This window comes from Bufo bufo, chromosome 6, assembly GCF_905171765.1.
Source record: "Bufo bufo chromosome 6, aBufBuf1.1, whole genome shotgun sequence".
NCBI lineage: Eukaryota > Metazoa > Chordata > Amphibia > Anura > Bufonidae > Bufo > Bufo bufo.
In genome coordinates this window covers 328,388,863-328,533,041 of record NC_053394.1, presented here as the reverse complement: position 1 = coordinate 328,533,041, position 144,179 = coordinate 328,388,863, and the positions used below count along the sequence as shown (strand labels likewise).

The 144,179-nt window shown below is 44.4% G+C and overlaps 1 protein-coding gene across 2 annotated transcripts; it reads right to left on the bottom strand.

Moving 5' to 3' along the window:
* Positions 1-69,078: 69,078 nt before the first annotated feature.
* LOC121003173 (CMP-N-acetylneuraminate-beta-galactosamide-alpha-2,3-sialyltransferase 2-like) lies at positions 69,079-143,863 on the bottom strand. Of its 2 annotated transcripts, XM_040434804.1 has the most exons (9): positions 143,620-143,863; positions 124,667-124,925; positions 121,070-121,302; positions 106,115-106,845; positions 102,597-102,790; positions 87,414-87,593; positions 73,316-73,361; positions 71,436-71,555; positions 69,079-69,466 (listed from the first exon to the last, which is right to left on the bottom strand). In XM_040434804.1, the coding sequence occupies exons 4-9, from the start codon at positions 106,403-106,405 to the stop codon at positions 69,299-69,301; spliced, it is 999 nt and encodes a 332-aa protein (XP_040290738.1). In that variant the 5' UTR covers positions 106,406-106,845; positions 121,070-121,302; positions 124,667-124,925; positions 143,620-143,863; the 3' UTR covers positions 69,079-69,298. The 2 variants fall into 2 exon arrangements, with proteins under 2 accessions (XP_040290738.1, XP_040290739.1); XM_040434805.1 differs by lacking the exon at positions 124,667-124,925.
* Positions 143,864-144,179: the final 316 nt, after the last annotated feature.

The following is a 144,179-nucleotide window of genomic DNA, read 5'->3' as shown; positions in this document are numbered from 1 at the left end:
TAGCTAACAAATCAATGAGAAATGCATTTATGAGTGATAATGTAATGATCAAAAGAGGAGAAAATGTAGCAGGAAAGAATTAACTCTGATTTCTTGTATCAATCATTATCAGAGTTTTGGTTCATGTCTGGTTTCTTTCTACTTTCCTGCTTCTGCTCTATTGATATAACATTCAATAATTGCATGGAAATGATTAATACGTTATATTCCTAGTTAGTTGAGGGCGTGGATATGTCCATTTTGTAGGAAGGATGACATAACAGCTACAGAGTTGACCGTCTGATAGCCCAGCTCGACTGCCCACCTCTCCTGAAGACCCCTCAGCTTTTTGAGAGTTGGGTGGAGGACATCATCTCTGAAAGAGGGTCCCACAGATGCACCCTAGCAGTTTGAGCACCACTCCTACAAGAAGAGTCAATGCCCTAAAAGCGTGATTTCACCGGGGATTACTCCGGGGTGGTCCTTGTGTTGGGATGCACCTCTGGCTGGCTGTCGTCATCCTTTTAGGTAGATAATGATGTGTGTGTGTGCTGTCAACAACTCCATAAAGATGTGTGAATGTTCAGATGAAATGGCTACTATGAGGCGGCCAGGAATGGATGTCTAACATCCCATGATCTATGCAGCTTATCTGTATACTTCATGCAGTACAGGCAGTCTAAGGGGCCGTTTTCTAGACAGGTAGGTTAGATAGTTATCTAATAAATCAATGAGAAATGCATATGTATAATAATGTAATGATCAAAATGGTGAAAAATGTTAAAGAAATAAATTATTTCTGATACCCTGCCTGCCTGTAATCTAATTTCATTCATATTAATAATATATTCTGTTGTGCTTGATTGAATTATACTTATATACGCATACAAACTTTTATAACAAGAAGACCTCATATCTTGACGTCCCATCGAGCCTACCATGAACACCCCCACATTCCAAGAAGACAAAAGACAAGGATACATATCTCTGGAAAATGACTTCTCGCATTCTGATTGGTTGCTTACCATGTTCAATACTACATTCTCTTTGCATGCTGTATGTGACTATATTGTAATCTTACAATATATTGTAATATTACTTTATTGTAATCCCCTGCGGGGACCCTTAACCTGTTTGGGACATAGGGCCTACAGGTACGCCCTGATGTCCTGGTACTTAAGGACACAGGGCATACCTGTACGCCCTGTGTATTTCTGATCACCGCCACGTGGCGGGCGGTGATCGGAACAAGGTGCCTGCTCAAATCATTGAGCAGGCACCTTGGGTCAATGCGCGGGGGGGTCCCATGACCCCCCCCCGTTTCAGCCATCTTCGCAAACCGCAGGTCAATTCAGACCTGCGGTTTGTGGCTTTTACTGTAGGTTGCGGCGGGCGGCGGTGCCATCGGGTCCCCGTGCAGCTGTAGGGGGGACCCGATGGCATGGAAGGCAGCGCGATGCCTTCCTTCGGCATTGGCGCTGCCTAGCTGTATGAGTAATACACACTGTATTACTCTTACAGCCAATGCATTCCAATACAGAAGTATTTTCCATTAATACTTTCATTGTCCATTAATACAGTCCTGATCAAAAGTTTAAGACCACTTGAAAAATGGCAAAAAATCATATTTTACATTGTTGGATCTTAACAAGGTTCCAAGTAGAGCTTCAACATGCAACAAGAAGAAATGAGAGTGAGAAAAAAAAATTTTGGAGCATTTAATTAATTGAAAATAACGATTAAACTGAAACAGGCTGTTTTTCAGCTGATCCAAATTTTAGGACCACATGCTTTTAAAAGGCCAAATCTGTGCAAAGATGTGGATTAATTGTCATTTTCTGTCAGGTAGTCACACGTTGTGATGGCAAAGGCAAAAAAACTCTCCCTTTTTGAACGTGGTCGGGTTGTTGAACTGCATAAGTAGGGTCTCTCACAGTGCGCCATCGCTGCTGAGGTGGGACGCAGTAAGACAGTCATTTGGAATTTCCTAAATGATCCTGAGGGTTATGGAACAAAAACGTCAAGTGGAAGACCCAAAAAAAATTCATCAGCACTGAGCCGAAGGATCCAATTGGCTGTCCGTCAAGACACTGGACAATCCTCGACCCAAATTAAGGCCCTTACTGGTGCTGACTGCAGCCCTATAACCATGAGACGGCATCTGAGACTGAAGGGCTTCAAAAGCAAAAAACATCATCAAAGACTTCGTCTCCTTGAAAGCCACAGAACTGCTCGTTTGGACTTTGCAAGAGAGCACCAAACATGGGACATTCAAAGGTGGAGGAATTATTTTTTTCTCTGATGAGAAAAAATTTAACCTTGATGGTCCTGATGGTTTCCAATGTTACTGGCATGACAAGCAGATCCCACCTGAGATGTTTTCTACGCGCCACAGTGGAGAGGGCGCCATAATGGTCTGGGGTGCTTTTTCCTTCAGTGGAACAATGGAGCTTCAGGAAGTGCAGGGGCGTCAAATGGCCGCTGGCTATGTCCAGATGTTGCAGAGAGCATTCCTCATGATTGAAGGCCCTCGTCTGTGTGGTAACGACTGGGTTTTTCAACAGGACAACGCTACAGAACACAATGCCCGCAGGACAAGGGACTACTTCCAGGAGAATAACATCACTCTTTTGGCCCATCCTGCGTGTTCCTCTGATCTAAATCCAATTGAGACCCTTTGGGGATGGATGGCAAGGGAAGTTTACAAAAATGGACAACAGTTCCAGACAGTAGATGGCCTTCGTGCGGCCCTCTTCACCACTTGGAGAAATGTTCCCACTCACCTCATGGAAACGCTTGGATCAAGCATGCCGAAATGCCTATCTGGATAGAGGATAAATATTTTAAACTTATGGAAAGAATAATTAATGGCCTGGTTTGGGGAAGAAAACGTGTGAGACTCAAATTGGAATATCTATATAAACCTCTGGAGCAGGGGGGTTTAAACTCCCTTGCTTCAAAGGTTATTTTTTTTGCTGCTCAGTTATGGACATGCCATGAATGGCAAAATAGTACATTTTTAAGTAGGGTAGTGAGAAGCTCCTCACATAATAACATATTTACGCTTTTGGAATCCGGGCTACTGATTAATAGAGACCGGGGCCATAAAGAGACTACAAAATCACTACTGAAAATGTGGGCTACCACTAGAGGATGGTTGGGGGTAAAGGGATCACTTACCTTCACGCCTCTTTGGCACAATATTCACTTACAGACCCTAGAGGGTATAGCAACGGATCAATTTTGACAAAAGAATGGGATTTTTTATATCACACAAGTTGTTAAGAATAGAGAGATAAGGTCGTTTGTGGAATTATCACATAACATAGCGAACCTTTCTTGGTTTAGGTATTTTCAGCTTCGGTCGGCACTTTTTAGTTTGAATGATAAATCACTGTCAGAAATAGATAATACCTCTCCGCTAAATGGGTGGTTAGGGAAGATATCACAAAGAATGAAGATTTCAAATATATATAAACTATTACTTAAGTCACGTTTTGAAGAGACACAATCGCCTGGGAGATGGATTGCCCAAATATGCAATCGATAGGGTGGGGAAGCATTTTTACTAACTTTGACTTATTATCTCACAACTTTAATCATGTTTTAATACAGTTCAATATTTATCATAGACTATATGTTACCCCCATTTGGTTAAACAAGTGTGGATTAAGAGATACCTCCAAATGCCCCCGATGTGATACTGCAGGTGCGGATTATCTGCACATTATCTGGGCATGCCTAGAACTTGGAGTTTACTGGAATGGTATTAATAATCTCCTCATCCATAAATTAAAAATATGGATTTCTATTGAGCCACAATTGTTTTTACTGAAAGATTTTTCGTCACTAGGTAGCCATAAATATCAAAAGATCTTGTTAGGTAGAATACTATTACTGGCCAGAGTCCTGATTAGTCGGAGTTGGTTTGCACGCCATACTCCAGAGGTAAACAATTGGATAAATCTGGTTAATAAGGTTAAAAACTATGAACGGATTCTTTATAAGCAGAGAGATGTACTAGTTAAATGGATTAAGATATGGGACGACTGGAAGTTCTGATTTAACTGTATCTGGAAGTTACTAACATTTTTGTTGCATGTTGAAGCTCTACTTGGAACCTTGTTAAGATCCAGCCATGCTAAATATGATTTTTTGCCATTTTTCAAGTGGTCTTAAACTTTTGATCAAGACTGTACTTTCATTGTCAATGGGGACAAAACTGAACTGAAGGGAACAGAGTGCACCAAAATGCATTCAGTTCCGTTTCATTGTGTTCCAATGACACACGCAAAAACGCTGCAAGCAGCGCTTTTGAGTGCGTCCTGGGATGCAGAGCAAGACGGATCCCATGACTCACAATTGTGACGGATGGTGGATACAGCAAAAACGCAGATGTGAAATTAGCCTTAGCAGTTGCAAGGACATCATGCAGCTGCAGAAGCAGTATTACCCCTTAGCTGGGGCTAATATGTTGGTCTCTGTTACAGGAGAAATCAGCAATTAAAAGAAATGTTAAACAATAAATGTAAAAATTTATAAAAATTATAAAACACCACCAGTCAGGGGCATTGCTGGGGTTTCAAAAGATCCAGGGCCAAAGTCCCAATGCATATGGCTCCAGTCGACACCCCACCGCTCGCACTAGCACTAAAAACATTTTAGGCTACTTTCACACTTGCGGTAGCAGGGTCCAGCAGGTATTGCAGTGATTGGGGCCGGAGCAGACTTCCGGCAGCATGGTGGGCTAGCGTTAGCATGGATCCGGCAGGCTGTTCCCCCGCTGGAACAGCCTGCTGGACTCTGCTGCCGTAAGTGTGAAAGTAGCCTTAATTGCTTTACTTGCTGCATAGACACTATCAAACATACAGGACTATTCAGCAGCACATACTTCTCACATCCAGAGCCTCCCAGGTGACGTCTACTCTGATGTAGATGTTTTCTTTCATCTTCTCCTAGACAACTTATTTCAGCCGTGCCTCATCTCTGCAGAGATTACTACATAGACATCTTAGGTTCCTCACTTTTCTATCATTTTCACCATCCTCCAGTCCCACAAATATTATCCTGCTGCTCTCTGTGCTCTCCAATACCACCAAATACTATCCAGAAGAAATAATAGTTCCAAAGAGATAGTTCCCCCCATAGTAATTGTGCTTCTCAAAGCCCCACCAATAATAATTCCCTTCTAGAATCCCCCCATTAGTAATATAGCCCCCTACAGTGCCCCTGTTATAGGACATATTAATTACTACTTACTCTGCCTACTTCCAAACTCTATCTCTCTGTTTCTTTACCTTCCTGAACTGCGTACTGAACTATAGAGATCGGTGATTGCCGAACAGTGTGCTGTCTACCTGGCGCTAGAGTTCGACACATCGTGGATCGGGTTGACAGATTACTGTGAGGGGCTGGAGAAAATCCAGCCGTCATTGTCCATATCGGAACCAATGACAAAGTTATAGGTAGGTGGAGAGTCCTTAAAAATGAAGTCAGGGATTTAGGTCAAAAGCTTAGGGCAAGGACCTCAAAGGTAGTATTTTCCGAAATACTGCCTGTAACACGGCCCACACAAGAAAGGCAGCGGGAGATTAGGGAGACTAACAAGTGGCTCAAGAACTGGTGTACGAAGAAGGGGTTTGGGTTCCTGGAGAACTGGGCCGACTTCTCTATCGGCTACAGGCTCTATCGTAGGGACGGGATGCACCTCAATGGGGAAGGGTCAGCTGTGTTGGGGAGAAAGATGGCTAGAAGGTTGGAGGAGTGTTTAAACTAGGGAATGGGGGGAGGCAAATTACATTATAGGAGGGGAAGATAGTGCAGTGGGACTGGTGGAGGAATAGAAGGAGGGACTAGAACAGTTCAGAAGGAAAGATGTAGGGTAAAAAATATACATAAACCTCTCAAATGTACGGATGGAGTAGAGTTAACAGTCCTGTTTTCTGAGATTTCTGAGTTGTGTTATCTAATCTAAGCAAACACCTTCAATTGCTTTTCAATGGCTTTTGTCTCAAGATAACGCGTTGAGTTAAAAAATATGAGTTAAGAGCAGGAGTGCTAACCCTGCTACATCTGTATGTATACTAATGCCAGAAGCCTGACTAATAAAACTGGGGAACTGGAATTAGTGATGTGTGAGGAGGACTATGACATAGTGGGAATAACGGAAACATGGCTGGATGATAGCTATGACTGGGCAGTTAATGTACAAGGTTACAGTCTGTTTAGAAAGGATCATCAAAACCGGAGAGGGGGGGGGGATGCTTTTATGTAAAGTCCTGTCTAAAGCACACACTCCGGGAATATATAAGTGAGGGACATGAACATGTGGAGTCACTGTGGGTAGAGATACATGGAGCTAAAAACTATAATAAAGTCCACAGAAAATCTACTACTAAACGAGATAGACAAGGTGGCAAATCATAATGAGGTGGTTATTATGGGAGACTTCAACTACCCAGATATAGACTGGGAAACTTGTATAACTCATAAAGGAAACAGGTTCTTGACAATAACCAAAGACAATTACCTCTCCCAACAGTAGAAAGAGTGAAGTGCTTATGCCGCTGTACAGAACACTGGTGAGACCTCACTTGGAGTATTGTGCGCAGTACTGGAGGCCATATCTCCAGAAGGATATAGATACTCTAGAGAGAGTTCAGAGAAGAGCTACTAAACTAGTACATGGATTGCAGGATAAAACTTACCAGGAAAGGTTAAAGGACCTTAATATGTATAGCTTGGAAGAAAGAAGAGACAGAGGGGATATGATAGAAACTTTTAAATACATAAAGGGAATCAACTCGGTAAAGAAAGAGAGCATATTTAAAAGAAGAAAAACTACCACAAGAGGACACAGTTTTAAATTAGAGGGGCAAAGGTTTAAAAGTAATATAAGGAAGTATTACTTTACTGAGAGAGTAGTGGATGCATGGAATAGCCTTCCTGCAGAAGTGGTAGGGGTTTAAGCATGCATGGGATAGGCATAAGGCCATCCTTCATATAAGATAGGGCCGGGGGCTATCCATAGTATTCAGTATATTGGGCAGACTAGATGGGCCAAATGGTTCTTATCTGCCGACACATTCTATGTTTCTATGTTATGTTTCTATGTTCAGGACCCGACTAGAGGGACAGCCATACTGGACTTAGTATTAACCAATAGGCCTGACAGAACAACAGATGTGCAGGTTGGGGGACACCTGGGAAATAGTGACCATAAACTAATAACCTTCCAATTATCATTCAAAAGAGCATTTCTACAGGGAGGAACAAAAATACCAAACTTCAAAAAAGCTAAATTTAGCCAACTAAGAGAGGCCATAGGCCTAACTGGGACAAAGTCCTCAAAAATAAAAAAATACAGCCACAAAATGGGATATCTTTAAAAGCATCCTAAAATCTCATTGTGAGAGGTACATACCATATGGGAATAATAGGTTAAGGAACAAAAAGATACCAATGTGGATAAATAGAACTGTAAAGAAAGCAATAAATGACAAAAAGAAAGCATATAAATCACAAAAACAGGAGGGTAGCACGAAAGCACTGAAAAACTATAAGGAAAAAAATAGAACATGTAAAAAACAAATAAAAGCGGCCAAACTAGAGACTGAGAGATTAATTGCCTCTGTCATTGATTCTGGAAGGGTAGCCTTCTCAATTGATTCTAGAAACACACTTAAAGGGATTCTGTCATGAGATTTGAGCGCTATAAGCTAAACATATGGCCAGGTCCGTACTAATAACATGAATCCTAAACTGCCCTTATTAAACCTGCTTGTGGCTCTATTAGCCCAAAAAACAGGTTTTTACAAGATGTCACTCACCTACCTAAGGTGCCCAAGGGGTTTTACGTTAACCCAGGGTGCCCGCCCGCACCCCTCGCCGTCTGGTGCCCAGCGCCGCCTTCCTCACCTCAGCCCCGCCTCCACAATCCTCCCATCCCTCTGCTAGATCCGGCCCCTGCGCACTAGGCTCAGCCTGATGCGCCGCGGACTCCTGACAGCGGCTTCGTTGAGCGAAGTGCGCATGCGCCGGCCTGATGCACTAATAATTGTAACGGGGTTCCGAGGGTGCACTCAGTCCCCCATTGCCCGCAGACCTGTTGCTTAGCTTTGGGAATAAGGATCTGTGTTTTACCTCATTCCCAGGGCGGCTTTACTAGCTGGGTGGCTCCCTGCTCCTAGTCTTCCTTGAGCGCCGAGCTGATCACTCGGTGCTCGACTGGTTGGTCTGTCGGTCATGTGACGCTGGCCACGTCACATGACCCTCACTCCCCACTATAAATACAGGCAGCCTGCTGGCCACAGGTTGCCTGTTAATTTAGGTTCCACCTGTGATTTGGTCTTTCCTGGTGTACTTACCTCCTGCTGAATTCCTGACGATCCTCTGCCTGCTCCTTGTGTACTTTGCTGCTATCCTGATATTCTGACCCTGGCCTCCTCCTGACGTTCCTCTGCTGACTCCTTTGGTACTTCACGTCTCTCCTGGTATTTATGACCCCGGCTTCTCCTGACAATTCTCTGCTTGCTCCATTTGTACTTTGTAGCTTTCCTGGTATTGACTCGGTCCGTTCACGTCCTGTTGTTTGTCTGTCTGTCATCCCTGCACTTATTCCAAGTTAGGGATTGCCGTCCAGTTGTCCCCTGTCATTAGGACTCGCGAGGCAAGTAGGCAGGGCCAGGGGTAAGGGTGGAGCGCAGTGGTCACTTCCCTCCCCCCTGTGTGTGTGTGTACGGGACCATTACAGATTAACAGGCCCAATAACCACTGTATTATGAATCCTCTGGTGACCCTGACTGACCATGTCTCTAATCTGACGCAGAGGGTGCAGGAGTTAGGGGAAAAACTCAGTTCTTTTGAGTTAGGGCAAGGTTCTTCCACTCCTCAGGCCTCCAGTTCGCATTTTGAGCCCCAGATTAAGCTCCCAGAACAAGTGGCTCAAGAACTGGTGTACGAAGAAGGGGTTTGGGTTCCTGGAGAACTGGGCCGACTTCTCTATCGGCTACAGGCTCTATCGTAGGGACGGGATGCACCTCAATGGGGAAGGGTCAGCTGTGTTGGGGAGAAAGATGGCTAGAAGGTTGGAGGAGTGTTTAAACTAGGGAATGGGGGGAGGGAAATTACATTATAGGAGGGGAAGATAGTGCAGTGGGACTGGTGGAGGAATAGAAGGAGGGACTAGAACAGTTCAGAAGGAAAGATGTAGGGTAAAAAATATACATAAACCTCTCAAATGTACGGATGGAGTAGAGTTAACAGTCCTGTTTTCTGAGATTTCTGAGTTGTGTTATCTAATCTAAGCAAACACCTTCAATTGCTTTTCAATGGCTTTTGTCTCAAGATAACGCGTTGAGTTAAAAAATATGAGTTAAGAGCAGGAGTGCTAACCCTGCTACATCTGTATGTATACTAATGCCAGAAGCCTGACTAATAAAACTGGGGAACTGGAATTAGTGATGTGTGAGGAGGACTATGACATAGTGGGAATAACGGAAACATGGCTGGATGATAGCTATGACTGGGCAGTTAATGTACAAGGTTACAGTCTGTTTAGAAAGGATCGTCAAAACCGGAGAGGGGGGGATGCTTTTATGTAAAGTCCTGTCTAAAGCACACACTCCGGGAATATATAAGTGAGGGACATGAACATGTGGAGTCACTGTGGGTAGAGATACATGGAGCTAAAAACTATAATAAAGTCCACAGAAAATCTACTACTAAACGAGATAGACAAGGTGGCAAATCATAATGAGGTGGTTATTATGGGAGACTTCAACTACCCAGATATAGACTGGGAAACTTGTATAACTCATAAAGGAAACAGGTTCTTGGCAATAACCAAAGACAATTACCTCTCCCAACTGGTTCAATGTCATGAGATTTGAGCCCTATAAGCTAAACATATGGCCAGGTCCGTACTAATAACATGAATCCTAAACTGCCCTTATTAAACCTGCTTGTGGCTCTATTAGCCCAAAAAACAGGTTTTTACAAGATGTCACTCACCTACCTAAGGTGCCCAAGGGGTTTTACGTTAACCCAGGGTGCCCGCCCGCACCCCTCGCCGTCTGGTGCCCAGCGCCGCCTTCCTCACCTCAGCCCCGCCTCCACAATCCTCCCGTCCCTCTGCTAGATCCGGCCCCTGCGCACTAGGCTCAGCCTGATGCGCCGCGGACTCCTGACAGCGGCTTCGTTGAGCGAAGTGCGCATGCGCCGGCCTGATGCACTAATAATTGTAACGGGGTTCCGAGGGTGCACTCAGTCCCCCATTGCCTGCAGACCTGTTGCTTAGCTTTGGGAATGAGGATCTGTGTTTGACCTCATTCCCAGGGCGGCTTTACTAGCTGGGTGGCTCCCTGCTCCTAGTCTTCCTTGAGCGCCGAGCTGATCACTCGGTGCTCGACTGGTTGGTCTGTCGGTCATGTGACGCTGGCCACGTCACATGACCCTCACTCCCCACTATAAATACAGGCAGCCTGCTGGCCACAGGTTGCCTGTTAATTTAGGTTCCACCTGTGATTTGGTCTTTCCTGGTGTACTTACCTCCTGCTGAATTCCTGACGATCCTCTGCCTGCTCCTTGCGTACTTTGCTGCTATCCTGATATTCTGACCCTGGCCTCCTCCTGACGTTCCTCTGCTGACTCCTTTGGTACTTCACGTCTCTCCTGGTATTTATGACCCCGGCTTCTCCTGACAATTCTCTGCTTGCTCCATTTGTACTTTGTAGCTTTCCTGGTATTGACTCGGTCCGTTCACGTCCTGTTGTTTGTCTGTCTGTCATCCCTGCACTTATTCCAAGTTAGGGATTGCCGTCCAGTTGTCCCCTGTCATTAGGACTCGCGAGGCAAGTAGGCAGGGCCAGGGGTAAGGGTGGAGCGCAGTGGTCACTTCCCTCCCCCCTGTGTGTGTGTGTACGGGACCATTACAGATTAACAGGCCCAATAACCACTGTATTATGAATCCTCTGGTGACCCTGACTGACCATGTCTCTAATCTGACGCAGAGGGTGCAGGAGTTAGGGGAAAAACTCAGTTCTTTTGAGTTAGGGCAAGGTTCTTCCACTCCTCAGGCCTCCAGTTCGCATTTTGAGCCCCAGATTAAGCTCCCAGAACCCTTTTCTGGAGACCGGAAGAAGTTTCTCTCTTTTAAAGAGAGTTGCAAATTTTACTTCCGTTTGCGCCCTGTGTCCTCTGGCCCCGAGAGTCAACGCGTGGGCATTATCATTTCCCGATTACAGGGTGATCCCCAGGACTGGGCGTTCTCTTTACCTGCTGGCGCCAGTTGTTTATATTCTGTGGAGGGGTTCTTTCAGGCCCTGGGTACCCTCTATGATGAACCAGACAGGGCTCTAGTAGCCGAGACGGCTCTAAAGGCACTGGTTCAGGGCAATTTACCAGGGGAGGATTTTTGCACCCAATTCAGAAGGTGGTGTGTCCCCTCAGGATGGAACGAACCAGCCCTGAAGAGTCAGTTCAGGTCAGGTCTGTCTGAAAAATTAAAGGATCTTCTGGTCAGTTATCAACTTCCAGAGACCTTAGAGGAGATGATGACCCTTGTTGTCCGACTTGACCGACGGGTTAGAGAGAGACGACAGGAACAACAGTTCTCTTCCCAGATGGTGGTCCAGCCAGAGGCCTATCCCAGAGACAATGCTGAGGTCTCCACCGAGGAACCCATACAGGTTGGCATGACCCGAGGGAATCTTCGCCGCAGACGTGGAGAATGCTTTTACTGTGGAGATCCTGACCATTGGATCAACCAGTGTCCTTAGAAGGTCCTCTCTGTCAAGTCTCCTAAGGCAAGGCATCCTAAAGACCAGGTACACCCTGAATTTTCTAAATGTAAGCTTTCAGTACCCATTACGATTTCTCTGGGAGTAGATAAATGGCCGGGTAAGGCCTTTATTGATTCTGGCTCAGCAGCTAGCTTTATTGATTCTGAGTATGCTGTAAGATTGGGTATTCCTATGTTTGCCTTACCAACTCCTATCCATGTCATGGCTATTGATGCTACTCCTCTTATTGGTGGTACGGTGAGCTTATGTACCTCAGAGATTTCTCTAACCGTGGGTGTGTGCCACTCAGAGAGATGTTCGCTTCTAGTCCTGGAGCACCTACCGGCTGAGGTGGTACTAGGGTTGCCTTGGCTACGACTACATAACCCCACTATAGATTGGTCCAATGGGGAGTTGGTGAGATGGGGGCCTAAGTGTGACTCGTGCTTGTCCGTGGTACAGGCTGGGGTCTCAGTAAAGTCTGATACTTTACCCACTTTTGTAAGAATATTCTGATGTATTCTCATCACCAACCCCGGAGGTTCTACCCCCCCATAGACCTTATGATTGTACCATAGAGCTAGTAGAGGGGGCCAAGTTTCCTAAAGGACGAATTTATAATCTTTCTATGCCCGAACGCAAGGCCATGGAAGATTATATTAAGGAGAGCCTTGGTAAAGGGCATATTAGACCATCTGTCTCTCCTATGGGTGCGGGGTTTTTCTTCGTTAAGAAAAAAGATGGTGGTCTTAGGCCATGTATCGATTACCGGAGATTAAATAAAATCACTGTCCAGAATAGATACTCCCTCCCATTGATTCCGGATTTATTTAACCAGGTTCTGGGGGCAACCTGGTTTTCCAAAATTGACCTGAAAGGGGCATACAATCTAATCCGAATCAAGGAGGGAGACGAATGTAAGACGGCGTTCAATACTCCGGTAGGACACTTTGAATATCAGGTGATGCCTTTTGGACTCAGCAATGCCCCAGCTGTGTTCCAAAACTTCATGAATTACATTCTTAGGGAGTTCTTAGGTATATTTGTTATTGTCTATCTTTACGACATTTTGATATTCTCTTCTGACTTCGAATCCCATGTGTCTCATGTTAAACAAGTATTAGAGGTGTTGAGGGAGAATCAGCTATCCGCTAAACAAGAGAAATGTGTCTTTGGTGTACAGGAGATTCTGTTTCTAGGGCATGTTCTGACTCCTCACGCCTTCAAGATGGATCCTGGTAAGGTACTAGCAATTAAGGAATGGGTAAGACCTTCATCCTTAAAGGCCTTACAACGGTTCTTAGGTTTCGCCAATTACTATCGTAAATTTATTATGAATTTTTCCGTAATTGCTAAACCGTTGACCGACCTTACTAAGAAAGTGGCGGATTTGGAGAATTGGTCTACTGAGGCAATTTCTTCATTTGAAAAATTAAAAAAGGCATTCAGTAGCACTCCCATTCTGATCCAGCCTGATCAGGAGAAACCTTTTATTGTGGAGGTGGATGCGTCCGAGGACGGCGCAGGAGCAGTCCTTTCACAAGGTCCTGCTAGCCTCACTAATCTGAGACCATGTGCCTTCTTCTCCAGGAAATTCTCTCCCACGGAGAGAAACTACGACATAGGGAATAGGGAGCTGCTGGCCATTAAATGGGCATTTGAGGAGTGGAGGCATTTTCTGGAGGGGGCAAGGCATTGTGTAACTGTTGTCACTGACCATAAAAACCTTATGTTTCTCGAGTCTGCTAAGAGGTTGAATCCCCGTCAAGCCAGATGGGCTCTGTTTTTTACTCGTTTTGATTTTTCCATCACATTCAGGCCGGGAAGTAAAAATGTGAAGGCGGACGCATTATCTCGGAGCTTCCAGGCTTTTCAACCTACTGAGGTACCACCTGAATCCATCCTACCAGCAAAAATCTTCTTAGCAGCTCTTACCCAGGATATCTCTGCTTGCATTAGGTCTGAACAACATCTGGCACCGGTACAATTTCGTCTCCAGCGGTTCCCGTACAATTTCGTCTCCAGCTGTTGGGTGAGTGTCACGATTCTGCCTTTTGTGGACATCCGGGTGTTGAGGGCACTAAGGATCTGGTTTCTAGATCTTATTGGTGGCCCACTCTAACTAGGGATGTCAAGTCCTACGTGTCAGCCTGTGAGGTTTGTGCCAGGTCCAAGACACCTAGGACTCGCCCTGCTGGTAACCTACGACCCCTACCCATTCCCAGTAGACCCTGGTCCCATATCTCGATGGACTTTATAACTGACCTACCGCCGGCGGATGGTAACACTGTAGTTTGGGTAGTGGTCGATAGGTTTAGCAAGATGGACCATTTCATTCCCCTGTCTAAACTCCTGAATGCCAAAACCCTGGCTTCTATTTTTGTGAAAGAAATTGTTCGATTGCATGGTATCCCGGAAAATATTGTTTCTGACAGGGGTGTGCAGTTTGTGTCCAAATTCTGGAGGGCCTTCTGTCAAAGATGTAAAATTTCATTGTCTATTTCCTCTGCCTACCACCCTGAGAGTAATGGGCAGACTGAACGCCTTAATCAGTCTGTCGAACAATTCTTGAGGTCGTATGTTGCTGATGACCAGCAATTATGGGTGAAATTTCTTCCATTGGCTGAATTTGCTTTGAATAACCGTGTCAATTCTTCTGCTGGGGTTTCACCTTTCTTTTGTAACCATGGTTTCCATCCCCGTTTTCATTCTGGGTCATCCGTCTCCTCCTCTAACCCTGAGGCGGATAGGCTCTCCTCTGAACTGTGCACAGTTTGGGCCCGGGTTCAATCGAACTTAGAAAAGGCTCAAAGTTCTCAGAAACTCAAGGCCGATAGGAGACGTTCAAGGGGGGTAAATTTTCAGGTTGGGGATAAGGTATGGTTGTCCTCCAAGAATCTCTCTCTTAAGGTAGATTCTAAAAAGTTTGCTCCTCGTTTTATTGGACCATATAAGATCACGGAGGTGATTAACCCGGTATCTTTTAGGTTGGAGCTGCCCGAGTCATTCCACATTCATAATGTGTTCCATAAGTCTCTACTTAAAAAATATTTTGAACCGGTAGTACCATCAAAAGCCTCGCCTCCGCCGGTACTTGTTAATGATGCTGTCGAGTATGTGGTGTCTAAAATAGTGGATGTCAGGAAGGTGCGTAATTCCTTGCAGTACCTGATTCACTGGAAGGGGTATGTGTCACGAGTAGGAGGTCCCAGGAGAGGCCACTGCGTCGTCAAGCAATAAACCAACAGAAATCAGGTTGTCACGACTGCTACCCCAGCAGCAGTCGTGTCGCACCAGACGGAGGGGAAGGGGGACCCTTATCTACGGATGGGAAATAGAACGGCCACCCCTGACTAACCCTAAGCTGGCACCTGTCTGCCCTGATACCCTAGACCGGGTGTGAACCCGTGCGGCGAGCAGGATGCCTAAACCCTCAGTCACCCTAACAAGACTAGACTGGGGAAAGGCAGATGGGAGCACTAGTCACCATCACTCATGTCTAGGAGAACAACAGGGGAAGACAGCAACAAACAAACAATCTACAGCAGAGAGAGACTTATCCAGTCACGAGCAGAGAAGGTGATCCCAATGACGACAGTCCACGCCAGACAAGAGCTCCACAGCAACACCGTCAAACGATCTCCTTCAATGGTCAGAATAGCACTGGAAGTAAGGACTATATCTGGCAATGACTGCAAGTGAAACTGAAACTAATATAGTAGCTGGGAGTGGCAGACAGGACTCACCTGAGAAGGATGCCTACAAACTCCCAGTCAGGACAAAAAGGTTCACAAGGCAAAACCCTAATGACATACCCTGAACCACGGAGCAAACTCACAAACTATCGCGACTAGCAAGCCGCTGCGACCTTCTCCTCCCAGACCTGTCTGGATCAGTCATAGTCGTGACAGTACCCCCCTTTCTACGAGGGGCCACCGGACCCTCAAGACCAGGCCTCTCCGGATGGGACCTATGAAAAGCCCGAATGAGTCTGTCTGCTTTTATCTCTGATGCTGGCACCCACATTCTCTCTTCAGAACCATAACCTCTCCAGTGCACCAGGTACTGAAGAGAGCGGCGAACATATCGTGAATCCACAATCTTTTCTACCTGAAACTCAAGACTGCCATCAACAACCACCGGTGGAGGCGGTAGTGGCAATGGTTCATGAGGTTCTACATATCTCTTAAGCAGAGATCTGTGGAAAACATTATGGATCCTTAGAGTCTGAGGTAGCTCCAGACGAAAAGCTACCGGGTTAATGATCTTAATTACTCTATAAGGACCAATAAATCTCAGACCTAATTTCCACAAGGGAACCTTCAACTTGATATTTCTGGTAGACAACCACACCAAGTCATTCACCCCAAGGTCCGGACCTTCAGAGCGCTTCCTATCAGCCACACGTTTATATCTACCACTAATTCTCTTCAAACTTTCTTGCACACTCTGCCACACTGAAGAAAGTGAAGACGCAAATCGTTCCTCCTCGGGAATACCAGACGGCCCCCCCTCACTAAACGTACAAAACTGAGGATGGAAACCATACGCACCAAAAAATGGCGACTTATCAGTGGATTCTTGACGACGATTATTAATGGCAAACTCGGCTAACGGTAAATAAGATGACCATTCTTCCTGATTTTCGGAAACAAAGCATCTCAAATATGTCTCTAGGTTTTGATTGGTACGTTCAGTCTGACTGTTGGACTGTGCATGGAAAGATGAAGAAAACGACAGATGAACCCCTAAACGAGAACAAAAAGCTTTCCAAAATCTAGAAACAAAGTGGGTACCACGATCCAAAACAATATCGGAAGGGACCCCGTGAAGCTTCACGATGTGGTCAATAAAAACCTGAGCCAGTGTGTTAGCATTAGGCAATGTGGCAAGAGCAATAAAGTGCACCATTTTACTGAATCTGTCAACAACTACAAGAATAACAGTCTTCCCCGCTGATACTGGTAGATCCGTAATGAAATCCATTGATAGGTGCGTCCAAGGCCTGTTGGGGATGGCCAGAGGTAAAAGATGCCCTGCCGGACGAGTATGATCTACCTTAGAATGAGCACAGGTAGCACATGCAGACACAAAATTCAACACCTCCTGGCGCCACTTAGGCCACCAGAACCGACGAGACACTAATTCAGAGGTTGCCTTACTACCTGGGTGTCCTGCCAGTGTGGAGTTATGGTGTTCTTTTAGTATCTCCAGGCGTAAATCTTCCGGCACAGTTTACCCGAGGGGCAGGAGGCCGGGGCGTCCCCCTGAGCTTCCAACACCCTCCCCTCTAAACCTGAGTGTAATGCAGAGATCACCACCCCCTTTTGCAAAATTGGCTCTGGTACATCAACATCACCCCCTCCAGGAAAACTTCGAGACAATGCATCCGCCTTAGTATTTTTTGCCCCCGGGCGATAGGTTATTACAAAATTAAACCTAGTAAAAAATAACGACCACCGAGCCTGTCTAGGGGTGAGACGTTTAGCAGACTAAAGATATAATACGTTTTTGTGATCAGTAATCACCGTGACGGGATGAACCGCCCCTCCAAAAAATTACGCCACTCTTCAAAGGCCAACTTAATAGCCAAAAGTTCCCTGTTGCCAATATCATAGTTCCTTTCTGCAGTAGACAATTTCTTCGAAAAGAAAGCACACGGACGCCATTCACCAGGGGACGGGCCCTGAGATAGTACCGCTCCACCCCCACCTCTGATGCGTCAACCCCTACAATAAAAGGAAGCGAGACATCTGGCTGTAAGAGAATAGGGGCCGAGGTGAATCTCTCCTTCAGAGATGTAAAGGCAGTTTTGGCTGCATGTGACCATTTGGAAAATTGGCAAACCCCAGGAAGCGTTGCAATGCCTTCAGGTTCTCAGGCAGATCCCAGTCCATAATCGCCCGGACTTTCTCTGGATCCATGCGGAAACCTGAATCTGACAACACATACCCCAGGAATGGCAGTTCTTTTACGGCGAACACACATTTCTCTAATTTAGCAAATAATTTGTTGGCCCTTAATATCTGCAGCACTTGTCTCACATGGGTCTTATGTGTAACCAGATCCAGAGAATAGATCAGGATGTTATCAAGATATATCACAACAAATCTCCCGATAAGGTGACTAAAAATATTGTTGACAAAATGTTGGAACACCGCAGGCGCATTAGTAAGACCAAATGGCATTACCAGATTTTCATAATGCCCTTCCGGAGTATTAAAAGCCGTCTTCCACTCATCCCCCTCTTTGATGCGAACCAGGTTATAGGCTCCTCTGAGATCCATTTTGGAGAACCATTTAGCACCAGCAACCTGATTAAAGAGGTCGGGAATGAGAGGAAGAGGATAGGGATCTCGGATAGTTATCCGATTTATTTCCCGGAAATCCAGGCAAGGACGCAGGCCCCCATCTTTCTTTTTAACGAAAAAGAACCCTGCAGCCACGGGTGAAGAAGAGGGTCTGATGTGTCCCTTAGCCAAACTCTCCGATATATAATCTTGCATAGCCTTCCTCTCCGGGCCGGAAAGATTGTATAACCGGTAGGGATGAGCGAACCCGAACTGTATAGTTCGGGTTCGTACCGAATTTTGGGGTGTCCGTGACACGGACCCGAACCCGAACATTTTCGTAAAAGTCCGGGTTCGGGTTCGGTGTTCGGCGCTTTCTTGGCGCTTTTTGAAAGGCTGCAAAGCAGCCAATCAACAAGCGTCATACTACTTGCCCCAAGAGGCCATCACAGCCTTGCCTACTATTGGCATGGCTGTGATTGGCCAGTGCAGCATGTGACCCAGCCTCTATATAAGCTTGGGTCACGTTGCGCTGCACGTCACTCTGCTGATTCAAGCATAGGGAGAGGTTGCAGCTGCGACGTTAGGGCGAGATTAGGCAGATTAACTCCTCCAAAAGACTTCATTCTGTGATCGATCTGCAGCTGTGGATCATTAAAGTGCTAATATTGACTTGCTCACTTTTTTGAGGCTGCCCAGAGCGTTTTTAGATCACTTTTTTTCTGGGGTGATCGGCGGCCAATTTGTGACTTGTGGTGCGCCAGCACAAACTATCACCAAGTGTATTTAACCATCAATAGTGTGGTTATTTTGTGCTATATCCTACATCAGCTGCAGGCTGAGCCTGTGTCACCGAAGTGCATTTAACCATCAACAGTCTGGTTATTTTTTGGCCATATACTACATCAGCTGCAGGCTGAGCCTGTGTCACCGAAGTGCATTTAACCATCAACAGTCTGGTTATTTTTTGGCCATATACTACATCTGGTGCAGGCTGAGCCTGTGTCACCCAAGTGCATTTAACCATCAACAGTGTGGTTATTTTTTGGCCATATACTACATCAGGGGCAAGTTGAGCCTGTCACCCAGCGCCTAAAAAATAGACCTGACATTTCTATTCAACCAAATCTGTACTGTTTTAGCTGGTCAAGTTATTTGTAGTGACCGTAAAAGCACACTTTTTGTTCTGGGTTGAAAAACTATTCCCAAATTTGCCATTCTCAAAATAACTAGTTTCTGGTATATGAGGCCTACTTGAAATCTATCCCAAAAAGGATATCTTACATTGAAGGTGCTGATAGTGTCATTCAGAAAAACCTAAGACACACGCTACCGTGCAGATAGAAGTCTGATTCTATGATTAAACCTATACCTGTCACACAGCGCAAAAAAAAAAAACAGGCCTGACATTTCTATTCAACCAAATCTGTACTGTTTTAGCTGGTCAAGTTATTTGTAGTGACCGTAAAAGCAGACTTTTTGTTCTGGGTTGAAAAACTATACCCAAATTTGCCATTCTCAAAATAACTAGTTTCTGGTATATGAGGCCTACTTGAAATCTATCCCAAAAAGGATATCTTACATTGAAGGTGCTGATAGTGTCATTCAGAAAAACCTAAGACACACGCTACCGTGCAGATAGAAGTCTAATTCTGTGATTAAACCTATACCTGTCACATAGCGCAAAAAAAAAACAGGCCTGACATTTCTATTCAACCAAATCTGTAGTGTTTTAGCTGGTCAAGTTATTTGTAGTGACCGTAAAAGCAGACTTTTTGTTCTGGGTTGAAAAACTATTCCCAAATTTGCCATTCTCAAAATAACTAGTTCCTGGTATATGAGGCCTACTTGAAATCTATCCCAAAAAGGATATCTTACATTGAAGGTGCTGATAGTGTCATTCAGAAAAACCTAAGACACACGCTACCGTGCAGATAGAAGTCTAATTCTGTGATTAAACCTATACCTGTCACATAGCGCAAAAAAAAAACAGGCCTGACATTTCTATTCAACCAAATCTGTAGTGTTTTAGCTGGTCAAGTTATTTGTAGTGACCGTAAAAGCAGACTTTTTGTTCTGGGTTGAAAAACTATTCCCAAATTTGCCATTCTCAAAATAACTAGTTTCTGGTATATGAGGCCTACTTGAAATCTATCCCAAAAAGGATATCTTACATTGAAGGTGCTGATAGTGTCATTCAGAAAAACCTAAGACACACGCTACCGTGCAGATAGAAGTCTAATTCTGTGATTAAACCTATGCCTGTCACATAACGCAAAAAAAAAACAGGCCTGACATTTCTATTCAACCAAATCTGTACTGTTTTAGCTGGTCAAGTTATTTGTAGTGACCGTAAAAGCAGACTTTTTGTTCTGGGTTGAAAAACTATTCCCAAATTTGCCATTCTCAAAATAACTAGTTTCTGGTATATGAGGCCTACTTGAAATCTATCCCAAAAAGGATATCTTACATTGAAGGTGCTGATAGTGTCATTCAGAAAAACCTAAGACACACGCTACCGTGCAGATAGAAGTCTAATTCTGTGATTAAACCTATACCTGTCACATAGCGCAAAAAAAAAAACAGGCCTGACATTTCTATTCAACCAAATCTGTAGTGTTTTAGCTGGTCAAGTTATTTGTAGTGACCGTAAAAGCAGACTTTTTGTTCTGGGTTGAAAAACTATTCCCAAATTTGCCATTCTCAAAATAACTAGTTTCTGGTATATGAGGCCTACTTGAAATCTATCCCAAAAAGGATATCTTACATTGAAGGTGCTGATAGTGTCATTCAGAAAAACCTAAGACACACGCTACCGTGCAGATAGAAGTCTGATTCTGTGATTAAACCTATACCTGTCACATAGCGCAAAAAAAAAACAGGCCTGACATTTCTATTCAACCAAATCTGTAGTGTTTTAGCTGGTCAAGTTATTTGTAGTGACCGTAAAAGCAGACTTTTTGTTCTGGGTTGAAAAACTATTCCCAAATTTGCCATTCTCAAAATAACTAGTTTCTGGTATATGAGGCCTACTTGAAATCTATCCCAAAAAGGATATCTTACATTGAAGGTGCTGATAGTGTCATTCAGAAAAACCTAAGACACACGCTACCGTGCAGATAGAAGTCTGATTCTGTGATTAAACCTATACCTGTCACATAGCGCAAAAAAAAACCAGGCCTGACATTTCTATTCAACCAAATCTGTAGTGTTTTAGCTGGTCAAGTTATTTGTAGTGACCGTAAAAGCAGACTTTTTGTTCTGGGTTGAAAAACTATTCCCAAATTTGCCATTCTCAAAATAACTAGTTTCTGGTATATGAGGCCTACCTGAAATCTATCCCAAAAGGGATATCTTACATTGAAGGTGCTGATAGTGTAATTCAGAAAAACCTAAGACACACGCTACCGTGCAGATAGAAGTCTGATTCTGCGATTAAACCTATACCTGTCACATAGCGCAAAAAAAAGTTATTTAATACTTTGCTGAGATATAAATGTCCAGTAAACGAAACAAACTGCTTCATTAAATTAATAATTATAGCAAGTCAATAAATGATTCATGATATTGATTACTAATCAATTTTTTCCACAGGATCATTAACATAATATTTGTGTAGAGTTTTATTTCAGTGCTAAAAACGCCAAGAGCTGAACTAAGATTGAAAAATCAAAAATTTGAAGATGGAGACACATCAAAAATTTCATATGATTGGTGGTGGTATTGTATGACTGAAAAGATACTGAACAGTTATACTAACCATATTGTTTGTTTATCAATTGTGACTAACTTGTCGTCACTGTATTCCATGCAGATATATGGATGCATATATATTACTCTGTTTTGAGGTAGTCTCAAAGTATTGATTGGGTTATTATCCTAAATAGGCATAACACCTAAGGCTGCAGTAGCCTAGCAGAGGAAGAATAGTTATATCTATTCATGGTACCCTGTAGTTTGTTTTTCTTTGGGAAAAAAACCCCCCATAAAAGTCCTCAACTTGCTGCTGGCTAAAGTATGGCATAAGTCAAAGGCCTAAAATAGGCAGGTATATGTTTGATAAAGTTTTGCTGCGTTGTTACTCATACTGTCTGTTGTTTTCTTAAGTTTAGATGATAACCCAAGATAGGATCACGTGTTGATGGAAGGACAGATGGCGGAATCCTAAAAGTCTTTGTATCCGGAACTAAGAGAACCTGAGGTCAAGGCTATCCGTGACGCAAGAGACGTCCAATCGGAGCCAACCCAGATGTATCCAAGATGTATCCAGGAGGGACAAGTGGGCAGAGCCCCAGGAGATTCGACAGCCGCTGCAAAAGTACATCACACCAGTGCAACATGACAAAGTATTCGAGATCGCAGACATGAAGATATGATGCCAAGTACCGCTCGCTAAATCGAGTTGCCAAGTTGCTGACAAGCCAGGAAGCTATTACTTCGAGGACCAAAGAAAGATCTTAACTAGAGACACGTTTCCAGAAAGTCCAGAAAATGACCGAAACGTTTTTCTCTCTACAGTGGTCATAAAAAAAAAAGAAAAGAACGAAACAATTGTATAATATGCGTTCTATACGTTTATCACTAATACAAGGAACGTAACACACTTATAGTTAAACTAATCATAAAGTTTGTGCGTTAGATTTGTGTCGTAAAAGTACACACAAAGTTGTGATAAATTTATTCCAAGGTAAAACTTGCATTCCCCAATCCATAATGATTTAGAGCATTTAGCCCTTTATTGCATTTCAGCCTATTCAACCTTCTAATAACGAAATTGAATACGCTGAAAAGGGGGGATTTGTTGGGCATTTTCATACGTATACAATATTATCTAATGACATTATAATCAAAATTAATGCTCATCTCATTGCCTTTAAGAATAAGATTCAGCCTGAACCAAAGTTTTGTTATGTGGCTGAAAAAGCCAAGATGAGTTCATGGCAAGTTCAGTTTATATTTAAAAAAATAATAATTGGGAACATAGATGGACATTGTATTTAAAAAGTTATTACTATAGATATGAGACCATCTGGTAAGGAGTATGCCAACCCCCTACAACATGTCTGTCTGGAGGGGACGTGGTTACTTGATAAGGACTCATGTCCTTGGAGCACACCTGCTGTATGAGGATTATATATTCATAATTATATTATATATATATCTCTGTATGGTATATTTAGTTTACAACATATGTTAATCAATAATTCATATAATGTGTTATCTATGTGTAACAATGTATCGATTTATATATATGTTATACCATGTATTTACCATTTAGAAGAAACAACTACAAAAACAAGTAAGTTTAAGTTAATTGGATTCCAAAACAATAGTTATTCATGGGAGTACATAAATGAAATCTACAAGTTCCAATGCCCAGCATCAAAGCCGCTACATAAAATTTTCATCAAGTCAACTATATTTCAAAAAGATAAGAGAAGACAGTCAACACCAACTAGTCCAGGATATAGGTAATTAAAAGTGTAAGAAAAAGACCTTCCTCAGTGATTTATGGTAAGATAGGTCAAAAAGTTCATGTGAAAGTATTATTAGATATTTAATTTTAATGCTTAAAAAGTTGTTATATTCACCTACAGTACCGCAGTGCCACCTGGAGGCAGATGGGCAACATTATATTATTTCATTATTTGTTCTAATACCATATTAGGAGTTGAGATAACGTCATGATGTTATTAGCATGCGAATACACCCACCCTACCTGATTGGGAATCCATAATCTAAAGGGGATGATTCTTAGATAAGGGGGGGAATAATTACTCGTGTGCGGAGTAGCATGGAGAGCTATCAAGAGAAAAGGAGAAAAGAGCGATCAAGAGAAAGAGAGAGGGAGGAGAGGAGAAGTTGAGGTCTATCAAGATGGAAGCCATAATGAGATGCGCTATGATGGACCACCCAGCTTTCCTAGGAGCAGAAGTGAGATTCCTGCTAGGACTTGGTAAGAGACACAGAAAATGATATTTCATTTTATTAAGACTAATTTGATAGTGTGGGTGAAATTATACCATCTAGATTGGCGAATAAATAAATAATTAAATAAATTGATCATCTCCATATTGAGATGTAGTCTTAGGATATTGTGAGGCTTCATTCTACCTGCAGAAGAATCTAGACTCATAATCTAGCAAAGCATTAAATGATTGCTTTTATATATATATATTGATATTGATAGAACATTCTTCGCCAAGCTAAGTGATGGATTCCCACCGGAAAGACGTCAAGTCCTTCCCATTTTAAGATCCTAGATCCCTGTTATTTGTCTTAATATTCTTACCAAAGTTATATCCTTGGATGGATTTGCCCATCTTGAAGTCATGTGATGTGTAGTTGGTTAGGGGGGGGCAGAATGTATTTAGCATTCTATAATGATGTCTAGGATTAGACATGCCCATCCTGATATCATGAGGTTTTCTCTGAACAGAAGTAATGTATTAACTTATGTTCCTACTTTGATATCCTAACCTAATAATAGCTTGGTTATAATGTGACAGGTTATTTCCACTCACATGTATTGTTAAGCTTATAATGCTTTATATAAACGCTATATATATTCATTTGCATGTATCATTGTGTTTATTACTTATATATGTTTATAACCTTGTAACCAATAAATCTGCACATTTTTATAATATCTGTGTATTATTGTATAATGCAGACCAACATTTTATCATTAACATCATCTCACGTCAAAAAGAGCTTATTTATCTGAGGAAATAGTCGGACTCAGATGTGAATTGTATCAATTAGGTCGTCTACAATTCACCAGGTCATGATTTTAAGAATTTATGACAATTTTTATAAATTTTATTTTTTTATGGTTAATTATTTTTATGACCATAATTAATAATTCTTAATTGAATTATTACCACCCGACAGTGCCTGGGCCTAAATGTGTGACAGTGGCCTGTTCCAGTGGTGGGTGACGTGAAGCCTGATTCTCTGCTATGACATGAAGACAGATTCTGTGCTGACATAAGGCCAGATTCTCTGTTACGGGACCTCTCTCCTCTGCCTGGGTGCCTGGGCCTAAATGTGTGACAGTGGCCTGTTCCAGTGGTGGGTGACGTGAAGCCTGATTCTCTGCTATGACATGAAGACAGATTCTGAGCTGACATAAGGCCAGATTCTCTGTTACGGGACCTCTCTCCTCTGCCTGGGTGCCTGGGCCTAAATGTGTGACAGTGGCCTGTTCCAGTGGTGGGTGACGTGAAGCCTGATTCTCTGCTATGATATGAAGACAGATTCTGTGCGGACATAAGGCCAGATTCTCTGTTACGGGACCTCTCTCCTCTGCCTGGGTGCCTGGGCCTAAATGTGTGACAGTGGCCTGTTCCAGTGGTGGGTGACGTGAAGCCTGATTCTCTGCTATGACATGAAGACTTATTCTGTGCTGACATGAAGCCAGATTCTCTGTTACGCGACCTCTCTCCTTTGCCTGGGTGCCTGGGCCTAAATATGTGACAGTGGCCTGTTCTAGTGGTGGGTGACGTGAAGCCTGATTCTCTGCTATGACATGAAGACAGATTCTGCGCTGACATAAGGCCAGATTCTCTGTTACGGGACCTCTCTCCTCTGCCTGGGTGCCTGGGCCTAAATATGTGACAGTGGCCTGTCCCAGTGGTGGGTGATGTGAAGCCTGATTCTCTGCTATGACATGAAGACAGATTCTGCGCTGACATAAGGCCAGATTCTCTGTTACGGGACCTCTCTCCTCTGCCTGGGTGCCTGGGCCTAAATATGTGACAGTGGCCTGTTCCAGTGGTGGGTGACGTGAAGCCTGATTCTCTGGTATGACATGAAGACAGATTCTGCGCTGACATAAGGCCAGATTCTCTGTTACGGGACCTCTCTCCTCTGCCTGGGTGCCCGGGCCTAAATGTGTGACAGTGGCCTGTTCCAGTGGTGGGTGACGTGAAGCCTGATTCTCTGCTATGACATGAAGACAGATTCTGTGCTGACATAAGGCCAGATTCTCTGTTACGGGACCTCTCTCCTCTGCCTGGGTGCCTGGGCCTAAATGTGTGACAGTGGCCTGTTCCAGTGGTGGGTGACGTGAAGCCTGATTCTCTGCTATGACATGAAGACAGATTCTGCGCTGACATAAGGCCAGATTCTCTGTTACGGGACCGCTCTCCTCTGTCTGGGTGTCGGGGCCTAAATATGTGACAGTGGCCTCTTCCAGTGGTGGGTGACATGAAGCCAGATTCTCTGCTATGGCATGAAGAGACTGATTCTCTGCTGACATGAAGCCAGATTCTTTGCTATGGCATGAAGAGACTGATTCTCTGCTGACGTGAAGCCAGATTCTCTGCTATGGGACCTCTGTCCAATTGATATTGGGTCATTTTTATTTTCTTAATTTTTATTTTAATTCATTTCCCTATCCACATTTGTTTGCAGGGGATTTACCTACATGTTGCTGCCTTTTGCAGCCCTCTAGCTCTTTCCTGGGCTGTTTTACAGCCTTTTTAGTGCCCAAAAGTTCGGGTCCCCATTGACTTCAATGGGGTTCGGGTTCGGGACGAAGTTCGGTTCGGTTCGGGTTCGGATCCCGAACATCCAGGTGTTCGCTCAACTCTAATAACCGGGTTTTAGGTAGTTTTGCCCCAGGTAATAGATTAATCGGGCAATCATATGGACGATGAGGTGGTAACCCCTGACAACCCTTCTCAGAGAACACATCTATAAAATCTGACAGAAAGGCAGGTAGAGATGTTACAGAGAGTGTAGAGCACCTACTACTCAAGCAGTTGTCCTTACAATGTTCACTCCACTCCACAATCTCCCCGGCCTGCCAATCCACCACTGGATTGTGAGTCACCAGCCAGGGAAGCCCCAATACCATAGGAGCCGGAAGACCATCCAGGACATAACAAGAGATATACTCTTTATGCAGGTCCCCTACCTGCAGATGGATATTATGGATGATCTGAGTTAACTCTCTCTGAGTAAGAGGGGAGAAGTCGATGGCAAAAACAGGAATTGTTCAGCGTACCGGTTCCGGAGTAAAACCCAGAGCCTGAGCAAACCGTGAATCCACCAAGTTGACCCCCGCCCCACTGTCCAAAAAGACGGAACAGATCTCAGTCTTATTGCCCGCCTCAACGGTAGCGGACAACAAAAACTGAGACATGCGTATGGAGGAAACGAATACGCCCAGACTGTTATCCTCCGCACAATCTGGGGACTCTAGTTTTCCGGCGGCTCCTTTGTTTGTGGTCTCTTGGGTTCTGATGGACATACCTTTACAAAATGACCCCTCCCCCCACAACGAAAACAAACCTCAGACCTACGGCGGACCTTAGGAGGATTCACCCATCTAGTGGCGCCCCCTATTTGCATTGGTTCGACTGGATCATAACAAACCGATCCCTGCCCTATAGAGGCCTCTGTCAAATTTAATAGTCTCTCCCTGAGTCGTCTGTCGATTCTTATGGACAGAGACATGGCAGCCTCAAGAGACCCAGAGACCTCGTATACCGCCAGCACGTCTTTTAATTTTTCAGACAACCCCTGGCAGAACTGACTCCTAAGGGCCGAGTCGTTCCATAATGTATCAGTAGCCCACCTACGGAATTCGGAACAATATAGTTCAGCAGACCGGTTCTCTTGCCGAAGTCTACGTAGCTTAGACTCAGCCAGTGAGACCCCATCTGGGTCATCATATACGAGACCCAGGGCCTCAAAAAACTCCTCCACTGATCGTAAGGCCGGGGAGTCTGATGGTAGGGAGAAAGCCCAAGCCTGCGGATCTCCTTGCAGGAGAGAAATTACAATGCCCACCCGTTGTTCCTTACCGCCGGAGGATCTAGGGTGTAACCTGAAGAACAATTTACAAGCTTCTCTGAAGGTTACAAATTGGTCTCTCCCTCCTGAGAACCTATCAGGTAAAGCCACTTTTGGCTCAGGAGTACCTTGGTCTCCCGTAGCAACGGTGGAACCCAAGGATTGCTGCTGCAGCACTGTTGCTTTTAATCCTGCCACTTCAAGGGATAACCCCTGTAATTGTTTCGCCAAGACCGTAACCGGATCCATAGTGGAACAGAAAAATACAAAGCAAAACAGCAAGCCCAAAAAAAAAGAAATGTCACTTTTTTTTTTTTAAAGGGCCAGAAATACTGTCACGACTGCTACCCCAGCAGCAGTCGTGTCGCACCAGACGGAGGGGAAGGGGGACCCTTATCTACGGATGGGAAATAGAATGGCCACCCCTGACTAACCCTAAGCTGGCACCTGTCTGCCCTGATACCCTAGACGGGGTGTGAACCCATGCGGCGAGCAGGATGCCTAAACCCTCAGTCACCCTCACTCATGTCTAGGAGAACAACAGGGGAAGACAGCAACAAACAAACAATCTACAGCAGAGAGAGACTTATCCAGTCACGAGCAGAGAAGGTGATCCCAATGACGACAGTGCACGCCAGACAAGAGCTCCACAGCAACACCGTCAAACGATCTCCTTCAAAGGTCAGAATAGCACTGGAAGTAAGGACTATATCTGGCAATGACTGCAAGTGAAACTGAAACTAATATAGTAGCTGGGAGTGGCAGACAGGACTCACCTGAGAAGGATGCCTACAAACTCCCAGTCAGGACAAAAAGGTTCACAAGGCAAAACCCCGATGACATACCCTGAACCACGGAGCAAACTCACAAGCTATCGCGAGTAGCAAGTCGCTGCGACCTTCTCCTGCCAGACCTGTCTGGATCAGTCATAGTCGTGACACAGGTACAGACACACAAGAGTTTATTGCACAAACAAATACCAGGGAAGGCAGCACAGACAAAACATGAGCTCTATGTACCGTCAGCACAGTGGGAGAAAACCCCCACTGCGCCACTGTCTAGTAATACTCCAGAGGGGCGTGACTAAGCAACTCCTGGTATTCACTAGGGCCCCAGATGGTAGGCTTAGACTTTGCAGCAGGAAGTTGCCAGGGTCCACTCTGGAGCGTGAACTAGACAGTGACAGCAGGAACGAATGGACAACAGGTACCAGAAGGTACCGACGGCACATAGGCAAACATAACAGACAATGAAACAGGAGTGACAATGAGCAGAGAAGGACTTGCTCCACCAGTGGTATACTGCGTGGCCTTGCGCATAGCACTCTGCAGCTAGGCGCGCTGCAGCAAGGGCTTGCTGAACCGAGACATATTAATACACACAAGGTAACTAAAAATACAAGCAGGAGTTCACGCAAGGGAGCAGGAGTGGCAATAAGCAGAGAAGGACTTGCTCCACCAGTAGTAAACTGCATGGCCTTGCGCATGCCACTCTGCTGCAAAGAAAGGTGCAGCAAGGGCTTGCTGAACACAGACATATGAATACACACAAAGTAACTAAAACATAACTGGCAGAACAGATAACAGAAAGACAGGAAAGGGGACGGGAATAAACAAGTAGGAAACCCACAGAGCACAGACAGACAGACACGGATCCCATGGGTCAGCAGCATGGGAGAGTGAGTACAAACAGGAGCAGGACAAGACAACACACACCAGGAGAGCTGACACAGAACTGAGGAAACCTCAGCCTTATATACAGGTTCCATGGGTGCAGCAGAGAGGCCACACCCATGGAGCAGACAGAGGATTAACTCCAAATAGGCACACAGGGGAGTTAACCCATAAAGAACCACAAATAACACACAGGAACGGAGCTGCAGCGAGAGCATAGACAGAAGGTCACAGCCAGAGGTAATGACAGTATGGACCTGAAGAGAGATCTTGGGTACCTGCCAGGGAGGTTCATGCTCCTAGACTTGTTAGAAAATTTCATTTAGAACACCCTGAAAAGCCATCGCCTGAAGTCTTGGGTCCGGTGGCCCCTCGTAAAAGGGAGGTACTGTAACGGGGTTCCGAGGGTGCACTCGGTCCCCCATTGCCCGCAGACCTGTTGCTTAGCTTTGGGAATGAGGATCTGTGTTTGACCTCATTCCCAGGGCGGCTTTACTAGCTGGGTGGCTCCCTGCTCCTAGTCTGCCTTGAGCGCCGAGCTGATCACTCGGTGCTCGACTGGTTGGTCTGTCGGTCATGTGACGCTGGCCACATCACATGACCCTCACTCCCCACTATAAATACAGGCAGCCCGCTGGCCACAGGTTGCCTGTTAATTTAGGTTCCACCTGTGATTTGGTCTTTCCTGGCGTACTTACCTCCTGCTGAATTCCTGACGATCCTCTGCCTGCTCCTTGTGTACTTTGCTAATATCCTGGTATTCTGACCCCGGCCTCCTCCTGACGTTCCTCTGCTGACTCCTTTGGTACTTCACGTCTCTCCTGGTATTTATGACCCCGGCTTCTCCTGACAATTCTCTGCTTGCTCCATTTGTACTTTGTAGCTTTCCTGGTATCGACTCGGTCCGTTCAGGTCCTGTTGTTTGTCTGTCTGTCATCCCTGCACTTATTCCAAGTTAGGGATTGCCGTCCAGTTGTCCCCTGTCATTAGGACTCGCGAGGCAAGTAGGCAGGGCCAGGGGTAAGGGTGGACACTTTCCTCCCCCCTGTGTGTGTGTGTACGCGACCGTTACAATAATATAATATTGTCCATCTGCCTCCAGATGGCACTGTGGTATTGCAGAGTAATATCACAACCTTAAACATTAATTCTAAATACCTAATAATACGTTCACTTGACCTTCTTAACCCTTTTAATATACATCATTGAGGAAGGTCTTTTCCTGACACTTTTAATTACCTATAACCTAGACTTGTTGGAGTCACTGTCTTCTCCTATCTTTTTGAATATATGTTAACTTGATAACATATATGTAACAGCTTTGATACTTGGCATCGGAACTTGTATATTTTACTTATCTACATCCATGAATAACTATCGTTTTGAAATAACATTTAACTCTTCTCAGAAATCCAATTAACAGAAACTTACTTCAGTGTTTCTGTATCTTCTACAGGATACATTCTAAATGATACATACATGGTATAATATATATATATATATATATATAAATAAATCAATACATTGTTACATGAATTATTGGTTAAAATATGTTGTAAAACTAAATATACCATACAGAAATATATATAATATAATTATGAATATATGAATTGAACCTCATACAGCAGGTGTGCCTCAAGGATATGAATTCTTATCTCGTCATGGCTTATCCATAAAACAACCTTGTTCCCTTCAGACAGACATGTCTGAGGAAGCTAGTGTACTCCTCATAGATAAACCCATATCTTTAGCAATAACTTTTAAAATATAATGTCCGTTCATATTCACAATTTTTTATTATAAACTGAACTTGCCATGAACTCATCTTGTCCTCTTCAGCCACATAACAGAACTTTGGTTCAGGCTGTTTTCACTCTTAAAGGCAATGAACATTCATTTGGCTATAATATCATTAGATAATATTGTATACTTATGAAAATGCACAACAATTATGCCTTACTCCACCTTTTGCAAAAGTGGCTACAGCCTGATGTGCTGAGTCCCACGGCTATGCTGGATAGACTATTGGCTGACATATTCTGGAGGGTGCTGCCCCCCCCCCCGTCTCCAGCACTGGATCGGCCAGGTATCACCTGGAAATGCCCTGGAAATGGTGGACCTGGTGGAACGCTATGAGGCCACCAAGAATCTCAAGGGGGGTTCTTTTGGGAGGAGGGCAGGCAAACTACAGAACTCCCCACCCAAGGACCACAAGTATGAGACAATGAGACACTCAAGCGAAGGCGCTGCTGGACTCAGGGAGCTTGGTGACCCTGGTAAGGGCTATGGTAGTGAGTCCGCTGAGTATACTGGCCGGAAAGTTGGGGTGATGGGCATTCATGGAGACTTGAAAGACTACCCCACTGCGCTGGTGTCTCTAACCACAGTGGCCGGCAGGTGGACCCACGAAGTGGCAGTTGCCACAAATCTCCACTATGAACTCATAATCGGCAGAGACTTTCCAGGTTTCCCTGCCCTATGGCCGATTGTGAGAGTTAAGGATACTCCTGAGACAGGAATAAGCCCAGGAGATTGGCCTTGTTCAGGGGGACGGCCAGAACCCTGGGAACCTGAGGCCGAAGGGCCAGCAGTAGGGGTGACCGCCACTTTGGTGTAAGAGTGGGAGACAACCCAGCGTAGGGTAATGGTGGGAGACTAGGAGGAGTTGCCACCGGGTCCTGGGTTGGCATACCTCAACGTCTCCGTGGAGAATTTCGGTACAGCCCAACGCAGAGACCAAACCCTATCCCGGGCCTGGGAGAATGTGGTAATACTTGATGGTGTACCCCAACAACCTGGGGCCAAGTCGATGTTTCCTCGTTTTATGGTCCACCAGAATATGCTATATCGGGTAAACTAGCTGCGGGGTGAACCTGTTGAACAGTTGGCGGTGCCTAGGGCCTATCAAAAACTCGTGTTAGAGTTAGCCCACCAACATGTTCTCGGGGGTCATCTGGGACTGCAGAAGACACAGGACCAGATACTACAACAGTTTTACTGGCCCACTGTCTTTAGAGAGGTGGATGACTTTTGTAAGTCTTCCCCGACCTACCAAACCACTAGTCCCCAGCACCTGTTCCGCAGTCCCTTAGTGCCCCTCCCGATTATCGAGGTACCATTTGAGAGAATCGCTGTGGATCTCGTAGGCCCAGTACTGAAGTCCCCTAGGGGGCACCAACACATCTTGGTCGTCCTGGACTACGTCACTCGGTACCGGGAGACGGTGCCACTGCGACATACATCGGCCAAACTCATAGCAAAAGAGTTAATGGAAATGTTTTCCCGAGTGGGGATACCCAAAGAGGTTCTGACTGACCAGGGGACTTCTTTTATGTCCAAGGTCATGCGGGAGCTCTGTAAGTTGCTGAATATCAAACAGATATGGATATCCGTCTATCACCCGCAAACTGACGGCCTAGTAGAAAGGTTTAATCAAACATTAAAAACTATGTTAAAACGAGTAGTAGCTAAGGATGGAAACAACTGGGACCTCCTTCTGCCCTATCTTATGTTCGCAGTGCGAGAAGTGCCCCAGGCCTCTACTGGGTTCTCGCCCTTTGAACTATTTGGCAGATATCCACGTGGTCTGTTGGACATAGCCAAAGAGGCGTGGGAGCAACAACCCACACCATATAAAAGTGTTGTTGAATACAGATGCAGGAACGCATTGAAACCATGTTGCCGCTGGTAAAAAAAAACAGCTCAGCGAGCTCAAAGTCGGGTGTATAATCGGCAGGCTCGGGTCCGGATCTTTAACCCGGGAGATCGGGTTTTGGTCGACAGTCGACAGTAAGTTACTGGCTAGGTGGAAGGGACCCTACGAGGTACTCGAAAAGGTTGGAGAAGTAAACTACAAGGTACACCAGCCAGGGTGGCGGAAGCCGGGGCAGGTGTGCCATGTGAATTTACTCAAACCGTGGAAGGATAGGGAGACCAGCACTGGCAATAGCCCGCGGCGAGTTTTCTAGGGGTAGAGGTTCCGGCCCCTAATTCTGATGTAAGGGAAGCGGTTGCCACAGTGAATATTGCTGACAGTCTCTCCTCTAAACAGACTCAGGAGGCCAGGGAGTTCGTCAGTAGGAACACGGATGTGTTCTCAGGCCTCCCTGGACACATTTCCATATTCCAGCATGACCTTGTCACTGAACGACAGGCCATCTCTGAGGAAGTACAACTAATGCTGCAATTAGACGTCATCGAGGAGTCTAGAAGTGAGTGGACCAGCCCTATAGTACTGATACCCAAACCGGACGGGGCGTTGGGGTTTTGTAATGATTTTTGAAAATTAAACGAGGTATCTAAGTTGGACGCATATCCCATGCCCCGGGACGAGCTGATTGAGAGGTTAGCACAAGCCCGGTATTTTTCTGTTTTGGACCTCACCAAAGGGTACTGGCAGGTACCCTTAACGGAGGCTGCCAAAGAGAAAACGGCCTTCATCACACCGGAGGGGCTATACTATTATATGGTGTTACCCTTTGGTCTGCATGGCGCCCCCGCCACTTTCCAAAAGCTAATGGACATTGTACTGCGACCACATCATCGGTACGCTTTGGCTTACCTGGACGATATTGTCATCCACAGTACTGACTGGGAAAGTCACCTGCCCAAAGAGCAGGCTATAGTAGACTCCCTTCGAAAAGCTGGACTAACTGCTAACCTAAAAAAATGCGCAATAGGGTTAGAGGAGACAAAATACCTGGGGTATGTCATTGGGCACGGAGTGATCAAACCCCAAGTAAACAAAATAGTGGCGATAAGAAATTGGCCCGACCTGTCACCACTAAACAAGTAAAGTCGTTCCTAGGAATCATAGGATATTACATGAGATTTGTTCCCCACTTTGCCACTATAGCCACGCCCTAGACAGAGCTCTTGAAGGGACGAAAATCAGTGATGGTTCACTGGAATGAGCGGGCGGAAGAGGCTTTTTCCACTTTGAAGTCGGCCCTATGCGGGTCACCGGTTTTGGTGACGCCCGAATTCAATAGGGAGTTCGTAGTACAGAGAGATGCCTCCGAAGTAGGCCTCGGTGCTGAACTCTCTCAGGAAGTCAACGGGGAGGAGCATCCCGTTGTCTTTTTAAGCCGCAAGTTCACCCCAGCCGAAACCAGGTATAGTATAGTGGAGAGAGAGAGTGCCTAGCTATCAAGTGGCCACTCGAGTCTCTCCGCTACTATTTGTTGGGGAGAAAGTTCCACCTGGTGACTGACCACTCCCAGGGCCGTCTTTAATATTGATTGGACCCTGGGCAAAAATTTACTTGGGCCCCCTGGATCCTGCCTTCCCACACCTTAGCAGGCAATCACGCCCTCCACCACAACACACACATAAAAAATCCACACACCTGGTAGAGTCCAGTGAATGACTGTAAATACTTCCAGTTCTGAAGACTCCAGCGGCTCAGGATCAGTGCTCTGGGCAGCTGGGCTCAGGCTGGAAGTGGGCACCGCTCTGCAGGAAGGAGACCAGGGCTCGGCTCACTCTAGTGTTACAGTGCACCCCAGCACCCCACAGTATGCAGTATAGCACCCTATAGTATACAGCACCACACAGTATACAATATAGCACCCTATACTATACAGTACCCCACAGTATATAGTAGAGCAGTATAGCAGCCCACAGTATACAGCACCCCACAGTATACAACACCTCACAGTATACAGTAGAGCAGCAAAGCAGCCCACAGTATACAGCACCCCACAGTATACAGCACCCCACAGTATACAACACCTCACAGTATACAACACCTCACTGTATACAGCACCCCAAAATATACACGATACAGCCCCCCACACTATACAGTACAGCAGTATAGCACTCCACACTATACCGCACCCACAGTATACAGACCCCCACAGTATACAGGCCCCCACAGTATACAGCCCCCCACACAGTATACAGGCCCCCACACAGTATACAGGCCCCCACACAGTATACAGGCCCCCACACAGTATACAGCCCCCCACACTATACAGGCCCCCCACACTATACAGGCCCCCCCACAGTATACAGCCCCCCACACAGTATACAGCCCCCACACATTATACAGCCCCCACACACAGTATACAGCCCCCCCACACAGTATACAGCCCACCACAGTATACAGGCCCCCACACAGTATACAGCCCCCCCACACAGTATACAGCCCCCACACAGTATACAGCCCCCCACACAATATACAGCCCCCCACACAGTATACAGGCCCCCACACAGTATACAGGCCCCCACACAGTATACAGCCCCCCACACAGTATACAGGCCCCCACATTATACAGGCCCCCCACACTATACAGGCCCCCCCACAGTATACAGCCCCCCACACAGTATACAGCCCCCCACACAGTATACAGCCCCCCCCCACACAGTATACAGCCCACCACAGTATACAGGCCCCCACACAGTATACAGCACCCCACTATACAGTAGTTTACAGTATATTAACATAACAGCCCCTGTCACCTTTTTCTGATGTAATCTTCACACAAAAAAGCTCCACAGTTAATTCCTGCTAGGACCTGTGATGACCTCATAGCCATGTGACCAGTAATTGCTAGGTTACTGGTCACATGGTGATAATGTCATTAAGGTCCTAGATCACAGCTTTCACAGTACGATGTCTGTGTAGCTGACAGCTTGACACCCGGGGCAGTAGCTAGCAGGGCTCAAGAGGCAGCTGCCTTGGGCCCCCCAGGAGCAACTGGGCCCGGGGCAGCTGCCCCTTTTGCCCCTTGGTAAAGACGGCCCTGACCACTCCCCTCTCAAGTGGATGAGCCAGGCCAAAGAGAGAAATGCCCGAGTCACCAGGTGGTTCCTGTCTTTACAGAACTTTAAGTTCTCAGTTGAACACAGGGCAGGCCGGTTGCAGGGAAACATGGATGTCCTGTCCCGGGTATACTGTATGGCAGGTGTTCACCCCCTCAGGGTTGAACAAAGGGGGGGGGGTATGTAAGAAGGTACCGAGGTTCCTAGCCTCGAAGTAAGAGTCAGTATTTTGTGTGTCAGCAGCAACTATTGCTAATTGACACCTTGAGATTGAGATTTAGCATGGCTGTCATAGCTGATCCGGGACGGCTCTTACTGGGAGTAGTCAAAGTGCTGGGTTGGTGACTACTCTCCATTTTCCAGGCTGGGTGTTGCCAGGAATAAAAAACAGCCAGCCATGCCAGGTGTGGTGGATCTACCACCCTTTGACAGTGGAGCTCAGGAGTCTGTGTGCTGTGAAATGAGGGCTGTGCTGGGATTTGAGGTTAGAGCCGGGCTGGAGGACTCAGGCCCCTCTAAAGGCGAACAGGCCACCTGTGGACTTGATGAGGCTGAACTGCTAACAGGGTGTGAATTAACACCCAGGAGAAAAGGTGACTTTTATTGTTTATGGACTTTCCTTGTGTGTGGACAAACACCAAACCACCTGCGTTTTGTGATACACCTTATCTGCATCTTGTTATACACCAATGTGTGAATAAACACCGCTATTTGATTCAAGAACTGTGTACTTTGCCTCTATACTGCATCCGCTAGTCCAAACTACCAGAGCAAATCCCCACAGTACACCACAAAACTGGTGTAAAGTAGAACTGGCTTAGTTGCCCATAGCAACCAGATTCCTCCTTTCATTTTCCAATGAAGCTGTGAAAGATAAAAGGTGGAAATCTTTTGCTATGGGCAAAAAAATTACAGCACTCTCAAACTCTCTTTAGCTATGAGCTAAAATGTTGCAACTAGTGTTGAGTGAACTTGTGTTTTCAAGTTCGGCATACAAGGTTCAGGTTATCTAAGAATTCCGTTATGGATTCCGCTACCATGGACCATAAGGGTCCATTCACACGTCCGCAACTGTTTTGCGGTCCGCAAATTGCGGATCCGCCAAACACGGACACCAGCCATGTGCGTTACGCATTTTGCAGACCGCACATTTCTGGCACTATGATAGAAATGCCTATTCTTTTCCATGGCTGCGGACAAGAATAGGACATGTTCTATTTTTTTGCGGGGTCACGGAACGGAAGTGCGGATGTGGACAGCACATGGTGTGCTGTCCGCATCTTTTGCAGCCCTATTGAAAATGAATGGGTCCGCACCCCTTCTGCAAAATTGCGGAACGGATGCAGACACATTATGCGGACGTGTGAATGGATCCTTAGTTATGGTCCGTGATAACAGAATCCATAATGGAATTCTTACATAACCCGAACCTGAACCTTGTACGCCAAACACAAGTTCGCTCATCCCTAGTTGCGACTAGAGGGGTGAATAAAGTGATTTTCTTTTCACTCATTTTTGTGAGAGTGCTGCCATTTTTTTTTTATTCTTATATTGTCCTGGATTTGTTGCCGGATCCATTGGCCTGCACCTCCATATTGATATTTGGCCTGATGTGCTGCCATTGTTATATATCTCTTATATTATAAAAATGAGCTACTGTCTGTCTGTCTAGACATCTGTCTGGACGTTCTTTATGCACGACCAAACAACTAGACCGATCTTCACCAAATTTGGCACACAGGTACATCAGGTGTCCGGGAAGGTTTTAGACTGGGTCTAAGCTCTCTAGGACGTACCGTTCCTGAGATATTCCCAAAAAATGACCCACATTAGCCAATACAAGCCTGCAAGTCTTTCTCTTCAAATCCCAACTGCCATAAACACAGTTTTACTCCAGGTTTCCATAACAACCCAGCCATTTTTATTTTTTTGCTTAAAGGGGCGGGCACTGTGGAGGTCACTATTTTTAAAGGCGCAGGCACAGTGGAGGTCACTGTTATTAAAGGGGCGGGAACTGTGGAGGTCACTGTTAATAAATGGGCGGGCACCGCGGAGGTCACTGTTATTAAAGGGGCGGGCGCTATAAAGGCCCCTGTTGAAGGGGCGGTCACTGTGAAAGTCACTGTTAAAGGGGCGGCCACTGTGAAAGTCACTGTTAAAGGGGCGGTTACTGTTAAAGGGGCAGTCACTGTGAAAGTCACTGTTAAAGAGGCAGTCATTGTAAAAATTCACTGTTAAAGGGGCGGTCACTGTGAAAGTCACTGTTAAAGGGGCGTTCACTGTGAAAGTCACTGTTAAAGGGGCGGTCACTGTGAAAGTCAATGTTAAAGGGGAGGTCACTGTGAAAGTCACTGTTAATGGGATGGTCACTGTTAAAGGGGCGATCACTGTGAAAGTCACTGTTAAAGGGGCACTCACTGTTAAAAGGGCGGTCACTGTGAAAGTCACTGTTAAAGGGTCGATCACTGTGAAAGTCCCTGTTAAAGGGGCGGTCACTGTGAAAGTCACTGTTAAAGGGGCAGCCACTGTGAAAGTCACTGTTAAAGGGGCGGTCACTGTGAAAGTCACTGTTAACCCCTTATGGACCGGGCTCATTTTCACCTTAAGGACTAGGCCATTTTATGCAAATCTGACCAGTGTTACTTTATGTGGCGATAACTTTAAAACGCTTTGACTTATCCAAGCCATTCTGAGACTGTTTTTTCGTCACATATTGTACTTCATGACACTGGTAAAATGGAGTAAAAAAATCATTTTTATTTATAAAAAAAATACCAAATGTACCAAAAATTTAGAAAAATTAGTTAATTTCCAAGTTTCAATTTCTCTACCTCTATAATACATAGTAATACCTCCAAAAATAGTTATTACTTTACATTCCTCATATGTCTACTTCGTGTTTGGATCATTTTGGGAATGGCATTTTATTTTTTAGGGACGTTACAAGGCTTAGAATTTTAGAAGCAAATCTTGAAATTTTTCAGAAATTTTTAAAAACCCACTTTTTAAGGACCAGTTCAGGTCTGAAGTCACTTTGTGAGGCTTACATATTAGAAACATATTTACAAATGGTCACGTGGACCAATGATTGTCTTTAGGTTTACACGTGTGAATATTGCCTTATATAAAACATAACGTTTATTGTCTTCCATAAAACATTGTACTAAACTAAACGTTTAAAATTATCAGCTGTGTCTGTAAGCTTGTTGCTTCAGTGATAAACCTCGTAGTAGCACTACAGGGTTGGCTAGAGTTTCTCATGTATACCTTGCCTAGCTGTCTCCTCTTCTTTTCCCTATGGTTAATGCCGTAAACTAGTGCTATTTACACAGTGTGTTAGAGCTGGCAGTCTCAGGGGAGCACTCTCTTGACAGGCCTCCCTGTCTGAATCGCACTGTCTATTAGTCGCTATATGCTAACTACAGACGTTCGCTGTCTAAAAAACACACACTATTACACTCTGCCCCCCGACATGTTTCGCCAAACACTTCAGGGGTTCGGGCAGTCTGCTAGTGAAAGGGGCGGGACCGGAGCTTTTAAAACCTCCCTCTGGTTGCATCATCATCTGATTGGCTACTAAGTATTAGTTTGATCGCTAAGTTCGCTATTGGCCTATCAGAGGGGGGCTTATAAGCTTGTTATACCTCCTGTTTGGGCGTTCATCCAATAAATACTCGCGTTCTTCTTTGCGCAGGCGCTGGGACTTAGACATTGTTTCTTCCATGTATCTTCTATTGCGCATGTCACAGGACTTATACATTATGTGGACCTCGGGTCTTCATTGCGCATGCGTTCGGTCTTAGTTGTTTCCGTAAGTTAGTCCTGATTATCCACTGCGCTTGCGTTCCATCTTAGAGGGTTCTGTTGCAGTATCTGGCCATTGCCCATGCGCTAGACCTGCTCTTCTGCTGCGCATGTCAGGGCACTTAGATACTACTGCATTCTACATTTGATCTTAGTATATCTGCGCATGCGTTCCAACTTAGGCATAGCGCTCTTCCTGCATCCTTTATTGTGTATCCTTTATTGCGCATGTCACAGGACTTATACATTACGTGGACCTCAGGTCTTCATTGCGCATGCGTTCGATCTTAGTTTTTCCCCGTGAGTTCGTCCCGATTCTCCACTGCGCTTGCGTTCCATCTTAGAGGATTCTTTTGCAGTATCTGGCCATTGCCCATGCGCTAGACCTGCTCTTCTGCTGTGCATGTCAGGGCATTTAGATACTACTACATTCTACATACGGTCTTAGCATATCTGCGCATGCATTCCAACTTAGGCGTAGCGCTCTTCCTGCATCCTCTATTGTGCATGTCTATGGACTTATACATTGTTCAGATCTCAATTTGCATTGCGCATGTCTTCAGTCTTTGCTTGCTATTCCTAGTCACATCGTCTCTGCCTTAATGCCTACAGCTAATCTCAATAAATACCAAAATAGGTCAGAATAGTGCCTGCGCATACATTTCCGTTCTACCTATTTGTGTCGTACATGTAATGGAACTTTATGTACACTAGTTCCAATTATTAATATCACTTGCATTATAGGCTCTAACTGCACATATATTGGAACGCGTATCACCAGACCTCCATTCTTTTTCCAGGTAAGTATTCATTGTACCTTGATATCTTAGTGTAAGTATATCATGTTCCCTACGTGTGATTCGATACCATAGAGGTCAGGTCCTTCCTCTTCCTTTCCTATCTTTTTACCGGTGTTCCGCCTTAATGTTGTTTATTATATTATTAAGTATATACAATACTTTTATTGTCATATATTTTTATTAATATTGATGTTATCTCTTTATAGGATCTATTAGAGGAATGATGCATACGTAAACCCCTCAATCAGTCCATGTGGGGCCAGGCTCCTGAGACGGTAAATCCATCTCGTTTCTTCCTGTTGCAACTTTCTATCCAAATTGCCCATTCGTGGGCCCATCTTTATTTTCTGAATACCCCAAACTCTCAAAGTCTGAGTATTGCCATTGTGTTTTGTTTTTACGTGTCTAGAGAGCGGAGTATCAGAGTTGGTATTTATGGTACTAAGATGTTTTGATCTACGTCTCCTGAGTTCTTGTGTTGTTTTTCCTATGTACAACTTGGGACATCCACACTGGATCGCATAGATGACTCCTGTGGATCTACAGTTGATATATTCTTTTATTAAATATTTTTTGTTATCCACTGGGTTGGTAAACTCCTTTTTCGGTGTCATTTTTTCACAGAAAATACAGTCACCACAGGGATATGATCCCTTTGTGCTTAACCATGTATGTGTGTCCGGTATAACTTCATGTGTAAAATGACTGTGTACCAGTTTTTCTTTTAAATTCTGCCCCCTTCTGAAGGTAATCGCTGGGTGTGGGGGAATAATTTATTTTAGTTCTTCATCTGCAAGTAATATGTGCCAGTGTTTCCTGAGTATATTACGAACCTTCTCATATTGACCATCATAGTTCTCTATACATCGTACTATTTTCTTATTACTTTGTTGTTGTTTAGTGTTTGAGAGTAATATGGTCCTATCACTTTTTTTTGGCTCTATTGTATGCTTTATGTAGTGCTTTTTTTGGGATATCCCCTTGCTAAAAACCTACTATACAGTAGTTTACATTCATCCTCAAAGCCTTCATTTGTAGAGCAATTACGCCTTGCTCGAAGATATTGCCCAACTGGGATACCTTTTTTTAGTGTAGTTGGATGGTCGCTCTCCCAGTGGAGTAAACTGTTCGTTGATGTAGGCTTCCTGTATATTGCTGTTTTAATACTGCCATCAGTATCCAGGACAATTGTAAGATCCAAGAAGTTGAGCCTGTTCTTATCTATCTCTGCTGTGAATTTAAGGCCTAGTGCGTTGTTATTCAGTTTCTCTAGTAAATCAAAAAATTTTGTTTCAGTGCCTTCCCATAAAATCAAAATATCGTTGATAAATCGACCCCAGTACAACACGTGTTTAGTGAAATCATGGTGTTCTTCCGTGAATACTGTCCTTTCTTCCCACCACCCTAGAAACAAATTGGCAAAACTTGGTACACAGATCGTCCCCATCGTGGTCCCGGTGGTCTGTAAATAATATTTGCCATCGAAAAAAAAAAAATTTGTGTGTTAACAGAAATTGAAGAATAGACAAAACAAAATTGTTGTGCTCATAATATTGTGTGCCCTTAGTGTTGAGATAATATTTTATAGCTTCTAGGCCTAAATCATGCCTAATGCTAGTGTAGGGAGCCTCGGGGGGGACATGCTGCATTATCTGCATAATGCAGGTATTTCCGGATGGCCTCAAACCGGGTACGTGTCATGGCCGTACTGTAAAGTGGGGTCTGGTAGAGGACGTCCCCATTCCAGTAATGCCTGACAGTTTTCTTTTACTAGGCCCATGTGCAGCACGAGGCCCCAAAACGTCCTCATCTCGGCTCCACTGACTGGAGTCCAGCCACCGGACCTAGCCAAAAAGGAGCCCGGGTGTTGAGCAATTAACTGTTGGGCGTACAAGTTTGTTTGCTCCACCATCAGATTCACAAAGTGGTCACTAAAAAAAAGACTAAAATAGTCATATTCAGTGAAGCCCACTGTGGGAATCTGGATTCCTGCTTGGCCAACAAAATCAGGAATCACAGGCTCAAAATGCTCTGGTGTACACCAGACAAGTTCACCGGTAGGGGGCTCAGGTGGACTTATCTGGTGGGCCGGAAAACTAGTACGAGCCCCAGAGCTGCTCGTACTAGTAACGGCCACAGGGTCCCTGGCATGGCGGTCCCCTTTCTCCGCCTTGGGGGCTCATCATCATCGAAAGTGGGGTCATCCTCGTCCTCACTGGGACTCTTGAATTCGGAAGCAAGCAGGGCGTATGCCTCCTCGGCCGAGAACGTCCGGCGGGCCTTAGGGGAGTGTGTGTGTGTGCGTGCGTGGAAAACTTTATTCAGTGTGCGTGTGTGTGAGGGGTGGTGGGTGTTCGCGTACTTTGCGCTACACCTAACAGGAAAAAAAAAAAACTAAAAATTTTTTTTTAAATCCGAAAAAGTGTAAAAAAAAAAAAGATTCAAATGCGCTGATCAGCGGTACAAAGCTGATCAGCGGTGGGGTGGTCAATGCGCTACGATGCGCTAACAGTGGCCGGATGCTAAGAGTGCCGGCCTCAGTCAGCACATGCAACAAAATAAATAAAACACCTGCCCCAAAAAAATGTGTGTATGGGGACGGGGGGGAAGGGGCAAGCTGCAGCACCCCTGGGGGGTCTAGGGTCACACAGCTGAGTGCTGTGGACCGCAGACACACAAACTTTTTTTTTTTTTTTTTTTTCTAACTCTCCCTCACTATCCCTGCCTAATCTACCTCTCCCTACCTCACCCAAATAGGCTAATTTGTGCCTGATGGCACAAAAAAACTTACACTATAGCCGAGCTCCTCTCTCTCCCCGCTCCACGGACGTGTATGAGCGGGGAGAGGAGCTCCGGCAATTCAAATTTGCTGCTGCGCTCGCCCACCTGCTCAGCCAGCCAATCAGAAGCGATCAGGATCACAGGACGGTGATTGGTGGTGTATTATAACACCACCGATCACTGTCCTATTCCGGGTTATCGGGTCACCAGAGACCCGAATAACCGGGAAACGCAGCAAACCGCAGGTCTGACTTGCCCTGCGGTTTGCTGCGATCGACGACACGGGGGGGGGGGGGGGGGGTCACAAGACCTTCCTGGGCATTGTACCAAGGTGGGCACCTTGTTCCGATCACTGCCCGTCGCACGGCTGTGATCGGAACTACACAGGGCGTACCTGTGTCCTTAAATACCAGGACATCAGGGCGTACAGGTACGTCCTGTGTCCGTAAGAAATTAAAGGGGAGGTCACTGTGAAAGTCACTGTTAAAGGGGCGGTCACTGTGAAAGTCACTGTTAAAAAGATGGCCACTGTTAAAGGGGCGGTCACTGTGAAAGTAACTGTTAAAGGGGCGTTCACTGTGAAAGTCATAGTTAAAGGGCGGTCACTGTGAAAGTCACTTTTAAAGGGGCGGGCACTGTGGAGGTCAATGTTAAAGGGGCGCAGTGGTGGATTACAATAGGGACGTTCGGGTCGGCAGCCCCGGGCCCAACACCGCTAGGGGGCCCAACGCCGACCCAAACGCCCACCTACTGCGGCGGGGCACGGGAGCGCATAGCTCCCTGTCCCGTCGCCGATCACCGCCATAGGCTTCAGGCCTAGTAGGCCTGAGGCCTATGCGATAGTGAAATCCCGGCGCAGGCTGTTAAAGCGGGCACTGTGGAGATCACTGTTAAAGGGGCGGGCACTGTTGAGGTCGCTGTTAAAGGGGCTGGCACTGTGGAAGTCACTGTTAAAAGGGCAGGCACTGGGGATATCACTGTTAAAGGGGCGGCCATTATGAAGGTAACTGTTAAAGGATGGTCAATGTTAAAGGGGCAGGCACTGTAGAGGTCATTGTTAAAGGGACGGGCACTGTAGAGGTCATTGTTAAAAAGGTGGGCACTGTGCAGGTCACTGTTAAAGAGGCGGGCACTGTAGAGGTCACTGTTAAAGGGGCGGACACTGTGGAGGTCACGGTTAAAGGGGAGGGCACTGTGGAGGTCACTGTTAAAGGGGCAGGCACTTTGCAGGTCACTGTTAAAGGTGCGGGCACTGTGGAGGTCAATGTTAAAGGGGTGGCCACTGTGGAGGTTACTGTTAAAGAGGCGTGCACTGTTAAGATCAGTGTTAAAGGGGCGGACACTGTGGAGGTCATTGTTAAAGGGTAGGGTACTGTAGAGGTCACTGTTATGGGGGATACTGTTGATATCTTTTTATGACACACGGAAAGATGAAATAGATTAAATATACCCGTGCAAAGCCAGGTCCTTCTGCTAGTCTCTTATATATATAAAAATTTGTTTCTGTCTGTCTATCTGTCTGTCTGTCTGTCTCTCTAGACGTTCTTTATGCGCGACCAAACAACTTCACCGATCTTCACCAAATTTGGCACACAGGTACATCAGGTGTCCGGGAAGGTTTTAGACCGGGTCTCAGCTCTCTAGGACGTACCGTTACTGAGATATTCCCCAAAAAATACCCCCCCCCCAAATAAAGCCTGCAATTCTTTCTCTTCAAAGCCTAATTGCCATAAACACAGTTTTACTCCAGGTTTCCATAACAACCCAGCCATATTTCTTTACTGCTTAAAGGGGCGGTCACTGTGAAAGTCACAGTTAAAGGGGCGGTCACAGTGAAAGTCACAGTTAAAGGGGCGGTCACAGTGAAAGTCACAGTTAAAGGGGCGGTCACTGTGAAAGTCACAGTTAATAGGGGCGGTCACTGTGAAAGTCACAGTTAAAGGGGCGGTCACAGTGAAAGTCACAGTTAAAGGGGCGGTCACAGTGAAAGTCACAGTTAAAGGGGCGGTCACAGTGAAAGTCACAGTTAAAAGGGCGGTCACTGTGAAAGTCACAGTTAAAGGGGTTGTCCGGGATCAAATAATTTTTTATTTTTTAGCGTACTCCCTATTAACAGCTGAATCAAGGTCCCCCCATATGTTTTTAAGTATTTTCACCATTTCTATATGGCTCATACGGTCCCCCCACGCTTTGTTTACACCTATGTTTATTTTTTCCTACCTTCCTGCCGCACTGCACTGTGGTTCCCAGCACAGCGCGGCATCACGTGGTTTCATCTCCGCCGTGACTCCGCCCCCTAATTAATATTCAGTGCTCTGCCTCTTTCATTCATAATAAAGCGCCCTGCCCGGTGACGTCAACGGACCGGATGGGCGTGGCTTAGCGCGGTTGGTTGCCGCCTTGTTACCGCCCATCCAGGCACTTTGAATAATTCATGTGGCTGAGGGTGACGTCACCGGGCTCCCTGGGAAGCGGAAGAAGAGGCTTCACTCGGCAGAAAGGGACCCGGTACGTCACCGAGTCTTGGAAACACAGCACTTCCGGCTGAGAGTTGGAGATTTGAAAACTGGGCATTAGAAATGTCGGGTAAAGGTAGGACAGGCGCAATTGTAACATTTAGGGCATTGTTGTACACATACTCCAATCTTCCCAATCCCGGACAACCCCTTTAAAGGAGAGTTCACTGTGAAAGTCACAGTTAAATGGGCGGTCACAGTGAAAGTCACAGTTAAAGGGGTGGTCACAGTGAAAGTGACAGTTAAAGGGGCGGTCACAGTGAAAGTCACAAATAAAGGGGTGGTCACAGTGAAAGTGACAGTTAAAGAGGCGGTCACTGTGAAAGTCACAGTTAAAGGGGCGGTCACAGTGAAAGTCACAGTTAAAGGGGCGGTGACAGTTAAAGGGGAGGTCACAGTTAAAGGGGCGGTCACTGTTAAAGGGGCGGTCTCTGTGAAAGTCACTGTTAAAGGGGCGGCCACTGTGAAAGTCACAGTTAAAGGGGCTGTCACAGTGAAAGTCACAGTTAAAGGGGCGGTCACAGTGAAAGTCACAGTTAAATGGGCGGTCACAGTGAAAGTCACAGTGAAAGTCACAGTTAAAGGGGCGGGCACTGTAGAGGTCACTGTTATGGGGTAAACTGTTGATATTTTTTTACGACACACGGAAACATAAAATGAAATAGATAAAATATACCCGTGCGAAGCCGGGTCCTTCTGCTAGTCTCTTATATACTAACCGAAATAAATACCTCGACCGTTAATTAAATCAACATTCAAGTAATGCCCAAGCCTATGGCAATAAATATATATAAATAACCTACATAGAAAATGCCAGACCGCTGGTACTAAATTAATCTTTATTACAAAATCACATTAGACAACATACATGATTAAAAGAATCAGTGCAGGAGATAAAAAGCAACATCACTGGAGGAGACATACAATGAACGGAGTCCCTATCCTTAAACATGATATTCAGAAAAGATGGTTATGCATACATGAAAACATACATAGTGGGGAAAAAGGGACATTTACCCATACAAAGTCTCCTCCAGGATGGCGCCAACCCCAACGCGCGTTTCGGCGTACCTTCGTCTTCCCCCAGACGAAGGTACGCCGAAACACGCGTTGGGGTTGGCGCCATCCTGGAGGAGACTTTGTATGGGTAAATGTCCCTTTTTCCCCACAATGTATGTTTTCATGTATGCATAACCATCTTTTCTGAATATCATGTTTAAGGATAGGGACTCCGTTCATTGTATGTCTCCTCCAGTGATGTTGCTTTTTATCTCCTGCACTGATTCTTTTAATCATGTATGTTGTCTAATGTGATTTTGTAATAAAGATTAATTTAGTACCAGCGGTCTGGCATTTTCTATGTAGGTTATTTAGTCTCTTATATATATCAAAATTATTTTATGTCTGTCTGTCTAGACATTCTTTATGCGCGACCAAACGACTGGACCGATCTTCACCAAATTTGGCACACAGGTACATCAGGTGTCCGGGAAGGTTATAGACTGGGTCTCAGCTCTCTAGGACGCAGGTCCTACTCCAGGTTGCCATAACAACTGATCACAGGTTTTAGCAGTTTGCAGGTCCTTAACCACTTCACATCCGGGCCATTTGCCCCCCTCCTGACCAGGCCTAACTTTGTAAATCTGACATATCTCACTTTATGTGGTAATAACTTTGGAACACTTTTACTTTTTCAAGCCAATCACAGATTGTTTTCTCGTGACACATTGTACTTCATGACAGTCATAAATTTGAGTCAATATATTTCACCTTTATTTATGACAAAATTTTTAAAACAGAAAGTGATACCTCATAAAATATTAATTACTTAACATTCCCCATATGTCTACTTTATGTTGGCATCATTTTGAAAATGTCATTTTATTTTTTTAGGACGTTAGAAGGCTTTGAATTTTAGAAGCAATTCTTAAAATTCTTAAGAAAATTGACAAAACCCACTTTTTAAGGACCAGTTCAGATCTCAAGTCGCTTTGTGGGGCTTACATAGTCGATCCCCCCATAAATGACCCCATTGTAGAAACTACACCCCTCAAGTTACGTAAAACTGATTTTACAAACTTTGTTAACCCTTTAGGTGTTCCACAAGAATTAAAGAAAAATGCAGATCAAATTATAAAATTTCACTTTTTTGGCAGATTTTACATTTTAATCCATTTTTTTCTTTAACACATTGAGGGTTAACAGCCGAACAAAACTCAATATTTATTACACTGATTCTGCAGTTTACAGAAACACCCCACATGTGGTCATAAACTGCTGTATGGGCACACGGCAGAGCGCAGAAGGAAAGGAGCGCCACATGGTTTTTGGAAGTCTTTGCTGAACTGGTTTTTAGATGCCATATCCCATTTGAAACCCTCCTGATGCACCCTTAAAGTAGAAACTCCCCAAAAATAACCCCATTTTGGAAACTAGGGGATAAGGTGCCAGTTTTATTGGTACTATTTTTGGGTACATATGATTTTTTGATCATTCATTATAACACTTTATGTGGCAAGGTGACCAAAAAATTGGTTGTTTTAGCACAGTTTTTATTTATTTATTTTTACAGCGTTCACATGAAGGGTTAGGTCATGTGACATTTTTATAGAGCAGATGGTTATGGATGTGGCGATACCTAATATGTATACTTTTTCTTAATTATTTAAGTTTTACACAATAATAGCACTTTTGAAACAAAAAAATGATGTTTTAATGTGTCCATGTTTTGAGAGCTATAGTTTTTTTATTTTTTGAGCGATTTTCTTATGTAGGGGCTCATTTTTTGCGGAATGAGGTGACAGTTTTATTGGTACCATTTTGTGTGACATACGCCTTTTTGATCACTTGTTGTTGCACTTTTTGTGATGTTAGGTGACAAAAATGGCTTTTTTTTACACAGTTTTTATTTTTTATGGTGTTTATCGGACTGGGTGGATCATGTGATATATTTATAGAGCCGACCGTCACGGACACGGCAATACCAAATATGTCAATTTTATAAAAAAAAATTAATTAAAAAAAATATATTTTAACACTTGATTTTTTTATTTTTTATTTTACACTTTTCGTCCCCTATTGATTTCTCCTGTAACTGGGAATGACATAGTAGCGCCTGTTACAGGAGAAATACACCCCCCAGAGAGGCTGTACAGCGCAATACAGCGATGTACAACTACACTGCTACATGCATGGGAGGCAGGGGCCACTATTAAACGGATGGGTGCTGTGAAGTTCACTGTTAAAGGGGCGGGCAATGTGGAGGTCACTGTTCAAGGGGCAGGCACTGTGGAGGTCACTGTTAAAGGGGCGGGCACTGTGGAGGTCACTGTTAAAGGGGCGGGCACTGTGGAGGTTACTGTTAAAGGGGCAGACACTGTGGAGGTCACTGTTAAAGGGGCGGGCAATGTGGAGGTCACTGTTAAAGGGGCGGGCACTGTGGAGGTCACTGTTAAAAGGGGTGGTCTATGTTAAAGGTGCGGGCATTGTAGAGGTCACTGTCAAAGGGGCAGGCACTGTGGAGGTCTCTGGTAATGGGGCGGGCACTGTGAAGGTCACTGTTAAAGGAGCGGGCACTGTGGAGGTCATTGTTAAAGGCCCGGGCACTGTGGCGGTCACTGTTAAAGGGGCGAGCACTGTTGAGGTCACTGTTAAAGGGGCGTTCACTGTGGACGTCACTGTTAAAGGGGCGTTCACTGTGGAGGTCACTGTTAAAGGGGCAGACACTGTGGAGGTCTCTGTTAAATGGGCGGGCACTGTTAAAGGGGCAGGCAATATGGAGGTCACTGTTAAAGGGGCGGGCACTGTGGTAGTCACTGTTAAAGGGGCGGGTACTGTGGAAGTCACTGTTAAAGGGGTGGGTACTGTGGAGGTCACTGTTAAAGGGGTGGCCACTGTGGAGGTCACTGTTAAAGGGGCAGGCACTGTGGAGATCACTGTTAAAGGAGTCGGCACTGTGGAGATCATTGTTAAAGGGCGGGTACTGTAGAGGTCACTGTTATGGGGGAAACTGTTGATATCTTTTTACGACACGCGGAAACATAAAATGAAATAGATGAAATATACCCGTGTGAAGCCATTTTTTTTTGCTAGTCTCTTATATGTATAAAAATTTGTTTTTGTCTGTCAGTTCTTTATGTGCGACCAAACGACTGGACCGATCTTCACCAAATTTGGCACACATGTACATCAGGTGTCCGGGAAGGCTTTAGGGTTTCAGCTCTCTAGGACGTACCGTTCCTGAGATATTCCCAAAAAATTACCTTACCTGCATTAGCCAATACAAGCCCCCAACTGCCATTCACACGGTCACATGTCCCTTATCAGCCAATAGAAGCTTGCAGGCCCTTAGTCTCCACATACACACAGTTTTACTGCAGGTTTCCATAACAACCCAGCCATTTTTCTTCACTGCTGTAGGTCAGCTTTAAAGGGGGAGGGCACTGTGGAGGTCATATATAAAAATGAGTTTCTGTCTGTCTGAACGTAGGTCAGCTTTAGGCTAGGGCTACACGACAACAATAAGTTGTACAACACATAGGGCACAACTACATTGCTACATGCATCCATCTGGGATTGATTTTTTGCGACTGTTGTGTCGCAGTCGCAGCATGTCGCAGTGCAACACCATAGCCTATCATTATAAAAATGATTGCACGACATTGGTACAACAAAATGTCGCGCGACATGTGTCATCATGTAGCTGTAGCCTTAAAGGGGCAGGGCGCTGTGCAGGCCACTGTTAAGGGGGCAGGGGCCACTATTAAAGGGGCAGCTGCTGTGGAGGTCACTGTTAAAGGGATGGGCACTGTGGATGTTACTGTTAAGGGGGCAGGCTGCTGTGGAGGTCACTGTTAAGTCAGCAGGGTACTGTGAGGTCACTGTTAAGGGAGCAGGGTACTGTGGAGGTCACTGTTAAGGGAGCAGGGTACTGTGGAGGTCACTGTTAACGGAAAAACGGAAATATGGAAACGGAAGGCATACGGAGTACCTTCCGTTTTTTTTTTGCAGATCCATTGAAATGAATGGTTCCGTATACGCAACGCAAAAAACGGAATGTAAAGGGAAAAAAAACGTTCATGTTCAAGAGGCCTTAGCCTGATCAGGCTCAGATATACCATGGCAATCCGGATGCCTGTGAAGGAGTCCGGTTGCCATGGTAACCATCGGGACGTTGCCACAGCAGCGCAGCAGTCCCATGGTTAGCACCGATGTCGTCTGTTTCAAGCAGATTGTCAGCTGTGTGTTACAGCTGACAATCTGATCCCCTTGACCATCCTGAACGGGGAAGGAGGCAGGGGTTCAGTTTGAGTACTCTCTGTTCCTCTACTGTCGCGCCATCCTGGAGGGATGTAAGACCGCTGTGATGCCAAAGGGGGGGGGCACAGACGGCCATACTGAAAAGGGAGGATGGGGTTGGGGGCATGTTCCCCACATTAACCATTCAAACATCGGGCCGTTGCCACAGCAGAGCAGCGGCCCGATGGTAAACCCCTTCCATACTGGCATGGAAGGGGTTATGTCTACAGTTTGAAGCACTGACAGTCTGTACTGCTCTGCCATCCTGAAGGGGGAGGGGGTAGAGGAGGAAGACCACTCCCGTGTGCACACAGGAGGAGTTATAGAGAATCTGTCAGATGACGGATTCTCTGTAAACTCACTGAGAGCAGCCTGCTGTGCATAGGAAGCACAGCAGGCTGTAGAACAAAAACAAGAAAAGATAGATAAATAGAACCGATTGGAGAGATTATTTTCTCCACAAAAGAAATTAATTGGTGTAAAAAATTTTTTTTACAAAGGTGTCCATATCCTTTAAATCCAAATATGATCAGTGGTTGATCACCCTACTAGTAATTAATGCATCACTCACAACCTTTATAATTGGGGGACCACAGACACTGACAGGTGCCATCTTGCCTTTGAAGAGTGGCACAGGCAGCATCCTCACAGAACCCTAGACAGAACCTGCTCCAGCCGCTTCTACAGCAAAGAAAGGCAGGAGACTGAGAGGCTGTTCCAAGCCTCAGAGAGCATCCAGTGCCGAAAACCGATGCCGGAGGAGAGGGAGACTCCATTCTGCGAGTATGATCCCTCAAAAAGTGGCACAGAAATCACATGCCAAAAAAAGGGCACAGACCAGTGCATAGAGAAAAAAAACTGAAACTGTGGAGCTAGGTGGAAGATGAGCTCATTTGTAAGTGACTGTTCACAGCCACTGTACAACTTACGGTACTGTGTTTGGTATGGTATGAAGAGGCCGCAGCACTTATCGGAAAGCCACTTTCCCTTCAAACAACTGATTGCCCTGAGTCATGCCCCCACCACTCAGATATTGATGACCTATCTTAGGGGAGGGTCATTAATATAACTCCTGGAAAACCTCTTTAAGGCCTAATGGCCGAACATTGCCACTGGTTCAGGGAAATTCACTTTGGGACTTCTGTAACTCGGGACTGTAAATAGTTGTCAGAATGTTCCTTAAAGGGGTATTTTGGTTGGTTAAAGTTATCCCCTATCCACAGGATAGGGGATAACTATTAGATTGGTGGGCTTCCTATCGCTGGGACCCCCACCGATCAAGAGAACGTGGGCCTCATGCCCTCTGCAGCCCCTCTGAAATGAACCCAGGGGCCGTTCGCACATACGCGTTGCCGCTTGTCATTAATTTCTATGGAAGTTCCGGAGATATGAGAGTACAGCGCTTGGCTACCTCAAGAACTCGACCGACCACAACGGTCATTTCAGGGTGCTGCAGGGGGTACGGGGCCCCCGTTCTCAGGATCGGTGGGGCTCCACTGTTCTAATAACTGTTAACTCGTTTTTGCAATGAGCAGAACCGTGGTACGGTTAGGTGGACGCCAAAATATGCAGTGGGTCCGGATATGGGTATAATAGTCTATGTTTTTTGTTTGTGACGCCAATTGCAACGTGCGCAGGGTACAGTCTCAGGGCCCTTTAAGGTGTTGCAACTCACGTACCAGGTTAGGAATGCCAGAGTGGTGTAATGTCTCTGTATGGTAGTGGTAATGGTGTCAACGGTGTCTCCTACCTTGGTACGGCTGGACTCCTGGATCCTGGCTCACTTGCAATAAAATGAGTGTTGCTAGTAGGAGTAATTGAGGAACTTGGTAGCAATGAATTCCAGACTTGGAATATAATTCAACTTGTCTTTACTGGAGGCAGCATTAATCCATATGAGATACAGCAATAGTCTTGGGTCCCAGCAGGTATTGGCAATGTATGGCAGGGATCAATATCTCTTCTGCTTCCATCATGTGCCTGGAGAATATGGCAGGAATCTATATCTTCTGCTCTGTCTATCTTCTGCTGTGTATGGGACTGACTAGCTGAGGAGGAATTTGGCTTCTCCTGGTCTCTGGATGTTACTCACAGTTAGCTCACAGGGAATGGCTCTTCCTGGAGTTCTGGAGATGGCTGCTTGCTGGTCAACCATCTGAGGCTGAAGGGCTCAGACTGGGGATGAAGATCTTTGGTCTCAGCCGAGACTCGATCCTGGGTTGGGATCCCTAGAACTGGGAGCTCCTACCAGCACAGCCTTCCCCTAGCCGGGGTGGCTGGCACACTGACTGAACTTCCTTCCCCACCCATGAGGCAGGATGTGGGAACATTCTACACCTCCTCAAAGAGGGGGGAGCTAAACTGGAATGTACTATTCCAGTCTAGATATGCTAAACTGAACTAAGGCCCTGCTGACACATTGCAGCCACCTGCTGGTGAACATGAAAATTACAGCAAATACATGTAACAGGCTTGGAAAATGCACATTTGTGAGGAATATCAAATAAAATCACATTAGATGACAAGGCACATGTTACCAACAAATAGTAGCGGGGAAAAGAGTTTAGTAACATAACTCTGGGATGTTACATTTTAACTAACCGGAATACCCCTTTAGTACCTCTAGATGAGAACCAATATGCTTGATGTGCCCTTAACCCCTTCAGTACTGAGCCACTTTCCACCTTAAATCCCAGGCCGATTTTTGCAAATCTGACGTGTAATTTTATGTGGTAATAACTCTGGAAGGCTTTTACTTATCCATGCCATTCTGAGTTTGTTTTCTCTTGACACATCGTACTTTATGACGGTCATAAATTTGAGTCAATATATCTCACCTTTATTTATGAAAAAATCCAAAATTTACCAAAAATGTAAATTTTTGATATTTAAATTTTTCTGCTTTTAAGGTCTCATGCCATGTCCGTGCTGTGTACCGATCGAATGATCCTCATCCGACGGGCTGCACCACAAAAAAGTAGTGCATGCACCACACCGTATCTTCCGGATTATAGACCCATTCAAATAAATGGAAATTCTGGCACAAACCTGCTACGGTTGTGTGCATGAGGCCTAAGGCAGATAGTGATACCTCATAAAATAATTATTATTTTACATTCCCCATATGTCTTCTTTATGTTTGCATCATTTTGTAAATTACATTTTATGCGTCCACATTAATGAGAAAAAGGATGTTTTAATATATGCAAAGGAGCCTCTAGGAGCAACGGGGGTGTTGCCATTAGACCTAGAGGCTCAGCTCTCTCTGCAACTGCCGCACCCTCTGCACTTTAATTGTCAGAACCAGGCAGTGAAAAAAATCATTATGTCTGCCTGGGCCTGTCGATCAAAATGCAGAAGGTGCAGCAGTTGCAGAGAGAGCAGAGCCTCTAGGTGTATTGGTAACTCCCCCATTGCTCCTAGAGGCTCATTTGCATATATTAGAAAACTATTTTTCTTAGCAATGTGGGCACATGTGAACATGGGACCAACACGGGTGTCTTCAGCTGCCAAGCGCACATGTAACAGGTCAGCCAGTTTCATAAGTACAAATCTGCTGACAGATGCCCTTTAATGTACAGTGTTGCTTGCCTCAGAACATTTCTGTACCTTCTGTACATTCTCTTACCTGTAGAGTGTACCATATGCAGTACCTCTAGTATCCTGTTGACTAATAATACCACCAAAGTGTCACTGTCCTTTTTTTTAATTTCCTTCTTTCTTTTTAAAGACATCTGTAGTGTACGGGAACTGTAATACCCGTCACTACCAAAGTGTCACTTGGTGTGCTGTCGTCCCTCCTAATTATGGGGAAGTTGTTATATGTCAGTTTTATAAAATGTCATGTAATTTAATGTTATGTATTTCCCTGTTACTGTGAAACTTGCATGTACAGGCCTGCAGGGGTGTCATTCCAGCTTCTAGTCCATAGAGGGAGCTAGGGAGCCCTAGTTTATAAAAGGCCCAGACAGGGAAGTGCAAGGCAGACGGAGTCTAGTGTCTGTAATCTACAGTTGGAGATTAGACAATGTCTGAGACAAGTCCAGGCCTGAAGCCTGCTGTCCAGGAGAAGATTCCCTCCTGAATTCCCATATGCAGAAACAGGAATATAGAAACACCAAAAAAATAGTGGCAATTTTGGAGGAGCTGCTCAGCCCCTGACACGGTGGCGTGTCTAGATTGGGGGAGCAGCCCAGCCGCATGTGGACCGCAATTATCGACTATCCCCAGCAAAATATGCATACAATGGAGGACGTCGGCGCGGTCCACATGCACCACAAGGACAAGCTACAGGGAATGTAGCAAAGCATCATATGAGACACCAAGAGAAAATGCACCAAACAAATAAGCTACTGACTATACTGGGAAGTCATAAATGCAGGTATTAAAAAGCTGAGACTTTCGCCAATATGTTCCGGTCAGGAAAATATCGGAGCCCTTCATCCACCACGTCACGGTCACTCAGCATGGCAAAGGGTTCCTACCACTACTCTGACTATGGTGTGAACAGGGTCTGAGGGTGATGGAATCCAGCTCACAGCAAAGCTTCCACACAACTGCCCAGCAAGGATACTGGTGCAATGTGAACAAGACCATACTGTGAGCCACACCCATATCAGACCCTGTGAAGGAGGTATAACAGGTGCAAAAGAGTGTTAGAATGCCAGGTAAAGGCACACACACTACAAATCAAACAAAACAGAAACACCAAAAAAATAGTGGCAATTTTGGAGGAGCTGCTCAGCCCCTGACACGGTGGCGTGTCTAGATTGGGGGAGCAGCCCAGCCGCATGTGGACCGCAATTATCGACTATCCCCAGCAAAATATGCATACAATGGAGGACGTCGGCGCGGTCCACATGCACCACAAGGACAAGCTACACGGAATGTAGCAAAGCATCATATGAGACACCAAGAGAAAATGCACCAAACAAATAAGCTACTGACTATACTGGGAAGTCATAAATGCAGGTATTAAAAAGCTGAGACTTTCGCCAATATGTTCCGGTCAGGAAAATATCGGAGCCCTTCATGCACCACGTCACGGTCACTCAGCATGGCAAAGGGTTCCTACCACTACTCTGACTATGGTGTGAACAGGGTCTGAGGGTGATGGAATCCAGCTCACAGCAAAGCTTCCACACAACTGCCCAGCAAGGATACTGGTGCAATGTGAACAAGACCATACTGTGAGCCACACCCATATCAGACCCTGTGAAGGAGGTATAACAGGTGCAAAAGAGTGTTAGAATGCCAGGTAAAGGCACACACACTACAAATCAAACAAAACAGAAACACCAAAAAAATAGTGGCAATTTTGGAGGAGCTGCTCAGCCCCTGACACGGTGGCGTGTCTAGATTGGGGGAGCAGCCCAGCCGCATGTGGACCGCAATTATCGACTATCCCCAGCAAAATATGCATACAATGGAGGACGTCGGCGCGGTCCACATGCACCACAAGGACAAGCTACAGGGAATGTAGCAAAGCATCATATGAGACACCAAGAGAAAATGCACCAAACAAATAAGCTACTGACTATACTGGGAAGTCATAAATGCAGGTATTAAAAAGCTGAGACTTTCGCCAATATGTTCCGGTCAGGAAAATATCGGAGCCCTTCATGCACCACGTCACGGTCACTCAGCATGGCAAAGGGTTCCTACCACTACTCTGACTATGGTGTGAACAGGGTCTGAGGGTGATGGAATCCAGCTCACAGCAAAGCTTCCACACAACTGCCCAGCAAGGATACTGGTGCAATGTGAACAAGACCATACTGTGAGCCACACCCATATCAGACCCTGTGAAGGAGGTATAACAGGTGCAAAAGAGTGTTAGAATGCCAGGTAAAGGCACACACAGTACAAATCAAACAAAACAGAAACACCAAAAAAATAGTGGCAATTTTGGAGGAGCTGCTCAGCCCCTGACACGGTGGCGTGTCTAGATTGGGGGAGCAGCCCAGCCGCATGTGGACCGCAATTATCGACTATCCCCAGCAAAATATGCATACAATGGAGGACGTCGGCGCGGTCCACATGCACCACAAGGACAAGCTACAGGGAATGTAGCAAAGCATCATATGAGACACCAAGAGAAAATGCACCAAACAAATAAGCTACTGACTATACTGGGAAGTCATAAATGCAGGTATTAAAAAGCTGAGACTTTCGCCAATATGTTCCGGTCAGGAAAATATCGGAGCCCTTCATGCACCACGTCACGGTCACTCAGCATGGCAAAGGGTTCCTACCACTACTCTGACTATGGTGTGAACAGGGTCTGAGGGTGATGGAATCCAGCTCACAGCAAAGCTTCCACACAACTGCCCAGCAAGGATACTGGTGCAATGTGAACAAGACCATACTGTGAGCCACACCCATATCAGACCCTGTGAAGGAGGTATAACAGGTGCAAAAGAGTGTTAGAATGCCAGGTAAAGGCACACACACTACAAATCAAACAAAACAGAAACACCCAAAAAATAGTGGCAATTTTGGAGGAGCTGCTCAGCCCCTGACACGGTGGCGTGTCTAGATTGGGGGAGCAGCCCAGCCGCATGTGGACCGCAATTATCGACTATCCCCAGCAAAATATGCATACAATGGAGGACGTCGGCGCGGTCCACATGCACCACAAGGACAAGCTACAGGGAATGTAGCAAAGCATCATATGAGACACCAAGAGAAAATGCACCAAACAAATAAGCTACTGACTATACTGGGAAGTCATAAATGCAGGTATTAAAAAGCTGAGACTTTCGCCAATATGTTCCGGTCAGGAAAATATCGGAGCCCTTCATGCACCACGTCACGGTCACTCAGCATGGCAAAGGGTTCCTACCACTACTCTGACTATGGTGTGAACAGGGTCTGAGGGTGATGGAATCCAGCTCACAGCAAAGCTTCCACACAACTGCCCAGCAAGGATACTGGTGCAATGTGAACAAGACCATACTGTGAGCCACACCCATATCAGACCCTGTTCACACCATAGTCAGAGTAGTGGTAGGAACCCTTTGCCATGCTGAGTGACCGTGACGTGGTGCATGAAGGGCTCCGATATTTTCCTGACCGGAACATATTGGCGAAAGTCTCAGCTTTTTAATACCTGCATTTATGACTTCCCAGTATAGTCAGTAGCTTATTTGTTTGGTGCATTTTCTCTTGGTGTCTCATATGATGCTTTGCTACATTCCCTGTAGCTTGTCCTTGTGGTGCATGTGGACCGCGCCGACGTCCTCCATTGTATGCATATTTTGCTGGGGATAGTCGATAATTGCGGTCCACATGCGGCTGGGCTGCTCCCCCAATCTAGACACGCCACCGTGTCAGGGGCTGAGCAGCTCCTCCAAAATTGCCACTATTTTTTGGGTGTTTCTGTTTTGTTTGATTTGTAGTGTGTGTGCCTTTACCTGGCATTCTAACACTCTTTTGCACCTGTTATACCTCCTTCACAGGGTCTGATATGGGTGTGGCTCACAGTATGGTCTTGTTCACATTGCACCAGTATCCTTGCTGGGCAGTTGTGTGGAAGCTTTGCTGTGAGCTGGATTCCATCACCCTCAGACCCTGTTCACACCATAGTCAGAGTAGTGGTAGGAACCCTTTGCCATGCTGAGTGACCGTGACGTGGTGCATGAAGGGCTCCGATATTTTCCTGACCGGAACATATTGGCGAAAGTCTCAGCTTTTTAATACCTGCATTTATGACTTCCCAGTATAGTCAGTAGCTTATTTGTTTGGTGCATTTTCTCTTGGTGTCTCATATGATGCTTTGCTACATTCCCTGTAGCTTGTCCTTGTGGTGCATGTGGACCGCGCCGACGTCCTCCATTGTATGCATATTTTGCTGGGGATAGTCGATAATTGCGGTCCACATGCGGCTGGGCTGCTCCCCCAATCTAGACACGCCACCGTGTCAGGGGCTGAGCAGCTCCTCCAAAATTGCCACTATTTTTTTGGTGTTTCTGTTTTGTTTGATTTGTAGTGTGTGTGCCTTTACCTGGCATTCTAACACTCTTTTGCACCTGTTATACCTCCTTCACAGGGTCTGATATGGGTGTGGCTCACAGTATGGTCTTGTTCACATTGCACCAGTATCCTTGCTGGGCAGTTGTGTGGAAGCTTTGCTGTGAGCTGGATTCCATCACCCTCAGACCCTGTTCACACCATAGTCAGAGTAGTGGTAGGAACCCTTTGCCATGCTGAGTGACCGTGACGTGGTGCATGAAGGGCTCCGATATTTTCCTGACCGGAACATATTGGCGAAAGAAACAGGAATATGTTAAATCAAGAACCTGAGGAAGTTTCCAGAAGCTGAGAGAGACAGAGGCAAAGATCAGGAAAGACAGAGGTACTCAGAAAGACAGAGGAGGTACTTATAAAAGCCATAGCCAAGGATATAAAGCCAGAATTAGGTTAATGGGCCTTGGTGAAGGATTGCTGTATTCCAGGATCAGACAGAATTAGAGTGCAAGCTCCTGTGCTGCAAGTCCTGTGTTCAACACTCTGTAATTACCCTGCTATAACTGAATTGCCTGCATCGACCGAATTGCAAAATCGACTGTATGCTTAGGAACTGCATTTCCTATATTGTCTCTGCTTGCAAAACTACTAAAGTTGGAGTTCTGTTTTAAGACCACGTTTCCTCAAATTATTCCTGCATCCGCAAACGGCGTGCCACCGTTTACTTGGCACTGGCGTCACGAACTATTTCTACCTATACCTGCCCTTGCAGAGAGTCAGCCGTACCAGGTTAGTGTCTATTGCACTACATCACCCAGAAACACCTATTGCACACAACTTGAGTACGCTGCACCTTTCTTTTGGCGTCACGAACAGGATACGCACGCTTTCCAGTGCAAGAAGCGTGAACTTTGTGCCTTATACAGTTGCCCTGTGACCAAAGTGACAATTTGCCTGTTTTATTCAAGTGGACTTTGTGGACTGAAAATCATACCCAAAGTGTACCAAAAAACTCTAAAAATCGCTGTGCAGTGTTGCGCTACACAGAGGAAGAAAATCGCCGCATTGGAATGTGGTTTTGTGGACTTTTTACAATCCTGCTTGCTGTCAGTGAATAGACAGCGTTTGTACCCAAAGATGGCCGCTGAGCTGGCTGAATGTACTGCTGCGTCACCTTCATCCCGAAAAGGCGGGAAAAATTGGCGCCTTTCTGAGGAAAAAGCGGGAAGAAGGTCAAGGGCAGGCGCCACGGCTTATCTGGATATTTGCATGTCTGCCAGCATGGACACCGCCTTCCATATACTGGAATACCTGGGGGGCGGCTCCCCAGTGCAGTGGGAGGAGCTGGCTACTCTAATTGACGCGACCCTATCGCTCTCCTCAGAAGGATCGAGCATGTTGGATTGTGAACAGAGCGTTGCTGCAATGTCCGCACCTGAAATTGCACAGATGTCTAATGTTGGTGTAGAGCCAGAGGAGGCTCCACCGGCCTACGCTCCGGGACCGGAGCAACCCGCCTGCCGCCCAAGGGAGAAAGAACCCGAGCCCTACTATGGCTCATGGAGGGACTTTTTCCAACCATCTTTTAAATGGTCCTCCCTGATGGCGGAGATCCGAGAGGCCGCTATAAAGCGGAATACAAAGACTAAAATCCTCTATGAAGAACTAACTAAGACAATACATGAGAAGCATACGCACACCCAACCCCGCCTGGAAAGGAGAAAGGGAGTGGTGCTGTCATTTGACAAATCCCGTGGCTACGGGTTTATCCAGGACTATCTAACTGGCAGAGACCTCTATGTTAATCGAAGGTCTGTCAAAAGAGACTACCTCCCTTCGTACCAGCACAGCCTCCGCGAGGGAGAGGAAGTGGAGTACACCCCTGCCGAGAGCCTACGTGGCCCTTATGCAACTGCCGTGACCCGTCCCAAGCGAGCTCCTGAGGACTGGGAGGCAGAAGAAGGAGAAGACTACTCTGGCTGCGAGCGGGAACCGGAACGCTCTCCAGAGCCGGCCCATCACGCCTTTCAGGAGCGGAGCTCCTTCATTGGGCCAAACGTCTTCTGGCAGCCAACCGTGTTGGAAAAATGGGTGAGCCCCTATCCTTCCCCCGAGCTGCCTCGTCGGGAGAAGACAATATCGGAGCTGGAGCAGTTAAAAGGACTTAGTGCTACCTTTGAAAACATCCGGATGGGACGGAGACCAGACGCATCGCCAGAACCTGCAGAGGCCGAGTCCGCGTCATCGGTGACTGTACCTGCGCCGGCGGCGCCCGCAGAGGACAGCGACTCCGACACAGAGAGCATCGGTGAGCAGATCGTCCAGCTGGAGGAGAAGTTGCGGGAGTTGCGCAAGAGGTACACCGCCAGGATCCAGACACCGCCGAGGAAGGATGAGGTAAGGGTGCCTGTCACCACCCGTAAACCGCCTTCTGTTGCCACCGCTCCGTCAGTGCCCCAGACCGGACCCGCGATTGCCGTAAACTGCTGCACACAGAGCACCGGACCGCTTGCTGCGGCGGTACCAAGCCCATCACACCCTGCAGTGATCATGCCAGGGCCGGCACGGTCCATCAGAGGGTTCACCCCTAGGCCTATGGGGCCAATACCTATTAGGGGCCCCTTTACCTTACAGCTGCCCCCTGATACAGTTATGTGGGCACATCCTCCTGTAGAGGACTACTACAGACGGTACTTGCCAGCGGAGCCAAGTGATTACAATATTTCACTGTGAATCAGCCTGCTAGGCCTTTGATTGATTTCATCAGAAGTGATGTTAACCCTTTCAGGACAGGAGTCCTATGTTTCTGGTCCTTTGTTGCGGCTGCCAGTTTGTCCACGGCTCAGTGGTAGGTGTTGACCACTGAAATCACAAAGTCAGCAAGGCCACGTTTGTTTCCAGGACCTCCTGCCTGCTTTTGTTACCCCACGCCAAGTTGTGCCTGTTCCTTTAGTTGCACCTTTTACCCTTCACCCCCTTTTCAGGTTGATCAGGGGTATTACAGCACTTGTCTTTGCTGTCCTTTTATTGTGCAACTTCATACTAAGGAACCGTGCCCGGAGACAGACTCAAAAGTACCTGAGCCTCTGAGATTCTTATTCTTTTAAAAGTAATGTGCCCAGAGATGGACTCCACCGCATGAGAGCCTCTGTGATTAATAAGAAATAACCTGGGTACGGACTCATGTTTGTTATTTGAGCCTCCAAGAACTTTTATACCGTTATTTTGCTGTTCTATTATGGACTTATTCATTGTCATGGACTATCCTGGTTATAATGTTACGCTGTGCCAGGTCAGCGCCCCCGTTCCATTCACTATCCTGAGAGAAGAGAACGACGCCCCTTGTCACTACCCTTCACTTTTGCCAATTGGACCTGATGTAAATGTAAATGCAGATGAATTACATGTATGTATGCCTGCATGTCTCTATTTTCTATTTCAGGTAGAGATTCCAGTTGGGCGACCCATGATGGAGTACGAGGTCGTACTCAGCTTAAAGCAGTGGGGTATGTAGTGTACGGGAACTGTAATACCCGTCACTACCAAAGTGTCACTTGGTGTGCTGTCGTCCCTCCTAATTATGGGGAAGTTGTTATATGTCAGTTTTATAAAATGTCATGTAATTTAATGTTATGTATTTCCCTGTTACTGTGAAACTTGCATGTACAGGCCTGCAGGGGTGTCATTCCAGCTTCTAGTCCATAGAGGGAGCTAGGGAGCCCTAGTTTATAAAAGGCCCAGACAGGGAAGTGCAAGGCAGACGGAGTCTAGTGTCTGTAATCTACAGTTGGAGATTAGACAATGTCTGAGACAAGTCCCGGCCTGAAGCCTGCTGTCCAGGAGAAGATTCCCTCCTGAATTCCCATATGCAGAAACAGGAATATGTTAAATCAAGAACCTGAGGAAGTTTCCAGAAGCTGATAGAGACAGAGGCAAAGATCAGGAAAGACAGAGGTACTCAGAAAGACAGAGGAGGTACTTATAAAAGCCATAGCCAAGGATATAAAGCCAGAATTAGGTTAATGGGCCTTGGTGAAGAATTGCTGTATTCCAGGATCAGACAGAATTAGAGTGCAAGCTCCTGTGCTGCAAGTCCTGTGTTCAACACTCTGTAATTACCCTGCTATAACTGAATTGCCTGCATCGACCGAATTGCAAAATCGACTGTATGCTTAGGAACTGCATTTCCTATATTGTCTCTGCTTGCAAAACTACTAAAGTTGGAGTTCTGTTTTAAGACCACGTTTCCTCAAATTATTCCTGCATCCGCAAACAGCGTGCCACCGTTTACTTGGCACTGGCGTCACAAACTATTTCTACCTATACCTGCCCTTGCAGAGAGTCAGCCGTACCAGGTTAGTGTCTATTGCACTACATCACCCAGAAACACCTATTGCACACAACTTGAGTACGCTGCACATCCAAGTATTCACCCACATAAAAAAAATCATTTAAATTCAAGTCGTGTATATTAATGTGTTATTACAGAACTGCCTTCCTGCAATTCATGAGGGCACAAACCCTGCAGTTCAGATGTGCACCTGCATCAGGCATCGCTTGCCCCAGAGTGGTATTACCACCTCTTTGTGCCCGCTACTATCATTTGTGATTAACCCTGTGTCATCATGTGCATTTATTTCAGATCCTACACAATGTGTATTTCAATTCTATGGAAATGTTATGTTAACATGTAATGTGCCTGGTTTAGCAGCAATGGCAGAGCTAGTTTTCCTAGAGTGGAACCTTCTATCCATTCTAGTCCTCTCTAGAAAGGGAGGCGTTAGTTAGAGTTAGTTGAGTGTACCCCCGGCCAGGGGAAGGCTGTGTTCCAGCCAGCAGAGCACTGTCTGCTCTGCTGGGCCCTGAGGCCTAAGCTAAAGGCCTCCAGAGTCGAGGGTAAGGATTCCCAGGAATAAAGATACAGAGACAAAGATAAAGATAAAGATACCAAGATAAAGACAAAGAGATAAAAGACAGAGTCAGACTACAGAGGGCTAAGTACAGCAGAAAGGAAAAGTTTCTATTTAATCCAGTTAGCACATCAGAGCCAAAGAAAGGGACAGATGTAGCAGAGCCAAACGTGTTTGCCTGCCAGAATTTAAGCCTGCTGGTTACCAAGATAACGTTGGACGGTTGTTTCTCTGATGCACGTTTATTCAAGTAAAGCTGTTATCACCTATATACAAAGTCTGGACTCAATTCATTCTCTTCATCCCCTTCAAAACCATCCTTTGCTCTGCAGAGGGCGACTACGCCCGGGGTTCCAAGATATCCAGGTAGGAGAACTGTGACACGTGCACAGCCACAACACCTAATGGGACATTATAGGCAACCCTTATACCACTCCTGCATTCCTACACCTGGGTACCACCACCACCATCTACTTAGGGGCACTGAGTCCCTCATTGCTAAAATGCAACTGGCGTCATGACAAAAACTCTCACAACACCTTAAAGGGACCACTAGCGTGTGTGGCGTGCTCTCCGACCGCGCCCGCCACACATACAGCAATTTAACATGTAAACTGGACTTTACTATTAGGCTAGGTTCACATGTCTGTTGCTGCATACCATGGAGTACTTCCAGTAAGTCTCCATACAGGACTGGTCAGAATCCTACCACGTACTGATGAGGGGTAAGCACCCCAAAACAGATATCTACAGCTGGAATCCTTGACCTTAACTAATAGGGAACCTCTTTCACTAGGTGCCGCTGGTGAGCTGGTTCTCTTTCTTGGCAGATACTTCTTTGCATACAGAGATGGTATTACGAAGTGTGTAATCTGCTGCAAAACACACAACACAAATATGGCAGAAAAACTGCCTGTACTGGAACCTGTAGCAGATTTAAATCGAACCAACCCTAACAGGAGTCCTCTCATCTCGCCCTTGACTAAGCCCCATCCACCAGGTGGCCTGGAAACCGCAGAATGGGTCAGTGCTCCTCTGTTTCGGAGCTTTCATTGCAGTGCACAGAGCTAGGGAAACAAAGGTGCACTGGCCTGCTCTGCCATTTCCTGGCCACATGGTGGACGGGGCTTAATCCCATCTTGCCTTAGCAACAGTGAGATGAGACAGCCCCTTTAAGTCTCATTCAGACAACTATGTGGGTGTATTTTGTGTAATGCTGGTCCTCCCCTTTGTTCACATAACTCCAGTGGTTCCGTGCTGTATCCCCCAAGTGACCACTGCAGCCAATTCGCGGCCTCTGCTGTATACAGCACAAGATCACCAAGGCCAGTTATTGGCTTCAGTGGATACCCAAAAGGGAAAAAGAGTGGTGGGGAAGACCAGAGCACAGCGTTCGCAGCGACAGGGATTAAACTGGTGAACACTGGGTTCTTTGTTATGTTATCACAAATTCTAAGCGCGTTAGTGCTGTACATAGGTGATAAATGATGTTGGTGGAACAACCCTTTAACCGCCATAGAATCTTTTACCTGCACTTTTTCAGGTTTTTACATTATACTTCTTGGCTCCAGTGCCAGCCTGCATCTCATCTGAATTTCTGGTTTTGGGGCAGCCCAGAATGTCATGGAACAGCCCTGTATGTCTAGGCTCACTGTAGCTGTCCCCGTCCATTGCACCATACATGTCTCACGTGATTATGTAAAAGGTGGTGGGGGAGAGGCAGAGCAGGAAGGAGGTCGAACTGCAGGGGGAGACCAAAAGGGTGTGCATTGCATTACTTTAATGAAGAAAAAAAAAAACTTTGGTCACCTGATGGTGTCTTCGCTAGGTCTCACGCACATGGCCGGGGAGTCAGCACTGGGCCAGGATGGAAAAGAAAGAGTAGGAATTTCTAATTAAAGGGATTCTGTCATCAGAAATGAGCCCTAAGCTAAACATATGGCGATGTCCCTTGTAAAACACAGAATCCTAAAGTAAGTTTATCAAATGCCCCTGTGGCTCTATATTTCTAAAAAAGCGGTTTATATCACCTGTCAATCACTTAAAAATGTGTCCAAGGGGACGTCTCATGGTGAAAGGTGCCCAGCTGCAGCCATGGTGTTTAGGTGCCCAGCGCCGCCTTCTGAGCTGAAATCGCCGCCCTCCCTTTCATGCGATCCGCCTACCTCACGTCATCACTGCCTCTTTAACCACCGCTGCTTCATCCAGATCCCGCGAGCTTTGAACCAGGCTGTAGGAGGTTGGATGGCTGGGATGGGCAGTCAGTGGAGGTTCGGGCGAAGTGCGCCGGCCAGCGCATGCGCACTTCGCTATACGGGGCCGCTGCCAGTAGTCCGCACGGGCGCATCAGGATATACCTAGTGCGCACGTGCGGGATCTGGATGAAGCGAGCGGTGGTTAGAGAGGCAGTGATGACATGAGGTAGGCAAATCGCATGAAAGGGAGGGCGGCGATTTCAGCTGAGAAGGCGGCGCTGGGCACCTAAACGACATGGCTGCAGCTGGGCACCTTTCACCATGAGACGTCCCCTTGGACACATTTTTAAGTGATTGACAGGTGATATAAACCGCTTTTTTAGGAATATAGAGCCAAAGGGGCATTTGATAAACTCACTTTAGGATTCTGTGTTTTACAAGGGACATCGCCATATGTTTAGCTTATAGGGCTCATTTCTGATGACAGAATCCCTTTAAGGTGAATTATGATTGTATAAACTTTTTCGTGAACAGACAATTTGAAAACTATTTTAATTGCTGGAATGTCCCTTTAAAAACCTGGATGGTCACCTGTCACAGGTCACTGAAGATATAAAAGAACATGGTGCCACACAGCGCAGTAAGCCTAAAAAAACTAAGCGTAGTAGCTACCATGCGCTCATGTTGTGCATATTCAAGGCACCATTCTGATTTGGGCATGTATGTAGAAGAATTTCTCTGCAGTTGCTTGCTGCACCTTAGCCCAGGCAGTTGGTGGGCACCTCCACTGTCAAAGAAAGTGGTACAGAATAAAAATGGGCAAATGCATGGGCGCTGCTGGCAAAAAGAAATCCAGGGATTCCAGAATAAATAAATGCCATTGGCCTGATGAAGATACCAGACTGGTATCGAAACAGATTGCCAATAAAGATTCTATCTATTTATCTTGGAAACCTGGATTCATTTTTGCCGGCAGCGCCTGTAAATTTGCCCATTCTTCCTGTATCATTTGTCTTCGGTGTAGTAGTTAGAGCAGATACTATGGGAATGATAGTCCAACCAGTGTTATCTATAACAAGGATTCTGAGTGGTAGTCCATATAGCAGTGATCTCCAACCCGTGGATCTCCAGCCTCTGTAAAACTATAACCCCCATCATATCCTGACAGCCACAGACTGTAAGGCATGATGTGCATTCCACTTGTGCAATGCCGCCACTAAGTATCACCTCCAAGATCCTGGGCACGGTATTACATAAAAGGTGTCCGTTTATGATGAGGTTCATTTTGAGACAAGAAAAGTTGGGCCATCGTCAACTTTGATGCACAGCTAGAACATAATCTTCCACTTTACACTTCTTCCCCATGAAATGACAATTCTGAGCACTTCTCTTTAAAAAGCGTGTACTGTCCCTCTATTGTTCTTCTTGGAAATATATGAATACATTAATAACTAGAAGACTGGAATGAGGTGGGAAAGGAGGGTCCATCGTCTACGAACGTGATCACTAAAGAACAGGATCCCGACAGCAACCATTTTCGAAGCAGTTATCATCGTATTTGAAATATTGAAAAAAGCTATCATCGAATTTAAAAGGACGGAACTTCCGTGTCACATGACCAGAGTTTGAAGTCACGTGGAGAGGTGGTTATCATACCCGGAAGTACACACCGCCGGGAACCTCGAGGACCGCGGACCCACAAGGTCCAAACACAGCCCAGCATTTAGTGTTTGCCACGGAAGACTGCCGAGAGAAAGTAGCAACCTCACGGAACATTCTGCAGAGGGGTCGCCATATTCAGAGGTAAGACCAGTGCCATAGACCACGCGGGACGCCGCGTCCATGCACCTCCTCGGGAATCTGGCACCCGCAAAAACCGTGAGTTACCTTGAACCAAAAAAATTGTGTATAACTGTTTATACATATTTGTCTACAGTCCATAAGGAATAAATCAGGGGTTAACGCACCCACAATAGTACGAACCACCTGACCATTTCGGGACATATCGAGTACCTTGCAATTAAGGAACTATAAAAACTGCTGCTAATTATTTGAAACCTGTGACTAACATTGCTATACAAACATACAGTGACTACCCATAATTGATCTATATCCATTTGATCTAACTAAGGATACCAAGTTTTTATTTTTTATTTTTATTTCTATTTTTATCATTCTTATATGGTATTTTAGAAATTTACGTATACTGTGTATTATTGACCTTTTTAACAAATTCCAATTATAATAAATATAGTGTATCCAGGTGTTAATAGCGAGTGCCTGCTACCTTTTTTTTTACAATTTTTTACAATTCCTTTTTTTACATTAATAACTAGGAATTATAGTTCCCCACGTTAATAGAATGTGTCCCTTTGATGTAGTCAGAGTTTGCTGGCAGATGCCCCATTGACACGAGGAATGATAACACCCAGTTGAAATTTTATTCATACATTTCCAGAAGGAACAGCAGAGCAACAGCTCAAGAAAGAATACTCAAAAATTGTCATCTAAACTTTGTGTCCTCTTTAAAGCCACGACACAGATGTAAGAATAAATTTCTCTCTTTTATAGTTTTGCCAAGAAGATATATCTTCTCTGTCTGAAGTCAGGAGGAGTACTTGCTTCATAATGGAGCAACACAAATTCACCATGAGAGTCACAGGATACAGCATGAGTTTTTTTTATATTAACAAAGTAGAAAACATGATCTTTTTATGAATGCAGAGAAAAGTGCGTTATCTGTAGAATTTCAGTCTTCCTTCCTGGACTAACGCCGCTATCAGTTTTGACTCAAATTCTGCATTGTGAACGCCAGTCCATCTGAAAGCGCCTGCAAATCGGTTGTTTTCCCAGTAGTGGTGCCAATTTCCTTTTTGGTCTGCACCGAAACCAAATACTGATATCTACGGAAATGAACACAAGTCAATTACTGCCAAGATCATTCCCGGTATCACAATTATTCACAAAGCTACTAAAAGAAGATATGTACAAGGTTCATAGATATCAGGAGTCTTCGAAAATCTGGTGGATAACTTTTACTGTTTAATGGTAGTTAAAGGGGGTGTCCAGGCTACAGATATTGATGACCTACCCTCAGAATAAGTCATCAATATCAGTACACTAGGGGCAGACACCTGGCATTCCCACTGTGATCTATATACAGTATAGTTTACGGAGCCGTGGCTGCCCAGAACAGTTGATCGTGGGGGCGTTGGGTGTTGGACCCGCACTGATCGGATATTAATAACCTATCCTGAGAATACTGTAGGTAAATATCTGTAGCCCGGACAACCCCTTTAACTGTGGGGTATAGCCAAAAGAAGCGGCAAGTGCATTTATTTAAACGATCATGCAAACTATAGTCATCTCCTTATGAAAAATATACAATAAAAGTCACCCAAAAGGGCTGATTTTGACCATTTCCACTGTTTGAGACAGACTGTTGCCTGCTGGTCGCTCCAGTGGTCCTCTGCCGCTCCCTGTTTACTTTGCTGAAGCAGTGTGCTGCAGTCAGTCACTGGCCACAACCATCATATCGGTGGAACGTCATTGATTCAGCAAGGTAAACAGACCAGTGGGGAAACATTGGATTTAAAAGGCTTGCATGCAGGCTTGGACTGGCCCACAGGGGTAAAGGTGAATCTCCGGTGGGCCCCTGAGCAAGGTGGGTCCCTAGTCTCCCGCCCCCTGCACAAGTGGCACATAACACAGTAGACTTACTGCACTACATACATATATTCAATGTACAGCACCTCAACCAGCCTATGTTCACAGAAAAAACTTGATAGATTATTAAAGAGGACCTTTCATTCATTCATAACTTCTAGTAGGAATAATAGAGGAATGGCACAACATAGAGCCATAAGAATAGATGCTCCAGAATTGTTATTACATGGGGGATGCATGAAGCTATTAAAAACAGACATGTCAGGAGCGGTGACAGGTCCTCTTTAAAGAAACTCCCCAGTATATTATTATACATTAGATGCGATCAGAGCTGAGATGACTTCTAGGTATAGAGGAAAGCTACCAGTGTCCTCTTCTCCCCAGTGACCTACCTTCTCAAAGTTGCTGCAGGGACCCCCATATTCAATTATCTGGTAGCATCTTGCTGCTGTGTGAGCAGGTAATATTTGAATGTATCTGTACGGTGGGCCCCCAAAATAAATTTTACTGGTGGGCCCTAGGCACGCCAGTCCGACACTGCTTGTATGGGCTTTTTATTATTTTGTAGCATTTGTAGCGCTAGATTATTTTTGAAAGCCTTTAAAGGGTTTTCCAAGCTCTTAAGGAAGACCTTTCCCAAGGACATGTCATCCATATCTGATCTGTGGCGGTGTAACACCCAGCACCTTTGCCAATGAGCTGTTCCCTGCAGGGGTACACCTAGCCTTTCTGCTGCCTATGGCGAAAACTTAAACGGCACCCCCATCCCCAATGCAAATTTCTTAACTTAACCCCTTTGCCACAATGAAAGTGCTCATTGCCCATGGCCCTTATGCTGCTCCCCTCTTGCCCCTACCTGGTGATGTCTGAGGCGATCGCCTTACCTGGCCTCATTGGTGGTGCACCCCTGGTTCCCTGCAGCCACTGGTGCCAGAACTAGCAATATTAACGGAGCTGGAAGCACAGCGCCATTCAACGTGTAGTGGCCATGCCAGGTTACTGCAGCCCAGCTCCTGTGCGAGTGCTACTTCCAGCACCTGCAGGGAACAGCTGGTCGGGAAAGGGGGTGTCGATTCCTCACCGATCAGATATTAATGACCTATCTGCAGGATAGGTCATCAGTTATAGGATTCCGAAAACCCCTTTAAGTCTGTGACTATACATTATGTACTTTAATTAGTAATATTAATAATTAGATGTACTCACCTCATCACATATATGTAATGCGAAAAAGAGCGCCAGCATTCCAGTAGATGGATACTTTCCATGATGATTGGTCCAGTTATCATGGATGTATTTAAAAAAGGCTGGGTTAAATATTAATACCTGAAGTGATAAAGGACATACATATTACTGTAACATATGTGCCGGGGTCGTATCATGTATCTACTGAATACCTCTCATTTTCTACACATCCACAAAGAGCACTGCTTTAAGGGCAAACTTCATAGATTGCATTAAAGACAGGGACGTAACTACCATAGCGGCAGACCATGCGACTGCTATGGGGCCCAGGGCAAGGGGGGGGGGGGGGGCCAGTCTTAGGATTATCTCCTCTTCTACTGGAGTTGAAAACTTGGTCAGGACTCTGAGTCAGTCAGTGGAAAAATGGCCCAAGGGTCATCGAAAAGGGTTTAGGCAGAAATCTTTCTGTCCTGTGTCGGGTGCCCATTTTGATCTTTGCTATGGGGCCCTTACTGCTCTATGTATGCCACTGACTAAAGACAATAGGATCCCGTAAGGATCGGTTATGGTTATGATTCGTGGAAATTCACCATAGCTGATCCTTCAATCTATCACATCTGTCAGGGGATTGTCGGAAGGCCTCCATGCACATAAGGTGGTTGGCCTGTCCCATGGTTAGGCCAACTTTTCTCTTATGTGTACGGGTGTCCTAGATGCATACATTTATAGAGGACCTGTCACCTCTCCTGTCTGTTTTAGAAAACATCAATAAAAAGGCAATTAAGAAGCATTTATTCTTATCTGTTGTGGATTTCCTCTGTTATTCCTGCTAGAAGTTTATGAATAAAGGTACAGCTGGATGTTACCAGTTGGGGGCTTATCCCTTCACAGTCTGACACTATCCAGTCACAGCAGATTGTACAAGGACCCCCCCCCCAAAAGGTCACACACATTTGTACCTTTAATCGCAAATGTCTAAGAGAATTAACAGAGGAATGGCACAATATATGGACATAAAAATAGATGCCGCAGAATGGTTATATCATGGGGAATGCAAGTAGTTACTAAACCTGACATGTCAGGAGACGAGACAGGTCCTCTTCACTGTAAAGAGTCTAGTGACAGCTTATCTTTGAAGGTTTTCCCATCTTGACAATAAAATAGTGGCAGAGTAAAGTTGGCGGGTCACATACAATAACTGTCCAACAAAATTTCTCCCGACTCTGCCTCACATACTGAGCTAACTGTTTATGTGTGTTCAATGGGAAGAGGGGAATTCTCTTCTATTGGAGCAAAGGACTGAGCATGTTGAAATCCAGTAAGCCCAATCCTTTTTTTGCAACAACTGTGGAGAAAAAGTCATGGATCAGACTTCCACATGCTTTACATTGACCTATGGCTGCTAGGTATAAACATGAACACAAGGCTCTTCGTATACATTTTGATCAAAATGCATAAGCCCACTCACCACGTCAAGGTGGTCTCTTTTGAGTGAGTCCCAAGACGAATGTGGCACAATTTCACATGGGGACCACCATGATACAGCACCTGTAAGCGGCAAGACCCAGGAGCGTCATTCACCATGTGGTGCTGTGCCAGATTAGTGTAGGTACCCACTCCAAAGTGGTCCCTGTGACCTGGTGGGGGGGCTTATACATTTTTGATTGAAACATGTACTAAGAGCCTCGTGATAAATACATAATATGTGAATGTGTGATTTATGCCTTTTTTTCCAATTTTTTCTCCCCTGACATCTGTCATCAAGGGAGGGTTGGAACCAAATCGGCATGTTCGCCTGACTCACAACGTGTATGAGGGACTTCAATGGAAAGAGAACAATACAGGGCAGTAACAGAAGATCAACATCCAGAATTAGTAATAAGTGCGCAAAACCGGCTCACCTTATCTTTATCTGCCTGAATGAACCTCTTCACTCGGGTGTATGTACTTAAAGGGGAGAACAAGCACAGGACAAATGACCAATTACAAAATGTATTTTTTCAGAAGTTTGTCTAAATCATTACATTTATCTCACCTATTATATTACATAGGTAAAGAGGTAAAAGAAAGGGAAAACACACAAAACAAGACAGAAACACAACATAAGAAAAACAGAAGAGAGCAGACTCACACTTCTACTTAAAGGGAACCTGTCACGGTGAACATGGTGTCTGAGCTGTTAACGTTATAGACCAGGAGGAGCTGAGCAGATTGATATAAGTATATTTGTGGGAAAAGATTCAGTATCACTTGTAATTTATTCATTTATATTCCTGCTCATTCTGGGGTTTGGAGTCCAGGAGACGGTCCTATCAGTGATTGACAGCCTTCTCCCTATAACTGTGTATACAGAGATAGCTGTCAGTCACTGATAGGACCGACACCTTGACTTTAAAGCCCAGAATGAGCATAGATATAAATTAATAAATGACAAGTTATGCTCAATATTTTCCAAATAAAATAACCATATATAAATATGCTCAGCTCCTCCTGCTCTATTACATGCTGCCTGCAGATTACATAGCATTTTCATGGTTACAGGTTCCCTTTAAAGTGATCTTCTGGCTCAAGAAAAAAATTCACTTTACTGGGAATGAAAAGAAAAGTTACCTGGTGCCCTCCTTTTCATCTTTTCAGCAGCAGATCTGCCGATTCCCTGACTCCTCATCTGTCATTCAAGATGGCCCCATAGTTCCTCAGTCTACTTAATGCACACTGTTCATTGGTGGTCCGAGACACTTCCTGCTTGTCTAGCCCTGCTCTTGGATTAGTCAGAACTGCTCAAGTGTCTTGGACCAGTGTTCTTCAACTCCAGTCCTCAGGGCCCCTTATGACGGTCAAGTTTTCACGATTTCCTTAGTATAGAGCTGGTGATACTATTAGTGTCAATGCATCAGGACTTACCCCAGGTATTTATTCTGTGAGATAGTCTCAAATCGTGACCAGCAGGTGAGCCCTGAAGACTGGAGTTGAGGAACACCGTCTTGGACTACTAAATGCACAGTGTGAACCAGGTAGTCTGAGTAGCAGTGGGGCCCTTCTTGGATGACAGAAGAGGAGTCCAGGAATCGTCAGATCTGAAGCTGAAAGGATGAAAATGAGGGCAGCAGCCGTTCTGTTCATATCCCGCTTCATGTACTTTTTTTTTTTTTTTAACCAGAGAGTCGTTTTAATCTAATATTCCTCAAACATTAGGATAGGTCTTAAAACAAAATGTTTTGTACGACAATGATTCCAGATCCCACAACTATCCAACAGAAAACATGGTGGACATGGATCCAGATCCCACAACTATCCAGTCGAAAACATGGTGGATGTGAATCCAGATCCAACAACTATCCAGCAGAAAACATGGTGGACATGGTCTTTACACCATTTTCCCTCTTGTCAAACCTTCTCAATAGTCACTGGCTCCACCTACCAGACCTTCATTGAGATTTTGGGGAATTTTGTCATTGTCCAAAACAACAACCAAACCATTCTTACCAGTCCCATTAGCTGCTGATCCATAACATGGTGCTAACACTACACTATGGGGAGGGGGTTCCATATCGCGTTATGCTGTTCTTAAAAATGGAGGCGTCTTTTATACACAATCTGCTAGATAATTAAAAAAACTATGGTATGCTCCACTAGATGCAACATGGATGCCAATCAACCCCCCTACCCCCAGCAGAAACTAAAGACTTGTGTCTATGTATACAAATCTTTGAGAATCCTCCATATGGTTGTCACTTAAAATACCTTTTATAAAAGCAGCCATGAGAAAAGCAGCTTTTCCTGTCTGTTTTCATCCAGTACCCATATGGAACAAATACAGTACCCATGATGAATGCCATATGGCAACATACAGAAAAAAAAATACCATACCACATGTGCCCTTTGTCATATTTTTATACAGTCATTTGCATCATTACACAAGCAAAATCCTGGATTGTAAATGTAGTCCAAGGCCTCTTTCACATGAGCGATACGGATTTTGCAAGGGTCTGTTCAGGGAAAGACTGATGATTTTGCATGCAAGTTCAATCCATTTTTTTCTGCGTTTGAGTTCAGTGTGTGCGTTTTTTCTGTCTGTATTGTATCCGGATTGCATGCATTTTTCACACATGTGAAGAAAAACTGAAGAATAACAATCTACATCTCCTAGCAACCATTAGTAAAAAACACATTGCACCTGGATGTCTTCCGTTTTTCACACAAGTCTCATTCACTTCTATGGAGCCAAAGCTGTGTGAGAAATGCACAATATAGGGGCGTGGCTTGACTGCTGAGGGAGATGGTCGCATGAGGTGAGAGCTCCTCTGCAGTTCTGCTCAAAAGCGACTAAAAAGCTATAATTTCCCTCAAAATGGATTATTTCTCCCGTTCCAAACGATCAAGGAGCATAAAGAAGAAAAAATTTAATAATTCGGAGCGATCAGCCAGGAGAAACAGATCCTTTTCAAACTATGAAGGAGACGACCGAGACGATGCAGGATCAGCGTCGGATGTATCAACGGCATCCAGCTCTATGAGAGCCCCTACTCGAGGCAAACTACCATCGTATTCTACCCCGATCAGCAAGGAGAAAAGAATACCAAAGCTACCTCCCTGTACGCCGCATAAGAGAGGAAAATCGGCAGATGCAGCGGCGGCCCCAGGGGCTGCAGCACACGGCCCTTATCTCACCCCACCCAGCTTAGACAAAAGAAGCATCTTGGAGAAAGCTAGGGGTTCAGAGATGGAACAACAGGCCCGATCTTCGGCCTCACCTGAGCTCAGTGAACATGAGCAGGGTGAACAGGCCGGGCAGAACAAAGGATTAGACAGAAAATCGCCGACAACAGTGGCCCAGGAAAAGGACTATGAGACGCAAGAAGCGCAGAGCCGAAGCGCTGCAGACACTGGATTAGAGCATGATGTAAGCCACGATGCATTTGCTGACATTACAGCGACAGATAAAGAAGTATCTGGGAATTTATTGAAAGAAATGCTCTTAGCTCTGAGGGCCTCCATTAATGCGGATTTTAAATCTACTATCCTCCCCCTGCAACAGACTGTAGCAGAAATCGGGGACAGAGTCTCACACGTGGAGGTGAAAATGGGAGATTTCGCGGCTTCTCAAAATGAAGTAATCGACAGATTTAACGCGACGGAGGACACAGTGCAAGCACTACAGGCCAAGGTAAACGATCTGGAAGACCGCAGTAGACGGAATAATATAAAGTTCCGGGGGATACCTGAGTCAGTGACTAACCGAGATTTATTGCCGTACATTGAAGATCTAGCCAAAACCCTCATACCACACGCAAAGGATTATGAGCTATGTATAGATAGGGCTCATAGACTCCCAAAACCTGCTTTTCTGAACAAAGATGTGCCTAGAGATGTGCTGGCCAGATTCACCTTCTATCACATCAAAGAACTAATGATGAGGGAGATGAGGAAGAATCCCTCTCTCCCAGAACATTTTTCTGGCATCAAACTATTTACGGACTTGTCTGCTGCGACCATCAAGGCTAGAAGAACCTTTATGCAAGTTACTAAAACTTTGGCTGCGAATGATATCAGTTACAGGTGGGGTTTCCCAGTCAAAATCCTAATATTTAAAGATGGTGAAATACATGCGTTGACCTCCCCGGAATCTGCATTGGTCACTTTGGAAAAATGGGGACTGAAAATAGAACCAGAGACACGTTTCCAAGATGGCCACCGCAACAAACCACAAAGAAGCCAACGCCCTGCTAGACCAAGGGAGGACAAAGGAACAATGTACAGATAAGAACAAAGACTTAATCCTTGAGGTTGCTACATGGAGCATTAACGCTGCAGAGGGACACTCCCCATGTTAGCCGGACTAACCCGCCCTACACTTTTTTACACCATTGGATGGCATACGCCCATCCACTCGGGCCTGCCCTTTTTTTTAAAGGGCTGTTTGTTTTTTTTTTTCTGTTTTTTTCTGCTGTTTTTTACACAGCAGCTTCGATTCGATTTTATGCCACTTTTGCAGAAGCTATCGCCTTTAAATACGCCTATACATATCCCTTCTGTCCTGGATCCCAACGACTAATGGAATTCAGTGACGCGATTTCTGGTAAGTGTTGCTGGTGTTTTGACCTGAATGTTTTGAGATACATAGCGATGTATGATTTTTGGCCATGTCTATTGCCTTAACCTCTATTAATGCGAGGGGACTTAATTCCCCTTTTAAACGGCACCAACTGTGAAGAGAGGCTATGAACACGGGTTGCGACGTCGTGTATGCCCAGGAGACACACTTTTCAAAAAATAATACTCCCATAATGCGCCATAGGCGTTTCCCTAAGGTTATATACACTACATATTCCAGAAAACAAAGAGGAGTCCTGATAGCCTTCAAAGATTCTGTAACAGTGGATGTCCAAGAACAGTACATAGATACTGAGGGCAGGTATATTATATTGGTGGTACTTATTGATAATAAGCTATTTACCCTAGCTAACGTGTATGCTCCTAACTCGGGTCAAATTAGATTCCTGAAAAAAATCTGCAAGAAAATTAACAACGTCAAAAAGGGACATCTCATTTGGGGAGGAGATTTTAATGCAGTCTTGGATACGCAATTAGATACGACTCATGGGGATAGGCACAGAGATACAGCGGTCAAAAATTTACTAGAGCGGAATGAGATGTTTGACATTTGGAGGTTGAAACATGCAACAGAGAAAGACTATACCCATTTCTCCCATAAAAACAAATCCTATTCCAGAATAGATTATTTCCTGATAGAAAGACCCCTTATAGATTTAGTTTCATGCTCTGACATTGGCAACATAGTGTGGTCTGACCACGCCCCCATTACTCTGAAGATTGTCATAAATAAACATCAGACTAGCGATTATGTGTGGAGACTAGATTCATTTATCTTAAAAAATGATAAAATGGCAGAATCCATCAAAGCAGACTTGGAGGAATATTTCGATATTAATAACACCCCTGGAATGGACCCCTTCACTGTTTGGTCTGCCCACAAGGCAAAAATTAGAGGTTCATTTTTATCTCTAAATTCTTACCTCAAAAAACAAAGAGAGAGAACTAAATGAATCCTTGCTTAAAGTCAAAGATTTAGAAGCTAAACATAAGCTTAATCCATCATTCCCATTAACGCAAGACCTTCAGAAACTCAGATTTAAAATTTACAATCTGTTGCTTTTTAAATATGAAAAAATGGTGAGACAATCCAAATTAAACTACTATTCCCAAGACAACAAAGCGGGGGCGATGCTTGCCAGACGCCTGAAGGCAAAATTCCAAAGATCAAAAATACGTCAGATTAGACACCCCCTCACAAAACAGGTCAAATTAGCTCCCAGAGATATTGCCAATGCTTTTGCTCAATTTTATAAGGATTTATATAATTTGGCCCCAGACTCCCAAAACTCAGTAGGAGAAACAATTATAACTGAATTTCTTGGAAAAATCAACCTCCCAAAAATTAGACCAGAACTTCTCCAAAAATTGAACCTCCCTATCTCTCAGGAAGAAATTATCAAAGCAATTAAATCCTCACCCAATCAGAAATCCCCAGGTCCAGATGGCTTTTTCGACTGAGTATTACAAAAAATACATAGACACCCTTCTCCCACATATACATAAGATTTTCAATTTGGCCTTTACCACAGGTAGATTCCCTGAAGATATGTTCAAAGCCACTATTGTGACAATCCCTAAACCAGAAAAAGACCCCTTAGAGATCAAGAATTATAGACCAATATCCCTACTAAATGTAGATTTGAAACTCTATTCAAAAATCCTAGCAGACAGATTCCAAAATATACTGCCTGAACTGATTCACAGAGACCAGGTGGGATTTCTCAAAAATAGGCAGGGTCCAGACAATACTAGACGGGTTCTGACTTTGCTCCAATGCTGTGAAAAATACAATACTCCATCAGTTTTCCTCACAATTGATGCCGAAAAGGCATTCGATCGCATCAACTGGCTATATGCCTTTAAAACATTGGAAGCTTTCGGTGTCAAAGGGTCTATTCAATCCGGCATTGGAGCACTGTACAGCAACCCGTCCGCCAATGTATATGTTAATGGATGCATGTCCGAAACATTTAACATCACAAATGGAACAAGACAGGGATGCCCATTTTCCCCCCTGTTATTTGTTATGTCCATAGAACCACTAGCTGCTGCGATCAGGGCTACATCTAGGATACAGGGTATAAAGTTGGGTCATAGTGAATACAAGCTAGCTTTATTTGCAGACGACGTGATCCTTACTTTAACTGATCCACTCAAATCCCTGGAGACCTTTTTCGAAATAGCTGAGACCTTTGGTCAATTATCATTTTAAAAAATCAACCAGGACAAATCACAGGCTCTCCCTATGAACGTTAATCCCTCACTATTGCAGGATCTCAAACACCGATTCAAACTAGATTGGCAAAAATCCCAAATTACATACCTGGGCATACGAGTGTCGCACCCTTCTTCTAGACTTTTCGATAATAATTTCCCTAAGTTGGCCTCTGAAATAGGTAAGGACATGGCTGAATTTTCAAAAAATAATGTATCATGGCTGGGCAGGGTAGCAGCTTATAAAATGCTACTTCTGCCCAGACTACTGTATCTCTTCAGGTCAATACCAGTTGATATCCCTGAAGCATTTTTCGCGTCACTGAATGACAAAATGAGGAAATACATTTGGGAGCGCAAAAAATCTAGGGTAGCCTTCAAAACTACCATGAGACATCAAAAGAAAGGAGGACTGGGGGTTCCACATCTTAAGTTCTACTATCATGCAGCAGTCTTGGACCAACTCTCCCATTGGTGGTCCAACAACTCAGACAAAATTTGGGTCCAAATAGAAAAACAGATATGTGGTCTGGGGTCACTTAAAACAAGACTGCTGGCACCCATTTTAGGCCTTCCCCTCCCACCACCGCATATTAACATAATCAGATTTTCAGATAATGTCTGGAAAACCTTCCTTAATATGAGGAAAGGAAAGATCCATCTACCCCTAACTGATTGCACGCTGGATATCCTTCACGACCAAATTGACATAATACCCACTCAAGAATGGAAAGACAAAGGCGTTGCCTCCCTACACGATTTTATGGTAGCTGACAAAATTCTAACCTTTTCAGAACTTAAAATTAAATTCGGCCTTAACAGAGATGACCTCTACAGGTACCTCAAGATTAGAGATTTCATAAATAAAAGAGAGATCAGAAATAGACAGATGCTCCCCCACATGACCCCTATAGGCAAATTATTTAAGAATAAAAAGAATATCTCTAGCTTCTACAACCAACTTACAGAATCCCTCAACTCTGCTCCAAACCACTACATGGCCAAATGGGAACAAGACCTGAGCATTAAAATAGACCTAGCTGACTGGTACACTTCATTTGCAAATGTACACAAATATTTTCACTGCACTAAGCATAAAGAGGTTTTTCTTAAGACATATCTAAGATGGTATTATACCCCTAGCAAGCTCCATCTCATTTTTCCTGGAGCCACTGATAGATGCTGGAGGCAATGCGGAGAAAAGGGGACACTCCTTCATGTCCTATGGGAGTGCATCTTCATTAGACCCCTATGGAAAGCAGCAAGTTTCCTAATCTGGAAAACTTTAAAGATTAAGATTGATCTTACCCCCCAATTGGCATTACTACTCCTAAGTCTTGAAGACATTCCCCATCAATCAAGGTCTATAATGGCACACATAGTCATGACCACGAAACTGATAATTACACGACATTGGAAATCGGAAGATACCCCCCACATCAGGGAAGTCTGGCAGGCTATTAACAACACATGCTCCTTTGAACACTCTATAGCTAGGATCCAGGACAGACTCGATGTCTACCATTATAGATGGGACGTATGGCGTAATAGTTCCTACTATTCTTCCCAGATTTGAAGGCTAATTCTGCATTTATCTGATGTTGTTGGGTTTACACCCTTTGTTTTTCTTTTTTTTTTTTTTTTTGTTTTTTCTGTTTTCTTTTTGTTTTCCCTCCTAGGACATAAAGCAACCTGATTGATACAAACTTGTAAATTATAATGCTTCAGCACTATTATCAGTGTATATTCAAGTTTATATTTGTTATGTAAATCCTTACCCCTATGTGCCATAGGAGAGATGTTTATGTTTTATTGAACCTTGGTTCTTGTTATTGAAAAATTAAAAAATAAAATATTGCATAGAAATGCACAATATAGAACATACTGTGATTTTTCCTGAACGCAAAGATAATGCATGAAAAATGATGCTCCTGTACACAGACCCATTTAAATTAAGGATTCAGGATTTAGTCCAGATGCTATACGCTCGTGCATTGCATCCAGACGGAAAACTGACTCATGTGAAAGAGGCCATAGACACTTTAATAAAAAACAGTCTATTCAGGATATGAGATAAATAGCGGTTATTTTAGGTGGGAAAATAAACTCATGCTGCCCATTATTGATGCAAGCACTGACACACCACTATCTGCAGGTTTACGGCTACTTGGACAGTGATGAGAAGTAGCTTTTTTTCCTTTGTGATATTCCTTTGTTAAAGGGGTTGTCCGGGTTCAGATCTCATTCTTTCCCCACTCAGCCCCTCTGACATGAAATTCTCCGATGCTCTCCGATTCCTGTGCTGAATTGCGAGGGACAAGGGTTTCTTCTGGAGATCCGGTGAGGTAGCGGACTCTCCATGGGTAATCTAGACGGAGGCTTTCACTTAACAGTGAGCCCGGTGACGTCCCTGGCACTAATGTGCAGGCTTTAGCGCTGCCCTAGCCTGTAAAATGGCTAGGGCAGCCCTAAAGTCCACCCATCAGTGCCGGTGACGTCATCGGGAACACTGCTAGGTGGATGCCTCCGCCTAGCAGTGTAAAAATGTAAACAAAAAAGCCCTTGCCCTGTGCGATACAGAGGGGCTAAGTGGGGGAAGAAGGGGATATGTCCGGGTTCACAACCCCTTTAATACTTTTGTTATATGCTTTGTCCAGCAGCAGTATGAGACATTAAAGGGAATGTCTCATTAGGAAATATCATGTTTTATGCTACAAAACACATATTTTGTAGACTCTTCGATGATTTTTGGCTTAATTTTCTATGCGCTCTCTATACTTTAAAAAAATGCCTAAAATTGTAAAGTTCTTGCTCCGACCACTAGGCCTAATAATATGTCAAGACTTCCTGTCTAGTACAGAGGGTATGAGAATGAGCTCTTAGTAAGCTCTGCCTGTACGGCTACCAGATGGAAGGTAGTTATCCTATAAGTCAGTGTTTTACCTGTTAAATAGGCCTGTTTAAATATTAAATTATTATTATTGATAATTATTACATACTAGACATTAAGCCCGTTACAATAATGGGCGCTAGAACAGTAGTGCATAAACATTAGTAGGAAGAGTCTATATTAAATGGCAAGGGAACTTGACTGGTGGCTGTGGCTGGTGGCTGTGGCTGGTGGCCGAGACTGGCGGCTGTGGCTGAGACTGCTGGCACTGACTGGTGGCTGTGGCTGAGACTGCTGGCACTGACTGGTGGCTGTGACTGAGACTGCTGGCACTGAGTGCTGGCTGTGGCTGTGACTGGTGGCTGTGGCTTGTGGCTGAGACTGCTGGCACTGAGTGCTGGCTGTGGCTGAGACTGCTGACTGCGGCTGGTGGCTGAGACTGGTGGCTGTGACTGGTGGCTGTGACTGAGATTGGTGGCTGTGGCTTGTGGCTGAGACTGCTGGCACTGAGTGCTGGCTGTGGCTGAGACTGCTGACTGCGGCTGGTGGCTGAGACTGCTAGCACTGAGTGCTGGCTGTGGCTGAGACTGCTGGCACTGACTGCTGGCTGTGGCTGAGACTACTGACTGTGGCTGGTGGCTGAGACTGAGATTGGTGGCTGTGGCTTGTGGCTGAGACTGCTGGAACTGAGTTCTGGCTGTGGCTTAAACTGCTGACTGTGGCTGGTGGCTGAGACTACTGGCTGCAGCTTGTGGCTGAGACTGCAGGCACTGAGTGCTGGCTGTGGCTCAGACTGCTGACACTGACTGGTGGCTGTGGCTGTTGGCACTGACTGATGGCTGACACTGCTGGCACTGTGACTGGTGGCTGTGGCTGTATGACTGGCACTGATTGCTGGTGCTGAGACAGCTGGCTGAGACTGGTGGCCAAGACTGGTGGCTGTGGCTGACATTGCTGGCTGTGGCTTGTGGCTGAGACTGCTGGCACTGAGTGCTGGCTGTGGCTGAGACTGCTGACTGTGGCTGGTGGCTGAGACTGGTGGCTGTGACTGAGATTGATGGCTGTGGCTTGTGGCTGAGACTGCTGGCACTGAGTGCTGGCTGTGGCTGAGACTGCTGACACTGACTGTGACTGGTGGCTGTACGACTGGCACTGATTGCTGGTGCTGAGACTGCTGGCTGAGACTGGTGGCCGAGACTGGTGGCTGTGGACGACATTGCTGGCTGTGGCTTGTGGCTGAGACTGCTGGCACTGAGTGCTGGCTGTGGCTGAGACTGCTGACTGCGGCTGGTGGCTGAGACTGCTGGCACTGACTGGTGGCTGTGGCTGAGACTGCTGGCACTGACTGGTGGCTGTGGCTGAGACTGGTGGCTGTGGCTAGTGGCAATGACTGATGGTTCAGATGGTTGGCACTGACTGGTGGCTGACACTGCTGGCACTGTGACTGGTGGCTGTGGCTGTACGACTAGCACTGATTGCTGGTGCTGAGACTGCTGGTAGCGACTGGTAGGTCAGACTGCTGACAGGGGCTCCTCTCTATATGGCTGATAGTGCTGTGACAGACAAACAGAAATGGCTACTGGGACTGACAAACAGAAATGGCGGCTGGTAGATCAGACTGCTGACAGGGGTTCCTTGCTATATGTCTGATAGTACTGTGACTGACGAACAGAAATGGCGGCGCTCCGACCTGCTTGCCAGCGTGCAGGTGACATGTGGAGCGTCGTGTCCTGATTGGTCGGCGCACTGGTGTAAGCGGTGCGGGGGGGGTTATTATTAGGGTTATTGCTGCAGTATTTAAATCTTTTGCTAGAGGTAGTTGTGCATTATGTGTGTGTGTGTGTGTGTGTGTGTGTGTGTGTGTGTGTGTGTGTGTATGTGGGTGTATATATATATATATATATATATATATATATATGTATATATATATATTACTCTTTTTAATGAGGCAAGGTAACCAAAAAATGGCTGTTCTGGCACAGTTTTTGTTTTGTTTTGTTTTTTTACAATGTTCACCTGACAGAGTAGATAATGTGATATTTTTATAGAGCAGGTCGTAACGATGTTGCGATACCTAAGTATTTAATTTATTTTATTATGGATTTACACAATAAAAATTTTATTGAAAAAAAAAAACGTTCTTGTGTTTCCATTTTCTGAAAGCCATATTTTTTATTTTTTTTGGGCGATTGTCTTAGGTAGGGTCATATTTATTGCTGGAAGAGATGATGGTTTGATTAATACAATTTTGGGGCACATGAATTTTTGATCGCTTGGTATTACACTTTTTGTGATGTCAGGTGATAAAAAGAAAAAGGCTTTTTTGGCACTTTTTTTTTTTTTTTTTTTACGACGTTCACCAGACGGGTTGGATCACATACTATTTTTATTGAGCAGGTTGTTACGGACACTGCGATGCCTAAAATGTGCATTTTTTTTTTATCTTACACAATAAAAGCATTTTTGAAAAATAAATCATGCTTTTGTGTTTCCATTTTCTGAAAGCCATATTTTTTTATTTTTTGGGCGATTTTCTTATGTAGGGGCTCATTTTTTGCGTGATGAGAGGACAGTTTGATTGGTACCATTATGGGGCACATATGACTTTTTGATTGCTTGGTATTACACTTTTTGTGATGTAAGCTGATTAAAAAAAAATTATTATATATTTTTTTTATGGTCTTCACCAGATGGGTTGGATCATTAACCCTTCAAGCATTGAGCCGCTGCCAGGGCAGAGCAGGACCTAAGGACCGCGGCATGGAAGGGGTTAAACAGTTATTTGAAGCAGTGTGTCAGCGTTGTGTCCTGATTGGTCGGCACGATGCTGTGTTTGGATTGGTTGCCCCGCTTGCGCATGCCCAGTGCAAAACTGGTGACACAGACACAGCGCACATACACTACGCTTTTATTATATAGGATTATTATTGTCACAATGTATGACAGATAGACATTACAAATTTACATACCATTGATACATTTTTTACCTTTGGTGAGCTTCCCTGCCTCCTGCAAACCTGGTTAGTAACTTTTACAGCTGTCACATAACTACCTAGGTGTTAGATGACAACGAGTCCAGTTTAGGTTTAAAAATAGTATAATTTTCATTTTTCGGTCATTTAATTTCTCAGCCTTTTTTTTTGTGGTATTTTCTTGTCGATTTTAGTCATAGTTATGGTAAACTATATGTTTATACACCCTGTACAGAATTGATAGGCAAATGAGTATTTTGACCACATCATCCTCTTTATGCATGTTGTCTTACTCTAAGCTGTATAGGCTCGAAAGCCTACTACCAATTAAGCATATTAGGTGATGTGCATCTCTGTAATGAGAAGGGGTGTGGTCTAATGACATCAACACCCTATATCAGGTGTGCATAATTATTAGGCAACTTCCTTTCCTTTGGCAAAATGGGTCAAAAGAAGGACTTGACAGGCTCAGAAAAGTCAAAAATAGTGAGATATCTTGCAGAGGGATGCAGCACTCTTAAAATTGCAAAGCTTCTGAAGCGTGATCATCGAACAATCAAGCGTTTCATTCAAAATAGTCAACAGGGTCGCAAGAAGCGTGTGGAAAAACCAAGGCGCAAAATAACTGCCCATGAACTGAGAAAAGTCAAGCGTGCAGCTGCCAAGATGCCACTTGCCACCAGTTTGGCCATATTTCAGAGCTGCAACATCACTGGAGTGCCCAAAAGCACAAGGTGTGCAATACTCAGAGACATGGCCAAGGTAAGAAAGGCTGAAAGACGACCACCACTGAACAAGACACACAAGCTGAAACGTCAAGACTGGGCCAAGAAATATCTCAAGACTGATTTTTCTAAGGTTTTATGGACTGATGAAATGAGAGTGAGTCTTGATGGGCCAGATGGATGGGCCCGTGGCTGGATTGGTAAAGGGCAGAGAGCTCCAGTCCGACTCAGACGCCAGCAAGGTGGAGGTGGAGTACTGGTTTGGGCTGGTATCATCAAAGATGAGCTTGTGGGGCCTTTTCGGGTTGAGGATGGAGTCAAGCTCAACTCCCAGTCCTACTGCCAGTTTCTGGAAGACACCTTCTTCAAGCAGTGGTACAGGAAAAAGTCTGCATCCTTCAAGAAAAACATGATTTTCATGCAGGACAATGCTCCATCACACGCATCCAAGTACTCCACAGAGTGGCTGGCAAGAAAGGGTATAAAAGAAGAAAATCTAATGACATGGCCTCCTTGTTCACCTGATCTGAACCCCATTGAGAACCTGTGGTCCATCATCAAATGTGAGATTTACAAGGAGGGAAAACAGTACACCTCTCTGAACAGTGTCTGGGAGGCTGTGGTTGCTGCTGCACGCAATGTTGATGGTGAACAGATGAAAACACTGACAGAATCCATGGATGGCAGGCTTTTGAGTGTCCTTGCAAAGAAAGGTGGCTATATTGGTCACTGATTTGTTTTTGTTTTGTTTTTGAATGTCAGAAATGTATATTTGTGAATGTTGAGATGTTATATTGGTTTCACTGGTAAAAATAAATAATTGAAATGGGTATATATTTGTTTTTTGTTAAGTTGCCTAATAATTATGCACAGTAATAGTCACCTGCACACACAGATATCCCCCTAAAATAGCTAAAACTAAAAACAAACTAAAAACTACTTCCAAAAATATTCAGCTTTGATATTAATGAGTTTTTTGGGTTCATTGAGAACATGGTTGTTGTTCAATAATAAAATTAATCCTCAAAAAGACAACTTGCCTAATAATTCTGCACTCCCTGTATGTACTGTGGTTACTTACAACTTTATCTCTCCAGTTGAAAGTGCACTAGTAATCCACCTTAGGTCTTGGAGTTTGAAAGGGACCAGGACTAAGTGAACTCCGTGTGGAAGGTGCATGGCACTTTCTGGGTACATAAAATGGTGGGTCGTTCTGGAGCCGACATCTGCCTCAAAGCCAGAGGTGCGAGCCCCATTCATTCTGTTAAGAGATAGAATATGAAATCCATTATACAGAACGACAATGAAAATGAAAAATGCACAATGAGCACAATAGGAACAGACAGAGATTTGCTAGTTACTGGCATTATTTTGGTTTTGTTATTTGACCTTTTTATGAGAACATTCCAGATATAAGATTTTATAATTTATGGGAACATTCCAGATATAGTATAAGATTTATTAATTTATTACTACTATGATAAACATATTTGTAAAACATATTTTTATTCGTAATCTATATTGAAAAAAATCCTGAAATCTTGCAGATTTCACACTGTCAGGCCTCTTTCACACTACCGTATGGCTATTTCAGTGTTTTGCGGTCCGTTTTTCACGGATACGTTGTTCTGTTTTTTTGTTTCCGTTGTGTTTCCGTTCCGTTTTTCCATTCCGTTTTTCCATATGGAATATACAGTATACAGTAATTACATATAAAACATTGGGCTGGGCATAACATTTTCAGAAGATGGTTCCGCTAAAAAACGGAACGTATACGGAAGACATACGGATGCATTTCCGTATGTGTTCCGTTTTTTTTGTGGACCCATTGACTTGAATGGAGCCATGGAACGTGATTTGCGGGCAATAATAGGACATGTTCTATCTTTCAACGGAATGGAAAAACGGATATACGGAAACGGAATGCATACGGAGTACATTAAGTTTTTTTTTGCGGAACCATTGAAATGAATGGTTCCGTATACGGAACGCAAAATACAGCCCGCAAAACGGAAAAAAAAATGGTAGTGTGAAAGAGGCCTCACACCGATCTTTTCTGGGAGAGATTCTGTGGTTTTCTCAGAAGGTCAGAATTGCAAAAGAAAGTAACACGGACAGGATGACACCATGGACAAGAAGTGATGTGGACAGCTGAACTCCTCCAGCCCTGATCTTTTTCCTTTAAAGGCTATGGACACTTTTGAATCCATTTTTAAAGGGGTTGGTCACTTTATATTAACATTTACAAATGTGCTGGATACAGAACTATATTGTTATCAGGACTGTGTTGCCAGCTCCGATGTAAGCATTGTGGTCCTGTCATGGCTGCCGATGGAGGGTCATGTGACTAGACCAGTCCATTAGTAGTCTCCATTGAAGAACACTTTGCATGGCAAGGGTAAGCAGCATACGCTTAGTGTTGCTCAATGGAGGCCACAGATGGACGAGTCTAGTCTGAATGAGTAACATTTGTAGATGCTAATATGGTCAACCCTTTTAAAAATAACAAATAAAAATATGTTTCTAATTAAGTTTAATACTAACATAGTTTATAAAGCTGAAAAAAGACATCTGTCCATCCAGTTCAGCATGTTACGCTGCAAGTTGATCTAGAGGAAGGCAAAAAAAAACAAAAAACTGTGAGGTAGAAGCCAATTTTCCCCACTTTAGGGGAATAAAAAATTCCTTCCCGACTCCAATCAGGCAATCAGACTAACTTCCTGGATCAACGACCACTCCAGAAATCTAGTGTCTATAACTTGTAATATTATTAGACTCCAGAAATAAAAGGAGTCTCTCACCAGCAGCCTCCCTAGCATAGGGATATCTGTGGTTCACCTGATTAAAACACAGATTTTCTTCTATTGACACGAGGCTCCGTTCCTGAGTTAGAATACTTTTTCTTAGGCCTCATGCACACGACCGTATTTTTTAACGGTCCGCAAAACGGGGTTCCGTTGGTCCGTGATCCGTGACCGTTTTTTCGTCCGTGGGTCTTCCTTGATTTTTGGAGGATCCAGGGACATGAAAAAAAAGTCGTTTTGGTGTCCGCCTGGCCGTGCAGAGCCAAACGGATCCGTCCTGAATTACAATGCAAGTCAATGGGGACGGATCCGTTTGACGTTGACACAATATTGCGCAATTTCAAACGGATCCGTCCCCCATTGACTTTCAATGTAAAGTCAGGAGTTAATATACCATAGGATCGGAGTTTTCTCCAATCCGATGGTATATTTTAACTTGAAGCGTCCCCATCACCATGGGAACGCCTCTATGTTAGAATATACCATCAGATTTGAGTTACATCGTGAAACTCAGATCCGACAGTATATTCTAACACAGAGGCGTTCTCATAGTGATGGGGACGCTTCTAGTTAGAATATACTATGAACTGTGTACATGACTGCCCCCTGCTGCCTGGCAGCACCCGATCTTTTACAGGGGGCTGTGATCAGCACAATTAACCCTTCAGGTGCCGCACCTGAAGGGGTTAATTGTGCGTATCATAGCCCCCTGTAAGAGATCAGGGGCTTCCAGGCAGCAGGGGGCAGACCCCCCTCCCTCCCCAGTTTGAATATCATTGGTGGCCAGTGTGCGGCCCCCCCGGCCCCCCCTCTATTGTAATATCATTGGTGGCCAGTGTGCGGCCTCCGTCGGCCCCCCTCCCTCCCTTTATTGTAATATCATTGGTGGCCAGTGTGCGGCCTCCGTCGGCCCCCCCCTCCCTCTCTTTATTATAATATCATTGGTGGCCAGCGTGCGGACACCCCCCTATTGTAATATCATTGGTGGCCAGTGTGCGGCCTCCGTCGCCCCCCCTCTATTGTAATATCATTGGTGGCCAGTGTGCGGCCTCCCCTCTCCCCCCCCCTGCCCGATCATTGGTGGCAGCGGAGATTTCCGATCGGAGTCCCAGTTTAATCGCTGGGGCTGCGATCGGTAACCATGGCAACCAGGACGCTACTGCAGGCCTGGTTGCCATGGTTACTTAGCAATATTACAATATTAGAAGCATCATACTTACCTGCTGCGCTGTCTGTGACCGGCCGGTAGCTCCTCCTACTGGTAAGTGACAGCTCTGTGCGGCGCATTGCTTAATGATCTGTCACTTACCAGTAGGAGGAGCTACCGGCCGGTCACAGACAGCGCAGCAGGTAAGTATGATGCTTCTAATATTGTAATATTGCTAAGTAACCATGGCAACCAGGCCTGCAGTAGCGTCCTGGTTGCCATGGTTACCGATCGGAGCCCCAGCGATTAAACTGGGACTCCGATCGGAACTCTCCGCTGCCACCAATGATCGGGCAGGGGGGGGGAGAGGGGAGGCCGCAGACTGGCCACCAATGATATTAATACAATAGAGGGGGAGCCGGGGGGGGCGCACACTGACCACCAATGATAATACAATAGAGGGAGGGAGGGGGGGCCGCACACTGGCCACCAATGATAATACAATAGAGGGAGGGAGGGGGGGCACACTGGCCACCAATGATATTACAATAGAGGGAGGGAGGGGAGGGAGGGAGGGGGTCCGGGGGAGGCCGCACACTGGCCACCAATGATATTCAAACTGGGGAGGTAGGGGGGTCTGCCCCCTGCTTCCTGGAAGCCCCTGATCTCTTATAGGGGGCTATGATATGCACAATTAACCCCTCAGGTGCAGCACCTGAGGGGTTAATTGTGCGGATCACAGCCCCCTGTAAGAGATCGGGTGCTGCCAGGCAGCAGGGGGCAGTCATGTACACAGTTCGTAGTATATTCTAACTAGAAGCATCCCCATCACTATGGGAACGCCTCTGTGTTAGAATATACTGTCGGATATGAGTTTTCACAAAGTGAAAACTCATCTCTGAAAAAGCTTTTATGCAGACGGATCTTCGGATCCGTCTATATGAAAGTAACCTACGGCCACGGATCACGGACGCGGATGCCAATCTTGTGTGCATCCGTGTTCTTTCACGGACCCATTGACTTGAATGGGTCCGTGAACCGTTGTCCGTCAAAAAAATAGGACAGGTCCTATTTTTTTGACGGACAGGAAACACGGATCACGGATGCGGCTGCAAAACGGTGCATTTTCCGATTTTTCCACGGACCCATTGAAAGTCAATGGGTCCGCGAAAAAAAATGGAGAAAGGCACAACGGCCACGGATGCACACAACGGTCGTGTGCATGAGGCCTTAATATGGGATTTAGGCCTCTGGTGTAACCAGGGCATCACTGTTCCTCTCATTGCACCCAGACTCTGCTCCTTTCTGTTGTCAGACCTAGTGATGAGCGGCAGGGGCAATATTCGAATTTGCAATATTTCACGAATATTTGTCATATATTTTATCAAGATTATTTTCTTGATTGCAAAAATAGTCAATTTAATATTCGCGTAATGCGCGCGCAATACAGGCGTGGGTCACTGTTGCTACATTTTCCAAGCTGCTAGAAGTTTCCTAAGACTGGAGAAAATGGTTGACACGGCAGAACATTACAATAGCTTTATATGCAGATAGAGTGCTCCAATATATTTGCGATTACGCAAATCGGCAATTAATGATGCGCCTATTTTTGCGCAATGCGTGCAACTTCACATTTTAGCAGGTCTGACTACATATTACTGACTGGTGCACTAAGTATTGTGACATCACAGCACTATGTCTGTAGCATATATGGACAGCAGAGAAACAGTAATTCCTATCACACTACCTAACACCCTGCACTGGAACCTATCAGCTATACTATATCACTATCTAACCTACACTGACTATTTCTCACTAACTATCTGTATTATATATATATATATATATATATATATATATATATAAGCTATCTAACTATCTATCTAATGTAGTGTGGAAAGCACAGAACAAAGCAATGACACTGCTCTTTCTCTCTCAGAACTGCAAAAAACTGCAGAAAATGGCCGCTGGGGAGTTTCTTATATAGTAAGGGGTAGGCAACTTTCCTGTTGGTTGCTAGGGACGTTGCTAAGCTCAGACAAAGACATTGCAGCCTTCTCATTGGCCCACAAGCAAGAAGGGAGGAGAATACGAATATATAGCACTATATTCTAAATCTTTGCAAATTCTCAAAGTTGCGATATTCGCGATTAAAATTCACGATTCGAATATTTGCGCCCAACACTAGTCAGGACCTCCCTCTCTGCTTTGCCACGGCCACAGAAAGCAGTGGAGCGCGGGTGCAACAAGAGCAATGAGGGCGCCCTTATTGCACCAACTGAGGATTAACAAAGGAAACCCGCTTTAATCAGATGAACTACAGCTGTGTGTCTATGCAAACAGTTGGCTGGGTGATCACTGGTGACAGTCATTTGACTTCTCCAGCAGCCATGCACAAATGCTACATGCAAGCTGCAGAAGGTCATTCAATGATAAATCTGTCATTCTCCCTGTCTGACGACTAGATCTCCAGCCCTTCTCTCTCCTCTCCTGAACAATCTAAGTTGATTTATAACCAAACCTAACACAAAATAACTAGTGTTGGGCGCGAATATTCAAATTGCGAATATAGCCACTTCGAGAATTCGCGAAGATTTATAATATAGTGCTATATATTCGTATTCTTGAATATTCTAGATTTTTTTTTTCATCGGTGAGCTCCCTTCTTGCTTGTGGGCCAATGAGAAGGCTGCAATGTCTTTGTCAGAGCTTAACAACATCCCTAGCAACCAATAGGAAACTTGCCTTCCCCTTACTATACAAGAACCTCCCCAGCAGCCATTTTCTGCAGTATTTTGCAGTTCTGAGAGAGAGAGCAGTGACATTGCTGTGCTCTGTGCTTTAACTGATTAATTTCTGAGCCAGCCTACATCTATTTGATATTATTTTTCTAAGGACACCTTAGACCTTTCTTTTGTGCCATTCGATGATGGATATGATATTAAAAAAATATATATTTAAGGAAAAACAGAAAATTATGAAAAAATAAATATTTTTTACTTTCTTATCAATTTTTTCCCCCCGCTATTACAAAAGGTTTCAAGACAAAACATTTCTAAAACCATTCCCGTACGCTTGTACCCTGAAAATGGACGCTAATTATGTAATTTATCTAATTGCTGGGCCCGCTGCAAGACTTCATAAGGCCTCATACACATGGCCGTTGCCCAGCCGTGGCCTTATTGTGGCCCACAATCCGAAGCTGCGGTACGGAACGGAGGCACTGAACCCCACGGAAACACTACAGAGTGCTTCCGTGGCGTCTCTGTCTGTGCCTCCGCACCACAAAAAAATAGAAAATGTTCTATTTGTTTGCGGTGCGGACGGATCACGGACCCATTCAAGTTAAATGGGTCTCGATCTGTCCCAGCCGCCACACGGACGTTACCCGTGCATTGTGGACAGCAAATTGCAGTTCACAACAGCCGTGTGCATGAGGCCTAAGACTGGAGCGCATTTTGGCGGCCTATTTTTGTATTGCTGGTTCTATAGCACCATACTGCCAGAAAAATCTTGTACAACGCCAAGCCCCTTCAAAGTGACTTTTTTTATGTTATTCATCTTGGGGAAATTTGGGAAATTTTTTAAGTGAATTAACCCCTTTCTGCCACAGTCAAGGCAGGAAGAGCTTAATTCCCAGCCTGCAGGCTCACATTTCATTTTAAAGCCAGCAGGTGGCGCTGTTACCTAACAAAAAGGGCTCACTGTCGACTTTTAGATTTTAAGCGTCTATTACTGTGTGACCGCTACCGCTGTCCACGGCACTTCTCCCTGTGACTGCAGCTGTCTAATGACATCGCTTTTATACGTTGGGTTACAGATAAGAGCCTACCGCCGTGACGGTAGGCAAGTGGTTAAATAATCAACCAATTTTTTTATATGAACATAACCTGGTTGAAATGCTGTACCCTGCCTATCTATATGCAATGAAGTCAGTGTATTGTGCCATGTGCCATTTTTGCAGGAGATCCACCGGGGAAGTCACCCGTTCCCCTGTGTGCCAGTCCAAGCCTGCATATATTCTTTATTACAGGTCAATCACCTGAGTTGTTTTGAAACTGGACAACCCCTTTAAGGTTTTGATGTGGTGTAGTAAAGGTACTGACTTGAATCCTATGGAGATGTTGAGGCAAGACTTCATCTTCAATGACCCTCCAATGTGGAGCCCCATTGGGGCCAACCGCACCAGCATATGGTCTCACAAGGGGTCTGAGGATCTCATCTCGGTACCTAATGGCAGTCAGGCTACCTCTGGCGAGCACATGGAGGGCTGTGCGGCCCTCCAAAGAAATGCCACCCCACACCATTACTGACCTAATGCCAAATCGGTCATGCTGGAGGATGTTGCAGGCAACAGAACGTTCTCCACGGCGTCTCCAGACTCTGTCACGTCTGTCACATGTGCTCAGTGTGAACCTGCTTTCATCTGTGAAGAGCACAGGGCGCCAGTGGCAAATTTGCCAATCTTGGTGTTTTCTGGCAAATGCCAAACGTCCTGCACGGTGTTGGGCTGTAAGCACAACCCCCACCTGTGGACGTCGGGCCCTCATATCACCCTCATGGAGTCTGTTTCTGACCGTTTGAGCAGACACATGCACATTTGTGGCCTGCTGGAGATCATTTTGCAGGGCTCTGGCAGTGCTCCTCCTGTTCCTCCTTGCACAAAGGCGGAGGTAGCGGTCCTGCTTCTGGGTTGTTGCCCTCCTACGGCCTCCTCCACGTCTCCTGATGTACTGGCCTGTCTCCTGGTAGCGCCTCCATGCTCTGGACACTACGCTGACAGACACAGCAAACCTTCTTGCCACAGCTCGCATTGATGTGCCATCCTGGATAAGCTGCACTACCTGATCCACTTGTGTGGGTTGTAGACTCCGTCTCATGCTACCACTAGAGTGAAAGCACCGCCCGCATTCAAAAGTGACCAAAACATCAGCCAGGAAGCATAGGAACTGAGAAGTGGTCAGGTCACCACCTGCAGCACCACTCCTTTATTGGGTGTGTCTTGCTAATTGCCTATAATTTCCACCAGTTGTCTATCCCATTTGCACAACAGCATGTGAAATTGATTGTCACTCAGTGTTGTTTCCTAAGTGGACAGTTTGATTTCACAGAAGTGTGATTGACTTGGAGTTACATTGTGTTGTTTAAGTGTTCCCTTTATTTTTTTGAGCAGTGTATATGTCCAGGTTAATTCAAAATTTACCTCATGCTAGTAAATAAAATATATAAAATAAAGAAATCATCCCATACTCATGGGTTCTCCCACCCCAGCTCCGATCCCTCTGGAGGCTGCAGCAGTGATGTAGGGGTTTATGGAGCATGTCAGCTGCAACCAATCACTGTCCTCAGCGACTCTGCGCCGTCTACTGCGCAGGTCAGTGATTGGCTGCAGCGGTTATGTGCCATATGACTCGATATACAAGAGGATGGGAGCTGTGACCTGGTGTGATTATTGACAGGGTTTGGGCACATTTTTAAATAACTCTGACAGCCCCTTTAACCTAATTTGATAATTTTTTTAGCACAAAATACTTGCAATTCAATAAAAAAATAATGCAACGGTGTCCATAGCCTTTAACTAAACATCCTGCTTGTTCCTTGGGAAGGTCCGGCAGCACCCCATGCTCTGTAGTGCCAGAGTAGGTTTTCTTTATATACTTACTATGAGGTTGAGTTCTCCTGTAAACACCTCTTAAGCCTCCGTGTCAGTTATTTATGTAGCGTGATCAGATTCTACAGTTATGTGCAAATACAGTGACTCATGGGAGTACCATTAATCCTTTCATCAGGGACATTTCCCTCACACAGACTTGTAAAACCAAGCTTGGTACATGATGCAATCAGCCAGCCAGGAAGGTGATTCATAGAGGACACGCTCTTTAATAGCTTTCATGCAGTGCACTTTCTGAAGTATGTTCACACTGTGATAAGTATAGCACTTTCACCAATTCAAGGCCGGGGAAACCAAAACTGTACCACGTACATGCAGCCAGAGACAGAATGGAGTGGGGCATGCACTGAGCACACTGGCCAACGCTACAAGACTAGGGTGGCTGGGCAGTCTGGTTTCCTGTCCTCTGTTCGGCACAAGGCCTGGGCGGACACTAAGGTGCCCTATTTTTCTATGGCTCTTTGCTCAGGCAGCAGCATTACACTGCAGTCACAAACTGACTGACTGAGGGTTCTCTCACGCCCAGTCAGTGAATAGATCCAGCGGACATGTCACTCACTGAGGGGGAGAGAAGCACTCAGAGTCAGAGCCATGCGCAGCTCACCTGGAAGGTCTTTCAGTCTTTTTGTTTTTTATTTTGCTGGTCACCAGGAGAGGGGAGTGGCTTAGCATAGTTTGGAGCGTGGCTTAGCGGTGTTAGAGGCGTGACTTAGACAGTCATCCTTTTTGGGGTGAAGTTAGTGGCCACCCTATACAAGACTCAACAGGGCTGGGGACCGGTGTGCACAGGGTCGACGTCAGCACCCAGCATACCCGGGCAAGTGCTGGGGCCCACTGCTCCTGGGGGGGCCCAGTTCACTCATTACTGGAGCACAGGGAGCTAAGTCATATGAAAGCCTTTTTTTAGCAGCATGCAGAGTCCAGCTGCCTCTGTCCCCCTTACAAGTTTCAGTGCTGTGGAGCTTCAGACAACCCCCCCTCTTCTCTCCAGCAGAGCAGCACCTTACCTTACAAGCTTCAGACATGACCCTGCTACACAGGACGTGATGCCTAAGGAGGAGAGAGACCCCAGCAGAGCAGAAGTGTGAAGAGATGCAGAGGGAAACGCCAAATGGAAAAGGATTTAGGAAAACTAGAAGAATGCTCAGAACTCTGGAAACTGAAATTTAATGTGGATAAGTGCAAGATAATGCACCTGGGGCGTAAAAACCCAAGGGCAGAATATAGAATATTTGACACAGTCCTGACCTCAGTATCTGAGGAAAGGGATTTAGGAGTAATTATTTCAGAAGACTTAAAGGTGGGAAGACAATGTAATAGAGCAGCACGAAATGCCAGCAGAATGCTTGGATGTATAGGGAGAGGTATAAGCAGTAGAAAGAGTGAAGTGCTTATGCCGCTGTACAGAACACTGGTGAAATCTCACTTGGAGTATTGTGCACAGTACTGGAGGCCATATCTCCAGAAGGATATAGATACTCTAGAGAGAGTTCAGAGAAGAGCTACTAAACTAGTACGTGGATTGCAGGATAAAACTTACCAGGAAAGGTTAAAGGACCTTAATATGTATAGCTTGGAAGAAAGAAGAGGCAGAGGGGATATGATAGAAACTTTTAAATACATAAAGGGAATCAACTCGGTAAAGGAGGAGAGCATATTTAAAAGAAGAAAAACTACCACAAGAGGACACAGTTTTAAATTAGAGGGGCAAAGGTTTAAAAGTAATATAAGGAAGTATTACTTTACTGAGAGAGTAGTGGATGCATGGAATAGTTTGCCTGCAGAAGTGGTAGCTGCAAATACAGTGAAGGGGTTTAAGCATGCATGGGATAGGCATAAGGCCATCCTTCATATAAGATAGGGCCGGGGGCTATCCATAGTATTCAGTATATTGGGCAGACTAGATGGGCCAAATGGTTCTTATCTGCCGACACATTCTATGTTTCTACAAGTCTGCGAGTGAGTCTGCACTGTGACTGTCTCTTCTCTATGGAACTCTACAAGCTGCTGCTGGATGCTGCCCCCCATATCCTGTCCTATCTCATCCTCATTGAGCCCCTTCTGTCTCCTTTCCTCCCCCATGTATCCAGAGCTCCTGTTCCACCCTCCTATCTCCTATGGCTGCCCTGCACAGACCTCCTGCCACTACTTCTTGTATGAATCCCCCTCAGAGCCCCTTCCACCTACATGCTGTGTCCACCCCTCCTGTCCATCCAGGACCCCGGGCCCCTGTCTCAGTCCTCTGCCTCTCATTATGGTGGCGTCTGAAACGCATTCACCATAAGGACCTCTAACGTCACAGGGTCACGTGACTGTACCCCCCACCCCGTACTGTGCCCCCAGTTATTCCCTGTACTGTGTCCTCTTAAACCCTTTTATCCGGTCACTGTATGGTGGTGTTATCCAGTTACTGTATGGCAGTTTTATCTGGTCACTGTATGGAAGTATCCAGTCACTGTATGGAGGTGTTATCCAATAACTGTATGGCCATAACTGTATCCCCTTCCCTGCCCACGCTACCTTTTTTAGACCTGGCATGAGTGGGGAAAAGTTGCAGATTGCTGACCACCAGGACCAGGTTGTGCGCTCTGTCAGTACATGATGGCCTCCCTTCTCTGCTCCGCTTTGTACTATTGCTTATTCTGACACTAAGGCCGGGTTCACATCACATTTTTGCCATCCATTTAATGTATACCAAAAATGTATGCTTTAACAGATGCCTCAGACTGATGCTATACAGTGGCGGCCGTTCACCATACAGTTCCATAGTAAAAAACATATATGTTAACGTATGTATTTTTTTACTGGACTCTGCAGTATATGTATACAAAAACATGGTGTGCTGCACATTTGTACACGGTACCTTTTTTGTATACATCAAACGGATAGAAAAACGTGATGTGAACCCACTGGGGAAGTGAGGGGGTTCGTACAAAAAATTTGCTGTGGGCCCCAGTCAGTTCTAGCTAGTGAGGGCCCCTTACACAGTATAATGACCCCCAGTGACCCCCATACAGTATAATGATCCCCAGTGCTCTCTCCATACAGTATAAGCCCCAGGGTGGGGGCCACTGGGGGTCATTATTCTGAATGGGGAGCAACTGGGGGTCATTATTGTGAATGGAGGGCCACTGTAGGGTCATTATACTGTGTTGGGGGGGGGGGGCACTGAGATTTATCGCTCAAGGGCCCACATGAACCTGGAGCCGGCCCTGGGTGTGCAAACTATGCAACTGCACAGGATGCATTACAAGGGGGTGGCAGAGTTTTAACAGGCTGCTTAATAAAGCACCTGTTCTATAAGTAATAAATTGTGTGAGGTGCTTCTCCTCACATATTATAAAAATGAGATGCCTGCAGCCACCACTAGGGGGAGCTCAGTACATAAGAATTTATTCAGCTACCTTTGAATGGTATAGCTTTATAAATCTCTTTACAATGAGGTCCCCCTAGTGGCAGCTGCTGGTAACTGCAGTGGATTTATTGCTAGAAGAGAAGAACGAGTTCAGCGCTTGACTTCCCATCCCTCAAGCCCCAGTCATGGGGTCTGCCTTCATAGTAGGTACACCATTGGTGTTAGCTGATGTTAATAAGGACCTCCAGTCTGGTGGGCTGCTATCTCCTTCCCCCCTACTGTTCTGTGTCTGTTGAATGAACGGTGTAATGCTGTGCCCATCCCCCAAATGTAGCACTTGCTAGTCTTCTTTGCAAAGCTTTTATTTCATAATTCAGTTTGCAGTGTAAGGATCTGTTTCAGCATGTCCCAAGCCCTTGGCATCTGTTAACTGAAATGCATCTGTATTACAAAGCTGGATTTGGCAGACGATTGTTGGGATGGAAGTGTTCCCTCCTGGCAATCGCCTGCTCACTAGCGGAGGAGACTGCTGCTATTAGATGCAGTGATCTGCTCCTCAGCATGAGGGAGCGATCGCTATGCCATCGCTCATCCCCATGCTGTCTATTGGTTTGCCAGTGACACCATGATCTGAATTGCCTGATGATCGAGCATTTGTTCGTTCATCGGGCAATCATTGCCAGTATTACACTGCCAGATGATCGCTAACAAGTGTCCATACCAAAAATTGGTAGGTGTAATACAGGCTTTAGACTGTCGACTGAATTTGGGAATAAAAGCATTGCAAAGATGACTAGCTAGTGCGGGGATTAGTGTTACTCATGCAATCATGCAAATTTTCTATTAAATAACCCAAAACTAGCATTTATACTTGGCAACAGCTGGAGACAATTTATAAAGGGTGTGCCCCTGCTGTGCAGAATAAAAACTCCTCTGCGACTTTCAAGTGACATAATTACGATGAAGATCCAATTAAAAAGAAGAGCAGCCATTTATTTTAGTGCTGCTACACCTGCCGCCCCTCTGCAAAAGGGTGAAATCTGCAATGACAACCCACAGAAAGAACGGACACGATTTAAAATCCGCACCAGACACACACACGGATTTGTCTCCCCAGCATGTCGCTGCTGTAATACGCTGCAACATTTGCATCTGCAAACCCAAATATAAAATTTGCAGAGTGTGAACGTACCCCTAGGGTGGTTTCAGATTTCCTCCGCGAATTCCAGATAGTAACAGGAATGGCATCTAATAGCGCACCACACCACGACATCTGGTGTTGCTCCTGTGCGTCTCTGCATGATGGCAGTAGGCGCCCTCCAGCGAGTTCTGATGGGGCCATCATTAGTACCAAAGCAGAACCTGCTTTAATCACTGAACACTACTGTTTGCCATTAGTTCACAGGAGGAAAGCTGGAAAGCGCCTAGTGCCATCATGAATAGTGCAGGTGTCATGGTGTGGGGCACCATTACATGCCATGCCCATTCCCATATGGTATCGGTGCAAGAAACATTCACCAACCTTCACTATGTCCGGGACACACACTACCCATGCTACACAACGTGCACTTCAGGGTCTCCAGCAACTACTCTGGCTAGCTTGATCACCAGATCTCTCCCCCATCGAGAATTTCCGGGACTGGATGGGGTGATGGATCTCCCATGCACAGCAGCAAACAACCAGCGCAGCTGAACTTCAACTCCAAGTTGAAGGAGCTTGGAATGACATACCCCAGAAGATATTCAGCCAATATTACCATGCCAAAATGACAGCCTGTACCACAGCAAGGGGAGATGCCACCCCAGTATTAATGTGACCCTGCTAACACTTACACTTACCCTGCTAACAATAACACTTTCTGGATCTATTTGCTTTCATTGGGCCGGCCGCTACCATCTTGCTTTAAGATCTCTGGCGAAATCCTGTGCGCAGTGACCTTTGACATCATCACGCCGGCCAGTGTGATAACATCATTTCGGGCTGCGTGAGATTTCACGCCAGACCTTCAAGCAAGATGGCAGCGGACAGCCCAATGCGAGCAAATGGATCAGGTAAGTGTCACGCTTCGGTGTGGGAGGGAAACACCAAACCGAGCATAGGAGGGAAGAGGGGAACAGGGAATAAGGCCTGAGAACTAGAGAAGGAAAATGGACACCTCCTAGTGAAAACTCTAACCAAAATCCTGACTGACTACCAGTATGAACAGACCCCAAAAAGGTAGGCGAGTTCATACGCAGGAACACCTAGAGTCCTATCAAGCCCTATAAGACCCTGGTACTAATGGCAGGGACGAGACTACCTGTTACTCCATAAGGAAGGATGAACAGGAGTCTATTTCAGGCCTAATACAAACAATATGGAAATGCAACACACAGAACCCAAACAAAATACAAAAGGGAAAGGAAAGACTTAACTTCAAAAGGAGCAATGGAAGCACCAGGAACTCAGCAGAGATTCAACCACAATCTATCCAAGGGTCCAAACAGAATCTATAAACCGTACAGCATTGTGGGAGAAGCAACTATAATTAGAGAAGGTTCAATGACCCTAATAGCCACACCTGGGGAAAGAAGGTGAGGCAAGCACCAGAAACAACACAGACGTCATTTGATCCAAACGGAAAACATGTCAGATCAAACCACGTGTTGCCAGTCTCCCCGATCTCCTGCAACCTGTCGCGGGAATGTCTGTGACAGTTATTATTATTATATATATTTTTTAATTGTACGCTCTGTTTTTTATATCCGATGCTGAGATCAGCGATGAACCTGGCATCTGAGGGGTACAATGATGGGGGGCGCTCCCTGTCATTGCACCCACTACTTACAAAGAAACGCGCTTTGTGACAAAGTAATTCGTCACAAAGCAGATTTTTTTTGTAAAATACAGCAAAACAGCCGAATCAAATTTTTAAATACTTCGCTAAACACTGAGTATCATATATAGATGCATACCATATGACAGGATATAGCTATTAGAGCCACATAGGATGTAGATTTTATTGCATTTGGTCTTTTGACACTACGCAAGGCTTGAAAACCCTACCCCTGACATGAATCAAGAACTATGTTGTCATGAGATTCATCAGGCTTTAAGGGGTTGTCCAGCTTTTAAACAGTTTTTACCAGTTCCTATCTCCCCTCTGGACCTTTAGAAGAAAGGATACTTACCTGCTGCCCGCTAGCCACAGCGGTAATGTGTCTCCCAAGTGGCCGGTCAATCTATTTGCTGTAAACAATGTGATCCTTGTATATACATTCACAACACAATAAAAACAGGTTGCTACCTGATAACAAAACTGTGCGAATCAATTTTTTCTCCATGACGAGATGATCTGAGATTACCAGAATTCCCCACAACCGCACAGCTTCGGCACGGCCTGTTATACTGTTCTTCATATGGGTTCCCACTTGGAATAACTTTAAACAGTTGCTCTAGTACCCATGGGATGTGACTTGCATTGTTTAACCCTTGAAGTTTCTAGAAAGCATTTCATAACAAAAACGAATTACATTTTATTAATAAATAATTAAGGTAGTTATAATCAGAAACACATTTAAAGGGGTATAATCCCTCCACGGAATATGCAACAAATGTCTGAGATGAGAATTGCCCTTTCAAGATTGAACCTTTTTGAAGTGTTAAAGGGCATCTGGCAGCAGATTTGTACCTATGAAACTGGCTGTTCATATGTGTCCGCATTGCTGAGAAAATGATGTTTTAATATATACAAACAAGCCTCTAGGAGCAACGGGGGCGTTGTCATTACACCTAGAGGCTCCACTTTCTGTAATTGCCACGCCCCCTGTACTTTGATTGACAGGGTCAGGCATGATGATATTTTCACTTCCTGGACCATATCAAAGTGCAGAGGGTCCGGCAGTTGCAGAGAGAGCAGAGCCTATAGGTGTAACAGCAATGCCCCCATTGCTCCTAGAGGATCATTTGCATATATTAACATTATTTTTCTCAGCAATGCGGGCACATATGAACATAGGGGCAACACAGATGCCTTCAGCTGCCAAGTGCACATGTAACAGGTCAGCCAGTGTCATAGGTACAAATCTGCTGACAGATGCCCCTTTAACACTTCAAAAAGGCTCAATCTTTTCTTACTAAAACACAAAAATTTGGCACACGGCATGCACAACACTTTTTGTTGGAAACTGTGGCAGCAGACTGGCACATTTTGCTTAGTAACTCCCCAGTGTGTTTATACCATACTTTGCATCTTGTAGATACAAGTTATTTGAGTGTCAAAAGAGAGTAAATAGATGTAATCATTGCTTGTTGTACTTCCCGATTTCAAACATTTCCTGTAGACACCCTATAGGTGGATTGGCCATAGACCTTACAGGGGAATTTCCCGGTGGGCCAATGCCGAGGGTGCCGCCTGGGCCCTCCTCATAGCCGGCCAGTGGAAGTTATTGGGGATGCATTCTGTGCTGCTGGCAGTATTTTGGGATGGACTGTGGTATTTGGCTCTGTTAGGATGGTATATTGTGCCACAATATGGTATTGCTGGCCTTGCCTTCCATCAGTTTGGACTCAACTACAAAACGGGGCCAATTTTAGTATTTTTTCCAGGGCCACTTTGAATTTCCCGTCTGCCCCTGACTGCCCTAGTCTATAGTTTCTGGTAGCTTCTCTCTGCCCACTTCTGGTGGTTCATTATACCATGAGTGATTGCACGGAGTAGTTGTAAACCTTCATTTTTTTTCCATAACAGCATAGGCAAAAGGAAGAAAGTCTGTAATAAATCTTATCAGAGAAAGAAACTACCTTCCTACCTTAACAGGCTGCTCCTGTCCTGTCCCCTTCTTCGCTAACTCTCAATTCACTTCTCAATCTGTCTTCATAAAGGGTTCAAGTGCAACTTTGCTTCTGAGGCTCTTGTGCATCCACTAACCCAAGCGGCTTAAAACCAAAACCGTTAACGCTTCACAAGCTACAGATAAATCTCATATCTTTATTTGCAGAATGTGGCCATTGCTTGTGGTTTCTACAATGCAACCAAATTGATACCCTTAACATAATACAGGAGTCATGACAATATTTCATTATTTCTCTTCACATTTGTCGTAGAACATTTATTGTATTCTCTGTAAAATAAATCTGCAGCATCTTTTCTTACAACCCTGAATCAATGGTGGAATAGAATATGGGCAGTTTGGGCGGTCACCCATAATTAATTAATTGCAGTTTTTGCTATAAATTACAGCAAAAACTGCAAAAGATTTGCAACTTTCTGCAAGACCTGTGGATAGGCTTTGAAAAGGCTGGCCAGATGTCCAGCTTTAGGCCTGACAGTCCAGTTTCTGGGTTCCTGTTCTTCGCCCAGCTCAAGACCTGTGGATAGACTTTCAGGTGATCACATGACCTCTGAAGGTTCTCAAGCTATGCCCTTTCCACATGACCGTGTGTCTGTGATGACATCCGTGACAAGATGGTCAGTGTTTCATCCATGAAGATGCCCATCAAGGATCTGTATTTGGTCCATGTGTCTGTTTTTTGCCCTCCATGTGTCATCCATATTCTACGGACACTGCTTATCTGAAAATTATGGAACGCGCTGGCTATAACGGACCTGTAGACTTCAATAGGCGTGTTTTGTCTGCATCACTTACCAAAGTAGTACATGTCTTCATGATTTTTCCACTGACCCCGTGGAAAATCACTTGTGTGATCAAACATACTGGTGATCAAACTGGTGTTTGTTATTAGAGGTCTGTGGTAGGATTTTGGGGTCTGGTTTGGAGTCAGTTTAGAGTGTCTGTCCTGGGCCTGTATTTAGAGGATCTGGCTGGGAAAGGGGTAGAAGGGTCTCTGTGGTTATTTAAGTGGTCTGTTCTGTGTCTGTATTTACAGGATCTGGTTTGGGGGTCTGTATTGGTATAGAGTTTTTCCCTCAGTCTGGATTTAGAGGATCTGGATTGCGGGGAGAATCTGTATTTATTTGGGGGGTCTGGTCTGGGTCTATGTTTAGAGGACGTGATTTAGGTGTCTGTATTAGTTTAGGAAACCTGGTTTGGGTCGGTGTTTATTTAGGGGGTCTGGTCAGGGGTCTGTATTTGTTGCGGGGGAGGGGGGGTCTGCTCTGGGGATTGTATGGGCACAAGCAGTTGTGGCATATACATCCATGATGGTATGGTAATGCTTGATATGTGCAACAGATAATATTATTATTTTTTGTCTGCAATGTGAGTTTCTATTTACAAAATGTAGAAATGAATTGTATTAAACAACCTATAAGCAGGATCAACCCAATTAAAGCACACACAATAACGGGTAGGGTTGATACTGCTGATTTAAATTAACTCTTATGAAAATCAGTGGTTGCATTCCTGAGGGAAAAAAAGGACTTTTAATCTTTAAGCAAATGGAGGCTTCAGTGCACCACATTTGAAATCTGAGGAGTTGAGGGGCACCAAGGGGCTAGGCCTCGCTCCTCAGTGCACTAAAGCCCTCGTTTGCATAAAGAATAAAAGTATTTTTTTCTCTGGTACACTGCAACTGATTTTCACAAGACAGGTATCTTTTTAAAATCAGCAAGATCTCGAATGCCTGGTTTAATAGGGTTGATCCTGCTGACATATGCTGTTAAAAGGAACACTCCAGGCAAAGCTGATATATTGTGTTATGTCTAGCACAGGGACTCTTTATGATACACAGATTCTAAAAAAACACCTTGTGTCGTGTCCCACCACCTCAGGCCCTGCTCTACACATACCATGTTTTGCCCGGAGTGTAGCATTCATGTACATAATATTAATCATATGTAAAACCGTGTTCAGTTCTACTCACCAGCCACCATTTGAGAACATGGTCGGGTAGGACCTGATCCTTTCTTACTAATAAAGGCTCAATAGATCCATTGAAATGTTGCTCAAACCATGGAGTCCTTAAAGGCTTTGGCTTGCACAGTCCACACATGCATACATTTTTATCAAATTCATCCACAGGATTCACAGGATTTGTGTAGTCTGGGCAGAAATAGATGAAAAAGATCAAGACGGCAACTGCACAGAGCAGCGGTGGAATCCACATGGTCCGTCTTTTGTGCGAAAATCGGTACTGCCAGCGAATACAGTGCATTGTAGCAGCAGGAATAGTCCTCCTTTATGATTCCGGGAAGTTTTTAAAATCTTTCCCCTCTTGTATTTTACTCATGAATAGGCTGAGATGTGCCAACGATGACTTTGGCTCCTGATGGACTTAATACTTTGAAAAATATCTAATGTGCCTCGTAAAGTAGAATGAACATTATGCAAGAGCTTGATGGCTGAACAATCCATAACACTGAGAAAATGGGGACTTATTCCTTATATCCACTATATGGATCACAGAAAACTGAGGTCAGCTGAAAAAAAAAAAAAATCATTCCATGGAGGGATCAGCAGATCATGTGTCGTCATACAGGCTTCAATTGTAATTTCTATAGTGGAGTTTGTGGCACTTTAGTGGAAAATAATTTTTAAGTCCTGAATTTAAAGCCTTCATATCTTTAGGTGGAAGTTGTTATTTCCTTGGGACGTCTGAAAAATAACCCAGACCTAATATTTAGAAGGTTGTAATCATGGAAATGAAGACACATGGGAATATTATGAAAGCAAGCAGGCTGATCATTCAGCTGCTCCATTCTGAAACATCAAGCATTCCTTCGAAATACACAATTACATAGGAGAACGAAAGAACGAATAATATAGACAATGATATAGAATCAGCAGAGAGACCAAAGACACACCTAGCCTACACCTAGACTTTTTTTTAGCAGTTTTGAGTTTAAAGGGGTTTTCCAAGAGTGGCTGAACCACGGTGGGGTGCATACTTACCTGGACCCCACCAATGGGTTTCAGCTCCATTGTTCCCGACCATCTTCTGCAGCTCTGCGATGCTCTGGCATCAACATAATGTTGACATGTGACTGCTGCAGCTTTAACGCCCCCCGAGTGTATGCTAATATAACTTCATCTATGCATTTATTCTAAGTCTTCCACATTATGCATTTCCTATTTCTATGCAACTGTATAGGTTCATGTAATGTACCTGGTTCACCAGTAGGTGGCAGCAAGCATGGCAGAGCTACAGTTAGAGAGAATGGAACCCTTCTTTCCATTCTGTCCCTCTCTCTAAGGAAGGGTGGAGACTAGTTAGAGGTCAGTCCTAGCTTACCACAAGCTAGGTGAAGATGTGTAGGGCTACGTCTCTTCGGGACGTACCCAAGCCCAAACCAAGCCAGCCAGAGCAGGCTAAGCTCAGCTGTACATGGAGGCAGAAGCTTAGAGCCTCAGAAGCCAGGAAGAAAGTTCCCTGCTATAACTTAAGAGACAGACTACAGAAGGAAAGTGCAGCATACAGCAAAAGCTGAGTTATATAGCCAGCCTGTCAGTACAGCAGAGCCAGAGAGCAACAGATGTAGCAGAGACGAGTTTGCCTGCCAGTTTTAATGCTAAAGCCTGCTGGGACCAAGACAATGTTTGAATACTGTTTCTAATGAACGTTTATTGAAGTAAAGATGCTGTTCAACTATATACAAGGTCAGGACTCAATAATTTCTTCAAATCCCTTAATTATTCACCCTATTTGTCTGCTTCGGAGCCAACGCCTGGGATCCAGTCGTATCCAGGTAGGAGCACCATGATACACTCAACATAAAGTTATAGGCCACCCTATACCACTCAGCCATTCCTACAACTGAGTACCCCTGTTGGGACCTGGAAGGCGGCCCGTTGCACAGCCAATCACTGAATGCAGCAGTGACCCATCACCCATGCGGGTCAGTGATTGGCTGGATCAGTCATGTGGGATACATCAAAAGGATGTTGATGCCAGAGCCTCACAGAGCTGCAGAGCAGACTTCGGATCCATGTTTTAAAATAGCTTTAAAGTTTACAAATCGATAGCCGAAGTTATTCACCGAAGTCTCATGAGACTTCAGTGATAATTTACTTTGCCTCACCGGAGATGGAGATCGGAGATGGGTCTCTGTACAGTATTAAAATAAAGCTTGGAGCAAATTGACTTCGGATCTAGGATCGGAAGCTTGATTCGCTCAACGCTAATGGCGTTGCATGATGGAAATCATAGAGGTGCACGAGGCTTGTACTGTTTCTATCATACTGAGCTTTTTAATTATGCCCTGCTCTCTCCTTCAGAATCTGTATGTGTACAGGTATTCTCACCTACACAAGCGTATGAACATAGGAACTCTACAGCTCCATACTAAAGGAGTTGTGTGTCACTGCGACCGAGCCCCCAAAACTGAGTGATGGAACACCCAGTGATCCGCTTAGTTTTTAGGAAACCATTTTGATAAAAAAAGAATTGTAAAAGGAATGCCATCGTGAAAAGTGACCTGGAATTCTAGCCATTTACTGCGTCCTTCCCCGACTCCACAAAAGGGAGAATAGATAGTTTTCTGGTGTCACACAGTGTGGGAGGACAGAGCCGTGTAACGTTCTGCATTCCTGGCATCCTGTTATTAAACACAATGGTGCTAGTCAGCGGAACAGTTTAGAAATTTTCGACATCGTAGCTCTACCACTTATAGGACACTTACCAAGGGAAAAAAGTGGTCCAGTTTATAGAAAATAAATCGTAGTCATTTCTCATGCTTGTCTGTTTATTATAGGGCGATTGAACAGATGTAGTGGATTAGCCTGTCAGTAAACTACTCATTGGTATGCTCATGAATTAGGTGCAAAAGTGTCATGGAAAAGGTGTATATTAGATTAAAAATGTCATATTAGTTAAAAACTTGCATATTTCATAAAAAGTCTATTATATAGATAGTATATTAGATATTAAAAAAAAGTCACAGCCATATACATAAGTTTATGTTGTGAAAAGGAGCACGTGTACACGCCGATGCGACTATTTTAACAAAATGGTTTTAAGGCCCAACACAAAGCAGATGTTCACACAGAGTAAATACTGCACGGTTCCATCATGACATCTGCATGTGTTTCATTGTGGGTTGTGGTACTCCATTAACCAGAGATTTCTCTCCGTGCATTGCAATGAATGAAATCTAATCTGACAGAACGCGCTGCTGCATGTAACTCCGACTGCGCGTCTGAAAGCTGCAGTGCCGCGCGGATTATTCATGAAGGCAGCGGTACTTCTTACTGCTGGTTAATGACTGAGACATTTTAGGCAAAGCACATGATCATTAATGAACCTCAGTCGGTTACCACTTCTTTTAACAATAAGAGTGCTGCCACCCTTCATGGCTGTGCTGTGTTTTTGGTGCAGCAAAAAAATAAAAATAAAATGCGATATTTACAACAACATACCTGCGTTAAAAATACAGTTACGTTCATGTAATTTAAAGGGACACTGACAGGCCCTATAAACATATTTAGTTATTCCTATGCAGTCATAGATCTATTAAAGTGTATTCCAATGATATAAGAGTACCCCCGTCTGCATTGTAAACCATGTAAAAACAACTTTATATTGATCTGTCAATCACATTTCTTTATGCCCAAGGGGCGTTTTTTCACATTTCTTTATGCCCAAGGGGCGTTTTTTCACATTTCTTTATGCCCAAGGGGCGTTTTTTCTCCTACCTTCGTGCCCAGCCGCGCCTCAACTGTCGCTTCCTAGCGCCGCCCAGCTCATTATTATTCACTGCGCTGATCCTGTCAGTTGCCGCGCATGCCCGATAGATACTTATGGGCATCGGCCTCAATCGGACCATCTGCGCATGCACCGGCACCCTGGCACCCTCCCAAGCCTGTAATTGAATCCAGATACCGGAGGGGATAACGGGAGAACGGAGCGGCGCCCGGGGATAATAGTAAGTGCAGTGAGATCCCCGGGCGCCGCTCTCCATGTCTGTATACTTAGTTCACATTGTCATAATCAGTGAAAGGTCCTCTTTAAAACTTGAAACCGAACTCAGCTTCGGCTCCGAGGTACTAGTTGGAACCGGAGTTCGGTTTCAAGTTTTAAAGTGGTTTTCCACTTTAAAAATCAACTACCGAAGTCATTCAACAAAGTCATGCGCAACTAATGCTGTACAGAGACGGATCTCCGTACAGTATTATTCCGTAGCATCTGAAGCTCCGCCACTACCAAAAACTCCTGTGCAACAAAATATTGTCAAATGGGCATTAAAAAGGGTCACAAAAAGAGGCCTTGTGACTATTTTAAGCCAAAAGGTGGTGTGAAAATGTTTAGAAATGGCCCCCGTTATGCATTTGCGATCAACTGGGGTTCACAAAGTGTGAGCAGGTCAATGTTCATAATGTAGGCTGGAGCTACACCAAGGGTTTGTTCACACCAATCCATTTTTCTCACGTGTTTCCATATTATTATATTTTTTTAAGCAGGACGATAAAAATGGTTACCAAAATCTTTTGCCTTCCTTAGGATGGGCAGTGCAGGATGATAGGTTGAGTTACATGGAGGTAGCGTAGCTTTTGTGACACAGCAACGTGCAGTACTGCAGGTGATTTAGCTTATCCTTGTATAATGAAATACACTGATATGGGCTGTGGATATATTTTATTGTGCCATATTGATTATGTGGTCTTTTCAGCTGACAGGTGGAGAGTTTCTGCTGACTGTATATGAACGTAAATGGAATAGTTGGCAGGCACAGCAAGTCTAAGAGACGTCTGGAAGGAGTCTCCGGGGTTTAATTCAACTGCAGTACAGCTGCAAATCTTTACAGCATTATGGTATCCAGTGCTGAAAAAAATTAATTAAATACCTCATCATCTATCTAAAGTTGCCCATAGAAGTAAAGATGATTTTTAATACTTGAAATTGTTCCAATTGCAGAAGAATAATATAAAATTTACAGAACATCGCATAAGTAGAATAAAGATCAGGCAGTCAGGAGGTTGACGCTCCTTCACCACCGAAGAGATGGGCCCTGGTGACCAACTCCTATTGCAACGTGCGGATACCGCTGGACCCCAGGCTTTGGCTCCGACGCAATAAATAGGGGGAATAATTGAGGGATTTGAAAGAATAACTTGAGTCCAGACCTTGAGATGAAGTTCAATGGCAGCTTTACTTGAATAAACGTTCTCCAAAACGGTTTACAGGCTTTGTCTTGGTTCCAAGCAGGCTTTAGCATGAAACTGGATCTGAGAAAAAGGGGAATATAGGGGGGCTCTCCCTCTGGTTGGGGATGGCAAGGTGCTCCAAACTGATGTCGCACTCTATTCACCTAAAGTATAATAGTCAAAAGGAAATGAGTGGGCACTCTTATATATGGATTCACATTTATTATATAGATGCATATGTCAAGGTAACTGGAGATACAAATATGGAATATATATAGTATATAGAGGATGTCTGTGAAAATATCTTCAGATATAATAGAACAAATATAAAAAGTATAACAAGGCAAATAGTTATGTATAAAATTAGCAGCACTGCGGATATTCAAAAAATATTACAAAAAATAATAATATATATATCTGTTTAAAAACTTATAAAATAGCTACTGGAATGCAGGTCCTGAGATCCAAGCGGAGTTCAATCCAAATTATTGCAATTGTGTCAAAAAGAGAAATATATCAAGTTCAAACTGTGACCTATAAATAAAAAATCTGGATTTTTTATTTATAGGTCACAGTTTGAACTTGATATATTTCTCTTTTTGACACAATTGCAATAATTTGTGTATATGTTGACTTATTCACCTGTTTTTGCCCGAGATTGGATTGAATCCTGCTTGGATCTCAGGACCTGCATTCCAGTAGCTATTTTATAAGTTTTTAAACCGATATATATATTATTATTTTTTGAATATCCGCAGTGCTGCTAATTTTATACATAACTATTTGCCTTGTTATACTTTTTATCTATATAATAAATTAATTTAGTGATGCCATACTGAGTCTATGTGAATCCATATATAAGAGTGCCCACTCATTTCCTTTTGACTATTTAGCATATAACTGGCAGGCAAATTCAACTCTGCTATATCTCTGTTTCTCTCTGACTCTACTGTACTGACAGGCTGGCTGTATAACTCAGCTTCTCCTGTATGCTGCACTTATTCTCTGTAGTCTGACTCTAGGTTATGCCAGGGAACTTTCCTCCTGGCTCCTGAGGCTTCAAGCTTCGGCCTCCATGGCCAGCAGAGCTTAAGATGCTCTGGCTGCCATGGGCACTTCCAGCAGAGATGTGCCCCTGCACACCTTTCCCCTAGCAGGGGGTAAGCTATAACTAACTAGAACTGGTCCCCACCCTTCCTTCAGGAAGTAGGACTAGCCCACTTCTCTCTAGAGTGGGGTTAGAATGGAATGGAATGCTCCATTCTACCTAAGTCCAGCTCGGCCATGTTTGCTGCCGCCTGCTGGTGAACCAATCAAAGCAAAGAAAAAAAAAAAAAAAAAGTGGAGACAGCATGTCCAAGGTGGAAGTTTAATCCCGATGAACCAGGCACATTACATTTAAAAGAGTTACATAACAATATTATAGATGCACATTGTGGTGAACCTTGAACAGAATACATAGATGACATTGTATTAGCCCAATAAAAACTGTAGCAGGGTGCAGGAGTGGTAACACTACTCTGGGGTGTTACATTATCTCCACCACCATCCTCATAAATAAAAAAAAAGTGAGAATATGAGACTCCTCTGGCCGAGGCTTGTCTCCTGGTAGAAGGGGTGGACTGGGAACTTAAAGTGGCCCTGAAACACTGGCGTAACTATAGGGGTCACAGTTGTGACCGGGTCCCTAAGCCAGGGGGGCCCAGAGCAGTGCATCTGATAAAGGGAATACTAGTGAGCGCTTCCATAATGGAAGCACTCACTAGTCTGCATGCAGGAGGAGGGGGAGAGAAACGCTGTGAGCACTGTACAGTACTTACCCCTTCTCCTGCTTGCTCTTCTCAGGGCCCGCGCTTCTGTGTCCTGGCTGCCTGCAGCGTCAGGATATACAGAGCACACTCTGAACTGACGCTGCAGGAGGTCAGCTGACTGCAGCGCTGACCCTGAGAAGAGAAGACAGCCAGGACAGGGATAGTGGCGGCAGGAGAGGTAAGTTACTTTATTATTTTACAGTCTGATCTGAAGGTCTAATGGGGGTGTGGAGGTCTGACTGGGGGGGGGGCATGGGGCTCTGGAGAGGTCCGATACGGGGCTTTGGAGAGGTCCGATAAGGGGCTCTGGAGAGGTCTAATGGGGATCTGGAGGTCTAGTAGGGTCAAATATGTGGGTCTGGAGGTCTGAAGATCCGAATGGGGGGGTCTGGAGAGGTCCAATTGGGGGTCTGGAGGTCTAATGGGGGTCTAGAGGTCTGATATGTGGGTCTGGAGGTCTAATGGGGGTCTTATATGAGGTTTAAAACTGGGGTCTTATATGGGGTCTGACAGAGGTCTAAAGGAGGTTTGGTCTGAGATGGGGATCTCATTTAGGGTTTTATATGGGGGTCTGATCTGAATGGAAGGGGGGATTTTTTTGTACTAGCGCACCATATAAAGGGGTGTCTGTTTGTTAAACTCTGAAGAGACAAAGCACGGCTGAAAGAAGTCACCATGGTGGTCTGGTCTAACAGGAGAATAAGAGGAAAGAGAATATCTTCATCAGAGAGGAGATGCCACTGGATGTAAGAGGTACATATGTGGGTCTGTATTACCCTATATGTTCTGTAGCGCTGTATGTAATGTTTTCCAAGTATGTCTTTAAAGGGGTAGTCCACTTTTTTTGTTTTGTTTGAGCGCTGCCTTCTCTGCTCTGTTTACCTGCTCATCACTGCAAATGCTATGGTGAGCAGTTGAACAGAGAAAGCAGCTCTCATATGAGCGCTGCCCTCTCTTCAAACAGCTGATCGTTGGGGGTGCCGGAGGACCCCAGCCAATCTGATATTGATGACCTATTATGAGGTCTACTTGTCCCAGTAGTTAAAAAAAAAAAAAAAAAAGGAAGAAGGACAACCCCTTTAACAGTAGGACTGGAGGTAAGGGGTTAGGTTGAGAATTTGGAATGGGGGGGGGGTCAATATTTGCCTCAGGCAGTGGAAAAGCTAGGTGCACCAATGCAGAGTAAAGGGGGGGCCAAGCTGAACTCTTGCACCAGGGCCCATGAGCCTTTAGCTACGACCCGGCCCTGGAAAACTACCTAGAAGTGGCCCATGTCATAGGCGTGTCCAAATTGACAGAAGGCAGGGCAATACAAGTAGGCAGGGACAACAGAAGTAGACACCACCAGCAATACAGAAGTGTAGTACAAAATACTGTCCCAGTAGACCAAATACCACAGTGCAGCATTTGCAGGACAGTGATACACTTGAATTCAGGAGGGCACTTGCGGCTGCTGGCCAGGTACATAAGTACATAATGCTCCCAGCATTAATTAATGCTAAGAGTATTAAATTGCTATGTACCTTGCCAGCAGCACTGAGGAGGGCCAGGGCGGCCCCCACCGGGAAATTATCTTGTAGGAGTACGGTCTATGGCCAATCTTTCCCAGCCTGATAGGACAAACAATTGGCCATGTTGAAATCCAACATCCCAGTCTTCGTTACCCTCTAAATATCTGCTGCCCATGGTCAGTGGGGAGAGCTCCATGCATTATATTTTTGGTGGTATCTACTGACAAACTAACGAATAAAAAAATATTACGTGGAGGTCAATCAGGTCCTCCAGAGTGGCAGCATCTCGACTCATTGTGGAGGGTCTCGGGCAGAGGGCACTGCTTCTATGATGTCCATTGGCCCGAAAAGAGCATATAGAAAGGGGTTGATTTTATGAGGTCAATTGATGGATTTTTTGCAGATGGCGCAGGCGGATTTTGCAGCGGATTTTAGGCCATTTCCGCAGAGGAGCATACATCTGGTAATGGAGTGTGATAGAGTTAGAGCATGTCTTTTGCTCAGTTACTTTAATGCAATTTATATATTCCCAGAGGAATTCAGGAGCTAAAGCCAAGAGATAAAATTAGCTCTCACCATTCTGTAAAATCCCAAGACAATTCACCTGTTTGTGAGCAAGCTGCCTATATTATAAGGCGTACATTTCTGAGATGCATCAGTCTCTAGTTTCAGTTCAGTTTTTCAATAGCCGAAAGTCCCCTAAAAATATAAATGTTGTTTTCTCACCTCTAAGTCTTATAACTAGAAGCCACAGTTCTCTAAAATAGCTGAGTAAATAGCAGCTGTACATCCTGTGGCTGCAGGAACAGCTATTACCACCTCTATCCCTAAATTGTAAAAAGTCATGAACGTAAACTGCAGTCTATTTAGACAGCTAAGCTCCCCAAATATAGGACAGTCCGTCTTCCTGCAAAAAGCACCTGGCTCATAGTGGATGACAGCCAAACCACTGGGGTTTACAAGCCCTGGAAAAATAGCAACCCACAGAGGAGTGTGGGAACTGAAAAAAGAAAGCTAATTTAAAAACAAATGCAATCTACAGCTTGGAAACGTGCGTTGGCTTCTGGGCATTGATAAATACGTGCACAGCTGTCAAGGTTACGATTGCAAGTTACCTTTTTGGTAAAAGGTTTTTCAGGTGAATTGGATGTCCACAACCACAAGGACATCCAAGACTTCACATAGATGAAATACATCTAAAAATAATAATTGCATGTGTCCAACATCCAAACCCAGCAATTATTAACATCTCTTGAGACCATTGGCGTCATGCAGGACGTGACCTCCCCGACTCACAGGGGCGGCCACATCCTGGACTGGATTCTGACATCCGGGGTGGAGATACAGGTCTAATCCATACATGATCTGGTGTGGACTGATCATAAAAATATACTTTTTAATCAAACTATCCCCCCTTTAAAAAAAGCTCCCCATTTTCCAGTGAGAGATAAGACTCTCACCCAAAAATAAATTAGAAAATTCTTAATTTGGAGGAATTTGGCAACAGCTTTAAGGAGAATCTGAATATGGATTTATTCCGCTCCATAGAATCCACGGAAGCAAAGCTAATAGCTTTTAATGATTACATAGAGGCTACACTAAACACCTTAGCACCTATGAAACATAAACAGCAACCTCGTCCGCCTAATAAAAACCCGCCTTGGTTCACTGCTGAATTAAGAGAGGATCAAAAGACTACCAGAGCCCTTGAAAGGGTCTGGAGAAAAAATCCCATAGAAGACACCAAAATTAAATACAAAATAAGAATGAGAAAGTATAATATTAAAAATACCAAAAGAACATACTACTCAAATAAAGTAGGCAATGCGGCTAACAACTCCAGAGAACTTTTCAAAGTGGCTAAAGAACTAGCCAATCCTAGATGTAAGATTGCAACGACGGAGCACTCTCAAGCACTGTGCCAGCAAATGGCCGACTACTTTGCTGAAAAAATTCAGAAACTTAGGGACAATATCCCAACAGTTCATAGGACGGACGAGACACTTTCTTCTTCATTTTCAACCTTACCCTATTACTTCACAGAATTTCAGCCCATCTCTGAGGAGAGAACGATTGAAATCATTGGAGCTCTTAGATCCTCCTCCTCGCCTCTCGACCCATGCCCGGCGTCCGTGGTGAAGTCCGCCGCGGTTGCAATGGCACCATACATTCGAGACATTATAAATAGTTCCTTTTCCAGCGGTCAGGTGCCGGCTATTCTGAAGCAGGCAGTGGTAACACTAAGAAACCGGCGCTATTTGTGACCGATCTGAGTAACCTTAGACCGATTTCGGGACTGCCGTTCGTTGCAAAGATAGGCGAGAGGGAGGTTATTGCACAACTGCAGGGATATCTGGAGGCCAATCACATTCTTGACGACTTCCAGTCGGGATTCCGACCCGGAAGGGGTACTGAGACCGCTCTGGTCAATGTTCAGGATGATCTACTGATGGCATTAGACCAGAACGACTCCATGGTCCTAGTCCTTCTGGACCTATCATCCGCTTTTGACACTATTGACCATCAAGTGTTATTGAACTGGTTGAAAGTGGTAGCCGTTTTAGATGGAAAGACCTTGGCATGGATGGTCTCATTTCTCCAGGACAGGGTACAACGAGTGAAGCTGGGGGTATTTCACTCAACCGATCTCTCACTGTCCTGTGAAGTACCACAAGGCTCGGCACTATCCCCAGTCTTGTTCAACATCTATCTGAGACCATTGGCCGACATCATCAGGAGCCACAATCTTCAGTTTCATGTTTATGCGGATGATACACAACTGTACTTTAGGCTTGCCAAAGGAACAGTTGATCAAGTCGATCTGGCCGGATGTCTTTTGGAGATCGATCACTGGATGAGTGCCAATTATCTAAAGCTTAATGGCACCAAAACTGAATGTATTACATTCAGTGACCAGAAAATTACACCCTCAGCACCCCAATGGCCATTGTCTTTTGGACCTGTCCCTGAGACAGCCACCCAGGTCAGGGACTTGGGAGTGGTCTTGGACTCCAGATTAACCCTGGCCCCTCAGATAAATCAGGTGGTTAGTACCCGCCACTACCAGCTGAAACTTCTGGGGAGGATTTTAAAATACATTGAATCCCCGCTCAGGAAAGCCTTGGTCGGAGCAGCGATCAGCAGTCGGTTGGACTATTGTAATGCCTTGTACATGGGACTCCCTAAGAAGAACTTGCATAGACTTCAACTTGTGCAGAATGCCGCAGCAAGGCTCCTAACGGGTGTTGCCCGCCGAGAGCATATCACTCCCTCTCTTAATGCCTTGCACTGGCTCCCCGTCCAACAACGGGTGATGTTCAAGATTGGATGCTTCATGCATAGGGTATTCCATGGTGTGGGGCCCTTGTACCTGCGACGTAAATTCACCAGGTACGCCCCGTTGAGGACATTGAGGTCTAGTAACTCTGCGAATTTTAACATCCCGCAAGTTAACAAGATCAGACGTGGAGGTAGATTCTTTTTGGCTCAAGGGGCCAGATTTTGGAACCACCTACCTCTGGCCCTGAAAATGATTCCCAGTCTTCAATCATTCAGACGTGCACTGAAAACCTTACTTTTCAAACAGGCGTTTGATCTTCCTATATAACACTTATTTGGTTTATATAATTTTGGGGGTTTTCTTAAATCTTAGTCTATAAATTCACGGTTGGTAATGTTCTTTTATTTTAAAGATACTTTTTCCCCACGTTTATTAAATTGTTTTCTTCACATTCTCTGGATCTCGTCCGAACCCTTTGAACCTTGAGATCCCCCTACCTTCCTCCCCTTTTTCTTGACTCTCCATTTGATAAGTGCTAGGAAATTGGTCTCTGGAATAGGTGCCTTATTCTTTAGGCCTTTGTGGCCCATGGCAAAGTGTCATGCCTTCTTTTTTTTCCTCCCTGTTGAATTAGTCTGCTAAGCGCATCGTGGCCCGAAGGGTAAGACTGCGTGTACACAAGACTATACATCATCATCATGAATAATAAATGAATAATAAATATGATATTCAATCAATAATTTGTTCTGGTTGGCACAGAAAGTCTAACAAAATGGATTATGGTCACTGTAGATCAACAACCTTCAGTCCACCGATTCGTTCACCATGTACCAGTTCTCGCTTGTAAACTTATGTCATTGACAGGGATCAAGTCTGCTGCTGCAGGCAAAGACAGGCTGCAACAGGGACATGTCCCCCAGGCGGCACATGACACTGACATGCTGCTTGGGGGGGACACCAGACAGTGGCGGAAGTTTACAAGCAGGAATCTGTATAGGACAAACACCGTAGAGGACCGATGGGCAGTGTTGGATTTTTTGCGACTCGCACGGCAATCCCATTAATTTCTATGCTAAGTATGCTTCCCTCCACAGTTCTGCCGGGGAAAGAGGAAGATTGAAAAACTGTCAGGGTTCATGCACACAAGCGTATTTTCTTTCCATGTTTGTTCAGGGAAGTTACTCTGTGTGCATTCCGTATGTCCGTTCTGCAAAAAAAATAGAACATGTCCTATTATTGTCCGCATTACGAACAAGGATAGTACTGTTCTATTAGGGGCCAGCTGTTCTGTTCCGCAAAATACGTAATGCACACGAACATCATCCGTATTTTTTGCGGATCCGTTTTTTGCGTACCACAAAATACATACGATCGTGTGCATGAGCCCTTAAAAAGCTGGAGAACCCCTCCAATCTATCCCTTTCTGGAATCAGATGCACCACAATTCTTAAGCGGTGCACATCTGAGTAGGTCCAGGAGCCCAAATTGGAATCCATGCCAAGGAGCACGCTGCTGTAGCTTTGCGGTATAATCTACCCCAGTTTCCTGCCATAGATTATAATAATTGTGCAGGCCCAGCAATGGCTGGCCCTGCACTACCCACTCCCCACCCCCAGTTTTTGGAAAAAGTGTCAAGTGGGGCTCTAAGGGTATGGCTACATGGCGACCCTGTATGGCCAGGTTTGCAGAGTAGCGGTGATCCCATAGAAATTAATTGGATTTGAGCACCAGTCGCAAGAAATCCAGCATTGTTGGATTTCTTGCGATTCACACAGCAATCCCATTCATTTGTACAGGATCACCGCTACTTTGCAAACCTGGCCGCGATACCAGTCGTGCAACCAGTGTCACCGTGTAGCAATGCCCTAAATACCTAAGAAGTCACAACATTTTGTACAATCATTGGATGCACCAAACTTTGCAAGTTTTTTAATGTCAATTTTCTGGCGTACAGAGAATTATAAGTTTCCCCAAAGACATTGAATCATCTTTGCTTCTACTGTAAAGTTTTATGTACAGATAAAGGGCAAGATTTATAGAAACTGGTGCAAGGAAACCTGCCCACAGCAACCAATCAGATTCCACCTTTCATTTTTCAGAGCTCCTTTGGAAAATGAAAGGATCAATCTGATTGGTTGCTATGGGCAACTTAGCCAGTTTTCCTTTGCACCAGTTTTGATAAATCTTTCCCAATGAGTTCTACAGGTCTGCGATATGAGCTCATACTGTACCTTCACATGACCCAAATTTCATGAAAAATATACATTTTCTGTGGGATGTTGTATTAAGAAGAAATTCTTCCTTTGGCGACGCATGGAGGCGCACAGAGGGCATGTGGCTCTTTAACACACTGCGGCACATTGGGTATGCTTGGGGACAATTACAATGATGCCAGTTATTTTGGTACAATTTTGTTATAAAATGGTGTTCATTGCAGATGACAAACTGTATTATGGAGGCCTAAACATCAAAAAAATACCTGACAATGTGGTATTGTTCATCACATCGCCTGTACACCCCAACATGAATGCAACTTGGTGGTTCTCAGGTGCACGCTATAGTCAAAAGCCGTACCTGCTCATCATTGGGTCTTACGTATTAAAAGTAGGGAAGACGACACAATAGAAGTGTCTTCCATACCAACCAAGGATGGACTTCCTAGCCTAAAGAGGAGACATGTGGTCAAGACCCATAGATGTGGGAAAGGTATGTCTACGAAATATCAGCATCTGATTAAATAACGTGTCGCTCATTTCATTAAGTGTTATTATTAAACTTTATCTATAACCCTTGATACTAGTGGTCCCCGCCAGCCCAGCCGAGCTACTCTTCTTGGTGATTATATATATATTGTGATAACATTTACAGCAACAACGTCTCATAGATAAATGATCAGATAAGAAAACACAATAAGCAAGACAGCAGAGAAGAAAATGCAAAAGAAGAAACGCTGATGGCACAGTGCCTTGTAACCGCTGGCAGAGCAGGCCTGCAGTACATTACTTAGCAATAACTTGCTGGCATAAGATGGGGGAGGGGAGGGGGGGTTAAAATAACCTTCTCTGTGCACATCCAAGTTAAACATGTCCTTGCAGAGAGTTGCTGGATCCTAATTATCTGGACAAACAAGGACTGACCTGGCTTCTGGACGTAGCATCTGCCATTCCTGCTACATAGCTGAGACCCGTTGCAGTGGTGGAAGAAAGCCTTCGTCTTGGGTTCCCACAGAACTCCCCTGAGGTGCCCAGTGCCAATGACACCAGTGATGCCAGTGTAAACCTCCTGTGACAGCACCACTTAAAAGTTGCTCATCTATCATGGAGAATAATCCTTGGAAATACAAGGTCTTGTCTTCTGAAGAATGTTCAGCCTAAAGGGAAGAAAATACAGAAACCTGATCAGCGATTCCTCATCTCAACTTGTGTCGTAATGGAAGTCGTGTGCCAGATAAGGAGGAGGCAGCTAGAATAGAGGAAGCATAGCCCCGCACTATGCTGTGTGTACAATATGAATTCAGGGCCTCCGTGTACTCCTGTACTGTGCAATCTACTTAACGTGAAGCTGCAACATTTTAAGCCCTTTTACCTAAAACTTCTCCCTCATTTCCTTTATGGAAACATGAAAACACGGCTGCATTTTCTTTCAAAAGCAGCAACACACCTGTCCACAGGTGGTGTGTGGTATTGCAGCTCTGCCCCATTGACTCCAATGGCACCAAGCTGCAATGCCAGACACAATCCATGGACAGGGGTTGGACTCTGGAAGAAAGCAGTCATGTTTATTGTTAATCCTGGATAGCCCCTTTAATGCATTTCCATAAAGCAGTTGGACCCCAAGCAATCAGTTAGGGGGTATATTACTTTAATACTTGGCACAACCCTTTTAATGTCTGTAGGTAATAGATTTGCTGCTGACCAGCTGAATAATCCAGTAAAAATGAACTGACCAGTATAATTTCCTGGTAAACATTTAGATAACAGAAATAAGGAATAGAGCCTTAGAAGATGAAGGCATGTTTTAGGTCTCATGGGTATTGTTTCTCCTTGTGGAGAGCCCCAGAACTGGTGTAGGGAGTTTTATTGGTCAAGCAATGCCCTCCTGGAAAAAGGGATGTCTCTGTAGTGCCACCTAGTGGGCACCTTCTATAATTGTCTGCCGGCGGCAGATCGTGGTGTCTAATGGCAATCTGCTGCCGTTAAACAATGATTCAGTATGGGGACGAGCGATGGCATTAGCGATTGCTCATCCCCATACTGACGACTATGTAATAGCAGCGGTCTAATCCTCTGACGAGCAGGTGATTGACGGGAAGGAACGCTTCCCTCCTGACAATCGTCTGTGTGATCTGCCAGTGTAATCTAAGCTTTACTTCTGTACTGTGACATTACTGTGTGTATTATGCCAATATTGTGACATTGATGTGCGCACTTTTCCTATACTGTCCATTATGCCTGTCCTGTGACATCACTATGTGCGTTATTCCTGTACTGTGAGTTCAATGTGTGCCTTAAAGCCCGATGTATTTAGGAGATCAGTCATAAGTGTTTCTGAACATGTCGCTGAAAGTAGTCATGGCGGAATAGGGCCCCTTGTTTACTTGTTATGCCCCTGCCTTTAGGTTCATTGCATGTAAATGCATGAGGTCTATAGTTGTGAACACTTTCAAAGAGAGTTCTTTTTTTTTTCCAATTAACAGAGGACAGATTCACAAAGAGATGAGTCAGAATTGCACCTGCTTTTAGGCACCTTCTATAATTCATGTGCTTGTTAATTGTTTATGCGCAATGTACTTTAGTCTACTGGACATGGTGTCTGTTCTGTAATTGTTTGGGCATCTCTTGCCTTTCTGAGTTGCTTTTCCTTACCTTAGTCTTCTCAGGCCTAGTATACAGTAACTCCTCTCATACGTTCCGCTGCTGGGGCAACTGTGGACTTCTGGGTATTGGCAGTTAACATGGGCCCAAGAACAAACATAATCAGGAACCCTGCTGTCATGCTGTGATTAGTTATAATGCAGTCAGTTTGGTCTCTATTTGGGAGTCCCTCAATGTAGCGGACAAAATAGTCCTGCATGCAAGACTTCTTTGTCTAGTGTGAAATCAACCTAAACCTACAAAAAGTTACATAATTCCATGTTGGCTTTATATTCCTTGTGTATACCCACACACACTTTAAATGGAAGATTTACTTTCTTTTTAGGCTAGTTTCACACTAGTGTTAAAATTATCCGGCAGAGGAACTGCCTGCCAGAGTTCATTGTATCGGGCGGAAACAGCTAGATCACCACCAGGCCCCATTGACTATAATGAGACCCAGCGGGAATCCAGCCTGTTTCTGGCATTGACCATGCTGTGTAAAAAGCTCTGCCCCAGTTACAACTCATCTGGAACCTGTAGCCATGTATGTGTGGAAGTGATAAAATGAATTTAGCGGTGACAGTTAAAGGGGTATTCCGGTTGTTTGAAGTTCTCCCCTATCCACAGGATAGAGCATAACTATTAGATCAGTGGAGGTCCTACCGCCGGCACCCCCACCAATTCACAAGAACAGGTGCTCTGTACCCTCTGCAGCCCTTCTGAAATGAACGGCACAAAGTACTCGGCTATCTCAGGAATTCCCGTAGAAATGAATGCTCCATTAAATTTTTCAGGGGGCACAGGGCCCCCGTTTTCATAATCTGTGGGGACACCCACCGAACTATTAGGTATTCCCCATCCTGTTAATAGGGGATAACTTCAAACAAATGGAATATTCCTTTAAGTGTTATAGAAGGACAGGGGTAGGGTGTCCTTATCCGCTGACGCATTATTTTTTTTTATCAACAGGGACTTGATTACTTGGTCTATTACCATTTTACAGTTCTTAGTGAATTATAATTATGTTTATGGTACTAAAAATTATTGATGAAAACACCTCCTTCAGGCTTTGAACCTCTTTCATCCAGCTGTAAAATTTACTTAGCTATCCTCTGACAAAAATACAAGTGGGCCAGTGCAAAGGTCAGAAGTACAAAATTTTCCATCATGTTTTTAATACATTTGCCCCGTTATATTTACACCTTATAGCTAACATTTTTGGATTACGTTTACGCCAGTGTCAAGGCACCAGTTTACAATTGAAGCCATGGAAATGTGAAGGATCCTTCGCAAGATATCCAAATGGTCACCAATGGACTCCATTGACTTGTAATGGGGTCAGTTAGAGTTTCTTGCAGGGCTTCCATCATTTTGACTGCAAGAATAGTGCTGCATGCTGCAATTCTTGCCATCAAAAGGTAACGGAGACCCCAGCCGAACCTGACGGAGACTTAGTTTACACTTTTGAAGTCTTCTCAAGCTTTACTAGCACAGACTGCAGCACAGTTCTGGACAAATATATCAGAACCCCAAGAGACCCTATTAAAGTCAATAGGATCTCACAGGCTTTGTAAAAAAAATGCATCTACCACAGCAATCGAGACTCTAGTGTGAACTAGGAACAAGCATATTCTTCCCAGCATAAAAGCAGAGTACATTTGCTGACTTGGTAGCCTTGCAGATAAAGCCTCCAGAGAAACAAAGAATAACCTTGCAATGTCCCAAGACTAGAAAGTCCTCTTCATGAACAGAACATGAAAGGACAACTAAAGGTCTAAATGCAACTACAAAATACATATATTACAGGAAAATACTGCTACATTTCCATTTTTAAGTTTTAGCAAATTCTAGCCTTTAAGGAACCTTTATGTTACTTACTTGAAGGAGAAAGGTGGAAATGACTTCTATAACTATATCACAAGATACAGTAATGTGAACATAAGGCGAGGAAAGAACAGTTTCCACTGGAGCTCATTAGCAAACGAATAATGCACAGCAGCAGTTAACTCAATAGTTCCATTGCGTAACTGAACACTTAACCTGCTTCTGTCAGAAAGCGAGCACGTAAATGAAAGAAAGCAGCCTCAGCAGCCTACTGGGTATCTGCGCCTCCACAATTATTTTTGTTCCGAGGCATCTAATAAATAAATAAAAAAGTTTACAATACAGTCATGATTGAACATCTACCATTTTGGGTCTACAAATCCTAGGCAGACCTATGTGTTTCCATGGCTACGGACTATAAATTAACTCCATGTAGCCTGATCCTGTAGTATGTCTCCTACTAACTGGTAACAATACATTGGTAAATTAGCAGAAGTAGGAAACATATGGAAATTTATGAGACGGCAGTTTGTTTACAAGCCGTAAACCCAGAGACATAGATCCGCAGAGGAGCTGTTGATACAAAATGGTAGCATCTAAGCTTCATGGTGTTTAATGGGACAAGGATTATTTAAAAAAAAAAAAATCCCCATGGCAAGCAAGCATGATATGTATGTATATTTAGGGTGGTATTACACTGTCCCATCTTCAGGCATTTTCACCAGTCTGATTACACAGGCCGATGCATACTCAATGATGAACAATTGCTACTGCAGTCATTCCTCTTTCATTCTCTTCTATTGATGATTGGCAGCGCGTCCCTGATTACACAAGGAGAGGTGCTGCCAATAATCGGGCATCTTTCATCCTGATGAAAGATACTGTTTTCTCATTCATCGGCTGATCAGCTGCTCAATTATAGGAGGTGATTATTGGGAGCAAGCATTTGTATTCCCGATAATTGGCCAAAAATGGTGCAGTGTAATAGGGTCCTATTTAGTTCACACGTGACTAAATAGCTGCAGATTTGCAATCAAGAATTTTCTCACAGCAAATCTGCAGCATTATAAAGTACCAGCAAAGTGGATGAGAATTTCTGAATTCTGAAAAAACACAACGGAAAAGGTGCGTCATCCTGTGTGTGAAATCCGGAACATGCCAATTTATATTGCGGATCTCTCCTGCGGATTTCCCCCTTGCCGCTGGCTTTTCCACAGCAAAAAAAGCCTTAGGCCCCTTTCACACACATGAGTTCCACACATTGGACTCTTAGCGTGCGTCAGCGAGAGCCCCCATCCTGACTGCCAAGCACTTACAGTTCTGGAATGTATTGTATACCACTGACAGCATCATGTCAGTGTTATACAATAGATTCTAGAACTGTAAGGGTTACAAAGCATCATAAATTAATATAATGCTATGTGACCCCGTCACAGCTCGGAGGTCAGGACGAGGGCTCTCGCTGACACACGCTGCGAGCCCAATGCGTGGAACTTACGTGTGTGAAAGGTGCCTTATAGGGGTATTCCCATCTCAGACAACAGGGGCATATGGGCAGCACAGTGGTTCAGTGGTTAGCACTGGTGCCTTGTAGCTCTGGGTTCCTAGGTCCGAATTAAACCACGTATAATATCTGCATGGAGTTTGAATGTTCTCCCCGTGTTTGCGTGGGTTTCCTCCGGATACTCCATTTTCCTCCCACACTCCAAAGACATACTTCTAGGGAACATAGATTGTGAGCCCCACTGGGGAAAGCTTGATGCCAATGTCTGTAAAGCACTGCAGAATATAGCAGCCTTATACAGGGTGGTCCATTTATATGGATACACCTTAATAAAATGGGAATGGTTGGTGATATTAACTTCCTGTTTGTGGCACATTAGTATATGTGAGGGGGGAAACTTTTCAAGATGGGTGGTGACCATGGCGGCCATTTTGAATCCAACTTTTGTTTTTTCAATAGGAAGAGGGTCATGTGACACATCAAACGTATTGGGAATTTCACAAGAAAAACAATGGTGTGCTTGGTTTTAACGTAACTTTATTCTTTCATGAGTTATTTACAAGTTTCTGACCACTTATAAAATGTGTTCAATGTGCTGCCCATTGTGTTGGATTGTCAATGCAACCCTCTTCTCCCATTCTTCACACACTGATAGCAACACCGCAGGAGAAATGCTAGGACAGGCTTCCAGTATCCGTAGTTTCAGTTGCTGCACATTTTGTATCTTCACAGCATAGACAATTGCCTTCAGATGACCCCAAAGATAAAAGTCTAAGGGGGTCAGATCGGGAGACCTTGGAGGCCATTCAACTGGCCCACGACGACCAATCCACTTTCCAGGAAACTGTTCATCTAGGAATGCTCGGACCTGACACCCATAATGTGGTGGTGCACCATCTTGCTGGAAAAACTCAGGGAACGTGCCAGCTTCAGTGCATAAAGAGGGAATCACATCATCATGTAGCAATTTCGCATATCCAGTGGCCTTGAGGTTTCCATTGATAAAGAATGGCCCCACTATCTTTGTATCTTCACTATCTGTGATGTGCAGCACCTGAAACTACGGATACTGGAGGCCTGTGCTAGCATTTCTCCTGCGGTGTTGCTATCAGTGTGTGAAGAGTGGGAGAAGAGGGTTGTATTGACAATCCAACACAATGGGCAGCACATTGAACACATTTTATAAGTGGTCATAAACTTGTGAATAACTCATGAAAAAATAAAGTTACGTTAAACACCATTGTTTTTCTTGTGAAATTCCCAATAAGTTTGATGTGTCACATGACCCTCTTCCTATTAAAAAAAAAACGTTGGATTCAAAATGGCCGACTTCAAAATGGCCGCCATGGTCACCACCCATCTTGAAAAGTTTCCCCACTCACATATACTAATGTGCCACAAAAGGGGAAGTTAATATCACCAACCATTCCCATTTTATTAAGGTGTATCCATATAAATGGCCCACCCTGTATAACTGCATAAAATAAATATTGCTGTTATATGCACCCATTGTCTGATAGGTGAGGGTCCCAGTCGTAAATGCAGCCGAAAATAAAGCCAGCAAAGTGGTGGCTGGCAGTGTCAGGTACAGCTACCACCAAGCGTTCCTATTGGCCCGCCGAAAATAGCTGAGCGGCGCGCTCAACTATTTTCAGAATCTCCACAATTTCCATTCGCTTCTATGGGACCAACGGAAATAGCCAAACCAGCTGTCCGATAGAAATGAATGGAGGACAGCCGCGCATGTGTGGTGTGCCCTCCTTCACTTTGCCGGTTGCATTTTTGAGATAGGCGTGGGTCCCAAATCCTAGCAATATGGCCCCATTGTCTGAGATGGGAAACTAGAGGTCCTTTAAAGGTCATATGCCAGCAGATTTGTACCTATGAGACTGGCTGACCTGTTGCATGTGCACTTGGCAGCTGAAGGCATTTGTGTTGGTTCCATTTTCAAATGTGCACACATTGCTGAGAAAAATGATGTTTTAATATATGCGAATGAGCCTCTAGGAGCAACAGGGGCATTGCCATTACTCTTAGAGACCCTGCTCTCTCTGCAATTGCCACTCCTTCTCCACTTCAATTTACAGGTCCAGGCAGTGTAAACATGATCATGCCTGTTCCTGTGAGGACTGTCACGGTGGGGAGTAGGGGAAAACCCCCCACCATGCAATGTACTGAAAATAAGGTAGCAGCTAGCCTGGACACAGGGAAAAGAAAAGGAGGAGTCTCCAACAGGCCTAGCAACAAAGGGGAAGAAAGCAGCCAGCAGTGGACGACACGACAGGTAAGTGTCCAGAGCCTGAGGCAGAAAACACCACTGCCAACAGGACCAATAGGGACACCTACCTGACACAGCTGAAACAGGAACTTGAGCCGTCCACGCCGCTACCACTGGATCCTGGTAATGCGCATAGGCCCAAACACACACATCAGGCAGGACCTAGCACAAACACAGAATCCAGTAGTAACAGCCTGAACCACCAAGGCATGAACCATGGCGGCACCAGGCCGTGCTTCTTGTAGTTCTCCCTCCGGGGAACTCCAGGGACACCCTTCCGGAGGTTAGGACATACAAGGGATATGCCTGGCATCCATGCTGACCTGAAACACCAAACCAGACATAACAACAACCCCAAACATAAACCCACACCAAACATACAACAAGTGAGGTAGGGTAAAAGAAACAGACACAAATGGGTGACATCGATGCCCCATAAGGTGGCCGTCATCGACTGGGCAGATGGGAAAGGACCAGCTCCTGAAGACAATCTGACCTCAGGCTCACAACTCAGAATAATAAGAGCCAAGAGGCCACACCCAGCTCCATCTTGCACACACATTACCACATACACACCAGAAAAGGGAAGGGAAACAGCCTTAAAGGGGAAGTGCACACGCATGCATAACAAACAACACACCGGCAACCATCACGCGCAGCGAAAGTGTCACGGCAAACTACCACCAAGCCATGACAGCGACAGATGCTGAAAAAGCAGAGAATCTAGGTGTAATGCCAACACCCCTGTTGCTCCTAGAGGCTCATTTGCATATATTAAAACATGATTTTTCTTTGCAAAGTGGGCACATATGAACATGGGACCAACACAGATGCCTTCAGCTGCCAAGTGTACATGTAACAGGTCAGCCAGTTTCATAGGTACAAATCTGCTGACAGATGCCCTTTAAAGTCTACCCTCTAAAGCTGTTCTTAGGTTAAAATTTCCACTAAATATTACCGGCAGCTAGTTGAATATGCATTGATATTGCTCCTATTGACTTGTACAGATGAAGGAACACAGAATGGGATTCAATTCCATGGCTGCATTGTCACTGCTCGGTGTGGGTAAAGACCACAAGAGGGAAGGGAAAAGGTACTAGGCCTGCAAACTAGGGAAAGGGGGAAAGGTCACCACCTAGTGAATCCCTAACCCGAGCCCTGACTACTATAAGTATAAACAGACCTTGATGGTAGGAACGTTCATACGCTGGAACCTAGGGCCCTATCTGACCCTAAAGGGCCCTGGACATAGTGTCAGGACAAGAGATTACCTGTTCCGACCCAGCTGAAGGAACAGGAGACTCCCTTAGGCCTAATATCAAAGGGTAGGGGAAAACCACAAACAAGAAATAGGGAAAAGACACTTAACTCCAAGGTATGCAGACGAGCAGGAACTCAAAGGAGAACCAGACACTAGCTCTTCACAGCCAAAAAGGAGCTATCAACCGCATAGCATGATGGGTGAGGTCAGACTAAATAGAGGAGTAGGAATGACCACTTAAGCTACACCTGAGACCAGAGGTGTGGTCATACCCAGCAACAACACGGAAGAGTGAAACCAGAGAAGCTGTCAGATCACATCACGTGCAGTCAGTCTCTTAGATCTTCTGACCCCTGTCACAGGAGAGACTGTGACATTCATGTAGGGAGGCACTCTGACAGTGCTTGTGAGCAGGCACTGCAGGTAGTATTTCTTATTAGGGTGATCTAAAAAACATTGGATTGTATTATTTTTATGGGGTCACTCGGACTAGTAAGTGTGTTATACCTAGTAAAGGGCCTAGGGAGGCAGTGCATGACTCAATGACGAGTAGGACACAATTAGTCGATGGATAGGCATACAGTACCAAGTTATGATTTTAAAAAATAAAATCTAAGCACATATGTCATATGGGTTGTCAGGAGCTCAAAGCCTGGGCTGGCTTAGAGGGTATTGGGTCCGAGAAAAGCAGATGGCTCCTTCATACTCATGATTGGTAGCCTTGGGCTTGCCATACACATTGGGAGAGAGTCAGGAGACCCTCACATACATTAGATGGTTGGCCGTACATGGTGAAATGGATCGGTTCAGTTGACATACATCTAATGTGTATGAACAGCTTGTGCCTGTTTCCTCCCCATAAAATACTGTATCTAAGTATACGAAGGGTAAATGTATCTTTTAGAAAGACAACCTTATCCTGATAGACTCTACAACAGCATGGACTTGTAGTTTTCCTGGACCCCGTATAAAAGGAAACAGATATCACAAAAGATTTCCTGTTTTTGTATGCATATAAGATCATGTGTCCACTTGCCTTTCATTGCAAAATGTGAAGTTGCACACCCAAGCAATTTTGCCTGAGAGGTCTGCCAGGGTGCATCAAAAGCTCAGTTACACCCTAATTGCAGCCTGGTAAATGCTATCTTCCCGCTCACTTAGCATTCCATTTGTTTTTTCCCTTAAGGCCTGCTAATAAATGTTTCACGCTTGCCCTAAATAGATTGCCGTGGTTTACTCATGACTACCACGCGACAGATTAAAATATTTGCAAAACTTTACGAACAAAGCCGCGTCCAGCTGCACCACAATTTACTCGACATGCTGCTCATTGTGGTGGAAAAGTGCATACAGGAGCACATGGAGCCAGGGTGACATGGAAAGAATCACTGCACTGCTATAAATACAGTTTGTTCATTTTAAAGGGGTTGTCTCCTCTGACACATCGCTGACTTCTCAGCGGTGTACCGAGTACAGACTCTGCACTCTATCAATAGGGGCGCAGCACAGTGAGTACGGGCAAGAACGCATATTGATGCTCCTGCCCGTGCGCCCCGGTGGTTTACTAAGTGCTATGCCAGGATTAGCTGAGCGGAGCGGGCTCCTGCCTGTGCCTGCTTTGCTAAGCTAAAAGCTGACATGCAGTTATCTTAGCTTACCGAAGAAGGCACAGGCAGGAGCCCGCTCCGCTCAGCTAATCCTGGCATAGCACATGTGCTATGCAAGGAGTTAGTAACCTTCCGGGGGGCACTGGCAGGAGCAGCAATGTGCGCTCCTACCCGTACTTCGTTCTCTGCGAAACTGTAGAGTCTGTACTCCGTACACCTCTGACAAGACAGCAATGTGCCACATGAGTGAATTTAAAGCGCGCAGGAAATCAGGGATTAAGGTGGAAAGTTCTGTTGTAAAAAGTCAAAATCAAAGTCATAAGAAAAATTATTTTTAGGGCTTTTCGGACATTTTTAAAAGAAACTTAAATGAAAGTTTAATTACTCTTTAATATAAGACACTTGTAGTATAGCTGCCCTACATCTGGTGGCATTAGAGGCAGAGCTTGCTAAGAGCTCATTTGCATCCCTTTCTTCCCAGAATTCCAGAAGAGCATGTATGGCCCATATGTCTTCTCATGCCAACTAAGGCGCTCGCTGTAAGGAGATATAGTACCCCCCAAATACAAGGTACTTACTAATGTGTTGTGATTGTCCATATTCCCTCCTTTGTTGGCTGGATTCATTTTTCCATCACATTATTATGACTACCCCGCAATCCAGCAGCGATAGCTGTGCTTGTATTGCACTTTTTCCTATAGTATACAAGCATGGCCTCCGCTGTTGGATTGCAGGGTGGTCGTAACCCCCTGGAAGCAGTGTATAATGTGATCGAAAAAGGAATCCAGCCAACAAAGGAGGCAATATGGACAATCACAATACATTAGCAAGTGCCTTGTATTAACTTTGTCTATATGATAAATGCGATTTGCTGAAGTGAGACAACGCCTTTAAATAATTTAACACAAACTGGTAAAGCTACAAAGTCCAGACACTCAATATTACAACTTATTACTGTAGAAATTCTGATTAACAAGCCACATAACCAATGATAAAGATGAAATTTTGTATGCCCGAGTAACGAGTAGACATCATGGAGTGCTAGTTCAATAGGAGCTGTACAAATTCACAAACCGTGAGCTCCATCTAGTGGAGACTGCAGGCTCCTTTATGGCTATGTCATGAACTGAACTTAGGTGGACTTGAGCTCTTGACTTACAATCACATACCTCCCAACTTTTCAAAAGCCCAAAGAGGGACAACAGCAGCAGCTTAGTGCACTGCAGAAATGCTTTTTAAAAATAAGCCATGCCTCTAACTTCACCCAGTGTTTATCTATACACACCCCATCGAATCTACTTTGTGCCTCAACATAGTAGTTATTTCCCCTTAGTGCCCCCCACAGTAGTTATGCTCTGTTAGTGTCCACTTCACAATAGTATTTAACACTTCTATTTTTGAAAGCATTCTTACGTTGCAGCATTATTTGCACATCTGCCTTAAACTGTATATATGTATTTATATATTGAATATACTGTCCCTAGATGAAGATGGGGCAGTACACTTTACTTCTTCAAACACAATGGAAACTGTCACCAAACTTACCTGTCTGGGCTCCAGCAGCGCAGGCTCGGGCACGGCTGCGCCGTTTCAGAAGCACTTCCGGGCCGCGTCCCCCATGACAATGGAGTGCTCACTCAACTCCTCCCCACAGCGCAACGACGCTGGAGGAGATATACTGTGTATTGATTTTAGTGTTTATAAGAATTAGGTGTGTTCTGGAAAGACAGCTCAGAGTGACAGCTCAGCCTGCCTGTCTGTAGGATACTGGTGTTCTGATCCAATGGGTGCTTATTCCCTGGACCCATCAGGTTCTGATCCAGGGATTTGGCACTCTATTTAAATCCCCTGCTGGCAATACACCCTTGCCAGTTATAGTGTACTCCCTCGCAGTGCTCCCGGTTCTGTCTGTGTGTATTGGATTGTTTGTTATATTGACCTTGGCTTGCCTCTGACCTCCCTCTGTCTACTGATTCTGTAATGTATGACCTAACTTTGGCTTGGCTATTTTGACTACCCTGCGGTTCTCTGCCAATTTTGTATAGTATTGTCCTCCCGGTTTTAGCCTATTTCTGTACGACCTGTCTCTGTGTGGTTGGTTCTGTGTCAGTCTGTCTGGCACTTAGCAGTACAGGGAAAGTTGACCAGTTACGGACTTGCTTTTTAGGGCTTCTACTGCAAGTAGGCAGGGAAAGCAGGTTGGATTCAGTCAGTGCTCACTGTCTGTGTATTCCTGCCTACCGTGCCAACACAGAAATAGGCACTTTTGATGGAATAAAAATTCTGCTAAACTTCTAAACTATACATTAACCCCTTCCCGGCCAGCGCGTAATAGTACGGCGCTGGCCAGGTCTTTAAAGATGGCGCCCGCTTCTGCCCGCTGCTGACGCCATAGCCCCGGGTGGCCGCCTGCTTCTTTTAGCAGATAACCGCGGCTCATGTCCGCAACCGCCATTAATGCCGATTGCAGACATTTAACCCCTCAGATGCCGTGGGCAATCCTGACCACGGCACCTGAGCGCGCTGAAAACCGAAATCTTTCACTTTTCGGTTGTGCTCCGGCTCCCCGTGTAGCGATCGGAGGAGCCAGAGCGTGTGTGCAGTAGCCCCTTTCTTTGTGAATTACAGGAGGCAGCTGCATAGTATTTCCTATGGAGTCCTTGCCTGTAATAAGACTCCATAGGAAAGTACTAAAATCATCATAGATTCCAATGCAAGTGCATTGGAGTCGATGATAAAAGTTAAAAAAAAATTTAATTAAAATCACCCCCCTTTTCCCAAAATAAAAATAAAAGAACTAAAAAAATAAATAGAAAAAACATCATGGGTGTCGCGATGTGCAAAAATGCCCATAGTATAAAAATATATTCCCCATATGGCAAATAGCAAAACAGAAAAAAGCGTCCAAATGGCCGATTCGCCGCTTTCGGTCACTTCATTTTATACAAAAAAATAAAAAGTGATCAAAAAGTCATACACACCCCAAAATGCTATCAATGAAAAGTTCAGGTCACCCCACAAAAAATCAGCCCCCATACAGCTCCGTTCACATAATTACAAAAAAGTTATAGGGGTCAAAATATGGCTACAAAAAAATAAAACAGATTTTTTTTATCACTATCAAAATGCAAGAAAAACTATACATACAGTATAAGGTATCGCCGGATTCGTACTGACCTGTAGAATAAAAGTAACTGGTCAGTTTTATCGTACATCAAACGTCATAAATAAAAGAAACTTGAACTTAAAACTGTGGTGGAATAGCTTTTTTTTTCCACCCCATTTGGAATTTTTTTCTTGCTTCCTACTACATCATATGCAATATTAAATGGTGGCATTGTAAAGTACAACTTGTCCCGCAGAATTCAAACCCTCATATGGCTATGTGAACAGACAAATAAAAAAGTTACGGCTCTGGGAAAGCAGGGAGCGCAAAAAAATGCAAAAAAACTAACAAAAAACTACGGGGGTGAAAGGGTTAAGGTCTAAGCTCTTTCAGAGTTCACTTGTACATCAAGGAGGGGATATAAGTGTGTATACAGCGATAGCGGTCAGTCACTGATAGTCGCACATGGGGGGGGTGGGGGTGGATCTTAAACTCAACTAAATTAACTTTAACAAAATTGCTAATTTTATTAAATCTTTTCCCACAAAACTACCGGTATATACCAATCTGCTCAGCTCCTCCTGCTTTATAACATGCTGCCTGCAGATTACACTGGATTTCGTGGTGAGGTTCTCTTTAAATGAGAAAACAGAGCGTAAAAAATAAGGAACAAGTAAATGAACCAGAAAACAAACTGATCTTTGCAATCTTTGGTAACACTATGCTAACGCTATCCATAGAAAATCAATGCAATAAATATATATAAGTTTTATCTTTCTTATATATAAAATTATTTATAAAAATAAAAAGCATATTTGTAGACAATAGTGAAGAAAACGTTTTTCCGACACACATTATCGTTACCCTTTAGCAGCCCCAGGTTGGCATTCTGATGTAGTTACAACCTTGGCCTAACATGTGTCTGGTCACTCGTTCAATACACCACACATGAGTAGAGGTTGGGTTAAAAGTAGTGAAACTAGTTCTGTTCGGCAGGGTCGTATAGAGCAGCATTTGGGTGAATTTACGTTGGGCAGATTTGTTGCGCAAATTTCTGCAACTATCCCATTCATCTGAATAGGTCTTACAGAAATCTATGTGCATGATGCAGAAACAACCCTATTCAAAAGGTATGGAATAGATTTTCAGTTGAAGACATTTCTGCAACTAAATCTGCCATCTGTGCACCTAATGCAGGCTCCTTCACACTTGCACAGAAAATGGAGTTCAAATTCAAATGTGCAATTGTATTTAAGGGGGTTCATTTTTGATATTTAATAGCTTCTACCACTTCTAGCATAGATTCCGCATCAAGGCCACTTCCCACAGAGTGGTAGCTAATAGCATGCATGCACACAACACATACATCACTTTTAGGGCTCATGCACACAACCGTATTTTTGGTCCACATCCAATCCTACGGATAAGTGGTTGGTTCGCAACTACATATGGACAAGGCTAGGACAGTACTATTATGGGCCGGATGTTTCATTCTGCAAAATGCGGAAGGCACATGTCCGGTATTCATGTTTTGCAGAATGCAAAACAACTATGGCCGTATACACGAGACCTTAAACAAGTTTTCTGGGAGTATCAATATCTGATTGTTGGAGGTCGGTCACGCAACACCCCTGCCAATCAGCTGTTTGAAGAGGCACTGGTGGTCCAGTGAGTGCCGAGTCTTCCTCACAACTTATCAATCACAGCGGTGTACATTGTGACACCAATGGACTAAGAAGAGGCCACGGAGCACACCTGAGTACCACGGTCTCTTCAAACAGATGATTTGATGGGGTTCAGTGTGTCAAACCCCTACGAATTAGATATTGATGACCTATCCTGAGGATAAGCCATCAATAACAAAATCATGGTAAACCACTTTAACCCCTTAGGGACTTAGGACGTACCGGTACGCCATGTTTGCCGAGTCCTTAAGGACCCAGGGCGTACCGGTACGTCCTAACTTTAAAACGCGATTGTGGTGCGGCGGGGGTTAATCGGAATAGGATTTCAGCTGAAATCATTCAGCGGGCATCCTGTCACAACGCTGGGGGGGGGGGTCATGTGACCCCCCCGCATCGGCGATTGCCGCAAACCGCAGGTCAATTTTTCCTTATCCGGCGGGCAGCGGTGCCATCGGGTCCCCATGCGGCTGTAGGGGGGACTTGATGGCATGGAAGGCAGCGTGATGCCTTCCTGAGGCATCTGCGCTGCCTTCCTGTGACGAGCCTGTGAGATCCAGCCCCCTGGATCTCACAGGCCGGAAGCTGTATGAGTAATACACACTGTATTACTCATACAGCCAATGCATTCCAATACAGAAGTATTGGAATGCATTGTAAAGGGGATTAGACCCCCAAAAGTTCAAGTCCCAAAGTGGGACAAAAAATATAGTGAAAAAAAAGTTGAAAAATAAAAAGTTTCCCCCAAAAGAATTAAGTTTCAAGTAAAAATAAACAAAAACGTCATTTTCCCCAAATAAAGTAAAAAAAAATTGGTAAACAATAGGGGAAAAAAAAAGTATACATATTAGGTATCGCCGTGTCTGTATCGACCGGCTCTATAAACATATCACATGACCTAACCCCTCAGATGAACACCGTAAAAAATAAAAAATAAAAACGGTGCTAAATAAACAATTTTTTTGTCACCTTACATCACAAAAAGTACAACAGCAAGCGATCAAAAAGGCGTTTGCCCACCAAAATAGTACCTATCTAACCGTCACCTCATCCCGCAAAAAATGAGCCCCTACCTGAGACAATCGCCCAAAAAAAAAAAAAAATGGCTCAGAATATGGAGACACTAAAACATAATTTTTTTTGTTTTAAAAAAGCTGTTATTGTGTAAAACTTACATAAATAAAAAAAAATGTATATATATTAGGTATCGCCGCGTCCGTATCGACCGGCTCTATAAAAATATCACATGACCTAACCCCTCAGATGAACACCGTAAAAAATAAAAAATAAAAACTGTGCTAAATAAACCATTTTTTGTCACCTTACATGACAAAAAGTATAATAGCAAGCGATCAAAAAGTCATATGCACCCCAAAATAGTGCCAATCAAACAGTCATCTCATCCCGAAAAAAATGAGACCCTACCTAAGATAATCGCCCAAAAACTGAAAATACTATGGCTCTCAGAATATGGAGACACTAAAACATGATTTTTTTTTTGTTTCAAAAATGATATTATTGTGTAAAACTTACATAAATAAAAATTAGGTATCGCAGCGTCCGTGACAACCTGGTCTATAAAAATATCACATGATCTAACCTGTCAGACGAATGTTGTAAATAACATAAAATAAAAACGGTGCCAAAACAGCTATTTCGTTACCTTGCCTCACAAAAAGTGTAATATAGAGCAACCAAAAATCATATGTACCCTAAACTAGTACCAACAATACTGCCACCCTATCCTGTAGTTTCTAAAATGGGGTCACATTTTTGGAGTTTCCACTCTAGGGGTGCATCAGGGGTGCTTCAAATGGGACATGGTGTCAAAAAAAAAAGTGTCTTCCAAAAACCGTATGGCATTCCTTTCCTTCTGCGCCCTGCCGTGTGCCCGTACAGCGGTTTACGACCACATATGGGGTGTTTCTGTAAACTACAGAATCAGGGCCATAAATATTGAGTTTGGTTTGGCTGTTAACCCTTGCTTTGCAACTGGAAAAAAATTATTAAAATGGAAAATCTGGCAAAAAAGTGAAATTTTTAAATTGCATCTCTATTTTCCATTAATTCTTGTGGAACACCTAAAGGGTTAACAAAGTTTGTAAAATCAGGTTTGAATACCTTGAGTGGTGTAGTTTATAGAATGGGGTCATTTTTGGGTGGTTTCTATTATGTAAGCCTCGCAAAGTGACTTCAGACCTGAACTGGTCCGTAAAAATTGGGTTTTTGAAAATGTCTGAAAAATTTCACGATTTGCTTCTAAACTTCTAAGCCTTGTAACATCCCCAAAAAATAAAATATCATTCCCAAAATGATCCAAACATGAATTAGACATATGGGGAATGTAAAGTAATAACTATTTTTGGAGGTATTACTATGTATTATAGAAGTAGAGAAATTGAAACTTGGAAATTTGCAATTTTTTTACAAATTTTGGGTAAATTTGGTATTTTTTTATAAATAAAAATTATTTTTTTTGACTTCATTTTACCAGTGTCATGAAGTACAATATGTGACGAAAAAACAGTCTCAGAATGGCCTGAATAACTCAAAGCATTTTAAAGTTATCAGCACTTAAAGTGACACAGGTCAGATATGCAAAAAATGGCCAAGTCCTTAAGGTGAAATAGGGCTGAGTCCTTAAGGGGTTAAGAATGAGAAGACTCTCGTTCTTGCTGGTCCTCCTGAAACATTCCATGCCCATCTTATATTTGGCATTAAGGATATAAACAACCAGGGGGTCATTTATTAAAACCAGCGATTTATATGCCGGTCTTAATCCACATGCGTTAGTGGTGGATGCGACAAAGTTATGTAGAGGTTCCACCGGCCTTGAGACATGGTTTAAACTACCCCAGCTACCTTGCTGGCATAGTTTAAGACCATTTACCACTCCATAAACTGGTGTAGAAAAGGGTAAATGAGACAGGCCGGCCAGCCCTCTTCCCTGCCCATGGCATGCCCACCTCGGAAAAGTGGTGTGAGTGGGGGGAAAAGTGCCGTATATTTCTTGATAAATGACACCCCCCCTGGTAATAATTGCCAAAGATGTACAACTAACATCTGGAAGTGGCATTTGGTTATCATAGAAATCAACCATTTTGGCCAATTTTTGTCTTATAAATAAGATTACATTAGGGGGAATTTATAGGGTTAAGACATGCTTTGTGCATGTTGGTCTTAATTTGCTGTGTACGTTATTAAGTTACGCCAAATTTCTTAAGAAAATACATATCTCTCAATATATTTGGAACATCTCTGGAAGGTCTGTGTCAAATCAAATCTAAGGGTGACCGCACACAATGCGAATTTCGCGGGGAAAAAATGCAGCGTAATACAGTACCAGCAAAGTGAATGAGATTTGACAAATCTCATGTACACTAATTTTTTTATTAGGTGTGGAAATTGACCTGTTACGCAGGTTTTAAAATTTGCAGCATGTCAATTGTTTGTGCGATTCCACAACTTCTGTACAGTGGTTTTCCCTATAGACTTTAATGGGTTTGTTACTTACGGTAAGCAGAAAAAAATCGGCACCAAAAAAAGCACAAAAAACCTCACCTAAACCGTGATAAATAGTGCAGATATATGTGCGTTTTTTGTGTTTGTTTGTGATTTTCTGCACAGAAATCTACACCATGTGCAGGCACGCTAAGACTGCGTGAGTAGATTTGTGACAAAATTTACACCAATTTCTGGTGTAAATTACGGGAAATCTGTCGAGCCATTGAAGACCACATCCCCAGGGGTGCACCTAGCCTTTATGCTGCCTGAGGTGAAAACTAATGCCAATTTCTTAACCTAACCCCTTTGCCACAATGAAAGCGCTCATTGCCCAGTGGCAAAAAGTTGCAGCTTTTCTGTACCAGTAAGCTACCAAACACCTAATGATAAATTCCCCTATTTTTATAACATGATGAATGGAACCTTATTTATTATATTATTATTAGAGATGAGCGAATTGAAGCTGACAAAGTGGAATTCAATCCGAATTTCAGGAAAAATTAGATTCACACCGAATGCGAATTTCCTCGCGCTTCGTGGTAACGAATTGCAATTTTATAAGTGCAGGGAAAGGATAGAAAGGAATAATTTTTACAGCATCTTAGTGCAGGGAGAGATGTCAGAAGGCACTAGGGACATTGATAGGAAAGCGATTTACAAGTGCAGAGAAAGATTATTTGGGGATCCAAATAGTCATTAGACAGCTCTGTCATTCCAGCTATTTGTTATTGGGCTGCAAGTGCTATATTGAAAAGCCTTTAGTGGCTTATATCTTAGTATCTTTAGTATCTTATATCAGTACTACAAGAATAATATATAAGCACTTCACTCTAAGTTTTTTCTGGTCAAAGCGTATAGGGTCGTATTCCAGTACAACAAGAAAAATATATTCTCAGTGCATTTCTGCAGTTAAATCTGGTGAAAGCGTATAGTGGCCAATTTCTGTCCAACAAGAAAAATATACTGTATGCTCAGTTCACTTCTGCAGTTATTTCTGTTGAAAGCATATATGGGCATATTACAGTAAAAAAAGAAAAATATATACGCACGTCACTGGTGCATTTATTTCTGCTCAAATCGTTTACTGGCCTATTTTAGTACAAAAAGAAAAATATATTCTCAGTTCTTGTTGGCGGTTATATGTGTTTAAAGTGTTTAGTGGCCTATATCAGTACAAAAGGAAAAATACATTCTCAATTCACGTCAGCGGCGGTTATATGTGTTGAAAAACTTGAGAGCATTTAGTGGCCTATTTCAGTACAAAAAGAAAAATGCATTCTCAGTTCACGTTAGCGGCAGCTATATGTGTTGAAAGCGTTTAGTGGCCTATATCAGTACAACAAGAAAAATACATTCTCTCAGTTCATATCGGCGGCAGTTAAATGTGTTGAAAGCGTTTAGTGGCCTTACAAACAGAAAAATACATTCTCAGTTCATGTTGGTGTTTATATTTGTTGAAAGCATGGCTGGGATTCAGCAGGGTGGCAGCAGTGGGAGGTCGGGAGCCAAACGTGCTCAGGGTAGAGCACCTGCTTCACAGCAGCCTACCTGCTGTAGTGGTGCAGGGGTTCACTGTAGCTGGCCAGCTAAGACCTGTCCTAGGTTGCTAATATATCTTGTGTGTTTATACAGCTAAACCTGCCAATAACCTTAATACAGTTCCTATGTTTGTGTGTTAAAGACAAAACCAGAGTTATTTACAGTGACTTCATGTTTGGATGTCATATAACTGTTATATATATGTATTGTGTTAGCAGAAACAACAGAAAGCGTAGAGTTAAACTGTTGTTGCTGGGCAGGAGCCTAGACCAATCACAGCCAGCCTCACACACAGCAGGAGTTTTGGCCAATCACAGCCAGCCTCACACACAGCCTGTGTGGGAAATTCCCTAGCAGGAGCTGCTAGAAATTATTATTCACCAGAGAGAGAAGCTGAACAGACATTCACTCCACTAAGAGCTGCGTTTTATGGAAGCAGAGAGGCCAAAATAGGTATTTAAAAACAGTTATATAATGTTCCTACTGTTAATATAATTAGAACTGTATACTGAACCAGTTATATGTGTGTTTACTTACAGTTCCACCAAATTCAATTGCAAACTACAAAGTTCACAATTCAAATTCTATATTGCAATCCAAATTGCATACAACCATACCAGATCATAATCAATCTGCAAATAGTTACTGCTAACTGCATATTGCAAATTGCGACCAAATTCAGCAAGTGAACTATTAGTTAGACCTCAGATATACCTCTCAGAGAGATCATAAAGTGCTTAAATAACTTAAAGTGAGAGTACAGATACTGAAGAGAGAAATATATCCACCATTTTATGTTGAATGACAAGATTGAACAGTTGAACCACCATCTTTTGCATACCGCCATTTTGTGATATCTTTTCAACACGTGTTATGTGCATGGACTATCTGCTGCGGAGGCGGCAGTATTGTATAGGAAGAAAAGTTTAAGTTAATAAAGAAGTTATTTCAAGCATTTGTTGTGCTCTTTAAACCTACTGTTTGCAAAGAATGGCGCTAGAGGAATTACAGAGTAATAGACAGTCTGGTTAGACTAAAAAGTCAGAGATATCAGAATTCTAATGCCACAGCGCAAAAGGCACTTCATAGTGCTGCAGATGCCACATTCACGGAAGTAGCGGCGGTAGCATTCAGTCAGTGCTGCGGATATATGTGATAAAATCTTTTTTGAAGTATTTCAGTGAACGCATTGCACCCCCACTGAATCCGGACCCATTCATTTCTATGGGGCTGTGCACATGAGCGGTGATTTTCACGCATCACTTGTGTGTTGCGTGAAAATCGTAGCATGCTCTATATTGTGTGTTTTTCTAACGCAACGCAGGCCCCGTAGAAGCGAATGGGGCTGCGTGAAAATCGCAAGCATCCGCAAGCAAGTGCGAATGCGGTGTGATTTTCACGCATGGTTGCTAGGAGATGATAGGGATGGGGACCCGATCATTATTATTTTCCCTTATAACATGGTTATAAGGGAAAATAATAGCATTCTTAAATACAGAACCCCTCCAGCCCTATTTTACTAAGCATTCTGTATTAAGAATGCTATTATTTTCCCTTATAACCATGTTATAAGGGAAAATAATTACATTTTACACAACCTTGAACTCAAACCTGAACTTCAGTGAAGATGTTCGGGTCTGGGTACCACATTCAGTTTTTTATCACGCGCATGCAAAACGCATTGTACTGACTGAAATTGCGTACCTACTCGCGCGGGTTTGCTGCAATGCACCCGGGACGCATCCTGAGACAAAACGTGACGCCCGTGTGAAAGAGGCCTTATGTACAAAATACATCATAGCAGCATGGCAAATAAACTAATGCATGGCACAGCTGGCATTATCCTCTGCAGAACATTAGCAATTCATTTTGAATTGCTCCCATTTCTGCAGCTTTTGATGCCCTAGCTTGGTGCAGCAGTCTAAACCTCCTCTCCAGAAGCCACTATGCAATGCATACAGGGACTATAACACTGACACCCCCCCCCCCCTTCCCCCCCACAGTCACACGCACGACTTCCTGTATTGATTTCTGCAAGGGAGTCAAGAGAATTACTGTATTTGAAGCCTTCTTTGCAATTCATCTGCTGGAAAACCAGGGGGGCACATATGCAGTCCTGCCATAGATTGTTTCGAAAGTTGCTCAGACATGAAAGCTTACTTAAAACACAGCTGAGATTTTAACGTACATAAAAAAATTCACAATTACAAAGATTTTGGGTGGTTACTTTCACAATGTAGAAAAAAATAAGTGTGTCATATAGGAGGAGAAGCAAGCCTAGACATTACTGCTGCACCCCTATTGCATGTAACGTGCTTTTATGTACAAATATAAAGCCTCGTCTGTCTGGTCTTGCCTTCCCATAGCCATAGAAACTGCATAAAATGAAGCTTAGACGTGTCCTCAGCTAATAAAATCTGTGCTATTCAAACAAAAGCCAAGCACCAAGTATAGTCAGCATCTGACCCAGCACATTAGAAGACGGCAAGAACCTTAAAATCCTACAGGCACTTCTTATGCCATTACCTTGAGGGTCCCCGGCACCACCACAAAAACCTGGATGTTCGTCCTGTTGGCAGAATAAGAGGCAGCTGAATGTTCATGTGAACTGTGTGTAGGAGAGCAGCATTACATCCTGGCTAGAACCTCCCCCACAGTCGGACAGGAAACATCAGCATAGTTAGCAGATGTTTTGCTAGCTGGAGTGTGGAAGGTAATGAACTTGCTGCATATAGTCACAAAAGTCTACGAAAGGACCATATGCTGGGGCATCTCATTGTAACCCGTGTTCCTCTACAGCTGTCATACCTGCTGAGCTCAACCAAAAGTCACCGCCCTGAGGACATCCTGACACAGGAGACAGGAGCATAATGGCAGGTTTACACAGGGCCGATTATCAGGAACGAACCTTAGTACGAACACTCGTTCCCGATAATTCGCTTGTCTACAAAAATTACAATGTTTTTTTTTTTGTAATGGAGACATGATTAAGTAATTTTACATAATTTTGTGGTGCCGAACACAAAAAAGGACATTGAAAATGTGAGACTGGTTCTTGTTCTGGAAGTTACAGAGGGAAAAAGTAA

Bases quoted from the DNA above. Each gene is read 5' to 3' on its own strand.
- LOC121003173 (XM_040434804.1), bottom strand. From the start codon at position 106,405: ATGCACTGTATTCGCTGGCAGTACCGATTTTCGCACAAAAGACGGACC. The intron at 87,594-102,596 runs GTAGCAACCTGT...ATCTCTTAACAG, and splicing joins TCGCACAGTTTTGTTATCAG to AATGAATGGGGCTCGCACCT. The intron at 69,467-71,435 runs GTGAGTACATCT...TCATTTCCGTAG, and splicing joins CATTACATATATGTGATGAG to ATATCAGTATTTGGTTTCGG.